Source organism: Rhinopithecus roxellana, chromosome 10 (assembly GCF_007565055.1).
Source record: "Rhinopithecus roxellana isolate Shanxi Qingling chromosome 10, ASM756505v1, whole genome shotgun sequence".
NCBI classification, from domain to species: Eukaryota; Metazoa; Chordata; class Mammalia; order Primates; family Cercopithecidae; genus Rhinopithecus; species Rhinopithecus roxellana.
In genome coordinates, this window is record NC_044558.1 from 42,331,162 (window position 1) to 42,466,488 (window position 135,327).

The window sequence follows — 135,327 nt, forward strand, 5'->3', positions numbered from 1 at the left end:
AGATCATTCTTATCCTTTGACTCCAGGCAGAATGGGAACAGACTTGTGTCTGCATTTTTCCCTTTGGAGCTTGTTATTTTTCTCATAAGAGATGAATTATTTGTAAGCAAAAATTAAAGATAAAAATCAATTCCCATCATCTTAAAAAAAATGTGGTGAGCATGTCCCTAGAGTTATGAGAGTTGCAGAGTAATTCGTCTGCAGAGTGCTGCTGGAAGGCAGAGCCCACCAATTCCCCACAGTTTAGGGTTAAGGGAACTGATCCTTTAATGCTTATAAATCAGAAGTTTTTGCTGCAGCAACCAGGGAAAACATAGTGAATCTTTAGGTGACATGGCAAATAACTTAATTATAGATAATTAGTAAATAACTACACACTATGGGTCTAATACTGTTTTCAGTGCTGTTTATGTGTCACTAAAAACCCAAGGGTGAGGTACTGTTACTGTCGTCATCCCCATTTGCCAGATGAGAAAACTGAAGCACAAAGTTAAGCCAGGATAGGCCCTCTGGCAGTCTGATGCCAGCATGACATGCTCTTGATCATTGCACTACACTGCTCTAGGTTTTAGTCAATTTACAGAATTTTACGTGTATATGCTCTAGGTTTTAGTCAACTTCCAGAACTTTAAATGTATAAAAATATGGACATGTGCATTTTATATCTCCTTTGTTGTATAGCAAGTCTCAGGTCTACACTGACAAACCAAGAGATTGGGATTTAAGTCAAAAGACAGTATTACTGAAATAATCAGGAAAAGTGGGAAAATCAATTTCTGCCTGAAATGCATTCCTCTATTTGTTTTAGTGATAGCCACGTGAGTTTTCATAGTTGGATTTTAAATATTGTTACTACAAGGCCAGGCATGGTGGCTCAAACCTGTAATCCCAGCACTTTGGGAGACTGAGGCAGGTGGATCACTTGAGGTCAGGAGTTCAAGACCAGCTTGGCCAACATGGTGAAACACTGTCTATACTACAAACACAAAAATTAGCCGGGCCTGGTGGCGCATGCCTATAGTCCCAGGTACTCGGGAGGCTGAGGCAGTAGAATCGCTTGAACCTGGGAGGCAGAGGTTGCAGTGAGCTGGGATCATTAATAATTTGTTAAGTCATTGTAGTGTAATAAGAAAGATATTTGGTGAGCCTCTGGAATTTCTTGAGTGAGAAGGGTGATAAGAGCATCTTTTGTTCTAATGAGGTGACTTTGGGAGGCCCATGGTTTCAGGATGGGAGCTGGTCCCCAGAAAGACCAAGCCTTGTTTAGAAGCTTGGAACTTTTTTAGCATTACCTCCCAACCTCCAGGGAGAGCAGAGAGGCTGCAGATTGAGTTAATCACCAATGGCTACAATCACACCAATGTAATAAGATATCCATAGAAACCTCGAATGATGGGGTTTGGTAAGCATGTTGAGGTGCTGGGAGGATAGCGTACCCTGAGAGGGCATGGAATCTCTGTGTCCTCCCTTCCCCCATGCCTTGCCCTATGCATCTCTTCCGTCTGGCTATTCCTGAGTTGTACCTTTTATAATAAACTGCTAACAATAAGTAAAGCATTTTTCTGGTTACTGAGAGTCATTTCAGCAAATTATTGAATCTGAGTGGGGGGTCGGGGAACCCCTGAATTTATAGTCAGTCTAGCAGAAATGTAGGTAGCTTGGGCATTCCATTGAGAGCTGGCATCTGAAGTGAGGACAATCTTATGGGACTGAGCCCTTAACCTGTGGGGTCTGGTGCTAACTCCAGGAGTTAGTGTCAGAATTGAATTGAATTGTTGGAAAAGACACCACATATTTGGTTTCTGGTGGAAAGAAACCCCACTCATTTGGTGTCAGAAAACATGGGATTTGCTAGACAGCCCTTACTAATATTTGGTTTGGGAAGAGAAAGGAAGAAAGGGTGGGAATGAGGAAACTTTGATCCCTAGATGGCTACCTAGTCACCCATGGTATGAAACTGCATTCTCGCTGTGATAGTTACTAAGGGTAAAAGTTAGGCCGGGAGTGGTGGCTCATGCCTATAATCCCAGCACTTTGGGAGGCCGAGGCGGGCACTTCACCTGAGGTTGAGAGTTCAAGACCAGCCTGGTCAACATAGTAAACCCTGTCTCTACTAAAAATACAAAAATTACCTGGACATGGTGGTGTGCGCCTGTAATCCCAGCTATTTGGGAGGCTTAGGCAGGAGAATGTCTTGAATCCAGGAGAGGGAGGTTGCGGTGAGCTGAGATTGTGTCACTGTACTCCAACCTGGGCAACAAGCGTGAAGCTCTGTCTCAAAAAAAAAAAAAAAAAAAAAAAGGCTAAAGGTAAGTTATTGGTGGAATTTTGAAATGGTGGTAGACCTAAATTCCAAGGAGTTGGCCATTGGATTTGTAAGACTATGCAAAATAATAACAAGCATCCTAAATCTACAATCTCTTGGTTTTTGTTATTTGTAATAGCTAAAATGAAAGTAAAAGTGTGAGTGCTGGGTTGGGCTTCGATGGTGGAGTAGGCTCAGATTTCGGTTTGTCTGAGCTTCAGTCACTAGCCTCAAAACTACCCCTAAAGGGGAAACTACGCTGAGAAAGTAACTCTAAATCCTCTGGTCACCAAGAAGGTAGACCACATGGGGGAGAGACAAAATCCAAAAACGACTTAAGCCAATGGTATGGCGTGAAAGAGTTGTCTCATTTTGTGGATCAGTTGTCATCAGCTTCCCAAAAATCCTTTACTAAAATGGATTGTGAGAGTGACAAATTTAGGGGCAGTTTCTTTGGTTTTAAATGCTGCAGAGTGCAAGAGCAAGTTTGGTTAATACAGGACCTGCAGCTGACTATGGAACAACTGCAGACCGCTAGACATCATCCAGACACACAGGAGGTTATTCCTGAGAAAACCGGCATCCTGGTGGTCTGGATAAAAGCCACTGTAAGGTGTATTTACCCAAAGATGGGGTGCTGTTCAACTCTCTCTACAAACCAGGTAGAACACCCAAGATGAAGCAGCTGATGTTTTGTATGCAAGCTATGTTGGATTGACTTTATGAGGACCAAGATATTCATCCAGGAATATGCCTGTTACCCAGGACATGGTAAATACTGTGAGTAAGGGGGCCCTTCTTACAAGGGTACCCCATGAAATCCTACTGCTGCAAAACTGAACAACAGTTTGAGTAGAACAAGTGTCTGGCGCCTAATGTGTACTCTCAAATTGGTTTGAATCTTAGGTACTTGTTCCAGATCCTGGTAGCAATGAACAAAACAGACAATTCATGGTCCCCATGGAGCTAATATTTTGATGTTCTATTACAGAAATGGACGTGGGATGGAGACACCTGACATATTCAGAGAACTAAAGGCTCCTCCATCACCAAAGGAGTCTTGGAAATTTACAGCCGTAATTCTATATTGTAATGATGGACGGAACCTTCCATTGGGTGGAGGTCAGTAGGACTGTTGGAATGCCAAAGTTGGCTCCCTGAGTTTGTCTTTGAGCTATTGGGACATCCGTGCCACACTTTAGAAAAACTGATGATAATTTATTTTTATGTTAAAATTTATCTTACAAGCATTTCATCTGTTATGAGAGCAAAACACATTCCAGAGGGGAAAATGCACACATTCCTGTACTCCACGTCCGAGAAAGCAAAGTGAATACTATCTGCTGCCAATACATTTAATTAGGGTAGACAAGGGAGACAGTACCATTTAAAATCGTGGTTTTGTAAAGTCATATAAGGAAATGGACATAATATTGAGTGGTCAGAAATCTATGTTCTAGGAATTTAAAAAAATGCACTGGGTCTGTTTTATAAGAAGAGGAATTAAAAGAAACATGAGTGGGAGTTAAGTATTATTATAAAATGTTCTGCAGATTTAATAATGTGGTTCTTTACAATTTGTCATTCCTGCACAGCAGGGAGATAAGACAATTATTTTTGGCGCTTTATGAGTATTGTTTAAATTATTCAGTATTCTCTTTTATAGTTAAATTGCTGAAGTAAAAATATATCAGAAAATTAATGTATTTTGATTTATACAATAACAATACCTTATAACTAAATATGAGCTGATCACACTTACGTGCTCTTTCATCAAAGACTCCCAATGCTTTGAAATAGAAATTATAATTGATATCACTTTAGGTATGAGAAAATTATGGTTCAAGAAGGTTTTATAATTTTCCCAAGATGCAAGTGGTGTCGTTGGGACCAGAACTTGGGAATTCTGACTAGAGATTTTGAGCTGGGTAGATGTAGCAATCAAGAGAATGGGTGCTAGTGTCAGCTGGACCTGGGGTTGTTCCCCACCTGTATCCTTACTTGTTACTTAACCTCTCAATCCTCACTTTCCTCTTCTGAAAATGGGGATAATATGACCTACCTCATAGCCTGGTAGTGAGGATTAAATGAGATAATTACTAAATGTGAAGTGCTTACTTGGCGTGTAGTATATATATGTTCAATTAAGTATTGCAAATATTATTGATAAAGAATAAAGTGGAAAATAAAAATAATGACTTACTATTGTCTTCTTATTTGGAAGAAAACAATAGATTAAAACAGTGGAGGCCAGGCATGGTGGCTCATACCTATAATCCCAGCACTTTGGGAGGCCAAGGCAGGAGGATCACTTGAGCCCAGGAGTTTGAGACCAGCCGGGTAACATAGTTGAGACCACATCTCTACCAAAAAAAAAAAATTATAAATGAACCAGGTGTGGTGTTGTGTACCCATAGTCCCAGCTACCCAGCTACTGTAGGTGGGGGAGGCCCAAGATGGGAGGATTGCTTGAGCCCAGGAGGTTGAGGCTGCAGTGAGCCATGATGGAGCCACTGCATTCCAGCCTGCATGACAAGAATGAGATCTTGCCTCAAAAACAAACAAACAAGCAACAACAACAACAAAAGCCTGAAAAGCAAAAGAACAGTGATTCTCAACTGGAGGCAGTTTAGTCCCCCACCCCCATAGGACATTTGGTAATGTCTGTAAACATTTTTGATTGTCACAAATGGAAGGGTGCTACTGGTGTCCACTTGGCAGAGGCCAAGGCTGTCATGAAACATCCTACAATGCACAGGGCGGGCCCCACAGTAAAGAATTATCGGGTCCAAGTGTCAGCAGTGCTGAGGTTGACAAGCCTTGCATTAGAACAACAAGAATTCGTTGAATATACTTAAAAAATTGTATTTGTTTTTGTTTTTTGACAGAGGTGGGGCCTTCCTATGTTGCTCAGGCTGGTCTTGAACTCCTGGTCTTAAGCAGTCCTTCCTCCTTGGCCTCCTAAAGTGCTGGGATTATAGGCATGAGCCTCCACACCCAGCCCTTATTGAGTATACTTTTAATGAGCCATGTAAACATCACTTCTCCAAGCACAGAAGAATTTGAAAATAGGAGATAATATATTATCTTTGCAAGTGTAGAACACAAAAATTACTGTAAGGAAATGGCATGGTTTATGTTGGACATATGAATAGATGATAATCTAGAGTTTTTAATAAGAAAAAAAAGTTACCAGTTAAGTTCTTTGTGGTTAAGAGGTGACAGTTTTCAAAACTGACAATTTATGGTTTATTTTTTACGAAATAAATTTTCATGTGATAGGATCCCTTAAATTCATCAGCAAATGGCCTCCTTTGCTGGCTTTCCATTATTCATTGAATAATAGCCAGGGCTTTAGTAACAGCAGTAAGATATGATTTAATGAAAATAAATTATAGAAATTTGTATTTAAGTGAGGGCTGGATGTGGTGGCTCATGCCTATAATTCCAGCACTTTGGGAGGCCTAAGCAGGTGTATCACTTGAGGTTAGGAGTTTGAGACCAGCTTTGTCAACATGGTGAAACCCCATCTCTACTAAAAATACAAAAATTAGCCAGGTGTGTTGGCACATGCCTGTAATCCCAACTACTCGGGGGGCTGAGGCAAGAGAATCACTTGAACCTGGGAGGCGGAGGTTGCAGTGAACCGAGATTGCACGACTGCACTCCAGCCTGAAAAACAGAGATACTCTGTCTCAAAAAAAAAAAAAAAAAAAAGAAAGAAAGAAATTTGTAACTAAGTAGGAAATAATGTATTTTAGATGTATTAGTATTAAGACCAAAATGCAGTGTTCTCCTACTTAGAAATCAGGAGACTCAGTACTTTTCACAGTGATCTTAGCTTCCCTTAATTTGAATATGTTAAAACTAATTATATTATGAAAATGGAATCCCACATACTAATTCACTCAGAGGTATTGATCATGATGAACTAATTTCTCTAGATTTATAAACTGAATAATTTATTATTGTGCAATACACCCCACATTAATGGCTTCTACAAAGTAAAAGCAAAAAACTAATCTTTCACCAACTTCTACTCATGTTTGAAGAAGAACTTCCTGTATATATGTCAAAATCCGTCACCACAGAGCCCAGAGGTATCAGATTATATAATGTGCTGGTGTAGAGAGCAGATATAAAGGGATTTTTTTTTAATTTTTAATTTTTGTGGGTACGTAGTAGGTGTATATATTTATAGGGCATATGAGATGTTTTGATACCAGCAAGCAGTGTTATAATGATCACTTCATGGAAAATGGGGTATCTGTCTCCTCAAGTATTTATCCTTTGTGTTACAAACAATCCAATTATACTCTTTTAGTTATTTTAAATTAAATTATTATTATATACTGTAGTCGCCCTCTTGTGCTGTCACATAATAGGTCTTATTCATTCTTTTTTTGTACCCATTAACCACCCCCACCTTCCCTCCCTTCCCCCAACTACCCTTCCCAGCCTCTGGTGACCATTCTTCTACTTTCTATCTCTATGAGTTGAATTGTTTTTATTTTAGATCCCATATGTGAGAACATGTGATGTTTGTCTTTCTGTGCCTGGCTTATTTCAGTTATCATAATCATCTCCAGTTCCATCCATGTTGTTGCAAATGACAGGATCTCATTCTTTTTTTTACAGCTGTATGGTATTCCATTGTGTGTAAGTACCACATTTTCTTTATCCATTCATGTGTTGATGGACACTTAGGTTGGTTCCAAGTCTTGGCTATTGTGAATAGTGCTGCAATAAACATGGGAATGCTGATATCTCTTTGGTATACTGACTTCCTTTCTTTTTGGGTATATGCCCAGCAGTGGGGTTGCTGGATTATATAATAGCTTTAGTTTTAGTTTTTTTGAGGAACCTCCAAACTGTTCTCCATAGTATTTGTACTAATTTACATTCCCACCAACAGTGTATGAGGGTTCCCTTTTCTCCACATTCTTGCCAGCATTTATTACTGCCTGTTGTTTGGATAAAAGCCATTTTAACTGGAGTGAAATGATATCTCATTGTAGGTTGTTGTTGTTGAGACAGAGTCTCACTCTGTCACCCAGGCTGTAGTGCAGTGATGCAATCTCAGCTCACTGCAACCTCTGCCTCCCGGGTTCAAGAGATTCTCCTGCCTCAGCCTCCCAAGTAGCTGGGATTATAGGCATGTACCACCACCCTGGGCTAATTTTTGTATTTTTAGTGGAGTTGGGGTTTCACCATGTTGTCCAGGCTGGTTTCAAATTCCTGACCTCAAGTGATCCGCCCACCTTGGCCTCCCAAAGTGCTGGGATTATAGGTGTGAGTCACCATGCCTGACCTTATTGTAGTTTTGATTTGCGTTTCTCTGAAGATCAATGATTTTGAGCACTTTTCTTATACCTGTTTGTCATTTGTATGTCTTCTTTTGAGAAACGTCTATTCAAAATCTTTTGCCCATTTTAAAATCAGAGTATTAGATATTTTCCCGTAGAGTTGTTTAAACTCCTTACGCATTCTGCTTATGAATCCCTTGTCAGATGGGTAGTTTGCAGATATTTTCTCCCATTCTGGGGATTGTCTCTTCACTCTGTTGATTGTTTCCTTTGCTGTGCAGAAGCTTTCTGACTTGATGTGATCCCATTTGTCCATTTTCGCTTTGGTCACCTACGCTTGTGAGGTATTACTCAAGAAATTGTTGCCCAGATTAATGTCCTGGAGAGTTTCACAGATGTTTTCTTGTAGTAGTTGCATAGCTTGAGGTCTTAGATTTAAGTCTTTAATCCATTTTGATTTGATTTTCACATATGATGAGATAGGGGTCTGGTTTCATTCTTCTGCATATGGATATCCAGTTTCCCAGCACCGTTTATTGAAGAGACTGTTTTTTCTATAAATGGGTTTTTTTAAAAAAAATGAAGAATATTAAAGAAAGATGCATTGTTTCAGCTAAAGCCAGGCTTACCACCATGACTGTACCCTGAACACTGTTTCAGGAAAGACCTCAAAGGTATTCATGGGCTCAACAAGGGGTATGGCATATGTTTCTCTGGTCCTAGCAGGGCCGGCCTGCTGCCATGGTTGGAGGTGAGGTCCAGATGTTGTGCTGAAAGGAGAAGGCTGGGGGTGGGGGAAGGGTGGTGGTATCATTCATTCAGTATGTATGTATGCATGTGTTTATTATTTATCCAGTTTTTAAATAGGGTGAGAATACACATAATTTAATATATATTTATTGATCAACTAATATGTGCCAGGCCTGTTTTTGTGCTGGCAACAGAACAATAATGAAGGCAGAAGAGAAGGAAAGGGAGACAGCTTGACAAGGAAACACCTGGCTCCCCCAACCCCTCATAAGTTCACACATTTATAGGTTGATGGAGGAAAAACTTATCTAAACTGAAAATTAGACAAACTATTTATTACACATAGTACACTAACAAAATACATAAATACAACAACAAAAAGTAAAGTGGATTATGAGTAAAAGAATAACTATAGGAACTAATCTAACCTAGGGGGTCAGAGGAGGTAGCCAGTAGGGTATAGTCTTGCTTAGTGTAAAACAAACAAAACCCCCCCAAAAGCAAAAGCATGACTTTGGTTTGATAAGCAGCATAATTCAGATATCAAATATTCCTAGTTAAGTGTGTGGTTCTAGGCCTTTAAAAGACAGAATCCTGCGGCAGGTGGTGGTCATTTTCACGATGAAGTTGGTAGAACAAACCAAGGTTGACGGGATATCAAAAATCCTGATTGGCTTTAGTTACCGAGTGACTGCTGGGAGAAATGTGGTTTTAAGAAAGGGTGAGATTGGTGTGTAGGCAAAGAGCTGGCAGGGAACTCCAGGTCTAGGAGATAGTTTGGAAGAAGTAAAAAGCAAACAAGAGGTAAACAGAATGATGTGACGAGTGGAAAAGCACAGCAGCCCATGGGGAAGGCTGGGCTTTAAGGGCACAGACAGTGAAACCAGCTAGAAGGCAGGAAGTGCACCCTGGGGTGGCCCTCCCGCACAGGAACCTGACCTGGACAGGAAATGAAGGGCATCATCTGAGGAACAGGAAGGGGAGATGTGAGGGAAATAAGTGTCTGTTGCATAAACCTTGCTAGAGCTTTTATCCTGTTACAGGGTTGTAGGTAGCCTGGAGCTTCTCTAACAAAATAATCTGGCCTGCTGGGAAGTATTCGTGAAGGACAAGAAGGGAGACGGGAAAGGTTAGAGTGTGGGCAATTACTATGGGGCTCTGTCTTGTCTCGGCTCCCTTTTGGGTGACATAAAATATTTGTCTTGCATCCAAACAGGATGAAAATAAGTCTCATTTCCTCCCCTCTCCCAACCCCCTGCCTCCCATGATGAAATGATCTATATGGTACTCTTGGTTGACATATATCTTCGTGCTTTAATACAAACTAAAGGTTCAGGGGTGGGAAGTGGTTAAGAAGTTGTTTGCTGGGGATTATATCGATAATTCATCCTGTTTAGACTGAAGAATGACAATGATAAAGAAATTAAAACAACAAACAAACAAACGAACAAACCCACCAGGGTAAATGGGGCAGGGGAAGCTGAGAAGTTAAAATGAAAACAGAATTGAACATATGTAAATATAAACTTTTTTTTTTTAAACCAGCTGTAAACAAAGTGGTATGAGGACAGATGGGAAGAGATATAAAAATAAACATTAAATGAAAGGGGATAATTATAGGAGCCAAAATGAGAGGTGAGTGTTGCAAAGGATCCAGCTAACTTTAGAGACTTGAGAAGTTTCTTCAAACATTTCCTTTCAGGACACTGTGGGGCTTTCAGTCTTTCAGGATTTACAAGACCTTAAATGTATATGCCTTAAATACACACAAATACTCACATTTTTTTGTTTATTTGTTTTTTCCCATTGTGGGAGAAGAGAGAGTAGGAGATGTGTTCTTCGTTGTCATTTGGAAAACAGCTTCCGGTACATTTTATTTGCTTTTAAAAGCCCTGGAGAATAGTCAGCAAATAGAAATTGGTTTGCAGAAATAACATGGCTTCCTGGAACTTAGGGGGAAGGAAATGGGTGGTTTCTTTAATGACTATAGTATTTGTTTAGTATAGTGTGTGTTATAACTAAAGATAGAATTCTGGCTAATGTCCAGGAGGGAAGGTGAATTTGGATATTAATGAATTCGGAAGCTTCATACAGTTGCGTTGAATGTCCTAGGTTAAGTAAGACAATAATGCTTTGTTTTCCCTATCCTGGCCAGATCAGAGTGGACTGAAGTTTGTTTGCAGATATCTAATCAGTTTAAATTCAAGGGCATTATTATTTACATATGAAGAGCTGATGACTTTAATGTAAGCAAGTAAGCTTGTTTACAACAAAGAAGTGACTGGGTGACAAGAGGAGTGTCGATACTGCCTTAATTAGTTGATTTGCTAATTATTATTTTCTGCTGGATGTGATAGTACTTTTCCTAATGAGCAGCAGAAACAAGAATGCTCCAGCAAGCGATTTTAACACAGTAGTAGTAGCAATAGCTTCTTGGCCATTTTAGGTCCATTCGTGCTGAAGTTGTTGACTTTATACAATTTTGCAGACTTCATAAGATCTAAGTGTATTCCTGTAGGTTGATCCTGTTTATCAGCTATGTGACTTAGCTCAAGTCTGAGAAGCTTAAAAGGCATTTCCTGAAAGTGAAAATAAATTAGATGGCAGGTTTGAATTTAAATACGAATTAAAAATATGTCCCACAGCAGTGCCATGCATTTATTTCTTCAGGCTTCTTAAAGACATTGATTGATAGTAGATGCATCCATGCTCACTGGTGTGGGAAGCCCTGGGGGACTGGCTAGAAGGCTCCTTCATTTTCTTTTGCGTAGGCTTGCATTTCTTCTGTATTTGAAAGTCATGATACTGAAGAAATTCAAAAAAAATCCCCAGGAGATTCCATGTCCACATAACAAATGCAAACTTATCTTTATTTTAATGTGTTCACTTCTCATAACTCCTTGACTGGAACCCTTGACTTCTTCCAGTCTGAGAGTCCTGTAAGTTTCTGCCATAGGCATGCACATTCCTGACACCACACTTTTGCTTGGCTGTGCCTCCTGCCCAGAATGCTGTCTATTCTCTTATGCACATCCTCTCTCTATCCCATTTTTGTCCTATTTCTTCCTGATTCAGAGAGGGTGGCGATTGGTGGATATGGCTAACATTATTAAGTATATCTCATGCTTTACATACTGTGGTGGCAATTTATGTGCATTGTTTAATGATACCCCTGTTTTACAGGTAGGGAAAAAGAGGCTTAGAGAATGTCACTGGGCTCACACTAGTAAGTGGCACAAAGCCGGACTATAAATCTAGGTCTTTTTGGTCATTTCTGGACTTAGTGCCTTGAATTGTTTCTTAGCTATTGCATCTACTAAGGCTTTATTTCTCTAACCAAATTGTCAGTGGCTAGAGGCAAGGAGCTTATCTTTTAGTCTGCATAGAGCAGGCCCTCAATAGTGATAGCCTTCTATTGAAGTAAAAAATAACATGTAAAAAGTTAAAGAACTTTTATTATTTGGTTAAACACTGGAAGAAAGAAACAAATCCCAGGAAACTAATTTCTCAAAATTACTGCATGAACACAAGACACTGTGGTTCTTAATGTGGTCAGCGCCATTCCCATGGGTGTCTGGAAACGTGGGGGGCAGGTCTTAGGTTGTCGGGATTCTGAAGATGTCTTGCAGTTAGTGTGTGGTAGATGGGGATGTCAAACACCTTGCAGGAAGTGGGACAGTTTTGCATCCTGCAGGGGCCCAGTAAGGGAAGCAGCACCTGGAAAACATGGACCCAGATGCCAGATTGAGTTCCAACCTACCTCCACCTTTTACTAACTGAGTAAATCTTTCTCATGTTAACCGTGTGCCCTCTCCACTTGTGGCACACGGTTAGTGCCCAATAGCGTCAGCTCATAATCACCATCCTCTAGAAAAGTGTCCCCCATGGCAAGACATGATCTTTGCAGAGAGACAGAATTTACTAGACTAGTAGTAACAGTATAAAAATCAAGATGTAATGAACATACAGAATGGAATAATAGACAATGGAAACTCCAAAAGATAGGAGAGTAGGGTGGGAGCCGGGATGAGGCATGAGAAATTACCTACTGGGTGCAATGTACAGTATTTGGGTGATGGGTACACAAAGAGCCCAGACTTCACCACTACACAATATATCCATGTAACAGAACTGCATTTGTATTCCCTAAGTCTAAAAAAAAGAAACCAAAACTAAAAAAAAAAAAAAAAAAAAAAGAATCAAGGTGTGTTCCAAAACAGTGCTTCTCAAACCTGGATGTGCTTACAAATCTCTTAGAAATCTAGTTAAAATGCAGATTCTGATTCAAAGGGAGCTAGGGTAGGGACCAGAGTGTCTGCATTTCTGATAAGCTCATAATCCCAGAGCTGCTGTTGGGTACCAAAGTTCTAAAGTACCTTGAGGGAGAAGCCAACTTAATGAGTGAAATAATGAAGCATTTATTGCATATCTACTATATAACTTATATGATAAAAATAGAGTAATGGAGGTTGGATATAAGGAGTATAGAATTTGATTTCTTCACAGAAGGAGCTTCCATCTGCTTTGCCACTTTTATCTGAGAGACAGAGAGAAAGAGAGAGAGAGAGCGTGCGCACATTTTCCATAGATGACTATATTTTTCAGGGGAAAAAGGCAGAGAGGTATTTCTTATGTGTGTTTCCTCACACAAAAAGGCCATTTTGGGTACCCAAATAATTTTAGAGGAGGTATTATAACTAAATAAAGGAAAAACTTGGCAGCCATTCTTGGATGCAGGGTGTAAGCCTTGCATATCTCAGAACTAGTGCGAATGGTGTGCATTTGGGTGTTTCTGTGTGTGCACAGTTTTACATGTCTGTGTATGAGCTGGAAAGTGTATTGGGCCATTGCTAGGGAATTGATTTCTTAAACATCACTAGAGAAGAGGGATATTTTCCCTCATACAGATTAAAGCCTCAAGTTAAGGGGCAGGAGTTCCTAAGGCAGCCTTGACTAGGAACTTTGCATATTACAGGCAGTCGATGTTATTTGAACGTAGTCATTGAGAGAAGAGACTACTCATTATCCACTTAAAATACTTCCCGGCTGCAGCATGGTGTTGTACGGAAGCCAAAGCAATTGGCTTTGCATTTGGCCAGCTGATTTAGCAAGAAATTTCGCAAATGATGCAGTCCTTACAGATGGTGCTGTTGGGTTTTTTAGAATGTTTTAAAACACTGATGGATTTGACCATGAACTGAATTTCCAGTCTCTTAGATACACCTCTAGCCACCCCTAGACCATCTCCACGGCAGCTGGAGACAAGAAACAGACCTTTTCTGCAACCTTATGATAAATGATTTCCTTTAGAAACCACTCACTTAATAAAAATGATTTGGTGTAAACTTGGCCAAGGGGAGCTCTTGAAACGTTCAGTTTCTTTGCCTAACTCTGAGTTGCTTGAGTCACATTTTTGCATGGCTTTTGATTGACTTTCTGGTGCTCTGCCTGGAGGTCTTTGCTTATCTGTGAGTTGCCTGAGTCACATTTTTACATGGTTCTCGATTGACTTTCTGGTGCTCTGCCTGCAGGTTAAGAAGGAGCCAGTATCTCCAGGAGTCAAAGAGAGCTCTGCCAGTGTGAAGTGTAAATTCTTGAGAGGCTGTGGCAAGGGTCCATGCCTGAATGTGTAGAGCAAGAACAGCTGGAGACTGTTGGCTTTCTCCAGGAAGAAGTTTCTAAATTTGCCTCTTAGAAGATATCAGAGAGTTCCAGGTACTGTACCATCTTCACAGGCCGAATTCTTGTTCGGATCTTTACAACAGGGACCAGTTCTGATCTTTGCTATTGACTGCTTGCTTGTTTTCTTGGTTTCTATTTGAATCATCACCTTTTATTTGTCTTTCTTGGTGCCCTTTTGGTTGTGCTTGTTTCGGCTTTATGTAAGCAGCATCTCTGGATGCATAAATGAGGCAGATAAAATTCCCCAGGGTGACTGATCTGCCCTTCATCTATTTTTAGCACTGCAAAGAAGTTACCGTAGCCTACAGCATAACTCAATCACTGTAAGCCAGTGAGCACATTCTGAGGGGTTTTTTTTTCTTCTTTTTTTAAATAACCTTTCCTGGAGGCATTTGGTATAGGCTAAGCTTAAAGACACATGATTCAATCATTGATTATTCAAGACATGTCATACTTAGGCTTTTATAATCATCATATTGTCACTGTCAACTAGGTATTCAGCTCTGGTTTCTAATTTTGCACTGGAAGCTGTACAAAGTCTATTGTGTTGTGTGTGTGTGTGCGTGTGTGTGTGTGTGGCTCTGGCAATGCAGAAATGGCAACAAGGAAGTATCTAGCACCCACTAAAAGACTGATGAACACCAATTTGCTTTCTCTCAGTCAAGCCGTCTTTCTGAAGAGAAACCTTGGCCTGTAGCTTGAACTGTTTGATCCTTGTATATCTTCCATCCCTTCCACCCTTAAGGAACCTCCATAAGGTGAGGACAATGTGTCTTATTTACCACCTGCTATGGTCTAAATGTTAGTGTCCCCCTCAAATTCATATGTTGGAACCTAATACCCAATGTAATAGTATGAAGTGGTGAGCCCTTTTGGGTAGTGATTAAGTCATGGTTCAGCGCCTGTATTAGGGTTCTCTAGAGGGACAGAGCTAATATATATATATATAAATATATTTAAATTTTATCAAGTTTATATAGTTTATTTAGTAGTATTAACTCATACGATCACAAAGTCCCATACTAGGCCGTCTGCAAGCTGAGGAACAAGGAAGCCAGTCCAAATGCCAAAGCTGAAGAACTTGGAATCCAATGTTTGAAGGCAGGAAACATCCAGCAGTGGAGAAAGATTTAGTCTGGGAGGCTAGGTCAGTCTAGGCTTTTCACATTTTTCTGCCTGCTTTATATTCTGGCTGAGCTGGCATCTGATTAGATGGTACCCACCCAGATTAAGGGTGGGTCTACCTTTCCCAGCCCACTGACTCAAATGTTAATCTCCTTTGGCAACACCCTCACAGACATACCCAGGATTACTCCTTTGCCTCCTTCAGTCCTATCAAGTTGACACTCAGCATTAACCAAAACAGTGTCCTCTTAAAAGAGGTGCCTTGCCCTTACTGCCATTTGGTAATATAACAAGAAGGCATCAGTTTTGAAGCAGAGAGCAAGTCCAGACACCAAATCTGCTGTCACCTTGATCTTAGACTTTCCAGCCTCCAGAACTGTAAGCAATACATTTCTGTTATTCATAAATTACCCATTTAAGGTATTGTGTCCTAGTAGCCTGAACAGACTAAGATATCACCTTACCTCTATAGTTCAGCACAGGGCTTAAGCTTAAGGAGGCAGTTATTCTTTTGTTCATTGATTTATCAGTTCTTTAGCAAATGTGTGTTGGTACACACCTACATTCCAGCTTGTCTTGGAATGAAGTTTTCCTATCTTTGGTAGGAATACATGCTTATCACTTCCATTCTGGCTGTAAGAGCTCCCCTATACCTCCTCTACTTCTTGGAAGCATGCTCCTCTAAGGTTGTTAGCTCCACCCTCTTATCCAGATTTGCTCTTTTCCTTTGCATCTGCAGAATCAGCACTATTTCTATAACAAAGTAGTTTCCCCTACTCCTGAATATTACTGGTTTCTGTTATTAATTTCTTTCATTCAAAGTTAAAGAGGTAGTTATATGTTGTGACCTGTGATGGTTTCATGGTGTGTCTGCTTTGGCTTGGATAAGTCACATCCCCTAGAACTCCCTTTCTAGTATGTTTCTGACTAGGGTGGTCTACAAGGGAGAGTCTCTTGCAAAATTTGGAAGATGGAAGCGAGCAGCAGCCACTTTGTAGCACACATGTACCTTCTCCTAATTATTGAAACACTAATCTAGGTGCGCTGGGAAGGAATTTTGCAGCTATAAAGTCCCTAATCAGTTTAAGTTAGTCAAACAATGTGTTATTCTAGGTGACTTAATCAGTCAAAAGTTTTTTAAAATTAGATTCTATATCAGACCAAGGGAGAGAGTACAGTCGTGGGTTCTTAGTTTCTATTTCTCATTGGGCCAGAAAAGCCCCTTCCTCATCCCTCTTTTCTGCTTATTACTAGAGACAGAAACTTAAAACTATGGCTTCAGGCTGCTAAAAGCCTAAAACAAAACAAAACAAAACAGAACAACAACAACAACAACAAAATAAAGTGGTTTGGATACGCTTGATCTATACCCTCCCTGAGGTCAGAGATTCCAAGTAGTAGAGCAGAAGGAAAATTGTAGAACTTTTCTACATTTTGGAACAAAAACATTCATGTTGTTGCTGCTCTGCTGATTTGCCTTGTTAGTGTGAAGCAGCAGCTAGGTCTATAATTGCTTTACCTTCCAGATGTGTGTACTTCCAATTTCACTGACTCCTGGGTTAAGTGTGTGTGTACAGCTCCATGACTAAGAGCCCTGGCTTCTGCATGACATCCTCATCAGTGTGCTCATCTTTGTGGTAGTCTAGCCTGCTTATGACTTTCCCTTTCTGATTACCTGCCTTGTGGATGTCAGGCCTGCTTAGCCAGCTCCTGCAGTTGTGTAAGATAATTCTTTGTAAAAAATCAATGGATAGATTAAAAAATAAAAACAAAAACAAAAATCTTCTGCTGGTTCTGTTTTTCATGTCAAACCCTGACTGATACATAAACTGAAGAAGCAATTGTTACCTTATATATCATGAAGTTGGACAGTTTGGAACCCAGATGTCCACCAGCATTCATTCAATTATTCATAACTGTGCCATAGATGACAATATAGCAATAAACAAAGCAGATATGGACCCTGCCCTTGGAGAGTAGATCCTAGCAGGAAACAGATGTTATCTAATATTTATAGGATAATACATTAGCATGGAGTTGTCAGAAGGTGTAACTAGGAGACCCTGCCTAAACTTAGGTGTCAGAGAAGGGAAGTAAGGGCCTGGGAGAAAGAGTGAGGGTCTGACAGCAAATGAAAGTAATTCAGGAGGTTCTGCAAAGTTGTTATTCATGGCAGTAGAAGGGATGAGGCTTGGGAGATAAACCACAGAGGGCTATGCAAGCCAAGATAACAATGTCTGACTTTACACCAAGGAACAAATATTTTTATTTAAACACCTTTGTGTTCTGGAATCCTATATAGTTATTTTATAATGTCACAACAGTGGTTATATTTTGAACCTTTGAAGATCCCATGGTGTTAGTGTGTTTGATCCAGCCATTCCTGCCACTGTCCTCTTATTTTTTTGCACATTTTTTACAATCCTCTTGTGTAACCCATGTTGCCCTTTCTATTGTGCAAGCATCAGTTGGCTACTGTCATACTATTTTTAACTCATTCTCCTGCCTTATGCTTTGAATTCTCACCCATTGAAAGGAAAATAAAACAAAACCTGCACACTTCACATTAATTTACCTGACAGTTTCCTTTTGTCAGCGTTTACTTTCTGTTCTATTTAGATGTACAGAAAAGCTTCCAGAGGGTGGGCAGTTCCCCAGCCTCATTATTCTTGGTCTTCTGTCACCACCTGCGGTGTGGGAGCTCAGTCCTTCCTGAGGCTGTTAACCCTTTCTGATTGCTGAGCCCTCTGATGCTCTAAGGATTTTCTTAATGAAGTAATTGATTTACTTAATGAAGTAAATGCCATCCTTGAAAACTAGGGCAGTAAATACCATCAATTCTATGTACTAGAGAGAGGAAACACTGAAATGGTGCTAGAAGGTGCATGACAAAACCAGTCACAAATCTGAATGAGGTTGAACAATGTGAGCCTAGGATCAGTTTTTTTCCTTCTTTTTTTTTTTTTTTTTTTTTTTTTTTTGAGACAGAGTCTTACTGGGTTGGAGTGCAGTGGTGCAATCCTAGCTCACCGCGTGCAGCCTTTAAGTCCTGGGCTCAAGCACTCCTCCCGCATAGCTGGAATTACAGACAAGGGCCACTGGGACTGGCCAGATTTTGCCATTTTTTTTTTTTTCTCTTTCATTATTTTCAAGTTTCCCTGTATTCTCTATTTTGGTTTCCCTGTAGATGTCTTTGGGAAAGCAATGAAGTACAGAGGTTAAGCCAAACTGTAAAGCCAAACTGATTTGGGTTGGGAGTCAGGTTCTACTATAGCCTGTTTCTATACTTGTAACATGGGAGTAATGTTACATACATGTAATAGGTAAAAAAGGTGACATGTGCAAAGTAACTAGCTTAGTGCTAGGCACATAGACAGGGCTCAGTAAATTTGGTGTATTAAGCATCATGATCTTTATTTTTCATCTCCAAATATTTATTCTGGAAACTGGAACATGCCGATAAGGTAGGCATGTGACATTGGAAATGCAAAATAAAATTTACATTCTCTAAGCCACAAAGAGCTACATTCACATAGCACTGGGGGAGGTGGGCAGGAAAAGGATAACCTACTGCCAGCCAAAGGAGGCTTCTGACAACCTTTTCCAGCAGCAAAGACTCATGTGTGAGGATCTCAGCACCTGAGCACTCACCGGTCCTCAAATCCTGGAGTCTTAGACCCTCACATCTTAGAATCATCTCTTAACAAAATTTTATTTTTAAATTGATACATAATTGCACATATTTATAAGGTACATAGTGATGTTTTGATACATACAAGTGTAGAGTGATCAGATCTGGGTAATTAGCACATCCATCATCTCAAACATTTATTATTTCTTTGTGTTGGGAACAGTCAATATCCTCTCTTCTTGCTGTTTGAAAAAATACAATATTGTTAACTATAGTCATCCTACAGTGCCACAGATCAGTAGAATTTATTCCTCCTATCTAGCTGTAATTTTGTATCCTTTAACAAATCTTTCTCTATCCCTTTGTTCTGCCTATTCTTTCCAGCCTCTGGTAACCTCTGTTCCACTTTTTACTTCTCTGAGATCAACATTTTTTAGCTTCCACACATAAATAAGAACACGTGGTGTTTCTTTCTGTTCCTGGCTTATTTCACTTAACAGAATGTCTGCCAGTTTCATCCATGTTGCCATGAATGACAGGATTTCATTCTTTTTAATGGGGGGATACTATTTCATCTCCTATATATACCATGTTTTCTTTATTCATTCATCTGTTGTTAAACATTTTGGTTGATTCCTTATCATGGCTATTGTAAATAGTGGTGCAATAAACATGGGAGAGCTGATATCTCTGTGATATATTAATTTCTTTTCCTTTGGATACATGCCCTGTAATGAGATTACTGGATCAAATAGTAGTTCTATTTGTAGTTTTCTGCGGAACTTACATACTGTTCTCCATAGTGGCTGTCCTAGTTTACATTCCTATCAAGAGTGTATAAGAGTTCCTTTACAAAAATTAGCCGGGCATGGTGGTGTGTGCTTGTAGTCCCACTAGAGAGGCTGAGACAAAATAATTGCTTGAACTCAGGAGGCGGAGTTTGTAGTGAGCTGAGCTGCGCCACTGTACTCCAGCCTGGGTGACACAGCAAGGCTCTGTCTCAAAAAAAAAGAAAAAAAAAGTTCCTCTTTCTCTACCTCCTTACTCACATTTGTTACTTTTTGTCTTTTAATAATAGCCATCCTAACTGGGATAAGATAGACAATATCTCATTGCAGTTTTGATTTGCATTTCTCTGATGATTAGTGACGCTGAGCATTTTTTCATATATTTGTTGGCCAACTGTACATCTTTTCTGTTTGGATCGTTTGCCCATTTTTTAATTGGATTTTTTTTCTTGCTATTGAGAGGTTTGAGTTTCTTGTGTATTCTGAATATTAATCCTCTGTCAGATGAATAGTTTATAAATATTTCCTACCATTTTGTAGGTTATCTTTTCACTCTGCTGATTGTTTTTCTTTTTTGTTACCCAGAAGCTTTTTAGTTTGATATAATTCTATTTATTTTTGCTTTTGTATCTTGTGTTTTTGAGGTCTCATTCATAAGGTCTTTTCCCAGACTAATGTCCTGAAGCATTTCCTCTTTATTTTCTTCTAGTAGTTTTATAGTTTCGGGTCTTACTTTTAGGTGTTTAATTCATTTAGGGTTGGTTTGTGTATAGGTAAGAGGTGGGGGTCTAGGTTCATTCTTCTGCATATGAATATCCAGTTTTCCCAGCACCATTTATTGTAGAGACTGTCTTTTCTCCAATGAATATTCTTGGTGCTTTTGTCAAAAGCAGTTGGCTGTAGATAGATGGATTCATTTCTGGATTCTCAGAATTGTTCTCAGTGAACAATTCTGTTCCATTGTTCTATGTGTCTGTTTTTATGCCAGTACCTTGCCATTTTGGTTACCATAGCTTTGTAGTATATTTTGAAGTCTGGTAGTATGATGCCCCCAACTTTATTCCTTTTGCTTAGGATTATTTTGGCTATTCAGGGCCTTTTATGTATCATAAAAATTTTAGTATTGTGTTTTTCTATTTCACTGAAGAATGTCATTGGTGTTTTAACAGGGATTGCACTGAATCTGTATATTGCTTTGGGTAGTACAGTCATTTTAACAGTATTAATTTTCCCAGTCCCGGAACATGGAATGTCTTTTCATTTTTTGTGTCCTCTTCAATTTCTTTCATCACTGTTTTACAGTTTTCTTTGTAGAAGTCTTTCACCTACTAGATTAAATGTATTCCTAGGTAGTGTGTGTGTGTGTGTGTGTGTGTGTGTGTGTGTGTGTGTACTTATTGTAAATGTGGTTGCTTTCTTGATTTATTTTTCAGCTAGTTTGTTATTTGTATATAAAGATGCTACTGATTTTTGTATGTCAATTTTTGATATGGTTTGGCTGTGTCCCCATTCAAATCTTGACTGAATTATATCTCCCAGAATTCCCACATGTTGTTGGAGTGACCTAGGGGGAGGTAATTGAATCATGGGGGCTGGTCTTTCCTATGGTATTCTTGTGATAGTGAATAAGTCTCATGAGATCTGATGCGTTTATCAGGGGTTTCTGCTTTTGCTTCTCCCTCATTTTCTATGGCCTCCACCATGTAAGAAGTATCTTTTGCCTCCTGCCATGATCCTGAGGCCTCTTCAGCCATGTGGAACTGTAACTCCAATTAAACCTCTTTTTCTTTCCAGTTTCAGGTATGTCTTTGTCAGCAGCATGAAAACAGACTAATACAGTAAATTGGTACCAAGAGTGGAGTGTTGCTGAAAAGATACTCAAAAATGTGGAAGCGACTTTGGAACTGGGTAACAGGCAGAGGTTGGAACAGTTTGGAGAGCTCAGAAGACAAGAAAATGTGGGGAAGTTTGGAACCGCCTAGAAACTTGTTGAATGGCTTTGACAAAAATGCTGATAGTCATATGAACAATAAGGTCCAGGCTGAGGTGGTCTCAGATGGAGATGAGGAACTTGTTGTGTACTGGTGCAAAGGTGACTCTTATTATGTTTTAGCAAAGAGACTGGTGGCATTTTATCCCTGCCCTAGAGATTTGCGGAACTTGGAACTTGAGAGAGATGGTTTAGGGTATCTGGTGGAAGAAATTCCTAAGCAGCAAAGCATTCAAAAGGTGACTTGGGTGCTGTTAAAAGCATTCCATTTAAAAAGGGAAACGGAGCATAAAAGTTCAGAAAATTTGGCCGGGCGCGGTGGCTCAAGCCTGTAGTCCCAGCACTTTGGGAGGTCGAGACGGGCAGATCACGAGGTCAGGAGATCGAGACCATCCTGGCTAACACGGTGAAACCCCGTCTCTACTAAAAAATACAAAAAACTAGCCGGGCGAGGTGGCGGGCGCCTGTAGTCCCAGCTACTCGGGAGGCTGAAGCAGGAGAATGGCGTAAACCCGGGAGGCGGAGCTTGCAGTGAGCTGAGATCCGGCCACTGCACTCCAGCGACAGAGTGAGACTCCGTCTCAAAAAAATAAAAAAAAAGTTCAGAAAATTTGTAGCCTGACAATGCAGTAGAAAAGAAAAACCCTTTTTCTGGGGAGAAATTCAAGCCAGCTGCAGAAATTTGCATAAGTAGCAAGGAGCCTAATGTTAACACCCAAGAACATGGGGAAATGTCTCCTTGCCATGTCAGCGACCTTCATGGCAGTCCCTCCCATCACAGGCCTAGAGACCCAGGAGGAAAAAGTGGTTTCATGGGCTGGGCCTAGGGTCCCCGTGCTGTGTGCAGCCTAGGGACTTGGTGCCCTGTGTCCCAGCCACTCCAGCTGTGGCTGAAAGGGGCTAACATACAGCTTGGGCTGTGGCTTCAGAGGGTAGAATTCCCAAGCCTTGGCATCTTCCACATGGTGTTGAGCCTGCAGGTGCATAGAAGTCAAGAATTGAGGTTTGGGAGCCTTTGCCTAGATTTCAGAAGATGTATGGAAATGCCTGGATGCACAGGCAAAAGTTTGCTGCAAGGGTGGGGCCCTAATGGAGAACCTCTGCTAGGGCAGTGCAGAAGGGAAATGTGGGGTCAGAGCTCCTACAAAGAGTTCCTACTGGGGCATTGCCTAGTGGAGCTGTGAGAAGAGGGCCACCTTTCTCCAGACCCCAGAATGGTAAATCCACTGACAGTTTGCACCATGCTCCTGGAAAAAACGCAGACACTCAACAACAGCCTATAAAAGCAGCTGAGAGGGAGGCTGTATCCTGCAAAGCCGTAGGGGAGGAGCTGCCCAAGACCACAGTAACCCACCTCTTGCATCAGCGTGACCTGGATGTGAGACCTGGAGTCAAAGAAGATCATTTTGGAGCTTTAAAATTTGACTGCCCCACTGGATTTTGGACTTGCGTGGGCCCTGTAATCCCCTTTTTTGGGCCAGCTTCTCCCATTTGGAACAACTGTATTTACCCAATACCGTTACGTCCATTGTATCTAGGAAGTAACTAGCTTGTTTTTGACTTTACAAGCTTATAGACAGAAGGGACTTTCCTTCTGTCAGATGAGACTTTGAACTGTGGACTTCTGGTTAATTCTGAAATGAGTTAAGACTTTGGGGAACTGTTGGGAAGACATGATTGGTTTTGAAATGTGAGGACATGAGATTTGGAAGGGCCAGGGGCGTAACGATATGGTTTGGCCTGTCCCCATTCAAATTTCAGCTGAATTGTATCACCCAGAATTCCCACGTGTTGTGGGAGGGACCTAGGGGAAGATAACTGAATCAAAGTCTTTCCCATGCTATTCTTGTGATAGTGAATAAGTCTCATGAGATCTGATGGGTTTATCAGGGGTTTCTGCTTTTGCTTCTTCCTCAGTTTCTCTTGTTGCCACCATGTAAGAAGTACCTTTTGCCTCCCACCATGATTCTAAGGCCTCCCTAGCCACGTGGAACTGTAAGTCCAATTATACCTCTTTTACTTCCCAGTCTTGGGTATGTCTTTATCAGCAGTGTGAAAACGGACTAACATAATTTTGCATTCTGTAACTTTACTGAATTCATTTATCAGCTGTAAAAGTTTTCTGGTAGAGTCTTTAGGTTAGTTTATACATACGATCATACCTACAAACAAGAACAATTTTACTTACTCCTTTCCAATTTGGATACCTTTTCTTTCTTTCTCTTGCCCAATTGCTCTGGCTAGGCCTTTTAGTACCATACTGAATAAGAGTGGTAAGAGTGGGCATCCTTGTCTTGTTCCAATTCTTAGGGGAGAAGCTTTCGGCTTTTTCCAGCTCAGTTTAATGTTAGCTGTGGGTTTGTCATATATGGCTTTTATTGTGTTGAGGTATTTTCCTTTCATAAGTAATTTATTTAAAGTTTTTATCATGAAGTGAAATTGCATTTTATCAAATGCTTTATCTTCATCTATTCATATGATCATGTGATTTTTGTACTTCATCTGTTGATGTGAGGTAATACTTGTATTGATTTGTATATGTTGAACCAGGCTTGCATCTCTGGGATGAATCTCGCTTGATCGTGGCATATAATCTTTTAGAGGTGTTGTTGGATTCAGTTTGCTAGATGTTGTTGAGGACTTTTGCATCTGTGTTCATGAGGGATATTGGTCTATGGTTTCCTTTTTTTGCTGTGTCCTTTATCTGTTTTAGGTCTCAGGGTTATTAAGCATTACGATCTTGAACAAGGTGACTTCTCCAGAGGCAAAGGGGGATTTAACTGCCCTTTAGTCAGCAGTTTACTCAACACTTTATCCTTTCCCTTTTGACTCATTTTCATACAGTGGGAGTAAGAAGCCTTGTTTGCTTTCAGAGCAGGACCTGATTTCTCAAGTTCCAAACCAGGAATCGTGAGAGGGAGACAGGTTCATGAGTTGTGAGGACCCTCGTAGAGCTTGCCCAGACTATTTTAAAAGTGCGTTGGGCCGGGCGTGGTGGCTCACAGTTGTAATCCCAGCACTTTGGGAGACTGAGGCCGGCAGATCACTTGAGGTTAGGAGTTTGAGACCAGCATGGCCAACATGGTGAATCCCCTGTCTCTACTAAAAATACAGAAAGTGACCAGGTGTGGTGGCACACACCTGTAATCCCAGCTACTTGGGAGGCTGAGGCAGGAGAATTGCTTGAATCTGGGAGGTGGAGGTTGCAGCGAGCTGAGTTCGTGCCACTGCACTCCAGCCTGGGTGACAGAGTGAGACTTTGTCTCAAAAAAAAAAAAAAAAAAGAGAAGTGCATTGGAATGAAACATTTTCAGAAATAGCGGTAATGGCTTAGAGTATTGTAACTGTGTAATTAATGCCACTGACTTGTACACTTAAAAATGGTTAAAATGGTAAGTTTTATGTCATCTATATTTTACCACAGTAAAAAAAATACTAAAAAACCAAACCAAAAAAATTAAAAAAAGAAACAAAAAAGCAAATTAGAGACAGGCCTGCTGGCTGTCTGAATAATCCCCTCCTCCCCACTACCAAATGTAGGTTAGCTCAGTAATAACGTGACCCACTTAAGAACTGTATGGGGACTATTGTTGCTAACTGATTCCAGAAGGTGAGTTAGAAAAGCCTATATGTAACCTCCTCACTTATACAAGTGAGGTCGGAGACCCTGAAAGTGTGACTTGCTAAAGACTATGTAGCACCCGAATACTCTGGGGACGAGGTCACCAACGCTGCACGACACCATGCTGATTCACTGAGGCCACTGGAGCATTCCAGGCCTTCTGAGCACTGAAATGAGGCCTCTTTTCTTCCATTCTTACTCCAGGTGCCTAATCCTTGTCGCTAAGCATCCAGTTGCTCAGAGTTCTAAAATTGTACAAAGCAGGACCAAGGTATTAGGTTTCAGTCACAGCCAAGCAAGTGTGGACAGTGAGTAATGTGTGAAGATTCCATAGCTTGATCACAGTCACTTCTGTCCTGCTGTCTGAACTTCATTGTCAATCCTCGAACAGGTCACACTCTCATGATAGGGACTTTTCATATGCTGTTCCTTCTACCTTGAATTCCCTTCTCTACTTTGATAATTCCTATTCTTCAGGTTTCAGGTGAAACACGGCTTTGTTTAGAAAGCTTTCCTATCCTCCCAGCCTATGTTAGCTCAGCCTATTGTGTAATTTCTTAGTAACCTACACTTCTTTGTAGCCTTCATCATGCTGGTAATTATTTGTATTATGTCTGAGTTCCATGCATGAGGGCAGGATCTTGGTCTGTCCTGTCCACCACTGTTTCCCAAGAACCTAGCATAGAGTCTGTCTGGCACATTTGTGTTCATTAAAGAAAAAAAATAAATTAACCCTGTCTTCTCATGGAACAATGAAGATAATGATATACCCTTACTTGTATTAACAGGCGTGTGTGGCTGAAGGAAGTAGGGCAGACACTCCCTTTAATCTGTAAATACTGATCTAGGCATTAGCCGATACGCCAAAGAAATATACAAATGAGCAGGGTAGAGGGGCTGAGCGCGACTGTTCACATTTGCATTGTATGCATGTGAGAGTAAACAGTAAATCAACAGCAGAGGGGATATAGGTTGGATATAAGACAACGTTTTCTGGTATGATATTAAGGATTGTTAAAAATGGGTCGGATAACAGAGGAAGGTGGTGGAAACACCTTCCCTAGCGGCTTCAGAAAACAGGCCAGAGTTCCATTTTAGCCGGTTATTTTAGGCCTACTCCAGGCAGCAGGTAGACTAGACACCCTCTTAGGGTCCAATCGTTCTGTTCCTCTGACCCATAATAAATAAAGCTATAGACGCTGTTGTTGCCAATACATACACAAATGCAAAATGCTTCTGCACAGTCTTGTGGCTGTAAATGTTGCTAGTTCATTTTCTACTTTGCGTTCTGAATTCACCTTTTGTTTAGGAAATTACCTCAGTCTTTAAGCACGGCAATCTCTTTCTCTAAAGGACTTATTCTATATTTCAAAGCAAGAACTGCAATGCATACCAATTTAACTTTTGTATTGACACTTACCTTAAAAAGTGGAGAATACAAGCTAGGAAAAAGAATTTAAAACTAGCCTGCTAGTCCGACTAAGTTCCAGCATACAAACAGAGTGATCTGGATATGTTGTGTGTTGTAATCCCAGTGAGGAGCCTGGGACAAATTTTCTTTCTCTGCCTTTAAAGTGAAGGAAGGGAATGGTCTTGAATATGCAAATGAATCTAATTTAATTAACTTTTACGACCACAGCTCCTTTGAGATAACCATGGAAGCCAATTCGATTCCATTAAAATTCAACCATTTCCCTAAAGCTTCAATGAGACACCCTTGTCTTTTATAAGAAAAAAACAAAACCAAAAAACAAAATGTGAAAAGATCTAATCAGAAACAATGAAAAAGAGTAAGTTATCTGCTGCAGTTCTGCTATTTGGTCTCACCAGAAGCTGCTCACACAGTCATTTACTTCTGTTTGTCACCCCTGAGTCTGGCGCTGCCAGCAGCAGAGCAGAATCATTCCAGGTCAGTCATGTAACTGCTGACCCAGAGTTTATCCTAAACTGGGACTATGAAAGGTAAAGGTAATGATATTTCATGCTTCTGAGCAAAAACTCAAGCCTCATGAGGCTGAGGGAAGAATTGCCTTGACCTCAGGCCAGAGATGAAGACGAATTTATGCCACTTCTTCCTTTCGTAATGTTCTTTCTTGTCTTCCCTCTGATTACAAATATAATACATATTTATTGGCTGGGTGCAGTGGCTCATGTCTGTAATCCCAGCACTCTGGGAGGCCCAGGCGGGCAGATTGCCTGAGGCCAGAAGTTCGAGACCAGCCTGACAAACGTGGTGAAACCCCATATTTACTAAAAATACAAAAATTGGCTGGATCTGATGGTACGTCTGTAATCCCAGCTACTCAGGAGGCTGAGGCAGGAGAATCACTTGCACTCAGGAGGTGGAGGCTGCAGTGAGCCAAGATTGTGCCACGGCAGTCCAGCCTGGGCAACACAGCGAGACTCTGTCTAAAAAACAAAAAGTACTCCGTATTTATTGTGAAAAATAAAAAAGAAAACAGAATGACTAAAAGAAGCTGCTCAGATCTTGGAAGAGTTTGGAAGGCTCTTTCCCAGTTTTGTTGCCTTCTTTTCCCCTTAATAAGCAGACTTTTAGAGGACTTTGTGAGTGGTGGTGGTGGTGGTGGGGTGCTAAGTTTGTGAAGTGGGGATATTACATTCAAGTTCTTTCTTTTCCTTTTTTTCATCCTTTAAATTTTTTGTGTGTGTGTGTGGTAAAATACTCATAACATTTACCATTGTAATCATTTTTAAGCATGCAGTTCTGTGGCATTGATTACATTTACACTGCTGTTACCCATTGCTGTCATCCCCCTCCAGAAATTTTTCATTTTTCCCAACTGAAACCCTGTGCTCATTAACAATAACTGTCCAGCTCCTGGCTACCACTGTTCTACTTTCTGTCTCTATGAATGTGACTATTCCAGGTACCTCATATCAGTGGAATCATACAGTATCTTTTTGTGACTGGCTTATTTCCCTTAGCTTAATGTCCTCCAGTTTCATCCATGCTGTAACATGTATCATGTCAAAATCTCCTTCTTTTTAAGGCTGAGTCGTATTTCACTGGACATATATACCACATTTGCTTATCCATCCATTTGTCAATTGACACTTGGGGTGCTTCCACCTTTTTGCTATTGTAAATAATGCTGCTATGCATATGGGTGTACAAATATCTCCTGGAGACCCTGCTTTCAATTATTTTGAGTATCCACTCAGAACCTTCCTTTTCTTTTAAACCTATATTCCGCACCACTCACCCTTCTTGTTTCTAACACTATGCAATTACATAGCTGCTCATGGTTTCTAAATCCTGGCCCCTGAATCATTGTTCACAGTTGAAAAGTAGGTGGTGGGTCCACCCATTATCTGATCCACCTGAAAGTGCCTTGAGACACGTTCAGCAATGTGCAATTGGGTTTCTGGGAGCTGTGCTACCTGCTAGTTCTAGAAACATTAAATGTCATATGACTTAAATATTGCAATTAATTTTAGCATGACCAGAGGCAATATTTCTACTTCTTCACATAGGCAAGCTATGTCCAAAACACATATCTTCTGACGAGTAGGTCAGAGTACTCTGCATTATGTGATTATATAATCGTGCAGGCTACTAATTGGAATGTAGAGTTAAAGTTACTGTAGGAGGTTTTTTAACTGAGTAGATTAAAGAATTCAAAGTTTATATTTCCTTTAGTTAGATTTTTAAAATAATAAAATACTTACATTCTAACAAAAGATACACAATTATAAAATCATTAGAAAGAAAAAAGATGATGTGATAAACAGACAACTTCTGTAGTTGTAAGACAAAGGAGAAAGAAAGATAATAAAAAATAATTAAAACCAAAGTTATTTTCCCACCAATAATTTTATCTGTCTTTCTTTTCAAGTCCTTAAGTCTCAAAATTATTCCCTCTTCCATGTCCTAGTCCAGGATGAATATTCTGTGCCTGAATTATTGCAATTTCAACAGCTAAAATCTATTGAACACTTAATTCCATGCCAAACACTGTTAGCCTAAAGCGTGTATCAGCTTACTTTAACCCTTATATCAATATTCTGAAGTCGACTGTATCACTAGGGGCAATTGAATATCTAATATTCATTCTCCTCTCTTCTTGCTTACCAACAGAACACAATTTTGCTTGGAGTATCAATATATTCAACTAAATACTCATGTTCCTGGTCTCCATCACTGCTAATGAGGCTCTGTGATCCAGTTCTGGCAAATGGGAAGTAAGCAGAAGTCTGCTGGGGGCTTCTGGGAAGCTTTTCTCTTTCCTGATAAAATAAGACACACATAGCTAGATTAAATCTCTCGACCTGCCCCTGCTTCTTTCTGTTTTAAGTCTACAACCTAAGACAGAAATGTTATGGCTAGAGCGATATAGCAGCCACCTTAGAAACACAAGGCAATGAGCCAATCTGCAAAGAAAGGCAGAGTTGAAAGCTAGAGAGAACCTGGAGTCCTGGTGGCATTGCTGAACAGTTGAATCATTCCCAGCAACTGCCTACCTCTGTAATTTCAGTTATATGGGGAAAAATAAACTATTTGTTTAAGCTGTGAGTAGATGGGTGTTTAGTTACTTGCAGCTGTAAGCCTTCCTAATCCCATGTTTCAGTTAAGGAAATAAAAGGCTAAGTAACTTACTAAAATATATATGATCCTTCAGTGGTGATATTGTGATTTGAACTTACATCATCTGATCTAGAGTTGGAGCTTACTCTCTTACACATGGTTCTATATCACATTCCCCTTGTGCTATACTACAAAGTCTACTTATGAGTTTTTCAGGAAATAAACTTGATCTTGAGCCTCCTTCTTACTTCTTCTTCTCACAGATGCCAGTATGATACATCTAAAGCCAGATCTGACCTTCTCACTTTCTTGCTTAAAACCATCAACAATATTTCTTTCTGTAGAGCTGGGATGTAACCTCAACTGTCTTGAGAGCCAGGTAGGTAAAATAATTGATAGAGACAAGCAGATCATAAGAAAATCAATTTTGTTGGTGTATTAGTTATCTACTGCTGTGTAACAAATTGCCCCACAAACTTAGCAGCTTAAAACAACAAATGCTCATTTCCTGTATGGTTTCTGAGGGTCAGGAATCTGGGAGCAGCTTAGCTGAATGGTTCTGGCTCAGGTCTTTCATGAGTTTGCAGTCAAGATGTTGATGGGGGCTTCAATCATCTGAATGCTAGAATGGAGCTGGAAGTTCTGCTTCAAAAAGACTCATTCCCATGGTGATTGCTGGAAGCTTCAGTTTGTCACCATGTGGGTCTCTCCTCACAACATGTCAGCTGTTTTCCTCCAGAGCAAGTAATCTAAGAAAGGCAGAATGACAGCTAGCCTGGGAAATGGAATAACATCACTTCTGTCATATTTCATTGGCCAAACATATCAAACCTGATACAGTGTGAGAGGGGACTGTACAAGGATGTGGTTACTAGGAAGAGAGGATCAGTGGGGACCAGCTTGGAGGCTGACAACAACAGGTAGATATTGGACAAAAGGGTGATATTTGCTATTTAACTTCAGCCAATTGTTCCACTATGTGGAATACAGGTCTTATGTTATTGGATTTTCCCATTTCTCAAATAAAGTCAGAAATACAAATTTCTGAGTTATATCCCATGATAGTAAATGCTGGCTGAGAATTGCAAAAAATCCTGTGCAGGTCAAATAAAATACAGATGCCATTCAGATATGGCCGGTGAGTTGCCATTTTGCAACCTCTCTGACCCATAGCCTGGAAAACATATGTAGGTCCAATTCCAATCTGTGATACTGCCTGAAGTGATATTTTCAGTAGGATTTTGAAGACAAGTCTGGGCCTAGCTAGGAATGTACCATGGTAATTTAGTAATGTCTTCCATGGATAAAGAGGGGAGAGTGATGACATATGTGCCTCAGATTGACACAGATGGCTATAATTCACTACCCAAACTAGGATACTTTTGAGAGTAAAAGGAGGTGCTATATTAATTATGCTGACATAGTGACCGTAAATTAGGACTGACTCAGGCAAACCAGGATGTGTGGTCACCACCTGCACCGCCCTTAATGAAACCTTCCCACTTCTGAACCCCACTGCCCATACTCCTGCTGTTCCCCCGCTCATCCTGTCTTCTCTTTCCCACTTATCTGCTTCCTCCTGGAGTTCAACTTCTTTAAGTTCCAGTGGAAGTATCACTTTTTTCCCGTTGTCTTCACCTCCTCCCCTCCTTTTCAGGTGAATCGGTCTTTTACCAGAGTTTTGTAGTATTTTATACATATCTTTAATGCAGCATTTCTGACAGCAACCTACGCACAGGGGCCAGTGATTAAATCCTAAATACTCATTTAGGATTCTCAGTACCTATCTCAGCATCTGGCATAAAGTAGGTGCTTGATGATAATTTATTGGAATTTTATTTTGAATCTCACCTCCCCTCTTTTTCTCTAACACCCTCTGCAGGAGATGATAATGAATAGTAAAAAATGCCAAGCAGACAATAAGCAGGAGGAACAGAGGAAATCCACAAATTGGATAATTGTTTCTTACGTAACTGACCATCAATCTAAATAGTGGTTGCAGTAATTTCAGATTCTTCTCTTCCTTTTCACTTCAGGTGAATGAAACCTGTTTTCACCGAGAATGAGTTTCTGTCTTGATAGTAAGAATGGCTACTATCGCCCATAGTGTACAGACTAAATTCTCAGTGTATGTATGTGTTTTATAAAAGCTATCCCCTTGGAAGTTCATAACTAAGCAGTGAAAATCAATCTCAGGCATAAACAGGACATGTAGGAAGATTTATTCTCTCATGTACGCATCTAACACTTAGTAATACTCGTGCATTGTCTACAAACCTCAGGGGGGAAAATAGAAACCGCTGGATAGCAATGCTTTCTATAAATGCCCATGAGTGAAATTAAACTGGAAGATGTTAAATGGAAAGCTCCATGGGACTGAGGCGTGTTTTTGTTGGAGATGGGTAGAGTGAATGGTAGGACACCATTATAATCCAACAAATTATTATTAATTTTAATCCTAACGTCAGAGAGGTGGGGTGGAGCAAAAGATAACCATATGCTACCTTTTCTTTGGCAGGCTTTCATTTGGTCTCTTTTCAAATGAGAAGACCCAGAAAACTTGGATCCACTTCTGGCTCTGATCTTTCTGGGCAATGTGATTTAGAGTAAGTCATAACTTTTCTCTGTGTTATCTTTCTGTTTAGGAAGGGACGACTAACAGCACCAATTTCACAAGGTTATATGAATAAGGTGCGTGAAAAGACTTTGTAGATTGGGGTGAAGTCTGCAAATGGTAGTTAGGACTATTCTTAGGCTGATGTTCAGGCAGGGTGTTGGAGAGAGAGTGGGAGGGAGGAACGGAATGAACAACCATCCTTAAGCCGCCCCCAGGCCTCCTCTGACTGAAACCCTGGTTTATCCCATGAAAGCAAGGTTAATAATACTATCCAATAAAGCAGGAACACTTAGAAATTAGTCTGGAACAAGATGGAATTTGCCAAGGAGGCTTGGTCCTGACATCACATGCTTTAAATCTGTGGTTGGCAGCCAGTTGGTTGCTCTATCATTACCTGCTCTGGAGAGGGCGAGTCTAAATCAGAATGCTCTTTCCTCGGTTCAGGCTGTTTCTGCTGAGTTCCATCGTGTTGATTATAGTTCTTCTTCTCTGTAACTGGCTGTTTCATTCTTGACTCACCTCCAGACTCATAAATAGCCCACAGAAAACACAGAGGCTTTAAAAGTTGCCTATCTTTTAACCTTGTGCCCTAATACACAAGTTTTGTAGAATTGTCAAGACATACAGTATTTTTCCTGCCTTTCCAGTACCCAGTCAGGAGCAAAAACCATGATAAACTCCCTTCGCATCTTTTGTAGGAGAGATAGACAAACGCCGGAGAGTTTCTCTGCAATTGTGTGGCCTTGGGTGGTTTCTTCAACTACAGAAAGAGAGGTAATAATAATTAATGTGGAGGCTGTTGTGAGCAGGAGGAATAATTTAAGGAAGAACACCTGGTACATGGCAAATGTTCCATAAACATAATTGCTGTTGTTATTAATAATAACGTGAAAAGCATTCAGAACAAAACATTTGAAATGAATCCTGGAAAGACTGATTTATGCTTAATAGTCGAGAGACTATCTCTCAATCTTTTCTATGTGAAAGTCCCTGCTCTAGCTGGAGAGACAAATGTCACACACAGACATTTAAATAATGCAATAGATGGAGGACATTTCAATATATTGAAAAATGATTAAAGAAGGTAACCCAAGACGGACCGAGTGTACCTACAGTGATTTTGTTGTTGTTGTTTGGTTTTTCAGTTGAGCAGATGCTCTGGGTGCCACTCCATCATATATTGGAAACAGCATTACTTTATGGTAAATCATGACCACTGGTGTGTGACAATGAAGTTGCATCTGAAGCAGCCAGCACCCTATATGCTAGTTGGCTTTTAGACCAGGAGACAGTGAATGTGTAGTCAGGATCTCTTTAGGGCTGGCTAAATATATACTACCTACTATCACTCACTGGAGCTGCAGACCCTAGTCTTAGAGTTTCACTTCTTAAAGACCTTCATCCTTATTAAAATGGTAATATCCTTGCTGTCATCAATCACTGACACATTGGTATGAGTAAGTTTGAGTCTGGTTTGAAGAGTAGGTTTACTGGAGGGGGAGACTAACAGGAAAACTGGGAGGGAACCCACAGCTACTCTGCCGAGAAGGAGAGAGGGAGGGGCGGAGGAGAGAGGGAGGAGCGGAGGAGAGAGGGAGGTGCAGAGGCAAGGGGAGGGGAGGGTGGCCATACTAAGACTCTCCTGGCTAGAGAAGAGGATTGGGCCATTTTGCATTCTTTTTTTTTTTTGAGACAGAGTTTCACTCTGTCCACCAGGCTAAAGTGCAGTGGCATAATCTTGGCTCAGTGCAACCTGCATCTCCCCAATGCAAGTGATTCTTGTGCCTCAGCCTCCTGAGTAGCTGGGATTATAGGTGTGTGCCACCACGCCTGGCTAATTTTTGTATTTTTAGTAGACACGGGGTCTTACCATATTGCCCAGGCTGGTCTTGAACTCCTGACCTTAAGTGATCCACCCACTTCAGCCTCCCAAAGTGCTGGGATTACAGGTGTGAGCCACCGAGCCTGGGTATTTTACATTCTTAAAGTAGTTTTATCGTCCAAGCCTCTTCTCCTCTATGCTAGCACTGGTTATACTTACAGAGATGGAGCACGATTTTCTTCCTTATTCTTCTTTTTGTTCTAGGAACCAGAAAGTACAGGTGTCGATCTTACTAGCAAGGAAAGAAGGCCTCAGCAATAGCGAGAAACCGAACTTATTTGTGAGGCCTTGCATTTTGATGTAAATTGTTTCCAGGGATTTAAAAATATTCAATAAAACACAAAAAAAGTAATGAAAAATTTTTAATAGCCTGAGGTGAGTATAGTGTAGTTCTTCTGATGGAAAAATTATGTAATGTTAAATCATCCTTCTTCATGAAGATATATGTATTCATGTATGAAACTGAGGTTTCATAGGTTGTTGTGAATGGTTCAAAGAGCTATGGATAGGCCAGGCGTGGTGGCTCATGCCTATAATCCCAGCACTTTGGGAGGCCGAGGCGGGGGGATCACCCGAGGTCAGGAGTTTGTGACCAGACTGGACAACGTGGTGAAACTCTGTCTCTACTAAAAATACAAAAATTAGCCGGGCATGGTGGTGCACACATTTGTAATCCCAGCTACTGGAGAAACTGAGGCAGGAGAATCACTTGAACCAGGGAGTGGGAGGTTGCAGTGAGCCGAGATCACTCCAGTGCACTCCAGTGCGTGTGACAGAGTGAGGCCTCATCTCAAAACAAAACAAACAAAACAAAACAAAACAAAAAGAGCTATGGATAGCGTGATGGGAAAACTGAAAGTAGATTTACTGTTAGTTTTTGTTAATCGCCATCTATAATTATTTTATATATTTGTGTACTTATTTATTGTCAGTTTTCCCCCCTAGAATGGAAACCCAGTGAGAGCAAGGACCATTTCTCTGTTCTCCACCATGTCTCCCATCACCTAGCACAGCGGTTGGCATATGTTTGAGGAATGACAAATTTGTGATCCGGTTTTATCCACTGGATTAAAATTACCTTTTTCCTAAATTTACTTTAATATAAGCACTAAAATGAGATACCTGAAGATTGTTTAAAACGTAAAAACTCAATCCTGACATGAAATTATTTATGATAATCATGAATGTATCCTCTGCTAGACCCAGATTAGTATGACTGTATATTTTCAACATCTGTCATTTTAAAATAAATTATTCAACATTGTTAGATTTCTTATAAATGACATCAATCAATTAGCACTGCAAGGCTGAGTCTTGAGGGTTTTTTTTTTTTTTTTTTTTTTTAGAGGCTGGGTTGGTAAATGTCTTAACTCTTCATATTCCCTAGAAAGGATGAAAGCAATCTGGGTTCCCAGCAGGCTCCCTCCCGCCTATCCCTATTGAAGATTTAATTAATGTGCCCATTATTTTGGGCTGCCCATTCCAACACTGCTGGACATAGGTAAAGGTAAGAGTTTGAACCAGGAGAATGGGACTGAAACACCTGCTCCTCACCACTGGGAGAGTTACAACTGGCACTTCCCGTCGTTTAGTGGCAGTGAATCAAAGACTCTTGGGCTGACAGCTAAAGACTCACTTGTACATAGAAGTCCCTGCCGGGCCTTTACATATTGAAATGAATCATTGTCGCCTGTGTCAGTTTTGCTCTTCATTTGCTTGATGTATTTCATCACATTTGGAGGTATTAAGAATCACTGTTTGAGCTGTTGTATTTATTGTCACACAGTTATACTTCGGGCTTTCTGCAAACCTGTAGAAAATATGCTGCTTTAAGATGTTAACGGTCTATTAGCATCCTGCATCGTCAAGGCATTTAGTTCTAAGACACCTCTTAAAGTTTAATAAGACAAAAGATTTGCTTTTTCTTAAATCTCTAGATTAGGGTGACCGGCTTGTCCTGGTTTGCCAAGTACTTTCTTGGTTTTAAAGCTGAAAGTCCCACATTCCTGGTGTCCTTCCAGGCCTGGATAAATGGAGGTTAGTCACCCTATCCCTACTTGTGTTGTTGGGACACCTTATCAGGATTTCTTGAAACCAGAGCATACAATTGATTTGAGTCCAGCTTTATAAGTTAAAGAATAATAAATCTCCACTATGGCAAAGCAACTAAAGTCAGTAAGTAGTAAAAGTATACTAAGGAAGAATAAGTAAAAGTATACTAAGGAAAAACCCCTCAAGACTTAGCCTTGCAGAGTTCTTTGAAGTACTGCTCTTTGGAACCAGCCTGGGATTCAGACATTTGTGCCTTGCTGCTTTTCAATCCAAGGAATGCAGGGTCAAGTTATCAGAAGCATTTGAAGTTGTTTAGAGAATTGTGAAGAATTTCACTGGGCTAAACAAATTATACATCTCGGGACTGATTGCAAAGGGGCATAGGATGATAGTGTCTGCATCAAAGATAGCAGCGATGCCTTTGATAGAATGAATCACTGCTACTAAATCGTCTTAAAGGAGAACCAGCTTTTCCCTCCAAACCAATCGGATTGATCTGTGCATTGAAAAATGTTTCTGTCACTCCTTTTGCTGCGTTGGAGACAAGAATGCTGCAAGAAGTGCCAGAAGCCGTGCTTGCTGGGATTGAGAATATCGTATTTATGGTCTGAGCGCATTATTGTTTGACCACTCCTCTATCGTGCATGCTAATTCCTTGAAAATTACTAAAGGACCCTCTGAACTTCTGAGTCTGCTTTTCCAATCCTTTTTGTTGTTGATGTTGTTATTGTGTTCCGTGTTCTTTTATGTGATGGTCAGTGGGGTGTGGCCACAAGAGGCCACACAGCAGAGGCTCAGGAAAACAAAGCTTATTATCCCCACAGGGTCTGGAAACAGGAGGCATCTTTACTGGGGTTTTCATGGGAAAGGTATGGCAGAGTAAACTGGTTAGAACTGGCTATTTTGAATAATTCCTGTAAGATTTGGGCTATAGGAGTGGTCTTTAGTTGCCTGGTATGTGACCCTGGGATGATTAAGGCAGAGGAATATTGCCTCCTGGTAGAGGAGGTATGGCTCTGGACTGGTTGGTTTGCATATCAAAGGCATTCTCCATGAGCCCTCTGCTATCTCTAAGAACTGGCTAACCCAAAAGGGGCAGTCTCTCCTCAGCTAGATTTTTAAGATGTTAAAACATCATAACAGGCCAGGCACGGTGGCTCATGCCTGTAATCCCAGCACTTTAGGAGGCCAAGGCTGGCAGATCCCATGAGGTCAGGAGTTCCAGACCAGCCTGGTCAGCATGGTGAAACCCCATCTCTACTAAAAATACAAAAATTAGCTGGGTGTGGTGTCGAGTGCCTGTAATCCCAGCTACCTGGGAGGCTGAGGCAGGAGAATGGCTTGAACCCAGGAGGCGGAGGTTGCGGTGAGCCTAGATTGTGCCACTGCGCCCCAGCCTGGGCGATAGAGCAAGACTCTGTCTCATATAGATAAATAAATTAAATAAATAAATAAATAAATAAAACATCATAACATACAGAAAAAAATTACAAATACAAATTGACACTTCACTGATTCCCAGAGAGTGAAGGCAGCATGGCATAGCAGAAAGAGTGAGGTCTGAAGTCAAATCGTATGGGTTTAAATCTTGGCTTTGCCTGATATGAACTGTAAAGTGTAGGCAAGTCTGTTGACTTCTTTGGGTCTCAGTTTATCATCTACAAAATAGGCTTAACAATTCTTTTCATGATTGCTGGGAGGACTAGATGGGATGATATATGTGAAAGTTCTTAGTAGGTACAGAAATCATATTAAAAAAGAAACATCCACATGCTATGATGCAGTGTGGACTATCTTCGGTCACCTACCGAAGATGTCAAAGCTGGTCTTAAACTGCTTTGGTTTGGTAAATGTTGGAGTAGACTAGAAGTCAGAGAGTATGGGATCCATACTTATCTGCTCTCAGGCTTTGGTTTACAATGAGTTCAAGTGTGGGGACTGTGTCAAATGATTCCTGGAATCCCTTACATTTGTAAAATTCTATGAATTTGTGAAGTCTGCAAAATGTGAATCTGAGTTGTATGTAGAGCAACTATTAGACTATTTATCACATTATATATATATATACACACACATATATATATATATATATATATATATATATATATATATATATATATATATTTTGAGACAGAGTCTTGCTCTGTTGCCCAGACTGCAGTGCAGTGGTGTGATCTCGGCTTACTGCCACCTCCATCTCCTGACTTCAAGCCATTCTCCTGCCTTAGCCTCCTGAGTAGCTGGGATTACAGGTGCCTGCCACCATGCCTGGCTAATTTTTGTATTTTTAGTAAAGATGGGGTTTCACCATGTTGGTCAGACTGGTCTTGAACTCCTGACCTCAATCAATCCACCCACCTTGGCCTCCTAAAGTGCTAGGATTACAGGCATGAGCCACTGCGCCCAGCCCTATCACACTATATTTTACAGAAGCCATCATCCCACACCTTTGAGTCTAGCCCCAGAAAGAGCGGTCCCCTGCATACCATTCAACATGACCTTGGGCATCCTTTCCCCACTCCCCAGCCATAGCTGTTTGTGCTAGGGTTGGAAACCTGTCCACGGTAGGCCCGTTGGAGTCTCTTGCTGGACACTTGGGATTAGAATGGAGAGAGTCAAGTTAACAGACACAGCTGGACCTGGACGGTCGCCAGCACTTGTTGGAGGCTGAGGGCACCATCCAATGTAAGCCATGGTGGATGGTGTAATAGGAGAGCAAAGGAAGGCAATCTGGGAATGGGCTGGATGGGGAGGGAGAAGAGGTGGGGGAAAGAGAGAAATGTAAAATGAGGGAAGCAGAGGAAGAGATAATATGGCAATGAAGAAAGTAACATCTTTGGTCATTGTCTGTTCCAATCACCCACAACAGGCCTGTTGGTTCTCTTTTACCTTCTGTTTTCTTTTACCTAAGTAGATTTTAGTGGCTTTTCTATTCTTGATCTCCAACCATGCCCTAAGACATACGGTAACACAGACTGAGGATTCTCTGATGGCAGGGCTTTGTCTCATTCCTTTTCGCAACAAGCACAAAGTAGATGCTCAATGAATTTATACTGAAATGACATGAAAATCATATGTTTGTGTATGAAGTGTCACTACTGATGGCATTTATATGAAAAAGCTTAATTAAAATAGATAATTATGTTTCAAAATGCATTTCCCTGGATCTTCTCATTTGGTCTACAAGTATTTCAAGTATTTTCTTTTCTTTACTTTTTTTTTTTTTTCTTCAGAGATAGGGTCTTGCTCTGTCATACAGGCTGGAATGCATTGGCATGATCATAGCTCAGGCTGGAATGTAGTGACATGATCATAGCTCACAGTTGCCTCAACCTTCTGGGCTCAAGTATCCTCCTACTTCAGCCTCTCCAGTAGCTGGGACTACAGGCTTGTGCCACTATGCCCAGCTAATTTTTCAAAAATTTTTTGTAGATATGGTGGAGGGTTCTCTCTACGTTGCCCAGGCTGGTCTTGAACGCCTGGCCTCAAGGGATTCTCCTGCCTCAGCCTCCCAAAGTGCTGGGTTTACGAATGTGAACCACCACATCTGGTCCACAAGCATTTTTGAGTGCTGTCTTCACTGTGTTGTTGGGATCCACACAGGATCTAGCTCACTGTAGGGTTTATTTTAAAATGTCTGTTGAACGGAATGGTTCAGGATTGCTTTACATACTGTAGAGATATAAAAGGAAACATAATTTATGGTTGCTCTACATAAGCAGTATCCAGTATAGTTGGGAAGATACATGGAAAAAAAAAATCAAACATAGTGATTTGCAGTGGATTTCAAATAGCTGGAAGAATGAAGATTCAGTGAGGTCTCATGTATTTAGAGAAGTTTTGTAGAAAATCAGGAAGTTGAGTTACACCTTGAAAGCTGGGTGGGATTTGGCATGGTAGAGATAGGTAGAAGACATGGTAGAGATGGTAGAGATAGGAAGAAGACAAAATGCTTAGCAAAAGCTTGGGGGGCAGTAACGAGAATTTTGTTGTAAACACAACTTGCAATTTAATGATTCACATGAAGAAACCTGAGACACCATGTCCAAGTACGGGAGCCAATGGAGTGCCATGGCAAGGGTGCTGACGATGGTGATAGACTTTCTGGATTCAAATCCCAGCTCCTCCCTCCCCCCCGCCCCCCCCCCCCAACTGGCTTTGTGATGTTGGGCAATTTACTTAACCTTTCTGTGCCTCAGTTTCCTCATCTGTAAAGTTGGGGATAATAATAGTACCTACTTCATAGGGATGTTGTACAACTGGAGGGGAAGCTGTTTATAAAGTTCTTAGATTAGTGTCTGGCACTTAGTAAGCATTTGATCAATGTCAACTAATTGTTTTTGTAATGGAACTCGGGTGCTATGCCGATTGAAAGAACTATCCAGTTAATTTTGAATTGGGTATAGAATAGCAGATCTCTTGGTCATTAAGTAAGCCAGTTACTGTCTGAATTGGTGCTGGAGTACTGGTAGGAACTGGTTTATGGTCAGAAGAACATTGAGTGTGTAGAACTCAGTGGAAGGCTTTGAGAGCCAGGGAGAGGAATTTGGACTTGGGGATGATGGGCAGGGCACAGTCATATTTCCTGAGCAGTGGAGTGATGTGATGAAGGTGACAGCAGGAGAGCCGGGGCGGGGGCAGTCCATTGAGCACCAGTGAGGGAGTGAGGAGGTTAATGCAATAATTCAGGGGTGAGGTGATGAAGGCCAGGGACAGGACCGTCACTGTGAGAGGGAAATGCGGTGGGAAATTGGAGAGACTTCAAAGGAAAGGTGTCCACTTCTCACCTCCTCTACTGCTGCCACCCTGATCCAGGTGACTGTCACTTCTTGTGTGGATTACTGCAATGTTCCCCTAATCCCTCTGCCTCTGGCCTTGCCCTGAGGTCTAATCTCTTCACAGGTACCCCTTTGCAGTCTGGCAGCTCTCCTACCTGCACTCTGAGGACAAGCTGAATGCCTCGCTTGGATCTACGAGGCCTGCGTGGGAATCCCACTTCCACTGGCTTCATTGCCTACTAGGCATCCACCTCACTCCACGAAGCTGCCATCCCTGACTTCCTCCAACACATCAGGCCTTCCTCAGGGAACTTGCCTATGCCTGTTCTTAAATATCTGCCTAGGCTGAGTGTGGCTGCTCATGCCTGTAATCCCAGCACTTCGGGAGGCACAGGCGGGTGGATCACTTGAGGCCAGGAATTCAAGACCAGCCTGGCAAACATGGCGAAACCCTGTCTCTGTTTAGAATACAAAAATTAACCAAGTGTGGTGGCACATGCCTGTAGACCCAGCTACTTGGGAGGCTGAGGCACGAGAATTGTTTGAACCCAGGAGGGAGAGGTTTCAATGAGCAGAGATCGTGCCACTGCACTCCAGCCTGGAGTGAGACTCTGTCTCTAAATAAATAAATAAATAAATAAATATCTGCCTAGATAATTCCTTTACCTCTTTTCTCATTTAAGTGTCTGCTTGAATGTCATCTTATTAGTGACAACTTCCTTAGCCGCCCTTTTAAAACAGCAGCCCTTTTCTACCTCAGCACTCCCTGTTCCCCTTACCCTGTCTGGTTTTCTCTTTGTGGCCCTTATCACTACCTGACATAGGAGCTCTTTATTTGTTTATTGTCAGATTTCTGCACTGGGATGTGGGTTCTATGAGGACAGATATTTTTGACTATTTTGCTTATGGATGTATCCCCAGGAACTAGAACAGTGCCTGGCATACAGTAGGTGCTCCATAAATGTGTTGAATGAATGCATGAATAAGATGCAGTCAGATTTGTTGTGTTAGGCACAGTGCCCAGCGGCCCTTCAGAATCTGCCTTATTTATGCTTCCAGTGACGCTGTTCAAGGAATGTATTGTTCTTATTGTTTTACAAATGACAGCACTGAGGCAGAGACCAGAGGTGAACAGGGGCACAGAGTTGGTAAGTGATGCAGTCAGGATTTGTGTCCAGTTCCTCTGACCTTGGTGTCGCCATTCTGCATGGCTAAGATGAGATGGGGAGGGAGGAGTCAACAGGATACCGGGGCTTCCAGGTTCTGGAAGATGGAAACGCGTCAGAAGCACTGACAGAAATGCAAATGCTGGGAAGAAGGCCAGAGCTTCAGAAAAAGAAGTAGCTGAGGGAGGAAATGTTGGATCAAGTAAATATTCAGGAAGAAAATCCTGCTTTTAAGGAGAATGACGAAATAATATATTGTCCAAGACACTTGCGAGAGTGAAAGTGGGCACTATTTTTTTTTTTTTTTTTTTTTTTTTTTGAGGCAAGGTCTTGCTTTGTCGCCCAGGCTGGAGTGCAGTGGTGCAATCTTAGCTCACTGCAACTTCCGCCTCCTGGGTTCAAGCGATCCTCTTGTCTCAGCCTCCTGAGTAGATGGGATCACAGGCATGTGCCATCACGCCTGGCTATTTTTTGTATTTTTAGTAGAGATGGGGTTTCACCCTGTTGGTCAGGCTGGTCTCAAACTCCTGACCTCAGGTGATCCACTTGCCTCGGCCTCCCAAAGTGCTGGGATTACAGGTGTGAGCCACCATGCCCGGCTGCGCTATTAATAATAAGGTGCAGCAACAGGCATACATGGAGATTGGCCCAGCAAAGGTGGACGAGCGGTGCCTTTGGACTTAAGTGATTGGAACATCCACGAGAGTTATGGCTAGAGATTTGGGTATCTCCCTTCTGGAGATACACAGGGAAGCCACAAGGTTGGGGTTCTCATCATCAGGGAGAAGGAAGAAGAGAACATGAAGACCAGTTTTGAGACCCTATCTAAGTGGGAGGAGAAGAAGGAGCCCATGGAAGACAGAACTGGAAGGGAGAAGAGGCATAGAGGTCAGGAGGAGAGGGGACAGGAAGGAGGGGGAGCAGGGGAGGCCACATTTTTTGTGCAATTTAAAAGTAGGTCAGTGAGAAGCTGGTAACAAAAACAAGATTAGAGAATCACTTGTTTTTTGATTTTGTAACAAATCTTCATATGTTTCTATACAGTGCTAAAAGGTATTTAATTAAAGCAGCTTTGAATTCATTTTGACTTGAGAACATTTTTTCTGCGACTCCCCTATAAACCTTGAGACTCTTTGGGATGCTTTCTTTCTTTTTTTTTCTTTTTTGAGACAGAATCCTTCCTCGGTCACCTAGGTTGAAGTGTAGTGGCTGCGATCTTGACTCACTGCAACCTCCACTTCCTGGGTTCAAGCGATTCTCCTGCCTCAGCTTTCCAAGAAGCTAGGACTACAGGTGTGCGCCACCATGCCTGGCTAATTTTTGTATTTTTAGTAGAGACAGGGTTTTGCTATGTTGACCATGCTTGTCTAGAATTCCTGGCCTCAAGTAATCCACCCGCCTCAGCCTCCCAAATTCTGGGATTACAGGTGTGAGCTACCACTCCCGGCTTGGGGTGCTTTTAAAGACTGGATCAGGAATCAGGTTTTGGTGTCCCAGCCTGAAGTTTAAAAAAAATTGTTTTTGTTTTAAGAAATATTATTTGTTTCTGGGCAATTTATTTTTATTTTTATTTTTTTCCTTTAAGTCTGGGATACATGTGCAGAATGTGCAGGTTTGTTACATAGGTATACACGTGCCATAGGTGGTTTGCGGCACCCATCAACCCGTCATCTAGGTTTTAAGCCCCTCATGCATTAGGTATTTGTCCTAATGCCCTCACTTCCCTGGCCCCCCACCTCCCGACATGCCCCGGTATGTGATGTTCCCCTCCTTGTGTCCATGTGTTCTCACTGTTCAGCTCCCATTTATGAGTAAGAACATGCCGTGTTTGGTTTTCTATTCCTGAGTTAGTTTGCTGACAGTGATCAGCCTGAAGTTTTTTCCTGTACCTTCCCATGGCCCAAGGCAATAAGAGGTCCTGCATTCAGAGTGGCATTGACACAGATCAGATCTGGGCCCCAGGTGGAAGATACAGAAGCAAAGAGGATAATTCTGTGATTTCTTTGGGGTCAGAAAGTTTAAAAATTGAGTTTCTGAGCCAGCATGAGTAATAGTGTCTAAAATCTGGTTTTCCATGGTAAAGCAGAAATTTTAACATTTCATGAACAATTCAAGCAGGTATTTTCCTACCTTGGCTTCTTCCTTCAATGGAGGGAGAGAGATTGGGTGGGGGAAGCAAGCAAGTCAACAGAACCCTAGTTCAAAACATAATTGAAATGACAGCATTAACAACAATGCTGGTGTCTAGCGGTAACATGGTTTACCAACTCTGATGGTCTGTCTCATAATTGGGAAGAAGAGAGAGCGAGGTTGCTGAGCACAACATTTTTGTTTATCCAGACATGATAGTCCATTTGGCTCTAGCCAGAAGGTGACTTTTCCAGGTAGTGACGATGTGCGCTTAGCGCATGGCTTAGTGTTCTCAGTTTATTAGACAGTAAATTCTCAGGACTGAGGCCCTGGAAACAGAATCACTCTCTCACATTCTCTGAATGCGAGTATGAGTAATTGTGTTGGGTAGCAGCATCCGGCAGAGGACAAGCAGCAGGCCTTTCCCGCAGTTTCTTTTCATCACAGCAGAAGTGTTACTGGGCAGAAATCACTGTGGCACACACCCCCTGGGCACCAAAGGGAATAAAATCTCACAGGAATTCAAAGAGAACAAAGTTATTAACATTGAACCAAAGCCTGCTGGCGTACATCGCAGAAATCAAATGGATATAGAGGGCTCCTGAGAGGAGAAAATGCGTAACTCTAGGCTACCCTGCACCAGATGCTAATATCAGTACCTAAATACTGGTTTTCACGGAAGCAGTTTGTCTGTAGCTGGTGTTCATGCCACATTGGACGAGTGTGTGTCAAGGCTGACCTTGAGCAGAATGAGGAAGCAGGAATTTGTTTTGGCACACCACACCTCTCTGCCCTTCTCAACTCCACCCTAAAGACTGAGCCCTCTTCAACAGTCCCATGCAAGGTTTTGTATTCAAAATGAGAATTTATTGGCGGTATAAGGTATGGCACCAACGATGCTCAATATGCTCCTCCTTTCTCCTTTGATCACCTCCCTCCTTCCTCCTCTCCTCTTGTCCCATCTGTTTTATTTCCGTGGCTTTTCTTTTCCCTTCTCCCTTCTTTTTGACCATTGTTCTTTTCTTTTCCAGAAATATGAAACAGGGAGAGAGAGAAAGGATGGGAGGGGGCGGGTAGGGTGGGGCTGGGGGAGACAGAGAGAGGAGTCAGGGAGGCAGGGTTATCTGCAGATTTTCAATCTGTAAGTGTTTGTTGGGATTTCTTTGTATTGTTGGTGTTTATTTTCACCTCATAGGGTTGCTGGGAGGATTAAATGTGGAGTGTTTAGCTCAGGGCCTGGCATGCAGTAAGGTCTCAGTAAACAGTATTTATTACTATTGAAAAGTTTACCCTTGGAATAAACATCTTCAGATCTAGGCCATCTATTTGGGGAATGGGGGATTTCTCTCCTCTTAAAAAGTTCCTTTTTCTCAAATTCTTGTTTTATTTTTATCTATTGTTATTATTATTTTTAGAGGCAGGGTCTCACTCTGTTGCCTAGGCTGGAATGTGGTGGCATGATCAAAGCTCACCACACCCTCAAACTCCTGGGCACAAGCAACCCACCTGTCTCAGCCTCTCCAGTAGCTGGGATTATGGGTGCATGCCAGCTAATTAAAATTTTTTTTTTTTTTTTTTAGAAATGGGGTCTTGCTATGTTGGCCAGACTGGTCTTGAACTCCTGGTCTCAAGCAACCCTCCAGCCTCGGCCTCCCAAAGGACTGGGATTACAGGTGTAAGCCACAGCACCTGGCCCCTTTTTCTGAAATTCTTTTAGGATAATTACATATATACATGCACATAGTCATATGCACATGAATGTACATACATACACACAGACATTTTCTTTCTGTTTTACAGAGGGGGCTCAATGCAGAAAATAAAGCCAAGGCTTCAACTTTGGTCTAGTAAAGTAGCTTTCAAAAAATTTTAACCTCCACAACTGCCGCCTATGCATACTTCTATATAAGACAACACACAAATTTTCAATAAACAATACTTACCTTCACTGCTGGCACTATTGTGTTCCGCTCTGTTCCCTTCTCTTTCATTAAAAAAATGCTGGCCAGGTGTGTGGTGGCTCACGCCTGTAATCCCAGCACTTTGGGAGGCTGAGGCAGGCGGATCACAAGGTCAGGAGTTCAAGACCAGCCTGACCAACATGGTAAAACCCCTGCTCTACTAAAAATACAAAAATTAGCCGGGCATGGTGGTGTGTGCCTGTAATCCCAGCTACTCAGGAGGCCAAGGGAGGAGAACCACTTGAACTCGGGAGGCAGAGGTTGCAGTGAGCCGAGATTGTACCACTGCATTCCAGCCTGAGCAACAGAGCAAGACTCTGTCTCAAAAAAAAAAAAAAAATGCTGATAGTCAAATACTAAATTAATTGCATGACCCACAAAGGGTTTGTCATCGGCAGTTAGAAAAATCATGGTCTAGTAGTTCTGTAGGACTTTGCTGGATGCCACTACCAATGTCCTAACCCTGGACCTACTGTCCCACCCTGACCCTCCAGATTTGTCATATTCTCAATTTTTTTCAGTTTTTCCTTTTTTTGTCTTCCAAGTTAAGAAATGGCAAATCAGAAATGCCTCATCTATCTTTTCTTCCCCTTCCATACCCCCATTTTTCCTTTCTGTCCCATGTGTCCTCCATTCCCTATCAAGAAATGATCATTTTAATTGTCACTTCCTGAATAATAGTAATAATGACAATGCTAATAACAGTCATAATAACAATGGCAGCTAACACTCATTTCATACCTTCTTTGTGCCAAGCACCTATCCAAAGTGTTTTATATATATATATATATATATATATATATATATATTTTGTTTTTTTTTTTTGGGGGCAGAGTTTCACTCTTATTGTCTTATTGCCCAGGCTGGAGTGCAGTGGTGCGATCTCGGCTCACTGCAACCTTCGCCTCCCTGGTTCAAGCAATTCTCCTGCCTCAGCCTCCCGAGTAGCTGGGATTACAGGCATGTGCCACCACGCCCAGCTAATGTTATATTTTTAGTAGAGACAGGGTTTCTCCATGTTGGTCAGGCTGATCTCAAACTCCTGACCTCAGGTGATCCACCTTCCTCAGCCTCCCAAAGTGCTGGCATTAGAGGCATGAGCCACTGCATCCAGCCTGTGCTTTATAAATTTTAACTGATTTAGTACTTTTAATCACTCTAACCACTCTAGATAGTAGACTATACTATAATTACTCCAGGGGAAGAATTGCCTGTTCTTTTTTTCCAACATCTAGTCAGAATCCAGAAGACTCGCACATTATAGAATCTGGGCTAAATACTTAAGTAGAAACGAGAATAATATTATGGAATGAGCAATTGCTTTCATAAGTCCTGATGGGCAAACAATAGCTAAAGATAGTGACCACAAACCTCGAATCAGCAAACCTGAGACTTGGCATATTGCTGTAGTTAGGCTGAAATTATTTGTGATATACTGCAAAATTTGTTGTAAAACATAATATAAAAATTTAGTCACATGTAAATATTGACCCAGAGAAAATGTCTGTAACATTTGTTGTTTTATCCTGATCTTAATGCAAGAAAAAACAACAAGGGGCCAGGGCACCCCACCTACCTATTCCCCTTTGTCACCACCATCACCACCACCACCCACAGAAAGAACAGCCTGGTGTCTGAAATGATGGGTAAAGAATTGCTTGTAAACTGAAAAAGAGAAAACTCGAATGTCTACCTGTTTAGTTAATGGAGTTTTAAATATTTGACAACCTTCATTCCTCTCTCATTATAAAAGTAATATGATGTTCACTGTTAAAATTCTGAAACAAGCAGTGAAATGTAAAAATGAAAATATAAATGACCCCAAGCATCACCACCTACAGACAGCAGCTATTCACACTTGGTGTAGTGTGAGTGTGTTTAGGCCTTCAGGCCTGTTTTGTTTGGCTTACCCAGTGTTTTAAAATGTTTTTCATTATAAAAACCTAGATTTCCAGTATCTCTTGAGAAAATACCAAGATCAGACAACACTGGGCCCACATTCTTGCACAACAACTGCTGAGAGCTGAGTAGCCGCTGCCTGTCTTGGGCAGGGCAGTGCAGGGCGTATGTATTTCCTCCACCCCAGTTCCTACCATTCCCATTTTTCTTACACTTGGTCAGCTTCATTTACTTGTTATTTTTATATTCTGGTGGGCATTTGAGTTTCCTCTCTTTCAGTTTACAAGCAATTCTTTACCCAACATGTCAGGGATCAGGCTGTTCTTTTTGTGGGTGGTGGTGGTAATGATAGTGGTAACAAAGGGTGATGGGTAGGTGGGGTCCTCTGGTCCCTTGTTACAGAGGGTGGGGGAGAAGTCTTTTATTTCTGGATTCTGCTCTTTCTTTTCTAGTATATCTAACACTTTAAAAAAGTCCTATATGTAGAGGATTAATTTCTTTTTTCTCCTTTCTTTCTTTCTTTTCTTCTTTCTTTCTTTCTTTCTTTCTTTCTTTCTTTCTTTCTTTCTTTCTTTCTTTCTTTCTTTCTTTCTTTCTTCTTTCTTTCTTTCTTTCTTTCTTTCTTTCTTTCTTTCTTTCTTTCTTTCTTTCTTTCTTCTCTTTCTTTCTTCTTTCTTTCTTTCCTTCCTTCCTTCCTTCCTTCCTTCCTTCCTTCCTTCCTTCCTTCCTTCCTTCCTTCTTTCTTTCTTTCCTTCCTTCCTTCCTTCTTTCCTTCTCCTTCCTTCCTTCCTTCCTTCCTTCCTTCCTTCCTTCCTTCCTTCCTTCCTTTCTTTCTTCTCTCTCTTTCTTTCTTTCTTTTTTTTTCGAGACAGGCTGGAATGCAGTGGTGTGAATCTCAGCTCACTGTAGCCTCCTCCCGGGCTCAAGAGATCCTCCCACCTCAGCCCAAGAGTGGCTGGGACTACAGGCATGCACCATCACAGCCGCCTTGCAAATTTTTGCATTTCTTTGTAGAGATGTGGCTTCGCCATGTTACCCAGGCTGCTCTCAAACTTCTAGGATGGAGCAATCTGCCTGCCTTGACCTCCCAAGGGATGAGCCACTGCACCCAGCCCATCCACTAAATCTTTAAATGAAAAACTGCCCCTGGCTTCTGTACTCCTTATCTGGAATTTTTTCTAAGACTCTGGCTTTTAATTTTTTTTTAATCATCACTCACAATGAGAAATAAGTTCTACAAAAGACTCAACATATTCATGTTTACAACAGAAAAATATGTTTCACAGAACAATCACTTGCCCTTCATGTGATATACTCTGGTCAGTTCATTCTCTTCTAATATAATTAAAAAAATAAACAGGTCATGACCCATTAAATTGATGTAATAACTCTCCTACAGGTCATTACTCTTGGTTCGAAATACATCATTCTGGGACAATTTCTCATTTACAACTTGACTTCTTAGGACTTCAGCTTTTCTCTTCCCCGGCCCATTCAAGTCTTGCATGCCATTCTTCAATAATCCCTTTAAGCCAATGACTTGTTTGGATCTGCTCACCTGGATTTGACTGTTCCCACCCTCTACACTTCTGGACTGCAGCTCAGTCATGGGCACCAACCAGCCCCTGTTGTGCCCCACCCAGCTTGTGCAGGGCCTGTCTTGGATTGGCATCAGCTCACTCTGTGCATTGTTCCTACTTGACAGGGATGGGAACTATGGTAGAGGATGAAACTCCTTATCATGCCGGGAAGAGCATTGCCTACCATCATTAAGAGAGGCTGTGCCTAGAGTATTCTTACCCCAGATACTCACATGTCGGCTCCCTCATTTCCTTCAGCTTCTATTCTACTGTCCCCTCCCCAGAAAGGCCTTTCCTGACTATGGCATCTCAACCAGAGCCCTGGTCCCATCTGTCCCCTTGCTTTGTTTTAGCTTTTCTTTTTAGTTCTTATGGAGGGTCTGGCTGTAGGAGTCATAGAATGTAAAAGCAGGGAGAAATTTAGAAACCAGGTTCAAGCCTCTAATTTTACAGAGAGGAAATGCAAGTCCAGAGAGATAAGTAAAGAGTCCATGGCAGCCTAGATTATTCTTGGCAAAGCTGAACTAAAAACCAGATCCCTGGGTACTTGTCAGTTCCTCACTGGTTGTGATGAGGTGTTTTTTGTTTTTTGGTTATTTTTAACTCTGTGTTATTATAAGCTCTAGGATACATGATATTAGACTGTATTAGACTCAGTAGTAAATAGTGGTATGAAAATGTTCTGCTTGCAGGTTTCATTTTACTCTGAAACACACACACACACACACACACACACACACACACACACTCTGAAGCATAATGAGGTAGGTAACATAGATACCACCTCAATTAAATAAACTACAATATCAAAGGGAAAATGGTAGGTACCAAGATTCAGGAGACTAACTGCGTTGGTACACAGAAATTTCATACAGGCAAAGACTTCAGTTTAAGCCTCCAGTGAGGCACAAGGTTTGATGATGAATGGGTGACGAGGAGATAGAGGCTTGTGTCACAGGATTTGATAAAGGAGAGAGAGGGGCTACATAGCAGCATAACTAGGGTACAGCTGTTTGTTTTCAGAAGAACCTTCCAAACTAGAGGGGAAGGTAGTTCAATTCACAGCTGGTAACTTTTGCACCTGCAGGAACTGGGTGTTTTGGGGAGTTCTAGAAGCTCTTCCGTATAGTACTTTTCTGTCCTAAACACTTTGTAGATTCCCACAATACAGAAGTGTTGGGGATTAGTGGAAATTTATATTTTTTAATGTTGGCAGTCCTGTATCTAGTCACTGTCTTTTGGCAATGACATTAATATTCTCCTTTTGAGGAATTGCTTCTCTCTCATTGGTTGCATTCTGGGGGACGGTTTTGCACTGACTACCCCTAGCCAGGTGGAAAGTGTAAGACCCAAGTTAATCTAAAAGAGACCTGAATCTCAATCAGTGTGACAGAGACTGAAAATAGCTAAACTCACTTATTCTAGTAACACTAGACAAAGCAACACTGTGTCTAGACTACTGGAATATTTTCACTACACAGACCCTGACATGGCCTTACTTTTTGTCATCTGCTGGCCTGATTCTCTAGCCTTCCCTTTCATGTGAACTCTTCCATATCCTCCTAGTAAATTTCCCTCTGATTAAGCTAGCCATTGTAATTTCTGATCTGACAAAAAAAAAAAAAAAAAAACCCTTAATTACAATGGACAATCTGACCTGGGATATCCAACCACCACTTTCCACCAAATCTATATAGTGAGGGGCATCTCAATAAACATTCATTCATTAGCTACAATTTGCCAGGTGGTATGCCAGGGACTATCTTCTAAGTTATCTAATTTAACCTTGTAACAATACCGCAAAATAGGGATTATTATTTAATTTGAGATGGAAATACCAAGTGTCTTAGTCCATTCAGGCTGCTATAACCAAATACCATAGACAAGGTGGCTTAAAATCAATGAAAATTTATTTTTCACAGTTCTGGAGGCTGGGAAGTCCAAGATCAAGCCCCCAGCTGAGTTGGTGTCTGATGAGGGCTCACTTCTTGGGTCATAGACAGTCATTTTCTCTCTGTGGTCTCACATGGTGGAAGGGGAAAGGGTGCTCTCTGGGGTCTCTTTTATAAGGGCACTGATCACAAGGACTTCATCCTTATGATCTAATCACCTCCCATTGTCTTTTTTTTTTTTTTTTTTTTTTTTTTTTTTTTTTTTGAGATGGAGTTTTGCTCTGTTGCCCAGGCTGGAGTGCAGTGGTGCAATCTTGGCTTACTGCAACCTCTACCTCCCGGGATCAAGTGATTCTCTTGCCTCAGCCTCCTAAGTAGCTGGGACTACAGGCATGTGCCACCACGCCTAGCTAATTTTTTTGTATTTTTAGTAGAGGCAGGGTTTTACCATGTTAGCCAGGATGGTCTTGATCTCCTGACCTTGTGATATGCCCACCTCAGCCTCTCAAAGTGCTGGAAGTACAGGCGTGAGCCACCATGCCCAGGCTTCCCCACTGTCAAATACTATCACATTGGAGATTAGATTTTGGTATATGAATTTTTAGGGACACAAACATTCAGTCTGTTACATCAAGGATAAGTAAACTGCCAAACGTCATATAATTTGTAAGTAGCACAGCTGGTTCAAACACATGTCTAATATTCTTTCAATATGTCTGTTTTTCCTTTTTCCTTTTCCTCAACTGTAGTACTTGTGTTAAGAATCGAAAGGTATTCAATGAAGCTAAATTTGTTCTTTAGAAAATCTATCAGCTATTAGGAAGATTTAGGAGCCAAAAAATTATTCTGATCAATATTATAGAAAGCGTACATCTTAGCAATAATAGACTCCCAGATTCATGTGGTGTTTCATAACTACAGTGCTTCAGGACTATAGAGATTGATTAATTCAACCTTCTCATCTTATAGATAAGAAAATAGAGGCCAACAGGTTTCTATATTATAAGTATTATTGAAATTACTATTATATTTGCCAATAATGAGGTTTAGAACCCAACCAATTTAGTCATAAAAAGGTGGACTGTGTACATTTATATAGCTCAATTAAAATCTGAGAGCTGAAAGAGACCTCCAGGTCTCTTACAATAATGTATCCATCTGCCTCTATCATGGTGAGTTTAAAACATATCACCAGGTTGTCTTTTTCTTTATAGCCTATAAAGAAGGCAATTCAGTCACCTCCCTTGTAAAGCATTAGAATATTGTTTATACCTCTCAACCTGACGACATTAAAAAAACTAATATATTCTATTTAAAAGTATTTAAAATTGTTATTTGAAAATTAGAAGCAGCCTTAAAATAGAAGTATTACTAGGCAACTGTAATAGTTAGAAATAACATAAGCCCGAGGTTTCAAAAGTAAGCAACTAGGGTGAAAGATGGAGAGGCAATGGGAAAGTTTCTTTTATTCTAGGAGTACAGTTATGGGGGTCTTCACAATATAGTGTGAACTTGTTAGACTCATTCTGGGACGCTCCACGGTTGAATTTTTTGTGGCAAATGTTTATTGAAAGCTTCTTCTATATGAGTTACTGAGCTAAGAGCTTTTAGAATACAAAGACAACCAGATGCAGTTCCTGACTATAACTAGCTGGGAACTAGTTAGGGAGATATGGCAGGTGCACACGTACCTCTAACAGGTATCAAGTGAAAAGTGGTATCAGATCCACAGAAACGCACTGCGGGTAGGGCAAGGCTACATCACGCTGGGGGTCGGGGAAAGCTCTTGAGGATGAATATAATTTTGACAGTCAGAGACAGTGGAAAGGTTATGCACCCAGAAAGTATGGCATAAAGAGAGGCCTAAAGATGAGAAATGTTCATATATAAACTTTTCATTTCAGGTCCTAAATCTACATTGGGACCTGTACTTTCCTGTTTGGAAGCTCCTCTCCAGTTCTCTATATATTAAAACCCTAACCACCAACAACGTATATAAAAAGATTGAGTGAATGTGTTAAAAGGGTGAGGTTGTTGGTAAATTTATTCTTTCTCTTTTCTTATTTATCTTATCTTATTATTAGATACTGTACATACCTCTCATAGCCAACTTAAATCCTTGCTTCTCAATGTAAATTCCTGACTATCTGATAACATTACATTTGAATTGGAGTGTTAATGTGAACTCCTGATTTAAAGGGTGTGTGTGTGTGTGCGCGCACACGCACACATAGGCTCTGTCCACTGTAAGAGCATAGAAGCAATAATGACTCACTGGCAAACAGAACACTTACTGGTCTCTAAATAGCATTTTCTTTTCTTCTTCTTTTTTTTTTTTGAGACAGAGTCTCACTCCATTGCTCAGGCTGGAGTGCAGTGGCTTGGTCACTGCAGCCTTGACTTCCTGGGCTCAAGTGATCCTCCCGCCTCAGCCTCCGGAGTAGCTGGGACTATAGGCATATGCCAACATACCCAGCTAGTATTTTTGTATTTTTTGGAGACACGGGGTTTCACCATGTTGCTGGTCTCAAACTCCTGAGCTCAGGAGATCCTCTTGCTTTGGCCCATAAAAATGCTGGATAATAGGTGTGACCCGCCATGCCCAGCCTCTAAATATCATTTTCTACTAAAATTAGCCAAGGTTCTTTGGAGGTCTGGGGCAGGGAAATCATAACTTAAACCAGGTAAGCCTAGACATACCAGAGTTCCAGAAGGAAGGTCCCCCAGGACTAACAGGGGCCTATCAAGGGGTTAGCTTGAAGGAGAGCTCACTGACTAAATTTGGGACGATTTGGGCCTTAAGAAGAAAATGTGAAGAGAGAGAGAGAAAGAAAGAAGAAAAAGGAGGAAGAGGAGGAAGAGGAGGAGAAGAAAAGCAGCAGTTTAACATTCATTTGACTCTCACTTTGACAACTGATATATAAAGGAGAAGAAGTAAATATTAACTCCCTCTTTTTAGGAAGAACTGTAGGTTTTCTCCATTTGAGGAAAGATTTCCTTCCCAAACAGTGCTAGGTAACAAATATTTTCATTTGAACCTTATGAAATGATTTATATTCAACTTTTTTTTTTTTTTTTTTTTTTTTTTTTTTGAGACAGTCTCGCATTGTTGCCCAGGCTGGAGTGCAGTGGTGTGATCTCGGCTCGCTGCAACATCCATCTCCCAGGTTCAAGCAATTCTCCTGCCTCAGCCTCCTGAGTAGCTGGGACTACAGGCACGCACCACCACACCCAGCTAATTTTTGCATTATCAGTAGAGACGGGGTTTCACAATGTTGGCCAGGATGGTCTTGATCTCTTGACCTCGTGATCCACCCACCTCAGCCTCCCAAAGTGCCGCGATTACAGGCATGAGCCACCAGCACCCGCCTCAACTATTTTTAATGTATAAAATTTCACATGATTTTCATTCCATATCCAAATATGGGATGAAAAAAATCAGAAAAATCAACATTTTGTGACACCTAATGAAATGACTGATTCAGGTAAGAATCATCCATGGATGCTGAAACAATTATGCAAAAAGTTATTGGGGCAAAAGCATGAATCCCCCTGGTGCCAAGTGTCTCCAGCTGGATCACTTGCTGATAGCAAAGTGAAAACACACCTTTACGTCTCAGTGGGGAGATGTGGTTAGCATTGCTTTAACGGAGGAGTCAAATCCAACTTGGTTAATGGGTGAGACAATCTAACATTTCGTTTCCCCTGATGTGATGCAGTCTGAAGTTCACAGCATGACCTATAAAGCATTCTAGCCAAAACTGTCAAAGCTGTGTGCTTATCATTCTCCATTTGCCCTTAGAAATCCATTCGACGCCTTTCACCATCCTGCTCTGCACCCCTGGAGACTCCCCTCTGCAGACTCCATTGTCCAGGCTCCTTTGCTTTTTGGCTTCTGGTTAGATTTGGCCAGTGCAGGGGCTCCAACAGCCATTTCGAAGGTAGATGAGAGAGATGTTGTGGTATTTGTTCCCCACCACCCGACTCCCTGCCCGGGTGCAGTTTTGGTGGTGCCTGTGTTGCTGCTACATCCATGGCTCCTGGTGGGGACCCCTCTCCCAAAGCTCCAGCTCCTGCAATGCTTCAGTAACTGCACTCAGCTCAGGCTGTTGTAGACCTAGGGGCAGCAGTCCCACAGTGCCTCACCATCGCTTGTTCCCTATGCCTGCCCACACATTTGTAAATAGTCCCTTCATTTCACATCCTTCAGTTAGACCCTTTGAGTATGCTGTCTGCTTCCGATCAGGACAATGATTGATTCTATCTGAATCAAACCTGTCCTTTATTTGAACAGGACATCAAGTCTAGAAAAACAAGGTAACACCTTGAGATAACAATCAAACAAATCTAGAATTTGGGACCATTTACTAGTCTGGTAGTTTCAAAGGTTAATGTTATAAAGAAAAAAGTAGAAGAACTCTTCCAGATTAAAGTAAGCTAAAGAGATACAACTATCAAATGCAATGTATAAATCTGGTTTGCAAAATCATATTATACTATATCCTATACCATATTTATTTTTGGAATGACTAAGAAAATTTTAATATTGACTAGATTTTTGATGATATTAAAAACATTACCTTGGACATGATAAAGGTATTATGGATTTTAGGCAAATGTCCTTTTAAAAAAGGTGCATATTGAAGGAATAAGGCTGACTACCTTATCCTTATACGATGACTGCAACTTCCTTTAAAATGGGTAGCAAAATATTTAGATAGGTAATACGGCAGAATATGAACAGGCATTAAATCTAACTGATGGGGTCATGGTGTTCATTGTACCATCCTTTCAACTTTTCTGTTTGAACATTTTTATAATAGAATAAAATAGTGGAAAACATTAATTAAGAAAAACAAAATTGCTAACCTATCCAGCAACGATTTATCCTTTTCCCAAACAGCTATAGTTTTTTTTACTTATACTGTTCATTTGCTTTTTGTATGTGCCTGTTCCAACAGATTGTCAGCTCTTGGAAGGGAAGGACTGGGCTTTTAATTCTTTTTATACCCTACAGAGTCTCGTGTAAAAGTTTTATTATCGTTATTATTAGAGACAGGGTCTCACTCTGTCACCCAGGCTGGAGTCCAGTGGTGCAGTCATAGCTCACTGCAGGCTGGAACCAAGTGAGCCTCTTGCCTTAGCCCCCTGAATAGCTGGGACTACAGGTGTGTACCACTATGCCTGGCTAAATTTTTTTCTTTTCTTTTTTTTTTTTTCTTTTAGACAGAGTCTCGTTCTGTTGCCCAGGCTAGAGTGCAGTGGGGCTATCTCGACTCACTGCAAGCTCTGTCTCCTAAGTTCTCCTGCCTCAGCAAGCTCTGCCTCCTAAGTTCTCCTGCCTCAGCCTCCCGAGTAGCTGGGATTACAGGTGCTTGCCACCATGCCTGGCATAATTTTTGTATTTTTAGTAGAAATGGGGTTTCACCATGTTGGCCAGGCTGGTCTCAAACTTTTAACCTCAAGTGATCCTCCCACCTTGGCCTCCCAAAGTGCTGGGATTACAGGTGTGCTGATTTATTTTTTGTAGAGATGGGGGTCTCGCTACGTTGTTCAGGCTGGTCTCAGACTCCTGGGCTCAAGCATCCTCCTGCCTTGGCCTCCCAAAGTGTTGGGATTACAAGTGTGAGCCACTGTGACCGGCCATTTTAAAATCGATGTAAGCCAGTCTCATTGTGCACAAACATAGGCATGCGTGGTCAGAAGGTTTCTATTTCTTTTTTCATTAAAGGAAGGGAAAAAGCTCAAAAAGCTGAATGGGATGCAGAGAAGTGCAATTTAGACACTTTCTTGGAATTATCAAAGAGCAGTTTTGGGGTCCCTTCCTTGGAGCCAGTGAAGACAGATGGCATAGAGTCTGATACCTCACAATACCCTGGAAAGTTTTGGAACTTCAGACAAGCTGTTGAAGAAGCTGGCTCCCAAAAAAGATTCAGGTGCATTCCAACTTTACGGTCTACTCAAGCCAGAGAGAAAATCAGGATTAGATTAAGTCTGAATAGAGAAAAATTAATTTTGAGTAAACTGCCTAATGAGATCTAGTCTTGTATTTATATAACTTAATTGAAATAGCATGTCAACACACAAAAATTAATGTGGCATGCCGGGTGCGGTGGCTCACGCCTGTAATCCCAGCACTTTAGGAGGCCAAGACAGGTGGATCACGAGGTCAAGAGATCGAGACCATCCTGGCCAACATGGTGAAACCTGGTTTATACTAAAAATACAAAAATTAGCTGAGCGTGGTAGTGTGTGCCTGTAGTCCCAGCTACTCGGGAAGTTGAGGCAGGAGAATCGCTTGAACCCGGGAGGCGGAGGTTGCAGTGAGTCAAGATCGTGCCACTGCACTCCAGCCTTGTGACAGAGCGAGACTCCATCCCCCCCCAAAAGAAAGTAATGTGGCTGCGCATGGTGGCACGTGCCTTTAGTCCCAGCTACTCAGGAGGCTGAGACAGGAGGACTGTTTGAGTCCAGTAGATCAAATCCAGCCTACGAAACACTGTGAGACTCCATCTCTAAAAACAAACAAACAGACAAACAAACAAACAGAATTAATGTAATTCTCTTCCTGGCTAACATTTAATCCTTTTTGCCCTGTAAACCTGCTGAAACCTCCATGGTGGGCCAGAGCAGAGAGAGAAGCTCTGAATCATCTGGCAGAATGTGTGTATGGGCATGAGACAAATCCTGCAGATTCCTCACACCAACACTACCTCCTACCCTATTTTCAGCTAAGAAAACCCTGATTTTCAGGTATCAGGTGCCCATACTTCAGGGAAATTGTCATCCTGTTCATTTGTCAATCTTTGGTTAAAACGTGGGCATGTGACATAATCAGGCCAAGGAAGTTGGGAGGGTGAGAGTGGGGGTGGTGGATTTTCTACGAGGCTTTCAGAAAATGTTTCTCTGCTCTTAAAAAAAAAAAAAAAAGATATATTTGAGAAATAGACCCTTTCTGTTTCTAAATGTTATTGTATGAAGATGTGATGCAGCATTAACCTGCTGCTAACACCCTCTCCAAGAAATGAAAAGCCCTGGTTTGTAGCATTAGTCTATTTCCATTTCTGTGGTGTAAATTCTCCCATTATGGCCAATTTCAAGCTCTACAACTGACTGGCAAACTTCCTAAATATTTAGCAATTAGCTCTCAGGAGCCTGTGGGAACCAACTCCAGCCCACCATGATCACTGAGAGCTGCAGAACTCAACTTGTGAAAAGAGTAGGCATTGTGGTGGGTATGGCGGAGCAGAAAGGTGAAAGACTGTGTCTTTAATGACACTTGAAAGCCATGAAATTAACCAACCCGGGAATCTTCCTACCTCTGGACTTCTTACTACATCAGTTAATAAATGTACTTATTGGTTTGAGGCGGGTCAAACTGGTTTGTATGTGTGGGGAATCTGGGCTTAATGTAGCCAGTGCAGATATCCATGGGTTCTTACCCAGTGGAGGGAGGGGAATACAGCAGGGGAAAAGCTGAATGCTGGATAATGGAAATGTTCAGTTGGTCAGGAAGAGGGGGGCAGCAGAGGATGGGGGGTGGGGAGGACCATCCGGGTTGAAACAGGACTCTGGCTGATTGCTGAGAGGAACAGGATGGTGGCTGGGGGCCAGCTGGGCTGTCAGGGCCCTTGCCAAGGAGGCTGAAGTTCAGGGCAATGCTCCAGCGAGAGCAGGCAACTAAGTGACAGTCAGGAAGCCAGGCAGAAACCCAGGCTTGGGAAGGGCTGCCCTGCTGGGTGCTGCAGATCACGGTGCTGTGGGATGGAGGGAAAGGGATGCATGAGAGAAGGGGAAATGCAGAGAGAGGCAGCAGTATAATTCCAGAGGTCTAGACTACTCACTTGCCATAGGACGGGAAAGGGCTTTCAATGTCCACTAAGGCAGAGTCAGAATTCGCTCAGATGCTGACCAGCTGAGGCTACAGGTTGGTTGGGCTTTCAGTAACTGCCATGGATCAGGCTGAAAAATGCAGAAGAAACCAGCATCTTCTCCAAAGCTGCCTTAGCAAATTTTCTTGGTTGGGAATTGCTGCCTACCTGTCTTCTTAGACCTTAAAAAAGGGGCATCATTCCTCCCTCCTATTGTCACAGTCCCTGGGGTCTTGAGATACACTGCCAAGACTGATGTTTGGCCTTCTGAAATACGCTCCCTCCTTCCTTGTGTGAAGAAATTTGTTTGCCTACTTGTGGCAGAAGCAATTTCATTCCTGTTGTGAAATGCCCCTTACTTGCCGTGTGATTTCTCCTCTTATTCATTTACTCTTTTTCTTTATTTTCTCTTCCCATCCATTTAGTAACCCACCCACAGGTATATTCTTCTTCAGCCCATTGCCATTCATTGAATGACTACCTAGGAAGGACTTTTATAATTGAATTGTATGGAGGAAGTAGGTGCAGGAAGAATGAAAGCTGATGTGTCAACAACATTCTCTGGGGATTTTCAGAACATTATTTTCCTCTCTGACTTAGCTGGGAAGCCAAAGGGCAGGAAACTTGGCTTCCTTTGCACTCTGTTACTGCTGGAAGTCATGGTTAGTGATTTTAATGTATTCAGTGGGCTGAGTTCTGTGACAATATCACTACGAAGGAGTAATTAAGGGTGGGATCAAACAGGAGAGGTAACCTTCAAAAGTGAAGTTTTCCCCAGTTCACGCTGCCTCTTGCCATCTAGGAAAGTTTGGCTTATTTTCTGAGCATCTCCCAATTTAGTGAGATGCTTCACAGAGTGAATAAAAGGAATGCTTTTCTGCAATGCAAAACCCATCATAAAAAGTCACTAGACAATTATAGAAAGGGAAAATATTTGGAACTCATTTGATAGACAAGGGCTAATTTTCTTTATAAGTAAAGAACTCCTAAAAATCCATAAGAAAAAGACCAATAGCCCAATAAAAAATGTGCAAAAAAGTCCATAGAAAATGGAACACGAATGTTGTTTAAACATATACAGACATCCACTTTTCATGTATTAGCTTGGCAATGATAAAAAAATTAACAACACACTGTATTGGCAAGAAAAGACAGGTGCTTTCATATACGACTGGTGGGAAAATAAATCGGTACCATCTTATAGAGGGTTATTTGGAAATATCCTTCAAAATTATGAACATCTATATGCTTTGACTTATTAAAGCCAGTGCTAGGAATTTATCCTATAGGTTTAGTCACATACATAGAGAATGAGGTGTTCACAAGATTGCACATTGCAGTTTTGTTTGTAATAGTGGAAGACTGAAAACAATCTAGATATCTCAATAACTGATTATTTAAGTAAATTATGCATATTCATATAATGAAATATGATATAGCCATAAAAATGAGGGTACTGTTAATAAAGGAGAACACTATCTTTATGTGTATACCTTGAAAGATCTCCAAGATATTTTAAGTGAAAAAAATTAGGGTGTAGAAATTGCTCAATAAAAGAGTGGAGAAAAAGTACTTACACAAGACATGCCTGTATTTGCTTCTTATGCATAAAATATGCCCAGGAGGATATCCAAGAAATTGATAATATTTTGTACCTTGGTGAGAGGAAATGGGTGCCTGGGGCATAGGGTGGGGGAGAGAGTTTTTCTTTTCTAACTTTTATTCATTTTGGAAATGTACTGCTAATCCAAATTAGTAAATAAACATTGTTTAAGAGAAATGTTGGACACATTACATCTGAAATGACCTAAATTCACCCAATCTGCACTATGTCCTTAATTTGCCATTTCAGCCTCTTTTATTATTGATGTTAGTGGCTTTCCATCTTCATCGTTACATTTTCTCTCTTCCTCCAGGTGCCACGCGTTTTCTCTCTGCTTCTGTCCTCAGTTTGCCACTTGATTTCCCCTGCAGTTGTCAAGTAATAGCCCTTTTAGCTGGAAATTACTACATAGACCTCTTTCTGTGTGCCAGACCAGGGTAATCATCTCAATCCTTTCTTCAACACCTCCTCCCCTACAGAATAGAAAATAAAGTCATGGTTGGGAGTTAAGCCGGAAGCTGGCTATCCTTGCAGGGAACCAGGCAACTGCCAGAGTAGTTAGTAACTTATGGCATATATGTTGCTAATGGTGGATGAGGTCATTTCAAGAGCTGGAATTGGGAAGAAGGATAAATACATACATGGAAGAGCAATAGAAGTCTACCCTATGGAGCATGTGGTAGTGAGTACTGAAGTTGAGTTTCAGATCCTTGCTCTGCCACTTACTGGTTAAGGCAAGTTTTCTGAGGTTAACTTCTCTCCTCTGTAAAATGGGTTCTATAATGTTTAATGTGGCTAAGACTGCTGGGCAGGCAGTTAACCCGAATCCATTCTTGTTTTCTTTTGTGGTAACAGATACAGTAGGCACATGGCTACTAACATATTTCCAAGTCTCCCTTGCTGTTAGACATGGTCAAGGAACTAATTCCCTGCCAGTGGAATATGAGCGAAGTGTGTGTCATATTCAGCTCTGGGACATAAGACTCCTCCATGTTCTTGCCCCTTCCTACAAGGTGGAACCCAGAACAACTCAACCTTGACTGTGGAGACAAGAGCAAGATCATAGGGGTCTCAGAGTAATGATTTGGAAGGAACCTAGTTCTCTAAATGAATATATGAAGCAGAGTTGCCTGTCCGCCTGGAACACCTGCCCACTGTTACATGAGAGAGAAATGAACTTAGATTTTTAAACCATTCCATCATTGTTGGGTTTCCTTCTTATGGCAGAATAGCTTTACCCTAAACAATAGTTAAGTGTTTTTATGTTGCAAGTCATAGAATACTCAACTCAGACTAGGTAAATTAATAAGTGGTTTTACTTGGCTCCCATATAAGAGAAAATTTTTAAAGGATGGAAAATTTTAGCGTTTTTGATTCGGTATTCAGTGATATCATCAAAATTTGATGTTCTCCTGTCCCTTTGCTCAGAATGTGAAGTCAACTTCACTCTGACGCTGGTTGCCCTTATGAACAAAAGCTCTCTGAGAAGGAATTTGGAGGAAAGACTTCATCCCTGTGAACAGTTTGCCAGCTGAGGAGATCACAGCCGTTTGTGTGTATTCCAGTGAACAGAGTGTTCAGGTTTTAAAGCAAAATTTCTTGTCTGGGATCCCACTCAGGTCTGTTTATGCAAATAAAAGATTCAAACTTGCATGGTTCTGATTAGTCAACACTGCTGAGTTCTGATTGGTTGATACAACTGAGCCCTGATTGGCTGAGGCAGGTGAACTCTGATTGGTTGGTTCAGGTCAGAGCCGAAAGTCCCCCGGTTAAAAAGGTGTGGGTTTTCAGGGGACTCAGAGGACTTGTGTGACCTTTAGTCAGTAAATAGCCTCTTGGCTCCATTTTAAATTTGGGACCAGTTAGCCACTCAGGATTCATCTGAAAGGCTGGGTCTTTCAGGTTCACATTTGTTCACATCCTGAAGGTGGCAAAAGGGCTATGGCAATTCCAGGCTTCATGTCAGCTCCTTCCAGAAGGAGAGAGAGAGAGGAAAAGTTTGCACAAGTGAGTGTCTTTCCTACACCCCCAGAAAACTTATTATTGGCTCGAATTTGGTGACATCTCTTCCCTGAACTGTGACCGGGCTTATACCCATCAGCTTAAGCCCTAGCCACTTATCCTATCCCTAGCAGCAGGGGTAGGCCAGCTTTTCTAGAACATGCGGGCTGTGTGGAGGAGGCGCGGGTAGAAATTGGAATGCGTGGTAGGGAAATATCACATATCCACTACAGGAAGGTATTTGTTGTTTTAAGGATTAAATGGAGTGAGATAGAATATAAAGGGCCGAGCACAGGGCTTGGCACAGAGCGGGTGGGTACTGATTGTTAATTTACTCTTCCTTCCTCCATCTAGTTAGCTGTGCAGCAAAGTGGTATGGGGTTAAGGAAGATTCCCTGTTTAGGTTTCTCAAGGCTGTGTATTTGCAGGACCAGTGAAACAGGACTGTGATGTGCACAGAGAAATCTCCTCTCAGTTTCAAGATTCCTGTCACCCATGGTAGTTATTGGCAGGAATCGCCCAGGGAGAGCACCACCACCTCACACTCAGTTCCCAAGAGAATGAATACAAGACTTGGCTCCACCCTTCCGGAAGCTCCTTTTCACAATCCTAGATGATTCCTGGGCCATCAACTTTTTTTTTTTTAATTGTTTGTTTGTTTTTGAGACTGAGTCTCGCTCTGTCACTCAGGCTGGAGTGCAGTGGTGTGATCTTGGCTCACTGCAAGCCCTGCCTCCTGGGTTCAAGCGATTCTCATTCCTCAGCCTCCCGAATAGCTGGGATTACAGGCACCCACCACCACGCCCAGCTAATTTTTGTATTTTTGGTAGAGATGGGATTTCACCATGTTGCCCAGGCTGGTCTCGAACTCCTGACCTCGAGTGATCTGCCTGCCCTGGCCTCCCAAAGTGCTGGGATGATAGGCGTGCGCCACTGCGCCCAGCCAACTTTGAAAGACACAGGTTTGAGATGCCAGAAGGGGCTGCCTACCCAGCATCTTGTGTTATCAGTGCTTCTTCAGGTGGGATGGTGATTGAGAGACGTGTCTGGGCCAAGTTAATGGCTTCTCCTCCATTCACTTGGTTAGAGGCTGTATCATGTAATAAAAAGGTTCTGGACATGAGTCTGAAACTTCATTTTACCATCACTATCTGTGTGATTTTGTGTAATTTAATTCTTTTTGCTTTAGGTTCCTCATCTGTAAAACAGGGCCTTGACTCTTGCTCTACCAGCCATTTAGGGTTGTTGTGAGGCTCAAAGAAATGTATTTGAGAGGACTTTGTAAATAGAAAATACATTTTAAATAAAAAGAGTTGGCTAACATAATAATGGAAATACCTTTCTAGGATCTAAATTTCTCCATACTAAGGGTCATCTGGGGCTTGTGAACAAAACTAGTTGAGGGAGAACAGGCCAAGTGGGATATTTGTGTTCATACTGACAGCAGATAGGGCTAGGTTTAATGAACAATTATGTATTGGTTACCTAGGTGTGTTTGTTACTGGTGTTTTACATGTTAGCTGCTAATTTAATCTTATTACTAACTCAATAAAGTAAATATTATCATACCAGTTTTATAGATGAGGAAACTGAGCCTGAGAGTGGTTAAGTGCCTGTACCAATATCACACATTTAGGAAGTGGCAGGTCTGGATTTTAAAGTTAAGTCTGTTTAGCCACCAAGGGAAATGAGGCCATCAACTGATTCAGGCAGGAAAAACGTGACCACCCACGATGCTGTATCCAGGTGGACTAGCTTATAAGACAAGGAGACATTCATCCAGGGGCTTGTAATAACTCTTTCACTTGCCTATTCATCCATGTAATCCACAAACATTGACTGAGTACCTCTCATGTAAGAGGAACTGTGCTAGATTTGTAATAAAACAATGAAGAAAATAGAGTTCCCAAGGGTTCAAGAAACATCACTGCAGCAGAGTAGCTTGTCAGACATCCTATTTATCCTTAGTTCAATCCTGTCAGGAAAATTGCTCCTATTGCTTGGCCAGTATTAAAGTTTTAAACATTATTGTTCTGTAGAAATGATCTGCTTACACTGTTTCCTGCCAAAGAATGGCTTAAGTCCATAATAACTGAAGGTCATACACCCGATGATTTCTTTTCAGAGGCTACTGCACAATGGTTTTGAAATGGTAATAATTGCCTATTGCTCTCTGGATTATCTTATTGTCTGGCAATGGTTATGAAGACAGTGGAGTTTTAAGAGGCCATTCAGTAAGAGTGACAGAAGGAACTATTTTTTTATTTTTCTCTGAATGACTCTCAAAGTGAGCATTGAATTCAGAGCCCGTAAAGGTTTGAAAGAACCTCTGTAATAAATTCAAAGTTCTTAAAGCTGAAGGGAGACTGAGTTATAAAATAATATAGAAAACTAAAGGTGTGGCTCATACATAAAGTGTTGTTGAAGGATCCTGAGTGAAATGGAGATGGGCTGGGTGAGTCTCACGATTAAAATAGCTGCCGAAAGGATGTTTTGCATCTTAATTTAAAGGTGCTACGCTCCTCTCCTTTGCGAAGTGTTGTGCAAATAAGCATCCTAGTCTGAAAAAATTCTACAATTGTATATGTCCATTCCAATGCTACTTGATGACAGTTTCTTTTGAGGATAAAAAGCATACTTTGTTAAGCACCTACTAAGGACTGGACACATGAAGTATTTTGCTCATGTAACACTCACCACAACCTTGTGAGCTAAGTTGTGTTTTCACCATTTTGCCACGCTCTTTCCCGTACTCAGATTTGTTGATTCATTCAACAAATATTTTTGAAGAGGCTACTATGTGCCAGGCAAGCTTTACATGTTGGGATGTAGAGCAGTGAACAAAGCTACACATATCCCTGCCTCCATGAGCTTTTGTTTTAGTGGGTGGAGATTGAACTAAACAAACAAACAAACAAATATAATATTCAAGGCATTGGAGATTAGTGCTATGGAGCAAGTAATGGAGTAAGCGGGAAGAAATACTAGAGTGGCAGAGGTGGAATTTTGTGAATTTATGTAGGATAGTCAATGTATTAGTTATCTATTGCTGAGCAGCAAACTACTCCAAAACTTAGTGGCTTAAAACAACAAACATTTATTATCTCACAGCTTCTGTGGGTCAGAAACCCAAGTACGGCTTAGCTGATGTCTCTGCTTCAAGGTCTCTCAAGAGGATGCATTCAGTGTGCCAGCTGGAACAGTTGGCAGGATTCAATTCATTGCAGCCTGTTGGACTGAGAGAACTCAGTTACTTGTTGGCTACTGGCTGGAGGTCTCCCTCAGTCCCTTGTCATGTGGGCCTCTCTTTATGGCAGTTCACAGTATGGCAGCTGGCCTCCCTCAGAGTGAGCAAGCAAGCAAGAGAATGAAAGTGTGTGTCCAAGATGGAAGCCACAGTCTTTTTTGTAACTGAATCTCAGAAGTGACACTCTATCATGGCTGCTTAATTCTGTTTGTTAGAAGCAAGTCACTAAAGCTAGTGCATACTCAAGAGGTAGGAATTACACAGGGCGTTGAGTACCAGGAGATGGGAGTCATCGGGGCCCATCTTGGAAGCTGTACTTAGTCAGTAAGACTTCTCTGGCTGGGCGCAGTGGCTCACGCCTGTAATCCCAGCACTTTGGGAGGGTAAGGCAGGTGGATCATGACGTCAGGAGTTCAAGACAAGCCTGGCCAAGATGGTGAAACCCCGTCTCTACTAAAAATACAAAAATTAGCCGGTTATGGTGGCAGTTGTCTGTAATCCCAGCTACTTGGGAGGCTGAGGCAGAGAATTGCTTGAACCCGGGAGTTGGAGGTTGCAGTGAGCCAGGATCGTGCCACTGCACTCCAGTCTGGGCAACAGAGTGAGACTCCATCTCAAAAAAAAAAAAAAAGATTTCTCTAAGGAGAGGACATTTGAAGAGAATTCTAAAGTAAGTGAGAGAGCAGGTGCTACCTCTGTGACCTCATCTTATACTGGTCTTTCCTCAGCCTTTGCACTGGTTGTTTCCTCTGCCTTTCAGCTAGTGGAAAGGCTGAGGAAGGGCTAGTACAAGATGAGGTCAAGGAGGTAGCCTTAGATTTATGTGGGTTATATTGTGGAATTTGGATTTTACTTTTAATAAGATGGGAAGACTTTGGAAGGTTTTCAGCAGAGGAATGACATGAGTTGACTTGTGTTTTAAGAAAATCACTGCGGTTGCTGTGTGAATAGTTTGGGGGAGTGGGCATTAGCAGAAACAATGAAGGAAGTTAGGAGGCTATTGTAGTAATACACTTGAATGATAATTATGGCTTAGACCATAGATAGTAGTGGAGGTGTGGGAGAGGTGGTTGGATTTTGCATATATTTTCTAGTAGAGCTGACAGGATTTGCTGATGGTTTAGCTATGGAGTGTAAAGAAAGTGAGGAGTTAATGAGGACTCCAAGGTTTTTGGACTTAGCAACTGGAAGAATAGAATTGCTCTTGATTAAGCTGGAAAATACTGATGGAGGAGCAGATTTTGAGAGAGGAAGTATAAATAAGGGATTTTGCGCATGTTAATGTATGCTTATTAGACATCCAACTAAAGATGTTGAGTTGGCAATTGGCTATTATAGTTTGGAGCTTGAGAGTGCAGTGGACTATAAATATTAATTTAGGAATTCCCAATATTCACAGGATATTTAAAACCAATGGACTAGATGAAGCTATGGCAGAAGTGAGTATAGATTGAGAAGTGGAAAAGCCTGTGAATTGAAAACCAGGCGAACTTCACGGTGTGGAAATTAGGAAAATAAAGTCAACAAAGAAAACTGACAAGTCACTAGAAAGAGAGAGGGAGAACCCAGAGAAATTAGTGCCTTGGAAGCCCAGCAGTGAAAGTATTTCATGAGGGAGAGAGTGATCAACTTTGTCAAATACTGCCAATAGGTCAAACAAGATGAGGATTGATGATTAACAATAGATCTGGGAACATGGAGGTCATTGATGGCTTTGATGAGTGCTGTTTCAGTGGAGTGGGAGCATGAAAGGGGAGCAAGTGGAGAAGGTGAGAACTGAGGTTTTATGAGAAATTGATGTCTTTTCAAAAGCTGGTTTACTGAACACATGCATTGCAACAAGCTCCCCTGTGGTGTTTATTAGAAATATTGATTTTGGGGGCTCCACTTCAGGATCTCTGGAGATGGCAGCCTGTAATCCTCATTTTTAGCAAGTCTCACAGGTGATTTTCAGGCACATCAAAATTGGAGAACCAATATCCTGCCCCATGCACTTAATCTTGCATCTATTAAAGCCACTGTTTGACTTAAGATACTGTAAGGATATTCCATTTGTGTAACCCAAATGAGCATTTGGTGGATAATAGTTTGTCCTGGATGCATTTCTACATTTTCCTTTAGTCTTTTTTTGTAGTTCTTTTTGTTTTTTGAGACGCAGTCTAACTCTGTCACTCAGGCTGGAGTGCAGTGGCACAATCTTGGCTCACTGCAACCTCCCCGTCTGGGTTCAAGTGATTCTCCTGCCTCAGCCTCCCTAGTAGCTGGTTCAAGCAATTCTCTTGCCCAGTCTCCCATTAAGTTACAGGTGTGCACCACCACGCTGGGCTACCTTTAGTCTTTTTATTCCCTGAAGTTTTTAAGAAAACCAGACAAAGATATTCTGTAACCCCAAAGAGTAGCAGTAGGTAAACAAATCTCTCTTCCATAATGGCTCCTAGGAACCTCTCACATTTTGGAAATTTCAGAATCAGCATGTTAGCTTCCTGAGGATGCTGGAAATAGACAAAATTCATGCAGATTCAGGAGGAATTCAATATTTTCTTGGTCACTGAAGTGCTTAATTTACTTAGCTTGTCCACCTGGAAAGACAGAGGCAATATTCCAGTCGGGTCTACTGGGAAGGATGGGGGTCACCTGGGCTTTCTTTTTCTTTAGAGCAAGGGTTGCACCATTCAGCAGTATCTGTGGATTGTTTTTTATCTGGCCTGAGATTTTTGCCCTAGGAACAGATATGTTTCAAAGAGAACAATGCGGTGTGGGAGGAATAGAGGTGGTAAAAATTTAAACTTAAGTTTTCCATTGTGTACTACACAGAAGAAGGGCCTCATAGGTTTTAGGAAAGGTTGTTCCTTCTCTCCTCAATCCTCTTTTCTTTTTTATGGCCCCCTTCCAAGGCCTAGAGACTTGTATTTTAACCCGCTTAGTCCTTTCTCATAGCTTGCAAACTTCAGGACCTGGATGCCAGTGGAGGTTCTCTGCTCAGTTATTCTGGTCCCAGAAGAGAGTGGGAGGATCTAATCCCATTAATGGAAGCTCTATTTTCAATCCTCCCTTTAGTGAGAGCTGCTACGGATTTCCTCCCTAGTTTACTCAAGAAGCAAGAGACCTCTGACAATATCTTTCTTAGAGGTAGACCAATGTGGCTAACAAAGGTGTATAGAAATTGTATTCCAGTTACTCTTATATGTATTTATGTTATCCATTGTGGCCAAAGCAATTTAAAATATAACAGAGACTAATGAAAAACATGACAATGGTACATGTAAATTTAACTGTGGGGCCCGGCATGGTGCCTCACTCCTGTAATCCCAGAACTTTGAGAGGCTGAGAACAGGTGGATCACTTGAGGTCAGGAGTTCGAGACCAGCCTGGGTAACATGGTGAAACTAGATTTACCCAAGAATGGCTCCATGAGAAAAGAAAGTTATCTGCTGATCAGAACCCCTACCTTCATCACCTTCTATATGAGACCTGGTAGCCCTGGCACGCAGGCAATTAACGGTAAAATCTGGAGTGGGAGTCACATGTGAACACATGGGCATCCTTCATTATTCCCTTTGGGAAGATCTCTATGAAGACCTGTGATCTCTGAGATTGATCTTTTTAGTTTATGACATCCCAGCTGATGGTGTTAGTAGATAGTTTGCAATGTTAACTGCATTTTTTTTCTTTACATATTTGAACCAAATGGCTCTTTAACTCACAGTGAAAATCTGTGCAAAACAATGCACAAGTTAGCATCCTTGGGGTGCTTAAAAATAACAGACAAACAAGACTGGAACTCTAGTTCTAGCTAATGAAAAAGCTTTAAAGGCTGGAGTAATTTCTTTTTCTGATAATCACTCAGTATGTTTATAGCAAATGGCGCCAAGTTTCTTTCAAGAATATATGTGGTTTAAAAATTACAACGTCTAACATTTTCTTTCTTTTAGTGAATAGATTTGTCAAACATTTCCCAAATGTACTTTTTTTCTCTTAAGAGATGCAGCAGTGAACTGAACAAACAGTAATTCTTGCATAATTAATACATAGCAGGTGGACCTAGCAATTTCAGTTTGGAATCCCCACTCCTTAATCCTTAACTGCATTGCCCTGTCATACTCCTACCACATCTCCTATCATGCCCAAGAACCTCTCCTGACTCTTGTAAATAGCACAATGGACACAATCTAATTTGTCTTTGAGGGCAGCTCTTAAATTTACTGCAAAAGTAAAGACAGGCACTCTCAGATAAATATATGTGTGTGCATATGTGCAAACGCACATATTCATTTTCCTCAAACCTCATTCTCAAAGCTCTTTGTTACCTCTTTAGTTCAATACACCTTCCCTAACATTCTGCATCCCCATCTAACACCTGCTTGTTAATTTCATTCAATTTTCAGCTAGTCTTTTAGCAAGCGAAGGCAACCCACTCAAATGATATAAAAGGACTTTTCCTTTTTTTTTAATTCTCGGATCCTTTTACTAACACTAATCACATGCCTACCATATGCTTTCCAAGATACTGGTTTCCATCCTTTTGTTAACTTGTCTTGTGTATCACCCAAGGTCGAGTTTCCTTTGTTGAGTGCAGACAATACCACAGGGTAGGGGTGGGATGATATGAAATGAGTATCTGAAAGCACAGCTTCCTGCTTCCCGGGAAGTGTTGCTTCACTTGTGCACAGGGGATGGTGTGAAAGAGGCCGGAGTGTCAGAATTCCCCCTGGTCTTTTCAGGTGTGGCATGACTGCCTTTCCCACTAAGTTACATCCCTGATGGAAGAGCTACCTAGGGTTGTCTTAATTTAACTTCTTTTATTGTTCTTTTTCTTTTTCTTTTCTTTCTTTTTTTTTTAGACAGGGTCTCACTCTGTCGCCCAGGCTGAAGTGCAGGGGTGTAATCTTGACTCAATGCAGCCTTGTCCTCCCGGGCTCAATTGATCCTCCCACCTCAGCCTCTCAGCTAGCTGGGACTACAGGTATAAGCCACCATGTCTGGCTAATTTTTTATATTTTTTGTAGTAACAGGGTTTCACCATGTTGCCCAGGCTGGTCTTGAGCTCCTGGGCTCAAGTGATCCACCCATCTCGGCCTCCCAAAGTGTTGGGATTACAGGCGTGAGCCACTGCACCCTGCCCAATTGTCCTTCTTAAGCATTTTTCTATCTCATTCCAATAGCTGTTTAATTTTTAAGTTACAGATAAAAGATCTGGTTTTGCTTGCCAGTAACTACTATAAAGCTTTGGGCAACTTACATAACTGCTCTAACTCTCAATTTTCTCATCTGTTAAAAAAGAGAATTAGATTAAATAGTCAAGAGGTAAAACGGCTCAAGAGAAAGATTTGTGCTGCCGCAGATCTTGTCTGTGTTCAGCAGTACAGTAAGAGGAAAGCCTCCTTAACCCGCTACCACTTATTGAGCACCTACTATATGCTGGATACTCTGTCAGATGTTTATACACGTGGTGTTTTGTTGAATTTCCATGGCAACCCCAAGAGTTAGACTTTATTATTATTATTATTACTAATCTGTTTTACAGATAAAGGTGCTAAGACTCAGAAAGATAAGTAGCTCTTTCCAGATCATAAAGTAATTGACATAGCTGGACTTTGGCCACCAAGCACATGTTCTTAACCATGCTGCTACCCTACTTCCCACTTTACTTGCTTTTTTTCATTGCCTGACAATTTACAAATGCCTGTTCATAGCTGCCATCTTGGAATCAGATGGTCTGGGATCCGGTCTTGGCTCTATTGCTTACTGGCACTTTGGCCAACTTGTGTAACCTCTTCAAACCTCAATTTTCTCCTCCGAAAAGAAGACAATACCCACCTGCTATGGTCTGAATATTTATGTCTTCCCCAAATTCATATGTTGAAATCCTCACTTCCAAGATGACTGTATTGGGGATGAAGGCTTTAGGAGCTGATTAGGTCATGAATGTGGAGCTCTCGTGAATGGAAATAGTGCCTTTGTAAAAAAGGCCTGAGAGAGACCCTTCACTCTTTCTGCCATGTGAGGTTAGAGTGAGAAGATAGCTGTGTATGAGGAAGTGGGCCTTCACCACACACTGCCTCTGCCAGCACCTTGATCTCAGACTCCTAGCCTGCAGCACTGTCAGAAATAAGTTTCTGTTATCTATAAGTCACCTAGTCTATGGTGTTTTGTTATCATAGCCTTAACAGACTGAGATACTACCTCATAGCGCTGTGGTAAAATGAAAATATGTAAGATGTGTGGCAGTAGTTGCCTGGTTCCATATTGTTTCTATGTGGCTATCATTTAAGCACCACCTGCAGGCTCAGCCCCTGCTCAGGCTCCAGGATCCGTCCTTCCTCCATGGCAGAAGCTTTAAATACCTCTTGTTTATGCTGAGAGGGATTCAGCATCAACCATGGTTCCTCCCGGTCCTGATGGCTCAGATGTAGTAAGTGAGCCTCTAGCCTGAATGCAGCATGGTAGAGTTAAGATGGACCCTGGGACCATACTGCCTGTGTTTTAATCTTAGCTCTGTATTACTGATGACTTGGGCAAGCCACTTTGCCTTTCTGTGACTCAAATTTCTCATTTGTAAAATGGAGAAGAATAAGAGTAGCTATTTCAGAGGGTTGTTGTGTAGATACATTAAAAATAGAAATACATATAGCAGCATATGGGAAATATTTGTTATTTTTATTTTTACAGAACTTACCTGATATATACATGTATATGTAAGTGACATCATACATGCTTATATCATTAATGCTTTTTAGGTCCCTGCATGGTTGCCCCAGGTTCTTGAATCACTTGCCCAGTCTCTGAGGCTGCAGGCCTCATTGCAATCACGCACTTGGGCAGGGCTTCTGCCACTGAACTCCTCTTCTGAGGTGGAGCCTTGCAGTCTGCCAAGAACTTCCTTGATGCTGACTCCCTTCCCGCATCTCTGAATATTGCTTCTCCAAAACTGTGTTCTGGAGTTGTATGTGGTTCTTTGGTGCAGACCACTTGTTACCCATCAGCCATATTCCCTGGAGCCTACATCTGCTCCCTCCTGTATCCTTCCCCATTGCTTGTGCTTCGGACCTGCTTGCCTGGTCCTGAGCTGGTACAGTGTGTGTGTTTAGAAGTTACCACCTCAGCTTGACACAACCTTGTCAAATAACTTTGTGAAACAGTTTACACATAAAATGGTTATGAATCTCAGTACACGTCAGGTGAACAAGAGACATCACATTTCTCTACTTTTTTGGGGTAGTAGTGATATAATTCACATATCATACAATTTACCTATTTATGAAATTCATTTTTTGGTATATTTGCAGAGTTGTGCAATCAACACGCTTATCAATTTTGGAATGTTTTCACCTGTGCCTGCAAATCCTCTATTCTTTAGTTGTCACCCCTCATTTCCCCTAGCCCTAGGCAACCACTAATCTATTTTCTGTCTATAGATTTGCCTATTCTGGATGTTTCCTATAAATGGAAACATACACTATGTGGTTTTTTTGTGACTGACTTCTTTGATTTAGCATAATGTTTTTAAGGTTCATCCATGTTGTGGCATGACTTACGTACTTCCTTCCTTTTTATTGCTGAATAGTATTTATTCTTCTTTACTTTTGGCTCAATAATCAATTATTACTTTTGGCCCCTGTTCCATAGGTCGGTGAGAAATTCAACTTCAGTCATTCTTGTGCTTCCCATCTGGGGCTGTGTCAAGATTCCAGGCTCTCAAGCAGAGCCGAGATCTCAGAGGCCCAGGAGGGCATCAGACATATGACCACACAGGTTATTGCTGAGATGTCACTGTCTCTCCCTATGTGGTCTTTAAGAGTCTCCCCTCTCCTGCATTTATGCTAGCCTCTGGAATATGAGAACTGTTGTGGTTGGGAAAACCTGGGCTAATGTTCCGCCTCTTGGTGCACCAATGGCCAGTCTCTCTGAGGTTCTGCTGTGTCCTTGGGGCCCTGCTAGGGAGTAAGGCAAAATACAGGGTACCTTAAAATCTGACTCCTCCTCTAAGTCAGAGAGACTTTCATTTTAGATGGGGGGTATTCTTCCCCCAGAACTATTTAAATTTTCTTCCATGCCTTCACGTTTTTAAAAATAAAAATCAAACATTCCAACCTTGAACTCTCCCCCAGGCAAAAGCAGCACAGATATCAAAGAGGAAAAACAGAAGGGAAAAACATAAGTAAACTTTAAAAAGTTATCTTGTGTTAGAGTTCTTTTCTGGTTGTTCAAATCTCTGTACCAGCATAGGCTCATAATGTATTTGAGCATTTTATCCCGCTACATCTTTTCATATTTCCAGTCAAGTCACTGTAGCTCTTTCCTGTACTACCAGCCCACCCGCCACTGTTCTCTGACAGCTTTTTAACTCCTGCAAGCCACTGGTTGCTGTGATGGCAACACCACAACCTGGACGCTGTTGCTTGAATTTTTACTTTAATTGCATAATGGAACTCTCTCTCTTGTGGTGGAATGAAAATATTAAATATCTCATCTATGCTGTTAGAAATGTAGGATTTGCATATCTGTTATACATTTCTATCATACATTTTTTATTTCTATTACATATTTCTGTTATAACTATCTATTGTACTAGGTTTTGTTCTCAAGATTCCTTTATGCTCTTAAAAATAATTAAGGATCTCAAAAAACTTTTGTTTATTTGGGTTATATCTGTGGATATTAACTATGCTATAAACATTTTTCTTTCTTTTTTTTTTGAGATGGAGTCTCGCTCTGTTACCCAGGCTGGAGTGCAGTGGCACAATCTTGGCTCACTGCAACCCCCGCCTCCTGGGTTCAAGCGATTCTCCTGCCTCAGTCTCCTGAGTAGCTGGGATTGCAGGTGCCCGCCACCACACCTGGCTAATTTTTGTATTTTTAGTAGAGACAGGGTTTCACCGTGTTGGTCAGGCTGGTCTCAAATTCCTGACCTCGTGGTCCACCCATGTCAGCCTCCCGAAGTGCTGGGATTACAGGCGTGAGCCACTGCACCCAGCCAAACGTGCTATAAACATTTTAAAAATAATTATTTATTCATAACAATAATAAACCCATTGCATGTAACATAAATAACATATTTTTAATAAAGAATGTATTTATTTTTCCAAGCAAGAGAAACTTAGTGATTAGCATAGCATTGTTTCATGTTTTTATGTTTTTTGCTTTTTAATGTCTGACAATAGAAGATGGCTGGATTCTTATATTGGCTTTTGCATTCGATGTGGTATGTTACGTTGTTTTCATTGAAGAATATTAAGAAAAACCTGGCATCACAGAGTGATGTAGTTGGAAAACATAGGATTATTTTAATAGCCTTTTGGATAATTGTATCTTCTATCCTAAACCTCAGCTAGAGGTAGTTTCTTAAAGGTTATTGGGCAATAAATATTGCCATATATTTCCTTTGGAGTGACAGGCTCACTTTGTACATTTTCAAGGAAAGGTTTGGCAAATACCTAAATCTGAATACGTTGGTCTTTCAAGTAAAATGGTGTTTCATGAGGAGAGTGGTTAGTTTAACTTGCAACTCAAGGAATATTTTATGGTAGAGACAACCATGCTACTTCCCTATTCAGCAGAAGTGCTTTCTGTATACTTGATAGTTTGTCACACAGAATATTACAAAGACATGTACTGAAATGTTGAAATTCATTGAGGTTAACAATTTTTTTTTTTTTTTTTTTTTTTTTTTTGAGACGGAGTCTCGCTCTGCCGCCCAGGCTGGAGTGCAGTGGCCGGATCTCAGCTCACTGCAAGCTCCGCCTCCCGGGTTCCCGCCATTCTCCTGCCTCAGCCTCCCGAGTAGCTGGGACTACAGGCGCCCGCCAGGTCGCCCGGCTAGTTTTTTGTATTTTTAGTAGAGACGGGGTTTCACCATGTTAGTAGCCAGGATGGTCTCGATCTCCTGACCTCGTGATCCGCCCGTCTCGGCCTCCCAAAGTGCTGGGATTACAGGCTTGAGCCACCGCGCCCGGCCGAGGTTAACAATTTTTAATGCTTCATCAAGGACATTCTTAAGTAAACTGGCTTCCTTCTTTGTCTGTTCCCCACTCCCACCTCTTCTATTGTGAGTGTGTGGTGTGAATAATGTGATGACTGTTAGGTGCTGTTTGGTGCCACTGCTTTGACTTGTACTAAGATGCTGGCAGTTTGACCCAGGATTACTTTTGTACCATCATTGTAAATGTCCACACAGTGAAAAAGGCAAATCATTTTTGTAGTATCATTATGAAAATAGTTTTGATTTCACAGATGCCCTGAAAGGGTCTCCAGGACTTTGCAGACCACACTTTGGGAAGGTGAAAAGCAGGGGTGATGAAGGGCTCCTACGGAAGAAAGTCTTCCTTTCTTTCTGACTTGTTGCTGCCTAGGACCTTGTATTCTGTATGTGCCCAGGTCTATCCCAGCACCTGGGATCACAAGGTCCTAGGCTTGTAGTGGGATGGCCACGATGCAACACGACTGTGTCTTTGGGAGCCCTAGGCACTGAGCCTTTTTACTTGCTCTGCTTGCCCAGTGTAGTAGCATTGGGAGGGGTAGTGGCATGAGATGATGTCTTTTCCCCTTTCCTTCCAACTGTAAGAATTTAGTAATGAAAATACTGGCACAACTCCATCAAATCTTCAAACTGCTGAATAAACCATCTAGAAATAGAACTGACCAGAAATGTACACCCTTCTCCTTGTGGTTTGAAAGCATTTGTCCCTTAAAGGGGCTATATTGATTACCTTCAACGTTTTTCCTACACAGTTTAATTTCACTGGATTGTAACTGAAGAGTTTGGGGAAAGTTCCTGGCCTTCTATGTTGTACAGAGGAATAGCCTGAAAGACAGCCTTTCTGAGCATCACCACATGTAAACGGATCTGGAAGCTTTGAACTGTGAGTCTGTTGGGCTCCCTTCCAAACTCACGATGGTTTGTTTTATGTAAAAACATGATACAAGTTACTTGGCAACTTGTATCAAGGGTCCAATCCTTTATTATGCCACCATAACTGGGTTAAAGAGTATATGTGGTAAGCAAAAATACTTACCTGTGATAGAAGATAAGCATAGGATTAAGTACATTTTGTGATTTCTGAATTAAATATGCTAGAAAAAGCTTTTATTTAAATCCAAAATTCTGTTTTGCTCTTGGAGATTTTAGACAAGAAAATTATATGTTTCCAGAATCATACATGTTGGCAGATTTCTAAGCATCCAAAGCTGTGTGGTTTTTTTTTTTTAAGAAAAATTCATCTATTTATTAAGAACAATATTTATCAAGGGCCTAATTTGTGCCAATATTCTTCTAGATATGGGGATGGAGTGGTGAATAAGATATACACAGTCCCTATACTCATGAAGCTTTTAATCTAGAAGGAGGAGAAAAAAAGTAACAAGTAAATAAGCAAGATAATTTTAGACAGACGAGCATATGAAGGAAATAACATAGGGTGTCGAGATCATGAAACACAGGTGAGATGGGGTGGTCAGAGAAGGTCTCTCTAGGGAAGTGACATTGGAGCCGAAACCTGAATGATGAGGAAGAGTCAGGTGGAAAAGCAATTGAAGCAGAGTGAACAGCAAGTACAGAGGCCTTGAGGTGAGACTACATTTGGTGGCTTTGAGGAATGAAATGAAAGTAGTATGGCTTGAGTGCAGTGAGCAAAAGACAAAATGGTGCAAGATGAGATCAGACCACATATAACTTTGTAAGCCATAGTTAGTGTGTTAGTCTTTTTGGGCTGCTATAACAAAAATAACATAGACCAGGTGGTTTAAACAACAACAATTTATTTTTTAAAAATTTCCATTATTATTATTTTTTGAGAAAGTCTCACTCTGTCACCCAGGCTAGAGTGCAGTGCTATGAACACAGTTCATTGCAGCCTCTACCTTTTAGGCTCAAGCAGTCCTCCTGTCTCAGCCTCCTGTGAGGCTGGGACCACAGGCTCATGTCACCATGCCTGGCTAAGCTTTTGACTTTTGTAGAGACAGAGTCTCACTTTGTTGCCCAGGCTTGTCTTGAACTCCTGGGCTCAAGTGATCCTCCTGCCTTGGCCTCCCAAAATTTTGGGATTACAGGCATGAGCCACTTCACCCAGCAAAAAATTTATTTCTCATAGTTCTAGACCCTGGGAAGTCCAAGAGCAAGGTGGCAGCTGATTTGGTTCCTGGTGAGGACTTTCTTCGTAGTTTGCAGATGGATGACTTCTTTTTCCTGTACCTTAACATGGTGGAGAGAGAGAAAAAGAGAGAGGAAGCAAGCACTCTTATGTCTCTTCTTAGAAGGGCATTAATCCCATCATGAGGGCTAGACTCTTATGATACCCTCATGACCTATTTACCTCCCAAAGTCCCCAATTTCACATGCCATCACAATGGAGTTTTGACATATAATTTTGGGGGGACACATTCAGCCCATTGCAGCTAGGCACTTGGATTTTATTATGAGTAAAATAGGAAGCAATTGGAAGGTTTTAAAATTGAAAGTGACATGACCTAATAGGTATTTTCGAATGACTGCTCTGAATGCTATGTGGAGGATGATTGCAGGGGGTCAAGACTGCAGCAGAGTGGGCAGTTGAGAGGCTATGATGATGGATTGGATGGGTAGGTGGTGGAAGTAAAAAGAAGAAGATAGGTTTGAATATATAGTTTAGAGGTAAAGACAGAAAGGAGGCATCAAGGACATACCCAAATTTATATTTTCTTGAGCTTCTGAATGAATGGTGATGGTAGAAATTGACATGTTTATGATTGGGAAAGAAATAGGTCTGTGAGATGGTTGGGGAGGTGGTCATCAGGTGCTCTCTGAAGATGAAAATCAAGATGTTTATTTTGTATGTTATGTCATGTGTGGTTGTGTTCAGCTGCAGAGGAACCAAAATCCTGACAAACCATATCTTAAACAAACAAGCTCTTTGATTAATCAATTAATTTATTGTCCACACAAAAAGCGTGTCAAAGATTGGCAGACCCAGCTAGTATGGTAGCTCCCAAATGCCACTGAGATCACAGGCACATTCTCTTTTCTCCTTGAGCATCCTTATCATGTCTTTCACTCTCACCTTTACAAGAGAGGGACTGAGCTTTAGGCATAAGGTCTGCATGTAAGACAGGAGAAGGGGAAAGCTGAAAGAAGTAGGGGTGGTGCCTATGTCAGGAAAGCAAAAGCTTTTTCAGAAATCCATCCCCCAGACCTCCATTTTATGTACCAAAACTATATCATGTGTCCAATTCTAGCTGCAAGGGAGGCTGAGCTTTTTAGCTGGTCACAGTGGCTCACTGAACAAAACTGGAGGCATTTTTATAAGAAGTAAAGGGTGAAAGTATACTCTGAAGGTAGGCAACCAGTAATACCACCAGGGACACATTAAGTTGAAGGTCTCTGGTAAGCATTCACATGGAAAAGTCAAGTAAGGTTGAAATTATAAGCCTCAAGTTGAAAGTTCAACTTTCAAAGTTGAAAGAAAGAGCAGAGCTGATAACAGTTCAAAGGGAGAGCAGAGCTGATAACAGTTTGGAAATCATTAGCATGTAGATTATATTTAAAGCAAAAAGGGCAGATGAGATCAATTAGTGACAGATTAGAGTTGAAAACTTGTCAATTTTGTATTTATTACTGTGACTTGCTTTAATTAATTTTATTAATTCAACAAAATTTTAATGTACACCTTCCATGTGTTTTAAATTGCTTGGAACCCTCAGGGCAGAAAGATGAAGATGTATCTTTTGCTTTTAAGAAGCTTAGAGATAGAAAAAAAGATAAAAATTAGTTTTGTTAACTGATTCACTACAATATACATTAACAATTAACCTATTTAAGTATATTTGTGACATTTGGATAATGGTAGTAGCTCTACTGAAGATTTACTTTTTAAGTGAGAATTTAAGTAATTTATCTTGAGTAATGCAAGATTCACCTGTCTACACATGTACATTTGCATATTTTAATTTGGGAATGCATTAAGAAAAGCCTGAGTGTTTTAATGATTAAATAATAATCTTATTATTAGTAAATTTGCTGCTAATTTACTAATGAACACAATGCATTATGGAACCTTAACCTAAAAATTTTGACTTCTAAGGAAGAGAAAGGAACTACTTGTCAGATGACCTTGTTTAGATTTGGACTGAAGAATGGTTTAGTGACTCATTGCTACCTATAATTCCACTTGGAAGACTCATGGGTCTCTCAAACTAATCATGTTTCAAACTGAGTTTTTTACCTTACCCATCCCTCATTCCTTTCCCAACATCATGCTTTTCTGTATTACTTTTGAAGTAAGTGGCATTACTATTTTCACTCAAGCCAGAATGCTAAGTATTATTCTAGACAGTTCTGTCTCCTTCACTCCACTGTTACCAGTAAAACTTACAGATTTTACCTCCTGAATATTTTTTGAATCTGCTCTGTCTTCTCTGTCCTGTCTCACCATCATTTCACATCTACTCTCCAAGTGTGCTCCTTTAAACTCCATCTCTGTAGCTAGAGCAATTTTATGAGGCTAAACTGCTCAATTCATTACTCTTGTTAAAATCTGGCAAAATATCTTTCAGCATTCTGTAAAAATGGTGTCCTGAAGTACAATCTATTTTAAAAATATTGAGCTAAATTGAGACAAAGAGGTTCCTTTATTGTAAGACTTCTCAGAGCCTTCAACATGCTAACGCATGCACTGTGAATTACTAAAGGAGTGAAATTTAGGATGTTTCCAAACAGAAGTCACAGTGAAGCTATTATGTTGAGGAATACCAAGGAAGGTTTCATGAAATGCCTCTGCGAACACTAGAAATTTCTATAAACTGTCTTAGGAAATTTGGTCTATAAGGAGGAAATTCAGTCACCTCAACACGACCTATGAAACCTCTTGTGACCTAGTCCTTATCTTCCTCATGAGCCTCAATCTTCTATTCCTCTCCGTCTTGAAACCACAACCAGTTCCTGTACACAACATGCTCCTAATGATTTTGCTTAAGCTCTTTCCCCTGAAATACTTTTTTTTTTTTTTTTTTTTTTTTTTTTTGAGACGGAGTCTCACTCTGTCACTCAGGCTGGAGTGCAATGGCACGTTCTCGGCTCACTACAACCTTCCCCTCCCAGGTTCAAGCAATTCTGCCTTACCCTCCTGAGTAGCTGGGATTACAGGTGTGGGCCATCATGCCTAGCTAATTTTTGTATTTTTAGTAGAGATGGAGTTTCACCATGTTGGCTGGGCTGGTCCTGAACTCCTGACCTCAAGTGATCCATCCTCCTCAGCCTCCCAAATTGCTGAGATTACAGGTGTGAGCCACCACGCCTGGCCAAAATAATTCTCTTTATCTGGTTAACTCTATTCACCTTTTGACTTTCAGCTCAAAGACCTTCCTTGGATTCCACATTGAGCTAAGTGCCTCTTTTCTGAAGTCCACTTACTATCTCACAAAAAATGGGCATAATCTGTGTATGTGTCTTTTTACCCTAGTTTACCTGGGGATAAAGACTGTGAGAGTATGCTGCAATGATGATGGTGGTGATTATAGCTAGTTATTGCACATACTAGATGCCAGGCAACCATATACGAATTATCTTATTTGATAGTCACAAACTCCCATGAAGTAGGTATTATTAGTATCCTTATTTTGCAGATAAAGCAGCCAGAGCTTAGAAAGGCTGAGGAACTTGCCTAAGGCTATCCAGCTACTGAGAGATAAACTGTGGTGTGAATTTAGAGAGCTTGACTCCTGAGGCTCCACCTGTGCCTATAAGTCCAGCATGACACTTGGGAATGGGCACTCAGTAGATGCTTCTTGATCTAAACTCAGTGTGTGTGTGTGTGTGTGTGTGTGTTCCTGTCACATCCAAAACTACTAGCACCGAGGAAGTTGGGCATGGTGTAACGAAGAGAAACCTTTGCTGTTAAATCTCATTTCCAGCAAAACTGTCCATGGAAAGGTGGCATGGAAGGGACAACCAGCTCATGTACCAAATTACTCTCAGCTTGCTTGTTGTCTTAGACATATGTTCTGGGAGTGGCCAACCCTTGTTTTACATCTGTGTTAGTCTTTGCAGAATAAAAAGCAAATTAGTGTTTAATGGGGACTATTAATCTTGTCACCTAATTGAGTAGATCTAATAAATCTTTTCATTCAAAACCCAGTGGAAATTTCCAGTTGGAAATGAGTGTGGGGAATATCCAATCTCAAAAATATTTTCATACCCAAAGATTATATATGAGTTTGTGAAAGATGTTGAATGCTCAATGAAATTTAATGAGTATGAATTGAACACTTATCCTGGGCCTAGAACTGTTGGCAGTTGCTTTTGAGAGTTACAGAATACATTTATGATAATTACTGCACTTAGGAATTTTGCTATGTGGTTTGGGAGTATCTGAAGTGTCTTATAGTAGGTCTCTAAACAGGTAATAATAAAAAGTTCAAATACATTATTTCGTTACACTCCACGAGGATCAAACTTCATCATGACATGATTATAATTTGAAATATGAGTAAGAAATATGTAGGGTCATGATCTCCATAAGCCCATTCTTTGCTTCTTAATTAAATTTTGCAGCTGATAGAAACATTGAAAGCAGAGCATTAGCTTATAAATAATTCAGAAAAGGATGGGTAACTCCCATAGTATATGTTTTATGAGTTTTGTTTAAGAAGAGTCTATTTCGCGTTAGGTAAAGTTAGCCATTGTTTAGAATAAAGACCTGCATTACTTTCTATTCTAAATTAAACTGTTAAAGGGAGTGCTTGCAAATAAATGCCTTGGTGCTTTTTTTTCTGTTTAATAGGAGCAACATCACTTTGGATCAATTATTTAATTTCCTTATGTCAGAGTTCTTTCAATTTAAAGAAAAATATTTCCTTTCCTCATTTCTTTTTGTCTGAGGATGAACCAGACATTGGAAGCTGTAGCCTGGGATTGTACCGGAGTTCTCACTGTGGTTGCATTCTTTCTTCACATTCAGCGTCCTCTCTTAAGCACACATTTTCATGCACATCTAGTTAAATTACCTGGGAGAGAGTTCTAGACATTATCAGTCAGTAAATCCAGTTGTCTCATTTTTCATTTTAGCTATTGTTGGGGTCATATGCCAAGGCTTGTATGAAGGGTCTAGAAAAATATCTGCTGCAATGTGATTTCTTTTATCCTTGTATGAGACCATAGCATGAGACAGTAGACTGGCGAATTGGCAGGGCGGGGAGTGTGTGCTTACAGGGAGCAAAGAAAAGAGTTTTGATTCTTCTTTAGCTGAATGTTGTGAAACTTTAAAGCTTACATTTGAATAATCGTTGCAGATGGGTTAGATAAAATCCATCAACTCACAATGTTTTTCCTGTTTCCATTCACTAGTGAGTAACAGAAGCTTAAAAGAAGGAATGTTCTCTAAAATAAGATATAGAATGTGGGTTAGGTTTACAAGTTAAGAGTTCCTCTTTGCCCTGCCCCCAAATTATTTTTAGGCCCCAGGCCTCTGAAGCCAAGGTAATCTGCAGGCAGCTTTCTCATTTTATCACAAGTCAGTGGTCTCTCCCCTTCCTTGTCCCTCCTATCTTGTCAGGCAAATGGCTCTGTGGGAAACCAATTCTGCTTCCTGTTTAAACTGTAGAAACAATTCACTTAATTCAATATCTAGCTTTTGATTCTATTTGCAAAAATAGAGTTGTAAATAGTTCCATTCATTAGCCAATACTTTTTTTTTTTTTTGGTCTGTTAAGCATATTTGGGTCATTTTATAGTTAACCTTGGCTGAGGGAGAAAAGTTATTTGAAGCTCTTACTTACTTACTTGTGATTTTTTGGGTATGATACGGAGGCTTTGCAGGGCAGAAGCATGGCTTGCTTGATTGACCCAATGCCCATTTCTGGCTCTCTTCATCCTCTCTGACCTCTATAATAGAGAAAGCGGAAACTGAATATTCACTGCTCTAACCCCCCCTGAAGCAAGGATGGCCTTGTAACAGTTCTGGCCAATGTGGCATAAGCAGAATTCTGGTGAGGTGGGTTTTGGGAACTACATTTGATTTCCCAATAAAAGAGGCCAGAACTGCAGGCGCTATTCCTTCCACCCCTCTTGGTCTTGAACATAGCTACAATGTCTGGATCTATAGCAGTCAGCTTGCAACTTTGAGACAATATGCCAATCTAAAAATGGCAGAGCAGAATTATAGATGAACAGATGAACCCTTGGTTTTTATTAGATCATGGAACCCCATATTATACAGGACTGCTTCCCTTTAGACATCAGTACATGAAAAATAAATCCCTTTGTGGTAGGTTAATACAAGGCCACAAATTCTTTGACACTCCTCCCAGCAAAGTCTAATTCACCCTCCCTTGAATATAGGCCAGCCTTACTGACTTGATTCCAACCAATAGAATCAGTAGATGTGACACTGCATGACTCTCCATGGTAGGTTCACAAGGTAATGCGGTTTCTGCCTTTTTCTTCTTCTGACATGTGCCTTGGGAGCATTGAGCTGACATGTTAGAAGTCAGTCTACACTGAAGCTGCCATGCTGAAGAACTCATGTGCGAGAACACATAGAAATCGAGATGCCTGAGGAGCCCCAGCTGTACTAGCCTCCAGCTTTCTGAGTCTTCTCAGCAAGAACTGTCAAACATGAGAGTGAAGCAGCGTTCAGATGACTCTGGCCCCAGTCTTCAGGTACCCTAGCTGGTGCCAAGTGGAGCAGACAAGCTGCCACCCACCAAGCCCTTCCCAAATTGCAGACTAGGAGCAGAATAAATGTTATTTTAAGCCACTAAATTTTGGTTTGTTATATATTGTAGCAATAGAAAATCAGAACCCCTTTTTTTAATGCCACTGTTAGTTGGATATTCTGTTACTTGCAGCCAAAAGCATCCCTATCTGAAATACTTAGTAGTAGAGAAGATTAAAATAAATCACTAAAACAATCCTTTTGAGTTGCTATACGCGTTGATTATCCAATCTATTCCTCTCTTATTCTGTTTGTGGCAATCCATTTCACTGTAGTACTAATATCATAACTTCCCATTGAAGTCAGTGCTGCTTTAGTTATATAAAGGTTTTATTTACAAAAGGGCTGGGCTAGTAGAAACTAGGAAAAAGAGGGACTTCAATTCAGGGCACCATACTGCTGTTTTCCTGCTCTTTTGGCATTTTGATTATAATAAAGACAATATTAGTAACTTTTTCACTAGCAGGTACAACTTGAGAGTTCCTAACTTTATAAAACTCTTATCAGTGTTTGAAGCTGCTTTCTTAATAAAATGCTCCTAGCATTTGACAGCTTTATTTTTTTCATTGACATTTGAAGTTTTTAAAATAGATGAATATTGAATATCATGTTTAATAGGTCAGATTCTTTGAAGAAAATTTCCATTAGTTAGTTCCCATTTTCTAAAGAATTGATGGTCACTCAGTATTGTTGGAATTCTTAAAAAAGGTTTTAGTCATAAATTTATTTTTAAGTCTGGCATATGGAAACTAGCAAGGTTGTTCTAGATTAATATTCATATCCTTACATGGGAGCTACACTATAAATTAAAAATCTTTTATTCCAAAGTAACATACTACTATTTTTAGTGATGGAGATTCCTAAGCAGCTTTGCAATATTGTTTGGGCAGACTTCTTATCCTGTTGCACTGAAACTTTAAACCTGAAAGAACAGAACTGCAACTCCTGAAAGCTAGTTGCACAAAAGCCAACTTCAATTTGTGTCTTTGTTTACTCAATGTCCACATCCTTAAACTGTTGGCAAATTTGCAGCTGGGTGGAGCAGCAAAAATGTCGTTGTGCTGATGATATGGGGAGGGATGGGTGTGGAGGCTAGATTGGGGCACCAGAGGGGTCTTTGGAAAGGAAAGTTACGTAAGTGATATCATATGCAGAAGCAGCCTCTGGGTTGAAAAATAACTGCACAGGGAGTGTCAGCCTTTCTTGGATTTCACTCCCTGATTTACTATCCTTAAGGGTCAGACCTATATTCCTGGGTGGGCTGGAGAGTCTAAGTGCAGTGAGTTCCTAATAGCAACCCTGCATAATAGCTTAAAAAGTCTGGCAATGTTTTTTTGTTCTTTGTTTTTTAAATTTTGTCTCAAGGCAGCAAGGTGCTGTATGCAAAAGCTGAACGAACATCTCAATGAGAAGCCAAAACAGGACAGATGTTTCATGCTGCGTCTCAAATCTGGTTGCTTCCAGCATGATTTCCTTAAACAAACAGGAAACACAGAAAAACGGAGAAGACAACTGGTTTTCCATGGCAGCTCCAAAGCAGATTAAAACAAGCACTAATTTCTCATCCTGTCCTTCTTCCGCCTAGCCATTTTTTTAGGAAACTAAATTATTAATTCATGAGATAATGCCTTGTATTCATGCCACCTGATATTTTTATTTTTGTAACCTGTGAAAAATAAGTTGTCATTGTGTGTCTATCCTGTGTCAGAGATTCCTTGGGGGCCCATGTCATAATTTACTTGGTACCGAACCCCCATCTAGCACCTGAGGGAAATTATATATACGCAGTCCTATAAACCGAGGGAATGGTGGGAGTAGGGATGAAATGTAACAAAATTGAGACAACTGCAAGTACATATGAGATCTGCCACCTGCCTAGGGTGACCCTGAACTCTGAGCACCCTAATATGTTAAGTATCACTTGAGATCTTCACATCATTAGGGAGAAGCAGGTATTTCTGTTCTTTGGCCATCGTGTGCTCCACATCTTACTTGATGGCATTCTTTGGATTAGGACCCTTGGTGTCAGTCCTAAGCTCCTCGGACACCCTCTCTTAGCTAATGCCTTTCTGTGGGTTTCTCAGATGCCTGCAGCATTCTGCTTGCCCCCAAGCTTATTAGCAGATACAGCCTATAAATTCCTTTCTAATGCCACTGCCTGTTCCTGAAGTCCTACACAGCTCCAGAAAACAGAAAACCTTCACCCATATAAACGATTGCCTTTAGAAGCATCACCTTCTCAAGCTGCAGCTAACTCCTTCCAGAAGCTTGAGTTTTCTCATTCACAGAGGCAGTATTTCTCAAAGGATCAGAATTATGTAGCATGTTTGTTAAAATACAAATTCCCACTGAATCAGACTGTCTCAGGGTGGGATTGGGAGTTGGCATATGTAACAAGCTCCTTATGCAGGCAGTTACAGCTTCCATTTCAGGATAGAGAGCTAGTTAATTTCGTCCTTGTACACATCAAGTTTAGCATTTCCTCTTCAGAATGAGAATACTTTTCCCCCTCACAGCTTGGAGACCTTAGGAAAAGTCTGTCAATTTCAACTACCACCCAACCCTTCAACCTGCAGCAGCCTTAAGAAAATTGATGCTTTGTGGGTAAAAACTGAGTCTAAAACCTGCACCGATCTTTCATCTTTGGCCTTGGCCAGACTTCCACGCTTACGTTTGAGGAGCTGCCTACAAAGTCATCCACACTCTCCTGTACCCTCATGTTTTCATTGTTTTGCCTCCTCACCCCTGCCTTACCACACTTCATGTTCACCCCCATTTCTTCTACCTTCTGGACTTCTACTCCATGGTAGACTCTCTCAGCCCCCAGACCTCAGCTGAAATCTGGGTCTCACTGGGATGATCTTTGCCTTTCAGTCTTCCCACATGCCGGCTGCCCTTTTCTCCACTTGCATTCGGAACCATAGAGCTGTGGGTGACAGACGAGGGATAGAGTTAGAAAGGGGTTGGCCAACTTTTCCCGTAAAGAACCAGATAGTAAATATCTTTGTGGGCCACACAGTCCATCATAACTACTCAAGTCTGCTGTTGCAGCACAAAAGAAACCATAGACAGTATGTGAATAAATGAATTTGTTTCAATAAAACTTCATTTATGGACGTTGAAATGTGAATTTCACATAATTTCCACATGTTACAAAATAGTATTCCTTTTCTGAAAAATTATCAACCATCCAAGTGGTAAAAACCATTCTTAGCTTCAGGGCAATACAAAAACGGAGTGCGGGGGCAGGGCGGGGGGAGTGTGACTGGAGTGGCCCGTGCGCTGTGGTCTGCTGATTCCTGACAGAAACCAGTGCTTCTCAGACTTCAATGTACTTACATGTCACTAAGGATCTTGCTAAAATGCAGACTCAGATTAAGTACATCTGGGATGGAACCTGAGATCCTGCATTTCTAACAAGCTCCCAAGTGGTGTTAGCGCACCTAGTGAGCGCACAGCACTTTGAGTAATAAGGTACTACAGTCAGTCAGGTGTAGAAGCTTCTCTTTTATATAATGAAGGCATTAAAAATAGCTTAATGACATAGGAAAATGTCCTGACTGTAACGTGTGTTAGATGGAAAGTGAGACAGTCGAGAGCACAGGCTTTCAAGCCAAACGTACTCCCACTTACCAACTATGTGCATCTGGACACATTTCTTAACCTTTCTCAGTTTCTGTTCATTCAACTGTAAAACAAAGAAAAATTATCTCTGCCTTGGGTGGTTGTTTGGATTCTAACAAGACAATGGTTGTAAAACACTCAGCACCTAGCAAGGCCTCAATCCTAGCCCTTCTTATTTTTAAATTTAAAAAGCAAGATATGAATCTGTATATAACAAACTAATAGGAATGTTAATTTTGAGAGTCTCAGGGGATTTCCTTGCCATCTTTTTTAGAAAACATTTGCAAGAGTCATGCCCATTCATTCATTCATTCATTCAAGAAACATTTGTTGAGTTCCTACTTCTGCCAGGCAATGTGTTTTGCTGGATCTGCCAAGACAAGTGAAACGTAAGCTCACATAAGTTGGGGGGCTGGGAACAAAAAACAATCTCAGCATAGAAGAGCTGTATGGGAGTGTGCAGTGTGCTGGGGAACATAGAGGAAAGAGTGTTCACTCTGCTGGGAGGAGAGGCCAGAGGGATTCCACACAGGAGGCCACTGTTAAGCTGCACTTCAAAGGATACATATGGACTGCCTAATGGGGGAGGAAGGAAGAGAGTATGCAAAGGCAATGGGGAGTCCAGAGAACCTAGACCATAGGAGTGTGCGAGAGTGACCAAGGAGAAGGCCCTGGCTAATCAGAACAGGTGTAGGCCTTTATGCAGCAGAGATTTGAACTGGCTGGGTATCAGTTCTGGAAAGGCCATTATCCCTTTTGGAAAACATCCTGACAATTACAATAATATGTGCTAGCAGGGACTTCAGAAAAGACAGTGCCAGAAAATCCCTCACCACTTTTGCGGGAGCCGTCTTCAAAATTAGTTCTCTGGGACCATACTTGACTCGATAATTGCCTACCAAGTGTCTGTTACAGGAGGGAGGCTTTGCATAGGGCTGCAGGGATGCTGCAATGAGGTCTGCCATCTGCCACAGGAGAGGTTAATCACTACACCACAGGGTGAAGGGAGCCAAAAACAACGTCTCCTGGAGCTTTATAAGAAGGAGAAAAAGATGAAGGAGTATGGGTCTGAAAGCGAGAGCTCCAGATGGGCTTCATGGAGCAGGCAGCATTTGAGTTGGCCTTGGAGATGGCCCATTCTGTCTCTGGGCATTCTCTCCAGGATCTCCAGCTTGATGGGGGATTCAAGTCTATTTCTGTAAATTGCTAACTTCAATCAAGGGCATGGGAACTAACAGTAGGTTCCTGAACTGACCTTCTAGTGCTGAGAAAGGGACAGAAGGTGTCATCTGAAAGGGTCCTTAACCTGTCTCTCCAGAGGAAACCTTGCTATCAAAGAAAACTTGGATTATAACTTACAGAATTAAAATTTAGAAATGGTTCCTGGCAATCTCTCTTCTGTCTTCCATTCCTGGTTCTCTGAGGCCTTCTGTCCTCTATAGTAGTTCTAAGACAGAGGGTTATGTGTGAGACAGAGTAGACCCAGCAGCATGGGGAGGGGGTACCTATTTGGGTTGGTCCATTTGCATTCTGATTCACCGTGTCCTGAGTGGCTTAATACTGTTTTCAGTCTGCTCTCTTGTCTGTAAATTCCTCCTTTCTCAGTGGTATGAGATGGATTTTTCTGCCCTCATAGTCTCCTAAACCTTGCCTGATCTTTTTAAAACTGATCTTTCTCCATCTTGTTTGCCCTTAATTGAGATTTAGCCATGCCCAGGCCTGTCTGGTGACCCCAGAGGGCCCAAGCTGAGTGGCTCTGCCCCAGGGGAAATTTGTGCCTGGGTCTTGGAGCTGAGAATGTGGGGAAGGCACCATGAGGCTGCTCCCTAGACCAGCCTGTGGACTAGGTTTGTGCTCAGTAGAGAGGGGTCTGCAGGCGGAAGCGGAGGTGCTGATTTTTACGAGGAACTCCCTGAGACAAAGATTCATAAGCAACGTTGCTCAGGGTAAACCCAGACATTGTTAGTTGCTGCTAGAGCTAGTGCTTACAGAGTCCTAACACTTGACCTGAACTGGCTCAGCTTGGTCTTTCCACACTGTTAAGGGAAAGGGATACTTTCTCCACGGAAGAGAGTTTTTCTGTCCCCAGAGTTGTAGTCTGGGGGATTTCTTAAACTGCTTCTTGGGCAAGAAAACAGAATGCCTATGAAGGGGGCTGAGAAGCTGCTCCAAATCGCTATGTCTGTAGCCAGGTTGCCAGAACATAAATAAGAAGCATTTGTGAACACACGAGATGCCTTTGGATGCTCCCAAATATAAGCATGGGAGAAAAGATTGCAAAGGTCTCCATTTATATGGTTGGCAGAACACAGTACTAAAATGTGTGCCGTTATTTTAGTGTAAGCTCATTTGTACTCACTGGCTGGCCAGATCAGGCGAAGTTTGCGTTACATTTGTAACTGTACATAGGTACATACGAAATCGATACTGAAAGCCCTGTTCTAGAAACAGTGTTACCCAACTCAGTCAATCCAGTCACAAACACCATGGCACGCATAGGTCTCTGTTTACAGGTGCCACATTTAGTATGGCTATGAGTCATCAAACCTCTAATTACTTCTTAAAGTTTCCTAAACCACTCTTGTCAGTAAATAGCAGTATGGCATGCGGCTCTACCTCTGCAAATGAGGGAGGGAGTACAGTTAGCTGAATTTTTATTCATAGATGGTCTATCTCATTTCCTAGAATGTGTAACTGGGACTTTGTCATTTTGTTTACTTCTGTATCTGCAGCGCCTATAACAGTGCCTGGTACACAGTGGGTGCTTAATATTTGTGAATAGATAAATGAATGAACGAACGATTGGATTTTACGTATGAGTTAGAGGCCATCTCTCTTCTCTCTTCCCGTTCAGTTGCTGTTACATCTGCCAACTTCTGCTTTTACTTGAGTCCCTGGCGTATGGAAAATTACACCCTCTTAGTGTAGACTGTGGGCAGAATCTGGGACATTATGGGTCAGCATGTGGGTGTGAGTTCTTATACAAACACAGAGGCCCCTGGCTTAGCAAGTCCCAAAGGCTCTGAGGGACTTTCAGGCAGAACACTATCAGGCTCATCTTCCTTAAACCATGCTATTTTTTTCCCTATTATGAAAATAACACATGCTCATTAAACAAAGTTTGGAAACGCTAGAAAATACGAAGGTAGAAAAATTACCCACAGTCCCTTTACCCAAACACAAATCCACCCTTCTCTTTCTCCCGGTTTATCAGATAGCTTTTAAACCTGCACCATTCTCTTCAGTCTTGCATCCAGTCCAGTCACAGCGCCAGGAAGAGATCTTTTTAAAACACAGATCTGAAAACACTTCAAAGGCTTCCTGTTGCCTTTAGTGTCCAAACTGCTCCACAGGATTGGCTCTGCTTGTGTCTTCAGCTTCCTAGCCCTCTGAGCCCCTATCATATTACGCTTGTGCCAGATGGAATTTCCTTCAATTCTTCAAACAAGCTGCACCTTCTCAGGTTCACTCTGCTTGGAACCCTCTCCACCTTTCTTGGCTCTATTCTTTTAGTCTGTTTCCTTGTCCGTGTTTATCTGTTTTTTTTGTACATTTTCTCTTTGATTCCGCATTTAGATAACATTTCCCCTAAAAAATTTTCCTGACTGTCCTTCCCCTTTTCTCTACCAAATCTGAGTTTGGAGGTCCTCTTGTGTGCTTCAAAAACCCATACATTTCTCTCGTCATGTAGCTGATCATGCAGTATTTTAGTGCTTCTTTGTAAGGGCAGTTTTCTAACCTCAGTGCTTAGCCCATCCCCTGGCTCATGGCACACAGCTCAATAAACAGTAGTCAAAGAGAATTTAGATTGACCATTATTTACATTTTAAAAATATTTTCTTTATTAAAATTTGTAATTGACAAAAATGGTATATTTTTATGGTGTGCTAGAAACATTTCCTCTTAATCTTTGCTTTAATTACTTCGTGGTTGTTTATTTTGAGACAGAGTCTCACTCTGTCGCCCAGGCTGGAGTGCAGTGGTGTGATGTCGGCTCATTGCAACCTCTGCCTCCAGGGGTAAGCGATTCTCCTGCCTCAGCCTCCCGCGTAGCTCGGATTACAGGCACATGCCACCACACCTGGCTAATTTTTCTACTTTTAGTACACACCAGGTTTCACCATGTTGGCCAGGCTGGTCTTGGAATCCCTGACCTCAGGCGATCCAGCTGCCTCAGCCTCCCAAAGTGCCGGAATTACAGGCATGAGGCACCGCGTCCAGTCTACACTGTGTTTTCTATTTTACATAGATATAATAATTGTGCACATTTAATGTTATAGATCATATTGTATCCGGAATTGGTGGGTTCTTGGTCTCGCTGACAAAGAATGAAGCCGCGGACCCTCGCGGTGAGTGTTAACAGTTCTTAAAGATGGTGTGTCCGAGTTTGTTCCTTCAGACGTTCAGATATGTCTGGAGCTTCTTCCTTCTGGTGGGTTTGTGGTCTCGCTGTCAGGAGTGAAGCTGCAGACCTTAGTGGTGAGTGTTACAGCTCTAAAAGGCAGCGCATCTGGAGTTGTTCATTCTTCCAGGTGGGTTCGTGGTCTAGATGGCTTCAGGAGTGAAGCTGCAGACCTTCGAGATGAGTGTTACAGCTCTTAAAGGCAGCATGCACCCAAAGAGCTAGCAGCAGCAAGATTTATCATAAAGAGCAAAAGAATAAAGCTTCCACAGCAGGGAAGCGGACCCAAGCAGGGTAGCTCAGGCAGCCTGCTTTTATTCCCTTATCTGGACCCAGCCACATCATGCTGATTGGTTCATTTTACAGAGAGCTGATTGGTCCACTTTACAGAGAGCTGATTGGACCATTTTGACAGGGTGCTGATTGGTACATTTACAATCCTCTAGCTAGACAGAAGAGTTCTCCAAGTGCCCACTAGGTTAGCTAGATACAAAGTACCAGTTGGTGTATTTACAAACCTTGAGCTAGACACAGAGTACTTACAAACCCTGAGCTAGACACAGAGTGCTGATTGGTGTATTTACTATCCCTTAGCTAGACATAAAAGCTCCCCAAGTCCCCACCAGACTCAGGAGCCCAGTTGGCCTCACCCAGTGGATCCTGCACCACGGCTGCAGGTGGAGCTGCCCACCAGTCTGGAGCTGTGCCTGCACTCCTCAGCCCTTGGGCGGTCCATAGACTGGGCGTCATGGAGCAAGGGGCAGCACCCATCCGGGAGGCTTGGGTGGCACGGGAGCCCACGGCAGAGGGGAGGGCTTGGGCATGGCGGGCTGCAGGTCCTGAGCCCTGCTCCGCCAGGAGGCAGCTGAGGCCCCACAAGAATTTGAGTGCAGCGTGGGCAGTCGTGGGGAGCTGGCACAAGCTCTGCAGTTGCTGGCCCGGATGTTAAGCCCCTCACTGCCCTGGGCCGGTGACCTCGTCTGGCCGCTCGGAGTGTGGGGCCCACGGAGCCTGCACCCACGCCTGCCGGAACTCGCGTGCTGACCCAGTTCCCACCCACGCCTCTCCCTCCATACCTCCCAGCAAGCAAAGGGAGGCGGCTCTGGCCTCGGCCATCCCAGAGAGGGGCTCCCACAGTGCCATGGTGGGTTGAAGGGCTCCTCAAGTGCTGCCAGAGTGGTCACTGAGGCTGAGGAGGTGCCGGGAGCGAGGGCTGCTAGCACGTTACCACCTCTCAATATCATGTAAAAATACTAATCTTAATTCTTTCTACTTAGCATTGTGTGAAGTATTTTCACTTTTACCCAATCTTATATACTTCATTTTTAATAACTGCATACTATTCCATCAAGTAGATATACTCTTGCTTACTAATCTTCTATTGTTGGACTTTTAGACATTTTAGGTGGTTTAGCTTCTTGCAAATTATGAATAATTTTGCTATAAGTATCTGGATATCTTTGGGCATAAAGATTTTTCATGTTTTGAAGTTTTCCCTTAGAATACCTAAAGTAAAATTTCAGAGTCACTCAGCATTTGGAGTTCCTAATGCTTGGTGCCTAACTGCCTTCTCAAAGTGTTATCAATTTCTATTGGCACCAGCAATTCATGAAATGCTCATTTCACTTACCTTCACCAAGGCTACTTCCTTCTCATCCACTAAAATCTCCTGAAGAACTTGGACCTTCCAGAGGCAGCAGCGCTGAGTACCCAGGCCAATGCTTGCCCCTGTTCTCACTCCCTTCTAAGGACAATATTTCAGCTCCAGTTTGTGGAGGGCAAACTTTCCTGGTTCTCACCCACTCAGGTTGTGCAACCTTGGATAGCATATTTAATCAGAGCATGTTTCCTCCTTTTAGGGGAGTGAGACAATTCTTCAGTTGCTGTTTATTCTATTTCAAACTCTTTAAATGGACCTAGGGCATCCTCTGCTTGCATTTCCTACCGTTTCATCAACACACATGCACACGTGCACACATGCGTATATACACACACACACATGCGTGCTCCTGCACACACCACCTTCTGAGGGCCATGTCTACCAAGACCATCTTCCCTCTCACCTCATCTTTTTCTTGGCTCTCTGATTTCTTTGCTTTTCCCTGTAGTTCTCAGCTTCTCCCTCCCCACCCCATCTCCCTTTTTCCCTCCCTCCCTCAATTCCTTCCTACCTGCCTTCCTCCATTCATCCAACAAATTTATCAAGGACCTACTAGTCCAGCCATAAGTGCTGGGAAACTTGGAAAAGAAGGCAGCAGCGGTTCCTACCTGCATGGACTTTACATACTAGTGGGAATGACAGGTTAAAAACAAACCCATACAATAGAAAGTTACACATTGTGATGGGCATTAGGAAGGAAATAGATGAAGGCTAAGAGAGAGAACCTCAGGAAAGATCTTTTGATAAGGGAGTAGTACCCCCCTCCCTCACCCTTGCTTACCCCCTTCACTCCTTGCTGGGCTTTCATCTCCACAATACTTACCACCAGCTGACAATAAACTTTCCTGGTTTATTTGTTTATTGCCAGTCTCCTCCAGCTTGAATGTAAGCTCCACGAGGGCAGGGCTTTGCTGTTCACTGCTGTGCCTGGCCACTGTGGGCCTCCATAGCATGTATGTGGAACTGGGGCTATTTGTGAGGATAGGTGGTGTCAGAGGTACAGGCGGAGGGAACGTAGTGTGCAGAGGCTCTGAGAAAGGGAAAAGGGGTGGAAAGGAGCCCAGAGGGGCTGAATCGGGTGAACAAGGGGGCAGCAGCACCAGGAGAGGTTTGCCAGTCCTTGCAGGCCCTGGTCATGGGTTTAGATTTCACTCTTAGGGCAGTGGGAAGCCCATGATAGTTTTGCTTCAATGGGACACTGGGATACGCCTCCCTGCCCTGGCAGAGTGTGACTAAAATATTTGTGAGTGGGAGTGGAGCTGGGAGTGGGGAATCCATATGGTGAGTTCTTGTGCATGGTTTTGTCTTAACCCTATGACCAAATAGTCCCTGCTGGCTGTGGGGGACTAGACTCCTTCCAAGCCTGTTGTTTTGGGACCCTGTGATTATCAGGCAGCAAACATATGACTACACTCCCTGAGTTATCATGCTTCCTTGTGTTTTGACATCCAGCCTAGTGGCTGACCAGATGGGAAACCTTGCTCCTGAAACAGGCAGGCTCCGGAGTTGCCATTTTTAGGATGACAGTAGATCTGAATGACATCTGGTGGTTTACGGGAATATCTTGTCACTGACCATTTCAAGGGCAAACAACTTCCTTCTCACCCACCTGCTTGCTGCCTGCTTCCCTTTCTTTGCCTTCCTCTCCCACTGGGAAATGCCAGCCATTTGATCAGCATTTGTCAGCTCAGTTAAGCCACATCATTGTCTGCCCAGAGGGACCTATTTCCCTTTGCTCAGTCCAGGCCCTTGAGCAAACCTGGGAATTCATGGGATCCGTGGAGCCAGGAGGTTTGTGAGTAGCACAGAGTAACACAGAAAAGTGCAAATGGGAAGCTGGACAACTCAGGAGACTGTAACATGAGGTATGTGAGAGATACCATTTCTCTTCTTCCTGGAAGGGGGATGAAGGTGTCCTTTTTTTGTTTTGTTTTGATTGTGAGCAAATGGCCCAGCATAGATCCAATTGTTACAACTGAATTAAATTTACAACAAACTTAGTGTGGCACATTTTGAATAGAGCACCTAATTATTATTGGGTTGCATGGCAATAAGTAATACCCTATAAACAATTTATTGATACAGTATAGCTTTCATTCAACCAAACTACACTTTGTTTCTCTCATCTCCCTTTGCCTCTCCAGCATCTATAATTGGCATTCATTGTATTCCCTGATGGTGCTAGATTAATATCATATGGGCAAATAGTACTTGGTAGCGATTACTATCCTGAAGAAGATATTAGAATCCACTGACATCATTAACAATTGGGAAGACCAGCACGGTGTTCCAGTCCTGGGATTCAGACTTCAGCCCATCATGAATTCAGCAGTGGTATGTGCTACGGCATAATCACTGTCACCCCACACATCCGAAGGTCTTAGGCTGTCCTTTGCCAAGAGTGGAGTGGCTGGGGGCAGGGTAAAGACATTCTTGCAGCAAAGTTCACTGGATCCTGGGGACTGTGGTCTTAAGGCAGATGGGGGCGGGATGAGGTTAAAGGAGTGGGACTGGCAGCAGGATCCAGGGACTCTACATTTCCTTTACCCCCACTCCACCCCTACATCAAAAATATGTAGAAAGAGCGGGGAGGGCGTGGTGACTCATGCCTCCAATGCCAGCACTTTGGGAGGTGGAGGCAAGCAGATCACCTGAGGTTGGGAGTTCGAGACCAGCCTGACCAACATGGAGAAACCCCGTCTCTACTAAAAAGATGAAATTAGCCGGGCATGGTGGCACATGCTTGTAATTTCAGCTACTCGGGAGACTGAGGGAGGAGAATCACTTGAACCTGGGAGGCAGGGGTTGCGGTGAGCCAAGATCGTGCCATTGCATTCCAGCCTGGGCAACAACAGGGAAACTCTGTCTCAAAAATAAATAAATAAATAGAAAATATGTAGAATGAGTTTGGATCAAGATTAGTCTTACTGTAATATCAGAAAAATTCACCAGTCAAACGATGGCTCTCTCACTTGCATATTCACCAAAGAGACAGAGTGTTTTATTACAAAAAAGGCATAAAGGTGAGCAAATAATATAAACCATCCAACCTTTGGGAATATCTGAAGAGGGGAGGCAGAGAATGCCTTAGGAGGGTGGGGAGCAGGTGGAACAATCAATGGGAGGGTGAGGGGTATGTGTGAGGGGAAGGAAGTCAAAGCGGGGACTGAAGAGAAGACAAACTTCTCCAACTGCTGATGTTGCCATGTGGTCCTGTATGTTACAGAAAGAGGAATCTTCATGACAGTCTTTTCTGTTTGAGAGCACCACACCCATTCCTTTGGGAATATGAGTTTTCTCCACTTATTTCCTGCCCTAGGAGTTTCATGAATTGGCTTGCCAAGGACAGGGTCAAACTATCTCTGACAGCAATTAGAATTGCTTAGTGGCCTACAGAGTAAGCGGCTTACTTCAGACAGATGGGACAGCAGTGGAAATTTGAATTCTGCTTCGTGGCGGTCACGTGGATACTTCATTTTTCTTGGTCATTGAACCTATGTACAACCGCAGAGAAGGGAACAACAAAGTGTGAAAAGATGCTAAAGCCAATTGAGCAATCTGTTCTTTGCAGGCTTGGGAGTCCTTAAAAAAAGCTACTTCAGAATAGGTCAAATGGACGGGTGGCAGGCAGTTCATGGTTGCTATGGTGACCAACAAACATGTTTGGCTTCTAGAGGCCCTGCCCCTGAAGAGGATGATGGCTTTTGTTATGAAATTTGTGAATGTCCCTTCATCTGTTTCTTCACTATTTATTTTCAAAGTTGTCAATAGTAACGAACTCTGCATCACTTGTGGCCCATCTCTGTCCAGGTTTGGTGCAATCCTTGGCCCCCACATTTATTCCTGCTGTGATGTGAGGTTCTGACCTCTCTCAGAGCCTGCAGAGGTTTATGGGAACCACAGAAAAGCACTGGGGAGTGTGGCCATGAGGAAACCAGGACTCTGCTGTGTGACTTTAACTGTTGTGGCCCTCAATTGTATTAAAAGGGGGTTAAAAATATCTGCTCTTATTAGGAAAAATGACTAACGCATGCTGGGCTTAATACCTAGGTGATAGGTTGATAGATGCAGTAAACCACCATTGTACACGTTTACCTATGCAACACACCTGCACATCCTGCACATGTACCCCAGATCTTAAAGTAAAAATAAAAATTAAAAAATACCTGCTCTTCCTGCCTTCTGAGGTTTTGTGAAGGTATATGAGATTTTAGATGTAAAAGTAATTTGAAAATATTGAGTGCATTATATTCATTTGTAAAGGAGCATAATAATTTAAGTCCACAATCCTGGGATACAATGCTTATTACAGATGGTAAATATGTAAGTGTCAACCCTAATTGAATGATAGTGGCTGCCTCTGTGTTGAGAAGGATGTGAGGCTGCATCCAGGCTCAGCTGGCAATGGTGCCAGTCATTTAGTGATGTCTGCTGTGTGTATACGAGGCAGAAGTGGCATCACAAGTGCCATGTATTTGCTGCCTTGTTTAGGACATTCTTCCCTGCTTCTTGCTGCTGCCTTTGGAGGTTGGGAACTCATTACTACTCTGTAACTTGCTTGGTGTTCGTTTGTCAGGGCTGATTCATGGGAGTAAACTCCTACCCTTTCAGCCTGAAACCTGTAATTTTGTTTTTTTCAAATCAACATTTTGATTTCTTACTGGTAAAAGTGAAATGTGTTTATTGTTAGAAGTTTGACAAATAGTAGAGAAGCAGACAGAATAAAGTAAGAACAGCCCATAATCTCATCATTCCTGGATAACTTTTAACATTTTGTTTATAGGTTTCATGCCTTCTGATGTAATTTATTTTATAAAAGGATCATTAGTTGCTTTATGGAGAACAGATTGTAGGCAGGCAGTGTGAATTCAGGGAGACTAACAGGGTGGCTCTCATAGAAGTCTAGGGGAGAGATGCTGGTGGCAGAGGAGTGGGCAGTGCTGATGAGGAGAGGAGCTGGATTTGGTGCATATTTTGAACATAGAGACAAAAGGACTTGCTACTAATGGGTTGGAATGTAAGGTATGAGAGAAGAAGGAAGGCATCAAGCATATGATGCCCTGGTTTCTAGTCCCATCTCTGGTGAAAGGATGATCCATTTACTGAGATGGGAAACAATGAGACGGAAGCAGGTGTGTGTGTGTGTGTGAGGGGAAGGAGACAGTAATGGAAATCAGGAGTTCCATTTTGGATATAAGAAGGCGAAGTAAGAATTTCACACCTAAGCAAGGATTTCTAGTCGGGAGCTTAGGGGAAGAGGATGGGCAGGGAGATTTTATCTGGCGGATTATTGGCATAGAGAGAATGTAGAGAAGATGGTCTCAGGAGTGACATGTAGATGGCCAGGAGGTCTGAGGACGGAGACTGAGCCCTCCAATATGGATTGGTTGGGAAGAGGAGAAGGATGCAACATGGGAGAACAAAGGAGCAGCCAGTGGACTAGAAGAAAACTAGGAAAGAATACAGTGAGTGGAAGCCAAGGGCAGAGGGTAGTTCAAGAGAAAGGAAGTGCTCCTTCTCTCTTTGTACACAGAAACACTCACATGCATATATACATATGCACACACATATTTTTACATGAGCCTCTGTCCATTTTTATGTAAGTGTAGGGCTTTTCATTCATTATGGTGACTTTTTTATGCCCTTAAAAACCTTCCAAAAGATTATTTTGAATGGCTTTAGTCTATACTTGTAGATGTAACCTTAGAAGGAACAAGCTTGTATATACATTTTACGTTTCTTTAGATTAAATTCTTGAAGTGGAATTACTGTGAATATGAAAACCTTTAAGGCTTTTGATATCTATTGTCAAAGTGCCTTTCAGAGAGGTTGTACCAAGGTTGTACACTCCGCCAGCAGTCAACTGAAACCAAGCATTTGGCAAGCACTATTAGCATTAAAATTATATATATGTGTGTGTATATATATACGTAATTTTTAAATATATATAAAGAGGAAACTAGATAACATCACACACACACATAACCATATATACACATATGTATGGATATATATGTGTCTATATATGTCTGTGTATGTATATGTGTATGTGCAATGCTATCTAGTTTTCTCCACTTGCATGACTTGATTACTGGAGGTTGAACAAGTTTCAACATAAGGCTTCTTGTGTGCGGTCTGAGTGGTGAGCAAGTTGATCTGGCACCCACACCCCCTTAAGTATGAAAAAAATGAGTGTAAACATCCCCCGAGTCAGTCATTCAGGGCATGAGGGCTGCGGAGGAGGAGGAAAGCTGGTTCTGAGCTAGTTTCTCAGTGGGGGTGGAGTAGATCTTTGTCAGCAGTGAAGGAGCCGGTGTGGTTCCCACAGCTCGCAGTGCCTCCTCCCTTCCCGGCCCTACTTCCTGTGGGCCCAGCCTGGGAGAGAGCGTGGTCACTGAGAGGCAGAAGCAGCCCTTCTCAGCTGCACCAGCCCCGATGTGATAGGTGGTGAAGTCTGTGTTGCCCTGTGAACCGCAGCCCACATTGCCCAACTCAGCAACAAACAAGAGCCATGGGGCCCAGCCTGACTGCCCCACATACAGTGTCCTTTCCTGCCTGGGTGGAGCCTTTTCGGTCTGAGAGGCCGGGCCTCTGCAGAGAGACCTTCCTAATCCTCCCTACGGCCTGGCTGGGCCTCTGTCCAGCTGAAGCGGAAAGACCCTGTGTGCTGTGAAACTGCAGCAGGGCAGCATCCTTCTGTTGCTCTGCGGCGTGGCAAAGGGCGATTGCACCACGTTGTTAGGCTGTGGATGTGGAAATCGACAATACTGAGGCGATAGAAATCTTAAAAGAATGTGTGGGACATAAAGATAGGCCAAAAATGGGGATTGTGGCAATCTTGTATGTAATATTTCTCATTTCATCACTGTGCCAACTACAATGGAACTCAAAGGAAAAAAGAAAGCACCACAACCCTTTGCTTTCTGGGTAGCACAGACACCTGTAATATTTTCTATGGTCGCCAAGGAGGAATTCCTGAGAGAGTGCAATTAGCACAGGCCCAGAGTCGTCAAGTCCAAAGGAAAGGATTCTGTGAGAAGTTAAAACTGCAAGATGAAAAATGTTCAATAGAGATGGCGCTGGTATTGAGTTTCTTCAGATGTTTTTCTTTTTGTATTTATAAAATATTTCCATTGTAAAGCATTCAATTAATGAAGAATGGTGTAAAGTAAAAGCTAGTCTTCTTTCACTCCCTCAAATCTCACTCCCACTTGCTAACAGTTTGGTATGTGTTTTCCAGTGCTTTTATTATGCAATTATGAACATTTATATAAGAGTATAGTACGTAACCCATGTATAGTCTGTTTATCATGCTGCTAGCAGTTAGTGTTCAATAATATATGCCCACACATATAATTTAAAAACTGAAAATGAGATTATGGTATGCAAATTCTGCAACTTGTTTTAAGTTTTATTTAAATGCAATTTCTCTTTGTCTTTTTGGCAGGTAGTTTAGTTTCATCTTTGCTTCATAAAGACAAAAAAATCAAAAACTTTTTCCAGCCAAGGACTACCGGGTAGATGAATTCATTCGACTATTATTTGTTGCCTGCCAATGATGCATCAGGCTTTGCTCAAGGAGCTGGGAATGAATGAAATAACAATCCTCACCCTCATGGAACTGACATTTTGGTGGAGGGAGGCAGGCAATAAACATGTTTAATAAGTGGATTGTCAGATGTTGATAGCAGCAGATAGCAGAGCATGTTGGGGATGGTTAGGGAAGGTCTCCCCGAAAAAGTGACACTTGAGCCAAGGTCTGGAGACGGAAGGGGTAATGTCACATAGATATCTGAGGAAGGGTGTGTCAGGGAAAATGAACAGAATGTACAAGAGCCCTGAGAAGGGAGGTGCCTTCCTCAGAAACAGTAAACAGGCAATGTGGCTGGGTAATGGTGAGAGAAGGGAGGACAGATGGGGTGATTGGAAAGGACCGGTGGGGCCTTGCAGGCGATTTGGTGGTCCTGGGCTTGTAGTCTGAGGGGGATAGCCCGTTCCTGGGGGCATGGAGCAGAGCAGCCTCATGATGTGATGCATGTTTTCACGTGAGCACCCCGGCTGCTGGGGAGAGTAGACTCTCTCAGGCAAGGGCAGAGGTAGGGATGCCAACTGGGAGGCCATGGTAGTGATGAAGCAGGGGAGTGATGGTGAACATTGGGCTGGGGTGTTGGCAGTACAGGTGGGGACGCTGTTGGATTCTGGGTACACTTACAAGGTAGAGACAATAGGATTTGCTGATGGAACAGATGTGGGATATGAGACAAAGTGCAAAGTCAAAGATGACTATCAGGACCTAGCAACGCATGGAATGTTCCTAATGAGAGCTTTATTCATTAGTCAATGCAAGAAACACACAACATGAGAGTACGGATGACAAGAGACATCAGAACATGGAGATCTGGAGGGCCATTATAGACCCTCTTTTCCTCTATTTTTGCCTCCACAGCATCATGTGCTATGCCACATGTGTGTCTCCTCCATACCGGCACCTCTCAATCCTCACCCTGAGAAACCCCCAATGGCAGAGGAGAACAAACTATGAATCCCAGCTGTCTGGGCCAGAGCTCATGGGGCCCATTACAAGCATGGCATTACATTAATACCTTGTACTAACAAAATCTATGTTAATGCTGGATTCTGCTCCAAAATATCTACATGTTCATTTTAATATATTCATTACCGATAATTAAGTAAAATTGTTGGTCTTGTATGATGGGCCCTTGACATACACCAAGAATCCCTGAGGAGATACAAGGCTTGGAGATGTTTGGCCCATGCCTTTCCTATTGCATGCGCAGGAATACTGCCTCCCAAGAAAAGCCCACTTATTCGTGGGTTGCCTGGTCCCTGAAGCACCTCTGCACTTCCAGGACAATGCTGTATACCTGCACTGAGATGAGCAGGTAACAGGATGAGTCACAATACCGAATGAATTTCTCACCAGCTTGGGCTCTTCCATCTCTACACTGTAGTACAGGCACTTTCTTACACATGGAAGTAGATTTTTCTTCCTTCCTTTTACCTTAGAACATTCTACTCATCCTTGGGTTTTTAAACCTGTTAAAGCTTTTCTTAAATTTCACATCCTGTTCATGATGCCTTATGTTACCACTCAAAGTAATAACTTGTTTCAATTAATCCTTAGAGCACTTACTTTCTTTGAGGACCATCCTATATATTGGGAAGACAAAGCTTGAGTCAGAAGAGCAGGGCCTTGGAATCAGACTACTTTAGTTTAAATGCAGGCTCTGCCATGACCATCTGTGTGATTTTAGGCAACTTTCTTCACCTCGAAGCCTATAAAATGGTGTTCAAAGTGGAACTGGAAGGATGATTAAGTGAAATGGACCCGTGAAGCACCTAGCACAGTGCACAGCCATTTGATAAATATTGTCTCTTCCCCCTTAACCTCTTAATTTGGTACTTTTAAGTATTCTACTTGTACGGTTCCATCTTTTGAATTTTTATGTGTTTTAGTTCTCTAACTAGACAATAAACTCTTAGAGTTTGGAAACCACATTTTATGTTTCTTGACATCCCTGAAACATCCATCACAGTTCCTTGAATGTGGGAGATGATTAATAAATGTTTGCTGATTGATTTATGGATTTTTTTTGACAAGTTTAAAGGTGAAGGACATACTACTGTCTGGAGTTGAGAACATAGCAATGAGCCTCAAAGAAGAAAATGAGCCTCAGTGTTTACGGAGGAAGGTCATTGCTTAGCACCTTGGGGAGACATGTAGCTGATGGATGAGGAGGATGCTGTAGACTCTGCTCACCAGCTTTGGAAGTGTTACCCAGACAGATGACAATATCCTGATAACCCCTCCACGACCAAATTCTTTTTTTTTTTTTTTTTTTGAGACGGAGTCTCGATCTGTTGCTGAGGCTGGAGTGCAGTGGTGTGATCTCGGCTCACTGCAAGCTCCGCCTCCCGGGTTCACGCCGTTCTCCCGCCTCAGCCTCCCGAGTAGCTGGGACTAGAGGCACCCGCCACTGCGCCCGGCTAATTTTTTGTATTTTTAGTAGAGACGGGGTTTCACCGTGTTAGCCAGGATGGTCTCGATCTCCTGACCTCGTGATCTGCCCGTCTCGGCCTCCCAAAGTGCTGGGATTACAGGCTTGAGCTACCGCGCCCGGTCCCACATTCTTTAGCAAAGCATTTCAACAGGCCATCACCGTGGCATGTGGACTGACGGGTTGCACAGCTGTTATTATGTGCTTACAAGGGAAATTAGGAGTAATTAATGGACTGGGATCAATAACAGTATTATATTGAAGCGAATGATTTAATTTTCTTTCTAAGTGAAGAGGTAAGCACAAAGATTTCACATCATTAAAACAGATGTGAATCAGCATAGCAGGTTTGAAGAAACTACATTTTTTGCTGTATATAAAAGTTTAATTTTTAAACTTCTGTTTACTTTTTGAAAAGGTAATGCATGCATAAGGTGACTTGAACAGTTCAAAGTAGTATTAAATGATTACTCCCCAGAGGCAATCACTATTGCTAGTGTCTTGAGTGTTCTTCCAGAGGTGCCCTATGTATTTGTGTGTGTGTGTATGTGTGTGTGTTCCTTAGCTGGAAGTAGTTTCGAGAATCCAGGAACTTCCTGTTGGTCTGCTATATCTGTTTGGTTCATTCATACATCTCTGGTTGTTACCCCAGAAGCCAGCCTATACAGCCCAAAATTTATGGTCAATAATTATGTATTGATTGAGTAGATCTATTTTAGTCTGTGACTGATTTAATCTGTTTTAGCAGTTTTTAAAAAATGATTGGCATTTGCTTGATACATCTTTATTGTGAATTAACAAGACATGTAATTTGACATGTCTAGATAATAGAGCTTCTTAATGAATTCTAATGTATTGGTACAATAATTTAAAACCACTGGTGCAGAAGCTGCCTCTCTGAATATTCTTCACTGACTGGAGGGAGCTCTTTGGAAAATATGTACCATCTGAGTTTAAATAAGAATGGGTTAAGAAGCAAAACAAAGAAGTTTAAAAAACACGTCAGAACACACATGCAAATTAGTGCAGTTATTGAATGTTGCTAGTTGGGAGGTTATATATTTTAAAAATTGCCTCCTTGGGTTTACAAGCCACGTATTACTGTGGCTGCTGCCACTTCTACTGTTATTGCTGTTGCCACTACTAACATTATTATTTATGTGGCGTCTGCCCCAGTACCATGTAAGTATTTTATATGCATTATGTCCTTTAATCTCGTAGCAACATTATCAGGTAGGTATTATTATCATCTGCATTTTAGAGATGAGAGAACTGAGGCAAATAATGATTTCATAATTTGCTTATGTTCACAGAGCTAATCAAATGGTGGAAGAGGGATTGTGGCCCAGTGTGATACTGGAGCACATATTTCTGAGTCATGCTTCCTTTTTGACCAAAAATGGAACATTCTTATTGATCATCCTTTCTATTTGCCAAATTTAGCTCCAAATGACTTTTTAAAAATTTTATATTTTTTATTAAGATGGAGTCCCACTACATTGCCTAGGCTGGTATTGAACTTCTGACTTCAAACAATCCTTCCACTTCAGCCTCCCAAAGTGCTGGGATTACAGGCGTGAGCCACTGCGCCAGGCCATCAAATGACCTTTTTTTTTTTTTTTTTTTTTTTTTTTTCGTGGCGATAGAGTCTTACTATGTCGCCAAGGCTGATCCTGAACTCCTGGTTTCAAGCAATCTCCTGTCTCTACCTCCCATAGTGTTGGGATTATAGGTGTGAGCCACTACACCCAGCCAACTTTTGACTCTTTCGATAAATGAAATCCACTTTCAAAAAGAATGCTGTTTTGTTAGCAATGGCTTTTCAAAAGATATGTGTCAGTTGCTAAAATCAATTTTAAAAGAGGAGTTCCCAAAATGGTTTGCATTATTAAAATGGGTGAATACTTTGAAAGGGATAATAACTCATTTGTGTGTCTATACATGTGTGTTTGCTTAAAAAAATCTGCCCTTCTATTTACTGTCACACCTCATATATTTAATTTATTTAAATATAGGAGAATACAGGGAATTTCCTGTTAGAGTTACATAGTTGGAAAATACCAAATTGTCTGTATTTTTTCACATTTCATTACTAGGCATCCAGATAGTCCTAGGCAAATCTACGACTTATGCAAAATGTGTCTTGCCACATCCCTTTCTTTCAGCACTTCCCTTTAATTATTTCTCCATCTACACTCTCCTCTCCTCATTCAAAAATACCAAGAGCTTGGTGACCCTCTGCAGCCATATGCAGAGTCCTCAAGTTCAAGGCCCTACCCCATCCTATCCTTTCTGGGTACTCCTTTCATGTTCTCTAAAATCATTCCTCTCTTTAGCCATTCAACTAAAATTTTGTTCTTGTAGAATAACGAATAACATGTAACATTCAGGAGAAAAGACAGCAGAGAAAACTAATCCACATTAAGGTGTAAATGACTAACAGCTCTAGCTTAATATAGAGATCCTGACAGTAGCACTGATATTTAGAAAGAGAAGATTATTAGGTCAAAAGGAGTATATTCTTTCTGGCCTGGGTCCCATTCTTGTCCTTTCTCGACCATAATAGATCCTGTGTGGGGAATTTTTTGTCCTACTTCAGCTCATGCAAATCTTGTATCTGTGGTTGGACATTATTCTTTGATGACAGCAGAGACCTACTTCTGCTTTTGGAATATGATAGGGGGCACTTGTTTATTTTGGTTGGGAAAGGAGGAGATTGTTATAGGCACTGATGGGGGAATGGGGGCCATGTTTCCCAAGGGGATTCCAGGATGTGTCCATGAGAAACACATTTAATATATTACTTGGGAAAGAAGTGTTTGTTATTGTTACAGTAGTTTTGCTTGATGATTTTTGTTTTTAACAGTGAGAAACTGAAAAATATTCTATGATCATCTCGTTGCCTCTAACAGTGCTTTTGACTTATAGGGTGTGTGTGATTCCCTGAGATACCAACTTTTCTGCCAGTTTCAAAGTTTAATAGTATTTGGGGCATGCCACCTAGTGGCGATAGCTTTTGGTTTATTGCTCATTGGAAGAGAATAAATCAAAACCCTAGTAAATCAGTCTCCTAGACTTGAAAGCCACATGGGAGGCCATCTAGGTCATCCGTTAGCTTTTGCGTAAGCAGGCAAGTAAATCACCCTTTCTGTGGATCTGAGACAGAAAAAGCAGGGCATCTAAAGCCTCCTAGGCTCAGAATTCCTCCAGCTCCCAGTTCCCCAGTGAACTTTGAATGTTTGTGGCCTGCGTGGCTGAGACGAGGCCATGTATCTCTGTAGGCATTTTGGCAATCTCAGCAACAAATGCTTGGAAGACAAGGCTCCTCTGACTCTGAGCCCTGACTTACCACGTCCTCGCTCTGACCTCTTTTCTCCCTCTCCCTTCCCCCACTCTTAGCTTCTCCTTACTCTCTCCACACTCCCCGCTGCTTTTAGTGCCTTCCTTCCATTGTCATGCTTGGTGGACCCACCATACCATCCTTTTTTTTTTTTTTGCCATAGTGTCTTTTAAAATTTCTATTTTAATTTTCTGTCCCTAAATAGAAAAGGATTCATGCTTAGTACAGGAAAGTTTGGTAAAAACCCTTTTTGTGTCTATGTATGTGTGTGTGTATGTGTTGAGTGTTGTTTAAAAAACAAAAATAATACAAAATACTATTCACTTAGAAATAGATCATGAGCATTTTCCCCATGTTAATAATGTTCTTCTACTCTAGGATTTTAGTAACTGCATCACAGGATATACCAGAATTTACTTAATTACTGTTAAATTCTAGGAAAGTGAGAATGATAGGAAATATTTTTAATTCACAGTCACGTTCAGTTCACACTTTATTGAACATCGATTGTGTGTTATGCTCCTGTATAAGCCATTTTTACATTCATAAGTACTTTTAACTTTCATAAGATCTCTATAAAGGCCAGGAGCAGTGGCTCACACCTGTAATCCCAGCACTTTGGGAGGCTGAGGCGGGCGGATCACCTGAGGTTGGGAGTTCAAGACCAGCCTAACCAACATGGAAAAACCCCCGTCTCTACTAAAAATACAAAATTAACTGGGTGTGTTGGCACATGCCTGTAATCCCAGCTACTCGAGAGGCTGAGGCAGGAGAATCGCTTGAACCTGGGAGGCGGAGGTTGTGGTGAGCTGAGACTGTGCCATTGCACTCCAGCCTGGGCAACGAGTGAAACTCGTCTCAAAAAAAAAAAAAAAAATTTCTATGAGGTAGGCATTGTGATGTCATTTTACAGAAGAAACTTGAGGATCCGAGAAGCAGCTTACCCAAGATCACATAGTTTGGAAGGAGGAAACACAATAAAATTTTGATCTCTGGAGTTACAGTCCCTCAGCCACTTCCCGAGGTCCCAATAGATACTGAATGTGAACATAGCTTTTCTGAGTGTTGTTGCTCTTTGTCTTCAAGATGGGAACAGAGAGAGACCCCTGAAAGCAGATTAGTATTAAAAGGCTTTAGAGTCAAAGTGGGGATTGCAAAATAGGGTATGAGAAAGAGGAAGGAGAATTACTTAGATAGGAACTGCGTTTTCATAGCCTCAGGAATAGCTCTTGCTAAATGCTCTATATACATTATTCAATTTTATCCTCACAACACTGGGAAATATATGCAAATATAATTTTACTTTATAGATGGAGAAAATTAAGATCAGAGAAGTAGTTGGTCTAAGGCCACTTTGCTGGCAGGTGGCAGAGGCAGGATTAGAACCCAGCTTGTCCGATTCTAAAACTTCTTCAACTGTAATATGAATTTCCTCTCCAGGTTAAATGAGTGTCCTAATCATTCTAAGAATGAGTAGTAATAAGAATTTTATAGTGATATAGTCATCGGTCCCACCCCTGGTTTTGAGGGTGTGTTTGAAGGGGGGTTATGGAGCAGATGAATGAAGTAGGGGGAAGGAAGGGGGAAGAAGAGTAAAGTGAAACAAAGCCCCCCCAAAATTTAAAAAGCTGAAAGAATGCCAGTTGCAATAAAAGCAAGCCATGGGGAAGACAGACAGGCAGTCTTTGATGCAAAACATTTGGAAAACAATGCTCAGCTGTTGAAAAGATTGAAATTTCTGCTGTCTCATATTTTATAAGTAAAGAAGAAATCTAAGAACACTCGTTAGAAAGTTTTTTCTCCAGTGGTCCAATGTATATTTCCCAAAAATGGTTACCTCAAAAAACTCATCATATTACTTAGCCTAAGCACCAGTGAAATAGTCTTTGTATCAATTATCCCACAAGTTTATAGCGCAGGGTGAGAGATTAGCAGCAATATACTTTTTCAGGCATTGTGGCCATTTCAATTGCTTCTGATTTTTTGATCTCTAAAATAGGTAATACTCCCTAATTCATAGGTGTTGTGAAAATTAATGAATAAATACTAAGAGCTTTGGGAGGGGTTTAAAAGGGAGATGTTAGCGTATGCTATTATTATATCCTCGTTTCTATTCTGAAGTCATAATGCTCTGATAGTGACACTGTCATCATCACTATGGAAACCCAGGATATATGTCACTTTTTTCTCTGGGGCCTTTCTCCATCCTCCAGGCAGTTCCTGATGCTGCCACAAAAATGCTTAGCTCCCATTTCTGATCATCTTTAAGTTCCCTCACTGGTTTGTAAATGCCTTTACTACTAAGTAAATGCCTTTACTACTAAGTAAATGCCTTTACTACTAAGCTTTTCCTTGAATATGTCCCCGTCCCTTCACCTACATCTTTCTTCTCTTTTATTATCCTGTACTCATTCCTGTGATTCTGGACACATAGCTTTCCATTCATTTGTTCTCTTCTACCTTGCTCTTCCTTTCCTTCTGTGTGTGGGAATAATCTTTGTTGATTCAACAAGTTGTTCTTTATCCCTATTAATGTCTACATGGAGAAGCCAAGGCAACTTAATGTTATCAACTTTATTACTGAAGTTTCAACGTCAATTATTGAGAAGTTGGCTTGGCACAGTGGCTCCCACCTATAATCCCAATACTTTGGGAGGCCTAGGCAGGAGGACCACTTGAGGCCGGGAGCTCAAGACCAGCCTGGGCAACATAGCAACACCCTGTCTCACAAAAAAAAAAAAAAAAAAAAAAGAACGGCTGAGCTCTTGGAAGACTCGGGTCTTTGGGTCGCAGGCATCATGGACCGATCTAAAGAAAACTGCATTTCAGGGCCTGTTAAGCCTGCAGCTCCAGTTGGAGGTCCAAAACGTGTTCTCGTGACTCAGCAATTTCCTTGTCAGAATCCATTACCTGCAAATAGTGGCCAGGCTCAGCGGGTCCTGTGTCCTTCAAATTCTTCCCAGCGTGTTCCTTTGCAAGCACAAAAGCTTGTTTCCAGTCACAAACTGGTTCAGAATCAGAAGCAGAAGCAATTGCAGGCAACCAGTGTACCTCATCCTGTCTCCAGGCCACTGAGTCATACCCCAAAGAGCAAGCAGCCCCTGCCGTCGGCACCTGAAAATACTCCTGAGGAGGAACTGGCATCAAAACAGAAAAATGAAGAATCAAAAAAGAGGCAGTGGGCTTTGGAAGACTTTGAAATTGGTCGCCCTCTGGGTAAAGGAAAGTTTGGTAATGTTTATTTGGCAAGAGAAAAACAAAGCAAGTTTATTCTGGCTCTTAAAGTGTTATTTAAAGCTCAGCTGGAGAAAGCCGGAGTGGAGCATCAGCTCAGAAGAGAAGTAGAAATACAGTCCCACCTTCGGCATCCTAATATTCTCAGACTGTATGGTTATTTCTATGATGCTACCAGAGTCTACCTAATTCTGGAATATGCACCACTTGGAACAGTCTATAGAGAACTTCAGAAACTTTCAAAGTTTGATGAGCAGAGAACTGCTACTTATATAACAGAATTGGCAAATGCCCTGTCTTACTGTCATTCGAAGAGAGTTATTCACAGAGACATTAAGCCGGAGAATTTACTTCTTGGATCAGCTGGAGAGCTTAAAATTGCAGATTTTGGGTGGTCCGTACATGCTCCATCTTCCAGGAGGACCACTCTCTGTGGCACCCTGGACTACCTGCCCCCCGAAATGATTGAAGGTCGGATGCATGATGAGAAGGTGGATCTCTGGAGCCTTGGAGTTCTTTGCTATGAGTTTTTAGTTGGGAAGCCTCCTTTTGAGGCAAACACATACCAAGAGACCTATAAAAGAATATCACGGGTTGAATTCACATTCCCTGATTTTGTAACAGAGGGAGCCAGGGACCTCATTTCAAGACTGTTGAAGCATAATCCCAGCCAGAGGCCAATGCTCAGAGAAGTACTTGAACACCCCTGGATCACAGCAAATTCATCAAAACCATCAAATTGCCAAAACAAAGAGTCAACTAGCAAACAGTCTTAGGAATCATGCAGGGGGAGAAATCCTTGAGCCAGGGCTACTGTATAACCTGTCAGGAACATGCTACTGAAGTTTATTTTACCATTGTCTGCTGCCCTCAATCTAGAACGCTACGAGAAATATTTGTTTTACTGAGCAGGTGTGCCTTAACTTTCCTATTCAGAAAGCTCCACATCCATAAACATGACACTCTGAAGTGAAAATAGCCATGAGAATTGTGCTACTTATGCTGATTCATAATCTGGAGGCAAGGTTCGACTGCAGCCGCCCCGTCAGCCTGTGCCAGGCACGGTGTCCCCACAGGAGGCAAATCCAGAGGCTGGCTGTGGGGAAAGTGACCACTTTGCCTTGACCTGGTCAGTTAAGGAGCTGTGCAATAACCTTCCAAGTCCCTGAGTGAGTGTGTAACTTATTGGGTTGGCCATGCCTGGTAAAGCTGTTGGAATGAGTATGTGATTCTTTTTAAGTATGAAAATAAAGATATTTGTACAGACGATCAGCTGGGCAGGGTAGTACATGCCTGTAGTCCTAGCTACTTGAGAGGCTCAAGCAGGAGGGTCACTTGAGCTCAGGATTTTGAGGATACAGTGAGCTATGATTGTCACTGTGCTCCAGCCTGGGTGACAGAGGAAGACTGTCAAAAAAAGAAGGAAAGAAAGAAAGAGAGAGAGAAAGAAAAGAAAGGAAGGAAGGAAGGAAGGAAGGAAGGAAGGAAGGAAGGAAGGAAGGAAGGAAGGAAGGAAGGAAGAAAGAAAGAGAGAGAAAAAGAAAGAGAAAAAGAAAAGCAAGCAAGCAAGAAGGCACCATAAGTAGATTGCTCTAATCCCTGAGCATGAGTGAAATCAAATCAGTAACACTAGTTACCCATCTATGGGGCATCAGGTGGATATTATACCAGGTTGTTTCTAGTAGTTAGCAGTTTGTAAATGAATTCGATCAGATTTTTAAAACTCTGATGGTCTTCATTCTTTTGAGAGATATTTGGCATATAAAGACAATATATCTTTATTACAACACTTAATCTGAAGAAATGAAGCATATTAATTCTCTAATGAATATTTTTAATATATTTTCCATGTTACCAAGTAGTGTTCAGTTATCAAAAGAACATAATGAGATCTGATGCTGTATGAAAGAAAACAGTACTATCTTGCCTAGAAGGGAACATTCAGGCATTTGCTTACAGCTGTCAGTGGTCATTTCTGCAGTGTTGAATTGTCTCTTCCTTTTCCTCCCCTACTTTTGAGTCACTTAAAATGAAAAATGGGAAAAATAGCATGCTCTGATTTAATGGTTTCCCATCCTTCAAATACTCTCCTTTTAAACATTTTCTCTGACATTTGTTTCTCTTTCCTAGCAGGAGTCTAAGTGTTTAAGCTCCTGACATGTTCCCACCAAGTGGCTGTGAGTGTGAGAAGCAGTGCAGTACTGTAGGAGTGACTGGCTAAGCCTCTTGGATAGGGAGAAAGAACTAGGAGCGTGGCTGTGAAGTGGGTACCCTAGGGACAAGTATCCCTGTCTTTAGAATCTGTGTACCTAGTGTGGCTCTAACTTCAGTTCAGGGCCCAGTTAAAGTGGGGCTAGATGTCTCACGAAGTCCTGGATGGCCCCCAGTTCAGAGGACCCAGTATTCAAGGTGCCACCTTTACTTAGCTCCTGATCTGGGTTGGATGTGAAGTCCCCTGAGATGACTTCTGACTCTGGCTCACCTCCCGATGCTTATATGCCCCTCCCTGCCCTTGCCAAATGATCTCCCTCTCACTGTGGGTTCTCACACCAAATACAAACCTGAAGGTGAAATAAGTCATTGCTGTGCTCTGCTGAACCCCAGTCTATGCAGGCGGCAGATGACTGATGCCAGGCCGGCTAAAGCCTCACTTCATTCTTGTGATTTTTCGGGCCCAAAGGAACTTGAATGAGTTGAATCTAAAGTTAAAACTAAACCAGAGGACAGTAAGCCATTTGCTCGGTGGCCTCTATAGCAATGCACCCTTATAGACTAAGGGACAGGGGAATGACAGTGGCCCCCATGGCTCCCAGTGGCTTGTGCTCCTTCAGCATTTCCTACATTTCCCTTCCACCTTCCTCACTGGAATGACACTTGCAACCCTCCAAGCCAGGCACTATATTAAGTGCTGTACATACAGTACTTCACTGCATACATAATAATAGTAATACTATTATTATTGTGTTATTATTACTATTGCATTTTTGCAGATGATGAAACAAAGGTCCTATAAGCATTTCGTAGCTCTGGTGCTGAGTTCAGGACTTAATGTATATCAAGGGCTCAATAGTATTTATTAAACTGGAATTTGACCAGTTCTAAGGAGTTAGTCTTATCATGATAAAAACTCTGGACCTGGGGACAAGGCAAGTGCCTTTTCTTTTGAGACAAAGTCTCGCTCTATTTCCCAGATTGGAGTGCAGTGGTGTGATCTCAGCTCACTGCAACTTCCACCTCCCAGGTTCAAACAATTCTCCTGTCTCCGCCTCCTGAGTAGCTAGGACTACTCTACAGGTGCACACCACCACACCTGGCTAATTTTTGTAATTTTTTTTTTTTTTTTTTGAGATAGAGTCTTGCTCTGTCACCCAGGCTAGAGTGCAGTGGCATGATCTTGGCTCACTGCAACTTCCACCTCCTGGATTCAAGCGGTTCTTCTGCCTCAGCCTCCCAAGCAGCTGGGACTACAGGTGTGCACCACCATGCTCAGCTAATTTTTGTATTTTTAGTAGATACGGGGTCTCACCATATTGGCCAGACTGGTCTCAAACTCTTGACCTCAGGTGATCCACCTGCCTCAGCCTCCCAAAGTGCTGGGATTACAGGCATGAGCCACCATGCCCGGTCGGCAAGTGTCTTCTTTAAGACTATGGAGATATTGACTTATCATCATTAGTCTCTAGGATTTCTGTGGGGTCTACTTTTCTGTCTTTGATTCTACAATTGGGTCAGTCTTCTTGGTTGACTATACAGCTACTTGACTATAACACAGTTAAAAAAATTCCTTGTGATTACTTGATTATGCTCAGATTCATTAGATTCTGTTTCAGTAGAATATGTTGACATAAATTTGCCAACATGTTAATAGGTATAACTTGTAAAGAGGGCTGTCTGGTCCAATATTGGCTTAAAGCAGGGAAGAGGGTTTCTTTACTGTAGGGCTTCCTTACACCTTTAATATGTTAATATGCATTGGTGATCTCTTAAAGGGGGAATAAATATTTCATCAATTCTAAGTAGCGCTTCCCTCTGTATTTTATTATCTCTGAAGTACGATGCTTCTTACAGTCAGTGGTATCTTATAGCAGTTGTCGGTGAGGCAGCAGTTGTGCTGTGGTGGCCATTGCCTGGGTACATGCGATGTTGGCCATAGCTATTTCTGTTGTCACATCAACTGAGTTAGGTATATTCCTAGCACAGCATAGAATGATGTTTCATTGCTTTTGAAAGTATCTTCATAAAGATCACACCATGCATTTTGATTGAAATGAAAAGTTACTGTATATGTCAAAAGATATGGAAACAGAGCAGTCGGGTGTAAATAAGATGTTAGAGCAGCAGAAGCTCATCATTGTAGGTTTACTACATGTCTTAGTCTACTTGAGCTGCCATTACAAAATGCCATAGACCAAGTAGCTTACAAGCAACAGAAATTTATTTCTCAAAGTTCTGGAGGCTAGAACATCCAGGGTGAAGGCGCTGGCAGATTCAGAGTCTGGTAAGGGCACACACTTTCTGGTTCATGGATGGTGCTTTCTCCCCATGTCCTCTCATGGTGGAAGGGGCAATGAGATTCTCTCAGGCCTTTTTCTTGTTGTTATTAAAGTGACAGCAAGTTTATTAGGAAAGTAAAGAAGCAAAAGAATGGCTACTCTATGGGCAGAGTAGCCACATAGGCTACTTGTAGTTATTTCTTGATTATATGCTAAACAAAGGGTGGGTTATCATGAGTTTTCTAGGAAGAGGGTGGGCAATTCCCTGAACTGAGGGTTTCTGTTCCTCCCCTTTTTAGGCCATACAGGGTAACTTCCTGGCATTGCCATGGCATTTGTAAACTCTCATGGCACTGGAGGAATGTCTTTCGGCTTGCTAATGCATTATAATTAGCATATAATGAGCAGTGAGGATGACTAGAGGTCACTTCCATCCCTATCTTGGTTTCAGTGGGTTTTGGCCAGCTTCTTTTCCTCATCCTGTTTTATCAGCAGGGTCTTTGTGACCTGTATCTTGTGCCAACCTCCTATCTCATCCTGTGACTAAGAATGTCTAACCTCCTGGGAATGGTGCCCAGTAGGTCTCATCCTTGTTTTACCCAGCTCCTGTTCAAGATGGAGTTGCTCCAGTTCAAATGCCTCTGACATATTTTCCCTCCTTTTTTCAAGGGGACCCTTAACCCTAACAGTCACAGAGGGATGAAGAGTCATCTTCTGTAACTTCTTCAGGTTGAATAGGGGCTGAATATTACTGTCTCAGGCATGTTTTTAAGGGCACTAATCCCATTCATAAGGGCCCTGTCCTCAGGACCTAATCACCTCCCAAAGGCCCCACCTCCTATTACCTTCACCTTAAGGGTTAGGATTTCAATGTACGAATTTTAGGAGGACACAAGCATTCAGCCCACAACACTACAGTTCCTTATATTCTTGCAAAGCAATAACCAAGTGCTTGATAGAACTTAAGAAAGGAACATACCCAGTAGCTAGGGCTATATTTTGTTACCACGGTCGGTGCACAAGGAGTGGCTACCACTCACCAAGGCCACAGTGCAACGGAAATCAGGAAAATCGCCAAATCCCTGGGGAAAGCATTATGTCCTAGTTTAACTGGCATTGCTTTTTCTTTCCTAGCGGTATGTAATCAATAACTTTGTAGATTTGATGACATATGTTAGTGTGAAGCATTTTCAATCTTACTTGACCACAGGCTCTTGTTTCCCTAGAAACATCTCTTGGAACTACTGTTCTGTAGAATAGAATAATGATAATATTTAATACTTACAATTAAGCCAGTCACTATTTACATTTTTTTCACCTGTATTAACTAAATTAATTCTCACTACCATCTCGAAATAGGCACGATTGGCTGGGGACAGTGGTTCACGCCTGTAATCCCAGCACTTTGGGAGGCCGAGGCAGGTGGATCACCTGAGGTCAGGAGTTTGAAACCAGCCTGACCAACATGGAAAAACCCCGTCTCTACTAAAAATACAAAAAAAAAAAAAAAAAAAAAAAAAATTATCCAGGCATGGTGGCGCATGCCTGTGATCTCAGCTACTCGGGAGGCTGAGGCAGGAGAATTGCTTGAACCCGGGAGGCAGAGGTTGTGGTGAGCCAATATCGTGCCATTTCACTCCAGCCTGGGCAACAAGACGGAGCGAAACTCCATCTCAAAAAGACAAAAACAAAAAACAAACAAACAAAAGAAATAGGCACTATTATTTTCCCCATGTTGCAGATGAGGAAACTGAGGCACATGGAGATTAAGTAACTTGCCTAAACTCACACAGCTAGTGTAGTAGAGCGAGGATTCAAACCCAGGCAAATTGTGCATTCTTTAGCCCTAAGGCCCATAGTTCGGAAAATGCTATTCTGGCCACAGACTAGGGAGGAGAATGCTGCAAATCCGACTCGTAGTTAAAAAAATGAATAAGTGGCACAACCACCACTGCTTCTTAAAATAGCAGGAATCTACAGGGAAATACAAAGATTTCCTTGCTCTTTGTTTATATTGCGAATGCATTATTACCTTTTGTATATGCCTTGTTCACTCCCTCCAGTTTGTGAACACTCTCAGTGTGACACTGAAGTAGTACAAGTTTAACCTGAAGAAAATACCAGAATAAGCAGGATAAATATCAGCGCCAATGTAGGCCAGATCTGAATGCCCTGAAACGATCTGTTACCTTACAGGTTGCTGCTGCAGTGAAAGGGAAGCTGTTGCTTTTTTTTCCCCCCCACAAAGTTGGTGGGGGGTGGGGGGGGACTTACAGAAACTAGACCACTTTGTGCCACTCTCCCCATCTTTCAACTTGCTACTCTTTGTGAGATAAATTTCAATGAACCAGATGGACTTGCTGAGAGAAGTACCAATCTTCTATTAGCTCAGTCCCTAGGGAAGAGGCAGGTGACAGAAGGAGTTAGGCAGAAAAATAAACTAGAGAACAAAAGATGGTGTCATTGCTTGGAGCTGTGGTGATGTTCAGGTGCCAGGGGCTCAAATTTCTCAGGCAGCTGAGATGGGAGGATGATTTTGCTTACTCCATCTTAAGAGGTTTCAAACTCTGCAACATGGTTTCTCCACATGCGGGTTGCTTCTGATTTGTTTGGTCTCCCTGAGATATGTCTGGCCGTGTACAAGCTGCTCGTGAACACAACACTAGTACCTAATGGTAATTTAAGGAAATTATACACTTCCGGAGACAAAATGCTGTTCAGTTGCTATGTATCTGTGCCAACTGGGTAAGAAAGGAAGATGATTCCCAGCCCTGTCCACTGGGACCGGTGAAAGGCTTCATTACACCTTGGTTCTAGGCTGTTTTTTTAGGGCAAATGCTTTGGCATTTTTGGATTCCAGAAGGATTGTAATGATTAGACATAGACCAAGGTTTAACTTGGATGTTAACTTTCTTTTTTTATTTAAATTTTAAAACCTGCACCAAGCTGAATTGGGTATTAACTTTTAGGAGAGAGAACACACAGGTGTTAGACCGGTTGTATAGGGTCTTTCATGTTCTTTAACCAAGGTGGATAAAAGATATGGATTTAACCTTAATACATGAATTGTAGCCCCAAATGAATCAGATGGAGATGGCTATCTTCATGGCAGCTGGCTAAATGGCAGCTATTGAAATAAAAACAAAAGCAAAATGACAATTCCAGGGCTGAGAGACAGTTAACAAATGGAAAATTCCAGTGTGTTGAAATAAGTCATCCTTGTATACAATAGCCACTCCACACATATATTATGGTACAAGCCAAGTGGTAATACAATTCTGACAAGGTTCATTACACTCAGTTTATAAATTAAGCTTCTGGGCTTAAGCCTCAGAGACACTCTTTGTTCTGGGAAGCTGCAAACTATGAGGCACTTGATAAGAAACTGCTAGAAAGAATCCAGCTGTTAGCCATTATCATGTTTCTTTTGAGCATACTGTACATGGTATGCATAGGTACAGAGAGAGTATTCGAGGAGATTAAAAACCATGGTTACATTAATGCACACCTATCTCAGGGGAACTGCACTGACTTTTCTCTCACAATGTAGGGATGCTTCCTGCAGTTCCTCTGCTTAATCTGGCAGGCTGCCTTTGGAATCTGTAGTGCCTTGAGTCACTTTCAGCAGGATTGGAGGATAGAAGCCACTAAAGCATAATAGATGCTAGGGCAAGAGAGCTAATAATCCACTTAAATGTCAGTCAAGAATGTGTGTGACAGCTGAAACATCCTCTCACACAAATATTTTGCTGGAGGTAGAATGACATGTAGGTAACTACCATTTCAGAGTCCTGTTAATTATCTTTGATACAATTAAATCTGAAGTCTTTCACCCATATGGAAATCATCTGAGCTTAGGAAAAATATATATTTGAATACCAATGAGGTGGCATAAAACATTAGTTATATAACAAGGTTTCTTAATTCCTTTTCATTATAAAAGTGCCTACTATTGTAGGCAAACATAACCATTTTAATAACTTTTTAGTCAGATTTGCAAAATCTCCATGTGGCAATCAGAGCGGAAGAGCTGGCCTCTCACCGGGCAGCATTTTCTGAGGTTAACAGGCCACTGGTTTTCTCTTCTCAAACCAAAAGCCAAGAGGTACAATTTCCTAATTAGGTCACAGGAAAATGACTGATTAGTCCAACTCTGCGACTTGCCACCTCAGTCTGGAGATGGGCTGTAGTCTTTCCTTCACACATGGGAGGTGACGAGTGTTGGGGCAAGAACCCGGCTTTTGGGGCTGTCGCCTTTAGTGTTAGGGTGTTGGCTGCTCAGCCAGACATCAAGGGATCACCCAGCCCCTTCGCACTCCCTTCTGAGGAGGGACAGCACCTGAAGCTCAGGTAGGTAAAGGCTAGCTGCTGTTTGGGGGGATACTTGACTGATCTTCAAACAGACGCAAGCTAATATAGCACTACATTATTTGTGAACAGCCAGAACTGTTCCTTTGTAACAAGGCAAAGAAAGTGTGGCTTTCAGAGCACACCACATAACACTTGTCCCCTTTCGGGATAGGGCAGTTGGGTAGTTGCCAATTTATGGGGATACTTATTTCGTAACGGACTGATGGTTGGGCCTGAGTGAGCTCTCAAAGCAATCCTATTGACCTCACCTAAAAATGAAGGACAGGGGGAACAGTATTTTTTAGATTTCTTCTGTGATTCATTTAGAATCAGGTAAATAAAAACTGACAAACTGCATCATAAAAAATGTGACTCCTGGCTGGGCATGGTGGCTTACCCCTGTAATCCCAGCACTTTGGGAGGCTGAGGCGGGCAGATTGCTTGAGGCCAGGAGTTCAAGACCAGCCTGACCAACATAGTGAAACCCCATCTCTACTAAACACACAAAATTAGCTAGGCATGGTGGTGGGCACCTGTAATCCCAGCTACTTGGGCATCTGAGGCATGAGAATCATGGACCCGGGAGGTGGAGGTTGCAGTGAACTGAGATCACGCCACTGCACTCCAGCCTGGGCAGCAGAGTGAGACTATCTCAAAAAGATTTTAAAAAAACAGTGACTCCTACTTATTCGTTCCCTTCACAACTCAGAAGTACAGAAATTTTGTATTACTGAAGTGAGGGTGAGGTTTTGGATTTCGCTTCCTTGGGTCTTCAGTGTATTTTTTACAGTATAATCTTATTAGATTGTATTTTTGCGTTCCTTCATGTATCTCCACATGTGAAGATTACTCTGAGTCAGTGATCAATCATGATCAATCATGGGCAAGTTACTTAGCCTCTCTGTGCCTCAGTTTTCTCAGTTGTAAAATGAGGATAATAATATTTCTACTATTTCTAATACAGAATTATTGTAAGGATTAAACAAATTAATATATGTAAAGCTCCTTGGCATATAGTATAGTGTATATTATTAGTAGTATTTTTATATTTTATCAATTTATGAGTCTTTTCTATGCATTCATGGCTTTTCCAGGTGTGGAGTAGGGAAGGGTGGGGCAGGGACACTGAACTTTAGAAAATGGATTTTATAATCTAATACACACAAAAAATGACTTACATTTTGAAACCATATGGAATAATGTGCCACAATGTGTCATCAGGGTCAAATGTTGGTTTCAGGTGCTGTAGTAATAGTAAGAAAGAGGTCAAGTGGGTTTGTGCACCTCAGGGAAGAAGCTGAGATTGAGCCAGACTAAAGAACAAGTAGATTGAGACTGGTAGAGAAGAGCGAGGAGGGAAATTTAGACGAGAACAAAATGCAAGAAGCAGAGACCAGAAAGAATGTGACGTGGTCTTGGTGCAGTAGGGAGACAGGGCAGGCAAAGTGGAAGGAAATAAGGTTGTACGGAGTGGAGCCATATTGTGGAAGTTCTAGAAAGTGCTCTCTAGCTAAAGGATTCTGCACTTGATGGGAATGGAAACTGGGAATACTGAACATTTCTGAGTGAAGAAAAGAACAACATTTGGGATCTAAAGAAGATCTCCATTATTGGGGCTGCAGAGCTGAGTCCATGGAGACACACGAAGAGGCTGTAGCCCTGGCTGCCTTGGCATGAGGAGCTGGGGCTGGACTGAGGCATAGTAAATGGCAGAAGAGGAAAGCAAAAGGTTTAAGTGACATATCAAAGGAAAAATTTCTAAGAAAATTAGCAAGACCTCACTGGGCACAGTGGCTCACGCCTGTAATCTCAGCACTTTGAGTGGCTGCGGCGGGTGGATCATGAAGTCAGGAGTTCAAAACCAGCCTGGCCAATGTGGTGAAACCCTGTCTCTACTAAAGTTACAAAAAATTAGCCGGGCGTGGTGGTGTGTACCTGTAATCCCAGCTACTCAGGAGGCTGAAGCAGGAGAATTGTGCCATTGCAGCAGCCTGGGTGACAGGGCGAGACTCCATCTCAAAAAAAAAAAAAAAAAAAGGAAAGAAAATTAGCAAGATCTGTCTGTCAACTGACTGAATAAAGAAATTGAAGTAAAAGGCAAGTCAGAGATTATTACAAATGTTCAATTATGTGGATCTGAGAAATAGAGACGCCGTGGAAAAACAGGAGGACAGTTGATTAAAGGGGGAGAGAAACAAATGAGGAGTGTGGTGTTGTATAAATTGAGTTGGTGGTGAAAGTGTGATGTCCAATAATGATAACTAACCTTTATTATTTACTTTGTGCCAGGCACTAGGTGTTTTACACATGTAAACTTATTTTATCCTCAAGGAAACTGTTTGAGACAGATATTCTTATTATCCCCATTTTATAAAGGATGAGAAGTTAAAGATGACCCCAAGTTTATAGAGTTAAATTGGGATTTAAACCCAAGCCATCTGAATCCAGTGCTTATTCTAGACCACCACTTTGCTTAACTACCTCTCAGGAAGTCCAAGCTCTGACAGGAAGTCAAGACTGAACATTATGGTTGAGAGTCATCAGTGCAGAGGTGCTCACTGCAGTTACAGGGATGGATGAGCTTTCTGAGGGAGGAAGCATGCAGATAGGACAGCAGGTGACCAAGGATGAATCCCAGGGGAGGCCTACAATGAGAAGTGAACACAGGGAAGGGTGCAGAGTCCCGCCGAGGGTGAAGGAGATTGGAGAACAGCCCAAAGGCTTGGCCTTTAAAGGACTGGTTTGGTGATGGGTTTGAAGATGGAAGTCAGGGTTAAGAAGTGAAAGCTCAGGCCGGGCGCGGTGGCTCATGCCTATAATCCCAGCACTTTGGGAAGCCGAGGGGGGCAGATTACTTGAGGTCAGGAGTTCAAGACCAGCCTGGTCACATAGAAAAACACTGTCTTCACTAAAAATAAAAAAAATTAGCCGGGCGTGGTGGCACGTGCCTGTAATCCCAGCTACTTGGGAGGCTGAGGTGGGAGAATTGCTTGACCCTAGGAGGCGGAGGTTGCCATGAGCTGAGATAGCACCACTGTACTCCAGCCTGGGCAACAGAGTGAGACTCTGTCTCAATATTTAAACAAACAAACAAAAAAAAGTGAAAACTCTATCCATGATTGGAGGGGGAAGTGACAAAGTTGAGTCAGGGAAATGGAGAAGAAAGGACAGAGTGGCAAATTGAAGGGTTTACTTGTTTTCCCTCTACCTCCCCTGCAACACACACAAAATAAGAGGAACCTATGCCCCAAGAATATAGAGGAAAGAGGGAGGATGTAATGTGGAAAAGGAAGGGTGCACATGTGAGAGAGAAAATCCTGCAGGCACCGTAAAAGGAGAGAATCAACAGCTTTTACTCTAGCTGTGAGAAAAGGAATTCTGCTTTGTCAAGATTGGAAATGAGCCTTAAAATCAGGTCACTCGTGTGGCCCTTGAGATAGACACACTATATTGAGGAGGATAAACTTGAATATGCAATTTCTCTGCCAATTTATTTATTTAGCAAAGAAATCCATGTGGCATCTCCGCTTGTCATTTAGGCATCTCAAAATTAATAAATCCAAAATAACCCTTAACTTCTCACCTTGCAACTGGTTCCTCTGTTTCCCCCTCCATCTTCCTAGTTGTTTAGGTTAAAAACTTTGGCTTCATCCTCAACTTTTTTCTTTCTCTCACACATAACGTTTAATTAATCAGCAAGCCTTGTCTATTCTGCTTTAAGATCTATCAATAATAGGATCACTTCTTCACTGATATTACCTTACTCTTAGCCACTGGTAATATTTGCCCGGACTGGGAGGGTCTTCCTGCTCCCATCCTTGTCTTGTTGCCATCTATTTTCTTCACAGATGCAAGGGTAAGCTTCATAACAATGTAAATTGTATCATGATACTATGATGTTCAGAACTCTGCAATGAATTTCCATGTCTCAGAATAAAATCGAAAGTTCTAGCCACAGCCTCCAAGGTCATCACCTACCATTACCCCCAGAGCTTCCTCTGCTACAGCCATATTAGCTTTCTTGTTTTTGTCTCAGGGTTTTTGCATATGCTTTTCCTTATGCAAGAGCATATGGAACAGATTCATTCATTCAACAAATGTTTGTTGAGTACCAACTAAGCTCCAGGTAGTTGGGATACATCAGTAAACAAAGTGGACAAAGAACCTTGCCCTTGCTGTGCTTACATTCCTAGCGTATCTGCATCTCTCACCCCCTCTGCTCAAATGTCATTTATCAGAGAGATCTTTAACCATACAATCTCAAACAGTGATCCCTCCCCCACACCCCCTCATCACATATTCCTTTATGCAGGTTTATTTTACTTAATAATTCCTATCACCATCTGACACATGATATAATTCTTTCTTTCTTTCTTACTTGTCTCCTTCCAGTAGAATGCAAGCTCCATAGCAGAGACTTTCCTGTTTTAGTGTCTGCCGTAGTTCCAGAACTGCACCTAGCACATAAAAGGTGCATTCACATGTTTACAGAATGAATTAATGCATGTGCAGGGTGAGCACTTTTAATTTGGAAACTTATGTCTTCAATTCTGGGAAGATTTCTTGCATTGTTTCTTTGGTAATTTCCTTCTCTACGTTTCTTTTTTTTTTTTTGTCTGGTTTTCTCTTTCTTCAAACAGAGGTGTTATGATGTCATTTTCTGGGTCTTCCTGATAACTGTTGACTTTTATTGTCTTTTATTTGATTGTTTTCTTCTTGTTCTAGTTTCCAAGAGATTTCCTCAGCTTTATTTTCTAACTCTTATACACCATTTAAAAATTCTCCTATAATGTTTTTAGTTTATAAGAATCCTTTTATGTTCTCTCATTGTTTCTATTACATTGGTATGGTCATTTTATTTACAAGTTGGACTGAATAGGGGAAAGACTTTATTATTTCCCATTTCTCCCTGCTAAATCCCATTCCCGGATGCAATCTCATCTAGGTTCCAAACTTCTTCAGTTACTCCTAGTTAGGAAATAAAAAATCTTTTGGTTATTTTTAGTCAGAAGAACAGCCTCCTTTTCGTGATTTTTAAAGTTCTCATACAGCATAAAGCTCTGATCTGGTTCCCTTTTCCCTTCTTCCTGTCTTTCTACCTTCCCAACCATGTGTCTGGTTAGGACTTGGATATCTGTGTTCGAAGAGATGCATACTTGACATTTCTACTTCTCGGCTTCTCCTTCTACTACCCTCTGCTTTCTAGATGCTATTTCTGACATTTTCAGAGCTGGGCTCACAAGGAGAGAGGATTAATGAAAAAAGGCCTTTTGTGGCTTGTGCAGTTTGTAATCCAATGATTTCCTCTGAAGTGGCAAGTGCACAATTGCTGGCTCTTTCCCTTGAGGGATGTTTTTGGAGGCCTACCCAGTGAGGACCTCTGACTGCAGCTCCCTTTTTGTGGGCAGGGCTGCACTTCAGGGACCACACTGATCTCACTCTCAGCACCTGGACTTCTGGCAATCCACAGTTGGGTCACATTTCCCCTTCAGGGAATACTGTTAGGCGGGATTGAACATGACTCCAGGTTGGTCCTCTCCATCTGTCCAGCTTGGCCCACGAGAGCTCATACGTTCTTGCCCCTTATGCATATTGTTCCTAATGCACCCTCCTCTCTTCATTCTGCTGTTAAACCAACTCCAGCTGCAAACTTTCCCCATTGCATTTCCCACAATTCGATAATAGCCGCTCTATCTCACAAAGTGAGAGGAGCACATGGGAAGTTCTCCAAATGGTCCCCTTAAAGCTGTTTACATTCAATTTGAAGTTAAAGAACACATGCCCTTTCCTCCCTCCAAACGTACATCCAAGAAAGCATTGTGTAGGGCACAGTACTTGGAAAAGACTGGAGAATTGAGGACTGTAGATATTACTTTTTCTTCAATCAGAGGAGGAAAAAGGACTTTCTAATAAGGCAGCTCTGTAAGCTGCCTAACAGTTCACCTGCTACTGAGGGCAGCAGAAATGTCCCAGCTTGGGCCCCAAAGTAGGAATGCATCCCTGACACGTCGCTATAATCCCAAGATCTATATCTCTTATCCACAATGTTTTAGAATAGTCAAAATACATGCCTCTGGTAGTCACAGAGACAGGGACATAATATTAGAAGAAATATTGTGACAATTAATAGTACTTATGTAGATTTTGAAGGACTGTTAGAGAAGAGTTAAGGTAGGATCATGAGCATCAGACCAACCTGGGTTTGATTTTTAGCTCTGTCACTGATTAGCATGTGACCTCAGGCAAGTTATTAAACATCTCAGAATTTTATCTGCCAAAAAATATTAACCGTAACACCTACATCTTACATAGTAGAGTTGTCTGTATGCTGGACAGCCTGTTGGTCACTCCACACCATCAGCGCCATGCCTGTCTAAGGCTGGGAACTACCTTTCCCAGAATCTCCTTTCTTATCTAATTCCAGGTTGCAGTTAGTGAATGAGACTTTGAGTTTGCGACTTGTGCAAGACTTGGTAGGCAGAAGTGAGGGGAGACCATTGTTCTCAGGGTAAATCTTGCTGAGGTTTATCAGACAGGGTCACAAGATGTGGGAGTCTAGAGCCCTTTCTATGAGCTCTCACTCTGCAGTGATAGCAGAATTCTCAGTCTTCACCCATACTCCAGGCTTTAGGCTGAAGTCATCAGCAACTTTTTTTTCCAGTCTTTGGGCTGTTACTGTCTAGACTTTCACTACTTTGCCTTCTCTCACATCTGGGCAAGCTTGCATTTCTATATGAAGCCCCTTATTCCTGTACAACCTGTAGTGGCTCTGATTTCCTGACTGAAATGTTATGGTACAACATGGACAATCTAAAGACATGTAGCAAGGACTTAACCAATTGTAGTCAATACTAATAATAATCAGAACAGGTATTGTTTAGAATAATTTGAGACTAAGAGATGACTGAAGTTAAACTATGTGAGTTCCATTGTTTAGGAACAGCAAAGATGAGGAAGGATACAAAAGGAGACATTCTTCATAGCCTAATGACAAGAACTGCTCCCATTTCTGTAACACTTTTCAATTCACAAAATGTTTGCACATTGGCTGTCCCTATAGTTGCGGTGTTTAGCTTTCCAATCAATGAATTGATCACCTACTTTATGACATGTATGGTTGTTACTGTGCTGCATGGTAATTAGGCATAAGTGGTAGTAGCTGGTTTATAAATGACTGCAATTGGAATTAATTTTAGGGAGCCAATTTTTTTTCTTTTGGTTCACAAATGTGGACAATTTTCCTTCATATCATGTTTTATAGTTTCATAGATAAAAATACAAGTCTGTACAACTCCTCAGATCCAGTTCCTTTTTTCTTGCTTTCTTCTAGGGCTGGGGTTTCTCTGCTCCTCTCTATACCCAATTCCCATCCTTCCTTTGGCTATGGACGTCATAAGCAGAATATCCTGTTTGCTTCTGGATCTGGCTTTCCTCATTGTTTGAATGGCACCAACGCTACCAGCATGTCTGGAAGCACAAGGCTGTGGATGATCTGCCCCCGGAGCAAAACATAACCACTTTGCCACAAAGCAAGGAAGGGGAGACCAGCCTAGGGAAGGGAAAGGAGGAGATGCAGATCCAGTGTCTTGTCTCGGAGAGTTTTGAACCAGAAGTAGGCTGGAAAGCTTATGAAAAAGATAAAGGATTCTTTTTAGGATCCTGGCAGCAGGAGGAGTCAGTTCTTTGCTAAGGCAGGAACTGGACAGGATGAGGCAATATTCCATCTGGGACTCTACACTGTGGCAAAAGGAACTCATGCTGACAGGTACTCTCCTTCGCTCCTGAAGGTTTGAAGACTAAGGGTCTAACAGCTGCATTGAAACTAGCTCCCAACAGGACCAGAGTTTTTTTTTGTGTGTAAGGCTTCAAGTATGTACTGCTTGTTAGGAATACTGACTGATTAAACAGGAACATGCTTTCAGTGATGCACTGTCCATATTCCACTTCCAAGAAGGATGTGTTGCTGCTCCTACTCGGAGTGCTTTCTGCTGTCAGCCCCTTTAGAGGTTACCTCCACGGCAGATAGCCACCTTTTCCAAGGTTACAGCTTCCAAAGGAGGCTCATTTTGGCCCAAGGCAGGACACCTCTGACAAACCATTTTAATTCATGATTTCTCATGGGGCTGGCTGAGGCTGTCAGGCCTGCCTTGCAGCTTGACTTCTCCTTCTACCCAGTTCTACTCCGTTGACCTCCCTTCCACAGATGTTGATCTCAGGAACCCTCATTAACAGACATTCAGCACGTTAAACTTCATCTCCGAGTCTGCTTTCCAGAGAACCCCGTCTGCAACAGACTGCTCTCCATAACTTCAATATTTGTTAATATTTCTATTTACAGTTGTCCCCTCTGCCATTCTCTTTGACATCACTTGTTTATACCTGTTTTATTCATTTGCTATCATTTCATGAAGTTTTAAGAGGAAATTGAGATGAATGCATGTCTGCCCTGGCATTCAGTTACTGTCATTTTATGGAGTTTTAAGAGGGAATCAAGATGCACACGTGTCTGACCTGGCATTGTATTGGTCAGAGTTAAATTGCAGATAATACAATTTATTCTTGCTATTCAAAACAGAAAGGGTATTCTCAGGGTATTCAGTAGTGAGGAAGACCTATTGCAATACTAGTATACCAATTCTTCATTCTTCCTTTACAACGTGACTTTGCTACTCCTTCCATGTAAGGGTTGAGTCTATTTCCCTGGCCCTTGAATCTGGGATGGCCTTTTAACCTGCTTTGGCTAACAGAATGTGGTAGAGGTGACGGTATGCTATTTCTAAGCCAAGTCCTCAAGAGGCCTCACATACTTTGGAATCCTTTGGAATCCTCTGTACTTTGGATCCCTTTTGGAATCTTTCCTTTGCCATGAGAACAATCCAGGCTAGCCTGCTAGAAGATGAGAGCCCATGTGGAACCATGAAAAGTTGTCCTAGCTGAAGCCAACTGAGACCAGCCAGTTTCTAGCTAACCCATCAGCTGGCCACAAATCCACAAGCAGGCTTAGTGGGATTAGCCAAGCTCAACCTACATGAGCAGAACTGGCCAACTGACCCAGAGATTCATAAGCAATAATAAATGGTTATTATTTTAAGTTGCTGCATTTGAGAGTGTTTGTTATACAGCATTATTGTGGCAACTGATGATTGATACAAGTAGCTTAAAGAATCATTACGAGAGCTGAAGAAGTAGACTCTAGGGCCACATCATAGAACAGACTCACTAAAGGAGCCTACAGTCAGGAAGTCGTGGAACCAAGAATCTGCCTGCTAAGTTGAGATGCCTTTGCTACAAGCTCCGACTTCACCTCTGCCATGACCAGGAAGCTGCTGGTAGAGCTGCCAACTCCAGAACCATGCTGCTGTTGCTGCTACTGTCAAAAGCAGAGCAAACCTGTTCTCTGCTTTTTTCCCATCTAACTCAGTTTATGCAAGTGCTTCTGATCAGCAGAATGTAAATTATACCCACACTTCAGTTGCAAAGAGGTCTAAGGTCAAAGGGATTTTTAGTTTTCCAGCTTCTGCAGTAGGAGAAGGAGGTTGGCATGAATTTGGAATGACTCAGTCTCAGTGTCACCACAGCATGATTAACTAAAATATGTATGATTCCTGAAACTTATTCCATAGATAGTGCTCAATGATACTAAAACAATATATTTATTTGTGCAGTATTTTACATTTGGACATATCATGCTACACTGTAAACCATCGTTAATTCAATTAATAGAAGTTGAGAGGTTGAAGGATGAATTGAATAACGTGGTACTAAGATTTTATGAACTAATTGCTCCAGCAAAATACATCTTTTTTTGAGATGGAGTCTCGCTCTGTCGCCCAGGCTGGAGTGCAGTGGCGCAACCTCAGCTCACTGCAATCTCCACCTCCCCGGTTTAAGCAATTCTCCTGCCTCAGCCTCCTGAATAGCTGGGATTACAGGTGTGCACCACCATGCCTGGATAATTTTTGTATTTTTAATAGAGACAGGGTTTCACCATGTTGGCCGGGCTGGTCTCAAACTCCTGACCTCGTGATCCGCCTGCTTTGGCCTCCCAAAGTGCTGGGATTACAGGCGTGAGCCACCGTGCCAGGCCATAAAAATCTTTTAAGGGAATCAACAATTAAAAGCCACAAAGGAGAAGAAACTGACTTTATGTTCTGAAAACTTTTTGGTCTCTTATTCTACTTATTCTACTTCAGATACCATTATCAGTAGAAAGACCGGTGATTTCAGAAAGAATAATAAGCAATCTGGGCTTAATCTGCAGTTATTTTATTTATTCATTTATTTGAGATGGAGTCTCGCTCTATTGCCCAGGCTGGAGTACAGTGGCACAATCTTGGCTGATTGCAACCTCTGCCTCCCGGGTTCAAGCGATTCTTTTGCCTCAGCCTCCCGAGTAGCTGAAACTTACAAGCATGTGCCACCATGCCCGGCTAATTTTTGTATTTTTAGTACAGACTGGGTTTCACCATATTGGCCAGGCTGGTCTCGAACTCCTGACCTCGTGATCCGCCTGCCTTGGCCTCCCAAAGTGCTGGGATTACAGGTGCATATACATTATCTGTGATAAAAGAAATATTTCAAAATTTATTTTGGCATAAAGGTAGAGATTTACAAGATTCTTAGAAAGGCTGATCTGACCTTAAGACACAGAATCTGATTTGATGAGATGAGAGAATTCATGCTTTCAAATCAGCAATTAGCAGTTCTAGAAAATATCTGCATCCCTGTGAGGACTTTTCAAAGAGATGGTGATTTAGGACAATAAATAATCAGTGAAGAAAAGGAAAGGGATTTCTCAGAACAGAATCATACAGTGAAGATATTAAAATGAAAGAAGTTTTGTGCCCCAAATGTATTCCCTAGGTCTTGTTCAACTGCAGCACAATATTATTATTATGGTATGTGAGGCTTGCCAGTGGTTTATGCCTTACTGAGAATTACTTTACTCAGCTACAGCCTTGTATGGTTGAGAAGTCCTTTCGACTCACCAAAAAGAGAGAGAAAAAAAAGTCCTGTTGTCAAGAGAACCTGGAGTCCCTCCAAAAGGTGCCCCACTGATTCAAAAGCCAGACACTCCCTTGTCAACAAAGGCATCTCACGGCTAAAAGTCTGGAGGACAAATTGCACTTGGCTCATTGCTAAGTCTTAATCATAGACCCTATTTATTCCATTCTTACTGACATTAATGTGAAGTATCAGCAATTTTGCTTCCTAGACAGAATCCATGGATTTAATTTTATCATTTTTTTTTAGTTGTGCAATCAGAAATTCATTCATAGGAGGAAAAATCAGTTAATACCTATGGAAAAATGCAAAAGAAAGCCGTTGTCAGACTGATTGCTTTTTGGCAAAGGCTGAGTTCAAGATTTACCAATGAAAGCCCAATTAAGTGTCACCTGAGAGAATGTTAACAGAGCTAAAGAGCATTACCAAGCCCAAAGACTGGCATTTCAGTTACCTTGTAAGGTATTTCAGAGAAAATTACGTCTATGTAAACACAAGGCTGTGTATCACTATATTGGTAAAAGAGTAGTTTCTAAAACAGCTTTACTCTGATTTCTGAAGCGACAAGAAAAAAGAAAAGACAACAGAAAGCAAGTAATTTACCTTTTTAGGAAGTGATCCTGACCAAATGTTAGTTGAATCTTCTCAAGGAACATCTGGCTTGGATTCAGCTACCCAGGGCAGAACAAAATAAGTGAAAGGCCTCTTAGATCAGGTGTTTCCCAGGATGGAATTTAAATTCAGCTTCTTTATCCTGCCTGCTCTTTAATCACCTATCTTAGATCAAACTTTCTGGCTCCAGGTTTAAAAGCATCTTTAGAATGCCAAGGTGCTCACATTTAGCCCCTTTCTCACTTTCTCCTTTCTTTTTACTTCCTGTGTTCTTTGTGTATGTATCGGTCCCCCATTAGAAGATTATAATTACATTTGAAGACAGGGGCTATGTCTTATTCATCTTTGTACCTCCCTTCTTCAACCCTCGTCTGATGTGTTTGCTCATATACACTTTTCTTTTGTTAAAGAAAAACAAATATAGTTAGAGGCAAATACAAATTCTCCACTGTTTTAACTGCTACTGAGAAAATGATAGGAGATTATTAATTTGTGAAGCAGTCAACTCCCTTTTTTAATAGAATGAGTAGTAGATGAGGATATTTATATTTCAAGTGCAAATAAAATTTGCCTCAAAGGATTTTGATATATTTTTGTCTCTAAAAGGAGCAACAGCCTTTTTGTGATGTACATGTCAAGATAAATCTAGAAAGGGCCAATGGAGTTATTTTATTTAAGGAGAATAGCCTCAGTGGTAACTATCAATACCTTAAAGTTTCTATATCTTACCAGTAAACTGAATAACATGCTCTTTTCTTTATAGCTGCCACTAATGGAGTTGGTCTCATGAGTGAGGGAGAAAGTGCCTGTGAATGACATCATTATACGACATCATACGACAGTTTTTTTCTTTTATTCACTTGTCTTTCTTTTATCTCAACTGATGGTATACCATACACAGTCTTCTAAGCCTTGCTTTTTTTCTTTGAGGTCTTCTATGTTAGTTCATAAAGAGGTGCCTCTTGCTTGTTAGGGGTTGTATGGAAATGTGCAAGTTAATAAGCTGTTGCATGTCAGTTCCAGTCTCACCCTTCAGACTCTGCAAATCACATGGCCAGCTCCCTGTTCTGTCTGCCAAGAAAGGAGGCTAGGGAAAGACTGGGATGCTCTGTTTTGCTTGCTGTTCCTCCCCGCAGCACCTGAACAGTGATCTTCTATCCCACAGTGGCAGTCTCCAGCTTTTCTCTTTTCCAGACGTTCCCAGAGGCAGTCTCATTTTGTCACCTCAGAGGCACTCCATCCGTGGGGTAGTGGCCCTTTCTCAGTGGTCTGACCAACTCCAGGAGGCCTCTCCTACAAAACTCCTCATTCCAGTAACCTCAACATTTTCCTTTTGTTCTCTCAGTCTTACAGTATGAGCTGCTTCCTGGAGTTCCTCTTCTTTCTCCTTTTGGCTTTAAGTTCTCAAATAACTAATGAACCAATAGCTTATATTAAGTTCTCTTTGTTGAAATGCCTAGCGTAGGGTCTATTTTCCCAGCTGGACCTAATATATCCATGCAGGATCAGAAGGCCCAAAGGAGCAGAACAGTCTGCGCTACTCTTTGGATTTGGATGAACCGTAATCTATTTGACTAGTTCTCTCTAAATTGTAACTTTTGTAACTAGAAACAGTACATTGAACAACCTTAAATGAATACTGTTTTTCACATATATGTGAGTCTATCTGTAAGATAAATTTATAGAACAGGGACTCCTGGATCAAATTGCCAAAATGCCCTTCATAGAGGTTGTGCAAATTCAGTCTCTCACAAGCAATAGACAGAAATCTATTCATATGAGAAACAGAGAAATCAACGAAGGGAAGAGTGAGCCAGGTGTTATACCATTGTCCCAGTAAGAGGGTCTTAGCTAGTGGAAAGGAGAAGCACAGCATGAGATCTGTCACTTGAGGAATTAGTTTTTGGCTTAGACTCCATGGACTTCATTTTGAGCCCTTTGGCACTGAGAAAGGCTAAAATAGAAATGAAAAGAAGGTTCTCTAAGATATAGTGTTACTCACTTCAAAGAGGGTAACGCAAAAAGGAGAGGTGCTTTGCCAGAGATTACCACCGATGCCAGGCAATTTGAGGAGTGGCTGTGCCCAGTTACTATGCCCAGACTCAGTACCAAGCTAAAGTGGCTGTGATAGCCAGCAGCAAGAGTGACACCTACAGATGCATGGTTATTGGAACAAGCGGCAGTGCTGCCCAGCATATGCTATGTGGTTGCTGCCAGCACATGTGAAACACCTGCTAGGGACTCCCAAAAAAATGGATAGAACTTTGTAGGGTACTGGGTACTGTTTCCTGTAGTAGCAGACAAGATAAGAGCTGGTAAAACACAGGCTACAAAACTCATTTACTAAGGTTGTCACTTTTTTCCCCCATTTCTGTATCTTTGCCTCTTAAAACTTGGGGAGGCTTTTGTTTAACAACAGTAAAGTAAAATCTTCTTCCTTAAGTCTTTATGATACTTCTCCAGCAAGCCTGGGACGTGACTGAGTTATTTTTACCATCTGCTGTTTGGTTTTCTGTCATTTACTCCCTGTTCAGCAGAGCTCTTCTGCAGTGATCACTGCCCTTGTTTTGCAGACAGGTTACATTCTACACACTTGCTCTTGCTGATTTCACCTTAGCATTTTGTGGTAACAAAGCTGCGTGCACAACCAGAGTTGTGCCTTTCTTACTCTGTAAGATGGGCTGCCTTCCTGCAGATGACTTTTGTTTTATGTTCCACTGCGTCTTGTTGTGCCATTCTTAATTTACACGACAGAGATGCTGTCATCACCAATTAACATTAATCAAGGGCCCCCTGGATGCATGGCTGCATTGGGACTAATTTAATATGCTCTTTGTTCCAGATATCAGGTGGCTTCTTCAAATGCATTTTTAAGTATCTCAGTGATGATGAAGAAGAACGGATACATCAATCAGGATTCAGGAAGACAGCTTTTGCAGAAAATGCTTGAAGGGAAGCATCAAGCATTGGTGTTGATATTTGAAAGTTTAAGAGAGGTATACTTTTATTCAGTCAACACACGACAAATGTAAAAGGCACTCATTTGCTGTTCCTGGAACAAGCTTGGCAGCATTCCATTTAGACATCTGCCCTTTCATCGTCCCACTTTTTACTTATTGCAGTCCTTTCAGTCTGAATATTTCCTCCTGAGGCATTTTCTGCCCTCAGAAATGACTCCCTGCTCCCAGTTCCTGTAGCCTTTATCATTCACACCTTTCACTTCCAAATTTAGCACATGTCACATTACACCATTATTGAATAAATATATATCCTTCCCAAGTGTATCAAAGAACTATCTGGACAATTTGTTTCTTTCCCAATTCTCAGAATCAGCAGTGTTCTGTCAAGAAATATTTACCGACGATGATGGCAATAGTCGATTAAAATCAGATGAAGTTTATTTTTAAAAAAGGTTGAGAGGAGAGACAAGGCTGAAGGTTTGGAAGTTGAGACTCACAAGCATCTTTAATAAACGTTTTCTCATC

At 41.7% G+C, this 135,327-nt stretch overlaps 2 long non-coding RNA genes and 1 pseudogene across 9 annotated transcripts; 2 read left to right on the forward strand and 1 right to left on the reverse strand.

Moving 5' to 3' along the window:
- Window positions 1-9,357: 9,357 nt before the first annotated feature.
- On the forward strand, window positions 9,358-85,298 carry LOC104658674. Of its 6 annotated transcripts, XR_004059514.1 has the most exons (11): window positions 9,358-9,490; window positions 13,893-14,076; window positions 21,382-21,387; window positions 23,495-23,572; window positions 29,299-29,402; window positions 30,009-30,124; window positions 31,628-31,781; window positions 32,264-32,351; window positions 33,061-33,136; window positions 77,153-77,283; window positions 84,855-85,298. It is a non-coding gene; the product is annotated as an uncharacterized LOC104658674 (long non-coding RNA). The 6 variants fall into 6 exon arrangements; XR_004059519.1 differs by lacking the exon at window positions 33,061-33,136 and having other exon boundaries at window positions 29,299-31,781; XR_004059517.1 differs by lacking the exons at window positions 21,382-21,387; window positions 23,495-23,572 and having other exon boundaries at window positions 30,009-31,781.
- On the reverse strand, window positions 78,457-94,868 carry LOC115899920. 2 transcript variants are annotated; one of them, XR_004059521.1, is made up of 4 exons: window positions 94,761-94,868; window positions 87,890-88,030; window positions 84,171-84,272; window positions 78,457-78,611 (listed from the first exon to the last, which is right to left on the reverse strand). It is a non-coding gene; the product is annotated as an uncharacterized LOC115899920 (long non-coding RNA). The 2 variants fall into 2 exon arrangements; XR_004059520.1 differs by lacking the exon at window positions 78,457-78,611 and having other exon boundaries at window positions 83,908-84,272.
- Window positions 94,869-110,907: 16,039 nt separating this feature from the next.
- On the forward strand, window positions 110,908-112,645 carry LOC104675025 (annotated as a pseudogene). Its single transcript, XR_004059513.1, has one exon. The product of XR_004059513.1 is annotated as an aurora kinase A pseudogene (transcript).
- Window positions 112,646-135,327: the final 22,682 nt, after the last annotated feature.